Source organism: Carex rostrata, chromosome 12, assembly GCF_964058835.1.
Source record: "Carex rostrata chromosome 12, lpCarRost1.2, whole genome shotgun sequence".
Taxonomy (NCBI): Eukaryota; Viridiplantae; Streptophyta; class Magnoliopsida; order Poales; family Cyperaceae; genus Carex; species Carex rostrata.
The window spans coordinates 99,101-210,055 of record NC_135929.1 but is presented as its reverse complement, the minus strand read 5'-3'; the positions used below and the strand labels follow the sequence as shown (position 1 = coordinate 210,055).

At 35.1% G+C, this 110,955-nt stretch overlaps 10 protein-coding genes, 1 long non-coding RNA gene and 2 other non-coding genes across 20 annotated transcripts; 7 read left to right on the top strand and 6 right to left on the bottom strand.

The window, feature by feature from the left end:
• Positions 1-2,153: 2,153 nt before the first annotated feature.
• Positions 2,154-6,042, bottom strand: LOC144563333 (oxysterol-binding protein-related protein 2A-like). Of its 3 annotated transcripts, XM_078312801.1 has the most exons (9): positions 5,863-6,042; positions 5,509-5,605; positions 5,138-5,382; positions 4,577-4,732; positions 3,890-4,057; positions 3,400-3,540; positions 2,969-3,193; positions 2,639-2,752; positions 2,154-2,321 (listed from the first exon to the last, which is right to left on the bottom strand). In XM_078312801.1, the coding sequence occupies exons 2-9, from the start codon at positions 5,528-5,530 to the stop codon at positions 2,157-2,159; spliced, it is 1,236 nt and encodes a 411-aa protein (XP_078168927.1). In that variant the 5' UTR covers positions 5,531-5,605; positions 5,863-6,042; the 3' UTR covers positions 2,154-2,156. The 3 variants fall into 3 exon arrangements, with proteins under 3 accessions (XP_078168927.1, XP_078168929.1, XP_078168928.1); XM_078312803.1 differs by lacking the exon at positions 4,577-4,732 and having other exon boundaries at positions 5,863-6,041; XM_078312802.1 differs by lacking the exon at positions 5,863-6,042 and having other exon boundaries at positions 5,138-5,440; positions 5,509-5,582.
• A 9,953-nt stretch (positions 6,043-15,995) lies between these two features.
• On the top strand, positions 15,996-19,527 carry LOC144563027 (serine/threonine-protein phosphatase PP1-like). Its single transcript, XM_078312397.1, has 4 exons — positions 15,996-16,329; positions 17,451-18,010; positions 18,688-18,882; positions 19,259-19,527. Exons 1-4 carry the CDS (start codon positions 16,065-16,067, stop codon positions 19,280-19,282), a joined length of 1,044 nt encoding a protein of 347 aa, XP_078168523.1. The 5' UTR covers positions 15,996-16,064; the 3' UTR covers positions 19,283-19,527.
• Positions 19,528-20,922: 1,395 nt separating this feature from the next.
• LOC144562956 (protein LURP-one-related 8-like) lies at positions 20,923-22,382 on the top strand. The gene is made up of 3 exons (XM_078312323.1): positions 20,923-21,198; positions 21,538-21,780; positions 22,254-22,382. The coding sequence occupies exons 1-3, from the start codon at positions 20,923-20,925 to the stop codon at positions 22,380-22,382; spliced, it is 648 nt and encodes a 215-aa protein (XP_078168449.1).
• Positions 22,383-32,529: 10,147 nt separating this feature from the next.
• On the bottom strand, positions 32,530-37,142 carry SEC15B (exocyst complex component sec15B). The gene is made up of 4 exons (XM_078312818.1): positions 36,250-37,142; positions 35,477-35,752; positions 34,383-34,620; positions 32,530-33,998 (listed from the first exon to the last, which is right to left on the bottom strand). Exons 1-4 carry the CDS (start codon positions 36,970-36,972, stop codon positions 32,752-32,754), a joined length of 2,484 nt encoding a protein of 827 aa, XP_078168944.1. The 5' UTR covers positions 36,973-37,142; the 3' UTR covers positions 32,530-32,751.
• Positions 37,143-45,442: 8,300 nt separating this feature from the next.
• On the top strand, positions 45,443-49,549 carry U1A (spliceosomal protein U1A). Of its 2 annotated transcripts, none has more exons than XM_078312816.1 (5): positions 45,443-45,651; positions 46,425-46,597; positions 46,995-47,088; positions 48,339-48,430; positions 49,076-49,549. In XM_078312816.1, exons 1-5 carry the CDS (start codon positions 45,567-45,569, stop codon positions 49,382-49,384), a joined length of 753 nt encoding a protein of 250 aa, XP_078168942.1. In that variant the 5' UTR covers positions 45,443-45,566; the 3' UTR covers positions 49,385-49,549. The 2 variants fall into 2 exon arrangements, with proteins under 2 accessions (XP_078168942.1, XP_078168941.1); XM_078312815.1 differs by having other exon boundaries at positions 45,455-45,651; positions 48,336-48,430.
• Positions 49,550-50,348: 799 nt separating this feature from the next.
• On the bottom strand, positions 50,349-52,140 carry LOC144563352 (mediator of RNA polymerase II transcription subunit-like protein). Its single transcript, XM_078312817.1, has 3 exons — positions 51,882-52,140; positions 51,242-51,354; positions 50,349-50,734 (listed from the first exon to the last, which is right to left on the bottom strand). The coding sequence occupies exons 1-3, from the start codon at positions 52,093-52,095 to the stop codon at positions 50,600-50,602; spliced, it is 462 nt and encodes a 153-aa protein (XP_078168943.1). The 5' UTR covers positions 52,096-52,140; the 3' UTR covers positions 50,349-50,599.
• A 759-nt stretch (positions 52,141-52,899) lies between these two features.
• On the bottom strand, positions 52,900-61,459 carry MFP2 (multifunctional protein 2). The gene is made up of 18 exons (XM_078312814.1): positions 61,259-61,459; positions 60,789-60,860; positions 60,159-60,224; positions 59,673-59,729; positions 59,102-59,169; positions 58,760-58,841; positions 58,296-58,351; positions 57,896-58,198; positions 56,914-57,000; positions 56,477-56,651; positions 55,909-56,030; positions 55,359-55,522; positions 54,934-55,188; positions 54,542-54,663; positions 54,249-54,370; positions 53,660-53,808; positions 53,285-53,423; positions 52,900-53,181 (listed from the first exon to the last, which is right to left on the bottom strand). Exons 1-18 carry the CDS (start codon positions 61,350-61,352, stop codon positions 53,146-53,148), a joined length of 2,169 nt encoding a protein of 722 aa, XP_078168940.1. The 5' UTR covers positions 61,353-61,459; the 3' UTR covers positions 52,900-53,145.
• Positions 61,460-65,570: 4,111 nt separating this feature from the next.
• LOC144562695 (uncharacterized) lies at positions 65,571-66,301 on the top strand. 2 transcript variants are annotated; one of them, XR_013514183.1, is made up of 3 exons: positions 65,571-65,654; positions 65,840-65,973; positions 66,096-66,301. It is a non-coding gene; the product is annotated as an uncharacterized LOC144562695 (long non-coding RNA). The 2 variants fall into 2 exon arrangements; XR_013514184.1 differs by lacking the exon at positions 65,571-65,654 and adding an exon at positions 65,656-65,737.
• A 3,931-nt stretch (positions 66,302-70,232) lies between these two features.
• On the top strand, positions 70,233-72,655 carry LOC144563348 (large ribosomal subunit protein eL18y-like). Its single transcript, XM_078312813.1, has 5 exons — positions 70,233-70,294; positions 70,378-70,467; positions 70,572-70,700; positions 71,085-71,273; positions 72,278-72,655. The coding sequence occupies exons 1-5, from the start codon at positions 70,292-70,294 to the stop codon at positions 72,434-72,436; spliced, it is 570 nt and encodes a 189-aa protein (XP_078168939.1). The 5' UTR covers positions 70,233-70,291; the 3' UTR covers positions 72,437-72,655.
• LOC144563750 (small nucleolar RNA snoR53Y) lies at positions 71,610-71,684 on the top strand. Its single transcript, XR_013514418.1, has one exon. It is a non-coding gene; the product is annotated as a small nucleolar RNA snoR53Y (small nucleolar RNA).
• LOC144563748 (small nucleolar RNA snoR69Y) lies at positions 71,988-72,089 on the top strand. The gene has a single exon (XR_013514416.1). It is a non-coding gene; the product is annotated as a small nucleolar RNA snoR69Y (small nucleolar RNA).
• A 4,037-nt stretch (positions 72,656-76,692) lies between the features above and the next one.
• LOC144563370 (transcription factor IIIB 60 kDa subunit-like) lies at positions 76,693-84,303 on the bottom strand. Of its 4 annotated transcripts, none has more exons than XM_078312833.1 (20): positions 84,128-84,303; positions 83,938-84,030; positions 83,230-83,311; positions 82,822-82,897; positions 82,643-82,728; positions 82,175-82,251; positions 81,383-81,439; positions 81,153-81,265; positions 80,729-80,808; positions 80,051-80,137; positions 79,882-79,962; positions 79,602-79,760; positions 79,201-79,350; positions 78,776-78,860; positions 78,155-78,219; positions 77,987-78,070; positions 77,846-77,902; positions 77,588-77,671; positions 77,415-77,462; positions 76,693-76,992 (listed from the first exon to the last, which is right to left on the bottom strand). In XM_078312833.1, exons 2-20 carry the CDS (start codon positions 84,000-84,002, stop codon positions 76,858-76,860), a joined length of 1,671 nt encoding a protein of 556 aa, XP_078168959.1. In that variant the 5' UTR covers positions 84,003-84,030; positions 84,128-84,303; the 3' UTR covers positions 76,693-76,857. The 4 variants fall into 4 exon arrangements, with proteins under 4 accessions (XP_078168959.1, XP_078168960.1, XP_078168961.1 ...); XM_078312834.1 differs by having other exon boundaries at positions 83,938-84,023; XM_078312835.1 differs by having other exon boundaries at positions 78,776-78,857; positions 84,128-84,302.
• A 1,842-nt stretch (positions 84,304-86,145) lies between these two features.
• LOC144562955 (histone-lysine N-methyltransferase ASHH3-like) lies at positions 86,146-108,112 on the bottom strand. Its single transcript, XM_078312322.1, has 12 exons — positions 107,992-108,112; positions 107,857-107,907; positions 95,442-95,544; positions 94,597-94,696; positions 94,449-94,527; positions 93,669-93,781; positions 88,347-88,405; positions 87,555-87,635; positions 87,397-87,464; positions 87,113-87,203; positions 86,925-86,976; positions 86,146-86,351 (listed from the first exon to the last, which is right to left on the bottom strand). The coding sequence occupies exons 1-12, from the start codon at positions 108,110-108,112 to the stop codon at positions 86,262-86,264; spliced, it is 1,008 nt and encodes a 335-aa protein (XP_078168448.1). The 3' UTR covers positions 86,146-86,261.
• Between the last annotated feature and the right edge of the window lie 2,843 nt (positions 108,113-110,955).

Below are 110,955 nucleotides of genomic sequence, written 5' to 3'. Positions count from 1 at the left end.
CGATATGAACCATTCATCTTGTTATCCATATTAATATGTGCTTGGAGACCAAATTTTACATTTTTCTGAATTTTTTTACTATTTAATAAGCCACTTGGAAAATTGCTGATCCAACGGTGGCTTAACAAAACAGTAAAACCGTTGGATTAGCGATTTTCAAAGTGGCTTAATAAATAGTAAAAAAATTCAGAAAAATGTAAAATTTGGTCTCCAAGCACATATTAATATGGAGAACAAGATGAACGGTTCAGATCAACAGTGACAATTGATTTGATTTGTTACAGTTTGGTCATTGAATTTGTTACAGTTCTTGTCCCCGCCTTTCTCTTGGGATCCGATCTAGTGAGTGTTGTGTTGTTCTACGGAACCTGAAAACCAGCATCATTGCAGCATCATTGCAATCGGAGGCGGAGGCGGAGGCGCAGGCTTTCAAAGAGGCAATTAGTAAGTGAAGTTCTGGATGTTTGGAAGGCATTGAAAACCAATCCCCATTTTACTTGCAGTTGCAGGAAAATTCATAGAGACCAAAACTGTTTGGCCGATTATCTTGCAAAGAAAGGATGGAGCTGTCGAGGGTATATACTTACCCAATGTTCTTAATAGGACCCTGATTTTGCAATTTTTGCTTTTAACTCCTTTTTCTATTTTTGTTTTTTACGCTGGTTATTAGAACTTAGATATGAATACTTGTGCAACGGACAACTTGAAAGTATGTTATCATGGATCTCATTTGAAAGTATTTATCCTCACATATCGTAAGAAATATTGGTTAGATTGAACAGAGAAAAAAAAAATACCTCTAGAAACATGTACAAGGTGGATGAGTGATGTGTCAAGTTTTTTTTACACTTGCACAAATAGAATGAATACTTTCTCGATGAGTTATGAATACTTGCGTGACGAGATATGAATATTTGTGCAACGAACAACTCGAAAGTATGTTATCATGGATCTCATTTGAAAAATAAAATTGTATAGAAAACATTCGTAGTTTTAGATTTGCAAAATTCCTCACATATCGTCAGAAATATTGTTGAACGGAGAAGAAAAAATCACCTCTAAAAACGTGTAAAAGATGAATGAGTGATGTGTCCAGTTTTTGTATTTACACTTGCACGATGATGATGACTACTTTCTCGATGAATTATGAATACTTGCGTGATGAGATATGAATACTTGTGCAACAAACAACTCACCAGTATATCATCATGGATCTCATTTGAAAGATAAAATTGTGTAGAAAATATTCGTGGTTTTAGATTTGCAAAATTCCTCATAGATCGTCAGAAATATTGATTAGATTGAATGGAGAAAAAAAAACTACATCTAAAAACGTGTAAAAGGTGGATGAGTGATGTATTCAATTTTTATATTTGCACTTGCGCAATGAGGATGAATACTTGAGCAACGGACAACTCGAAAGTATGTCATCATGAATCTCATTCGAAAGATAAAATTATGTAGAAAATATCCGTGGTTTTCGATTTACAAAATTCCTCGCCGATCGTCAGAAATATTAATTAGATTGAACGGAGAAAAAAAAACCACCTCTAAAAACGTATTCAGATTTTTTTTTTTTAACTTAATATCTTAGGTATGAATACTTGATGTGTTATAGATGAATACCTGATGAATACTTGCGCGCACCAGTTGTAAAATATTTCAAATATTAAGTGATTCCTAAATAGTAAGTGGTCCTCGTAGGTAGTTAGTAGTTATTTAAGTAATTAATGACTAGGAGATGAAATTGGAGATTGTTACGGGAAATAGCTAGATGCTCTCTAAAAAATAATGGAATGAATAAAAATTTTAATGGGTTAAAAAATGTGAAAAAAAAAAAAGCTAATCCAGAAAAACAAAGAAAGAAAAGAAAACTGTTCCTCTCGGGGCTTGCTTCTTTAACCCTGAAACTTCAAAATATCACCAAAGCAAAACGATGCTATGCGTTGGCCCCAACAAAAGCACACAATGCATCACACATGCCCATAAAATATAGAACCAGTCCATAGACCCTTGTCCCTTTTCTTTCAAAAAATACCGAACCACCTTCCTCGACTTCACATGAACGATAAAAGAGGATAGTTTATGTAGCTTTGGATGATTGGTCATTATTCTTTTTTATCCTGAATTTTTTTTGTATCAACAGTAACTAGCTATTAACCTACATATTCATCAGATAAATCTTTAAAAATATCAGGACAACCGTACCAGTTGTTCTGGTCCCTAGTTTCCCAGTACCCACCAATGTAACGGTAAGTGCCTTCCTTGCCATCCTTTTTGAACCACCTCGGCTTCCATCCATCCTCTTGCATGCTCTTTGACTGTGTCATAAAAATAGATTAATGAATATATATGCAATATTAGAAGATTAAAAAGAATCAAATTGGAAGGTGTCCAATACTTTCTTGTACAAGTAGTTACACCCAATGCCAGTACCACACCTAACTGATGCAGTGTGGGAATCTTACTAATTATGAGCACTAAACAATTACAATCCTTTTTGGCTTTCTAGAGACAGATTCCCAGTAAAAGACTGAACTTGTACGGTACCAAAATCTGAGAAAGGCCCTGCCCAATTCTACTTTGATTTGAGACAGGCAGTTGAGGAGAGAGAAGGGAGGGAGAGGGAGATACGTACCAGTCTCTGTCTTTGCTCTAACCGCAGCTTCTCAGCATTGGCTCTGTCATACTCACCATTCTCTAAGTACCGTTGGTCTGGCCTCAGCCGTGAATCCGTTGGTGGCAATTTCTCCTTTCCATGCACAATTAATACAAAATTAACACAAAGTGCAAATTGACAAATGAAAATACCCACCTTACAGGAAAGGATTTTATTTCTCATATCTTTGATATGTATCTTTAGTCTTTACAAGTGAGTTCATTAGAATATTGGTTGTTTGACATATGGTAAATATGCCCTAAAAGACAAGAAACTTATAAGAAAGTTCATCTTACTGTCTTGTTATACCTGTAATTCAGGAGTGAGTTCATTTAACGTGATGGCGAAGGAGGAGACATTATACCGGGTCGGGTCTGCAGGTGGCTCGTTCTTTTTCCATAGCAAGGAGTCTCCTTTCCCCTGCATTTTCTCTGATATCATTGGTTTTAGAATCTCACAATATAAGATACTGTTCCATTCTCCTCTCAAAGAGGCAACCCTGTTTCCAGTGACATCCTCAACATAGCCTTCTACCTGTAAACAAGCAACAGTCAGTTCTATTGTCATGCAACAAGAGAGTGCGTAACTGGCGACATATAAAGACCTATTAAATCTAGGCCCATTGTTAAAAATAAAAAAAAGTTGGTTAAATTGAGGCTCAATGAGATCATTTGGATATCAATGGAACAAATGAGCGAAACAGTATCATCAAACTAATAGTAGAACTTCAAGTTCTTTACCTGACGAGGCATTCGTTCAAGAAGAGACTGATCTTTGAACTTAACCTCACAAAAATATTGGCGATTTCCTTTTATTTTCATAGTGCCATGGTGATTGCAGTATGGTTTCCCAAGGATGAGGTTGTTTATAATCGTCTTCACCTACATTTTTAATTTTCATGAGCTTGTCAGAGTTGTGAAACAGAAAAAGGGTATTACGGGGGTACATGATAAAGTTTCATATTTTTCATGGCAACACATGAATATGTCCCACATAGAAAGGAAGAATTTAAAATTACATCTAATTTTTCCCTTTCAAACATTACACTTCTCAGAAGTAGAAAGCAACTAACAAGATCGAGAAGCTAATATGGGTTCGACTAAGGACAAATTAAGGCATATTAAGGGCTTCACAGCTGAAGGTTTAATAGATTTTAATTTAGGTAATAGTTACACACAAGGTATCTAGTAAATATTGGCTAAAATGAAATCATTTTTACATGATAATTACCTTACACCATGTAAAAATTTCACCATCATCAAATTCCAAGGTCAAAACTCCAACAGGATCAAGGTGGATGGATTGGCCCCAAAATTTAGACTTTAAGTCACCATCTCCCCAAAGTTTCCATCCCTGCCCTTCACAGTGACAAGCTATTATCATTGGGTGGTGGCTTACCTAATTTCATTAAAAATATCAGATCTGAATTATCAAACAAAGAAAAAGAAAAAAAAAAAAAAAAGCTTATACAAATAATGTACCAAAGTAAACCACAAATATAACAGAATCAGTGAGCATTCGAGATCAGACTAGTTCAGAAAAACAAAAAGAAAAATATCATCTATAATTTTATAAGAAAATGAAGTGCACTGTGCATCCATAATCCTAGGGAGGAAAGGGGCATGTGCAACAATGGACATTTTGGTCTATTTCAAAGCTGAAGGCAAAGGCATGTATGGTTGGTTTTTTTTTTTTTATTTATATATACTTTCTTTGTTTCCCTTTTAAGTTTTCTATTGTTTTTCTCCTTTGGTATTTAAGTCTGGTTTATGGTTTTCTTGTGTTTTTCACCAGGTAGTTTGATGGTTTGTTCTTTCTTCTCTCTCCATCTCTCTGTTTTCCTTTGTCTTTTTTTTTTTTTTTTTTTTGGGGGGTGGGGGGGATGGCGGGGCGATTGTATGAAGTAAAATAGAGTGCCTTTTCAGAAATAAATCGTATGCCTCTCTCAGGGAAGTCAGCCTCATAAGTTTCTCCTAGCAATGGATTGAAGGGCTTGCACGGCCTTCCCTCTGACGATGCATATGATGCCACTGCAAATGCCGCTACTTTGAGTATTCTCATTAAATTATCACCCTACATTAAATAAAAAAAGCACAATCCGATAACACCTGACTATATAAATTAAATTATAGAAGGCAAAAGCAGTTTCATAAATCTTAGGAATATTCTCCATCAATCTCCCATTCTAGGCATGTTTGGTATTTTCCAAACCATTACGTATTTGAAGGTTTACCCAGAATTATGTAGTACGTGTAAATTAATTCAATTGCACAACAGACAGAAAATTGATGTTAAATTGTGCCAAATTAGGGCAGAATCGTGTAATACTGAGGGAAAGGTGAGGCAGCTTATTACTATAGAAAAATAGGCCAAATTGAGTCTTCATTGCAAAAATTTGAGTTAAATTTACCCTCAACTGAGTAATTAACGACAAACTGAGAATTGGTTTTTGAGTTAACTGAGCTTCATTGGCCTAACCATTTTTCCAAATTGGTATGCTTCATCCAAGAGTTGTGAATACTCAAAATCCTCAAAGCACTTCTGCAGAGAAGAGAAAGGCTCGTTGAAATAAACCGGGAGACACACACTTGTCAGATCCTTCCCAACATTATCTTTTATGACAGACCACATGCTGATCCCTTTCTCCATCTCCCTTGGCTCAGGAAGCTTTGTCCTCCTATTAGGTACCTCATTGGGCAAGCATGCTGTTTCGCCGTTCATTTCTGTGCTCAATTATATTCAGAAGGATATATATCAAAGGTTTGATTCCCTCTGGTAACTCTGCAGAGATAAAATTAGGTACAATGATACATGTTTAGCAAGGCTCCATTTGAGATTGAAATTGGTACCTTGAATCGAATAGGCAGTCATATCAGATAGACATTATCCTATAAGAACTCCATTGAGCCAGCTTCATGCACAGTGCACCTGATCAGACCCTCTTACCTAGATAGATGGTACAAATTTGAAGAACTTAATTTTCATGAAGAAGAAAAAGGCAACAGTTGAAGAATTAGCGTTTTGTTTAATGAAATTTCTGGTTGCGATGCTGTACCGGTATCAGCGTGCAGTGGCTGGTACAGGACTGGTTGCCAAATATAAAAAAATATAGCTCTTAGTATCAATAACATCTACCTCACCTCAGATTGAAAAAATTGAAAAAAAAAGAGGAAGAAAAGAAAATAATCTCGTCTGTACCGTACCTGATCATCAAAAACAAAAAGCGTTTGTGTTTGTGATCATCACACGCCGATGCCGATGCCGATCCATGCCCAGCTCACCGCCGGAAAATTAGTTAAATTGATTCCTAAATTTATTTATGTTAATATCTCTCGTCTGTCGTCTCGTCTCGTCTCCCACCACGTAATCGTTTATTTTAATTTAGTGTTTAAGCTTGCCACATCTTTCTTTCTTTCTGTTGTACGTGTTGTCTGTTTCGCCTTTTATAATTTTGCACACGCCAACCTGCACGAATCAAATCCATTGGAGCCTTTCGTTGTGAATCATTTTTTTTTTTTTTTTTTTTTTTTTTGAGGAAAATTGTGAATAATTAAGTAAAAGAGACGCACGGGACGTGTAACGTGTCCGTATTTTTGCAGATGTTATGTGCGGAGATGGCAATTTTGATTTTTGAAAGTGACACAACACAACACAATACGTATGTGTCGGATAAAGATTTTACCAGTACGTCTTAATACGGCGTGACACGATGTGGATAAAGGCTGTAACGAGTATTTAGTTTGTATTAGAGAAGAACTAGGGTATACATAAATATATAAAATTGGTTTCAAACGACAAATTTATACTGTTGAAATTCTTCTACCTTATGAGTGATGCATTAACATGCACAAAATTTAAAATTAATTTTATATAGCGTCAAATGGTTAAAAAGCGTTTAAAAAATGAATGTATTAAAATTAATTTTATATACCTTTTAATTTTGACCACTTTACGTTATACTTAATTAGTTGAAAACTTTAAAATTTTCACGTGTAAAAACATCACTCATAAGGTAAAAGGGTTTCAATGATTTGAATTCATCGTTTCAAACAAATTCGATAGATTTTAGAGGTAAGTTCACCAAGTGGCTTGGTGAACTTAAGAACACCCTAGTTCAACTTGTTTGTATTATATATCTTCATATGATTGAGGTTATGATACTATGGATAATACAGATTGACCCGTATTATAAATTAATATATCTGTTTTAAAAATATAATAATCAATCTGTTTAATGTGATTTGTAAATGTATTTTTAGATCAAAATTTACAATTTTTTTATTATCACTTTAGTAGGGGTGTCAACGGGTACGGTAAGGGTCGAGTGAAAGCATTTTCATATCCGTATCCGTCACAAATTATCCTTATCCGTACCCTACCCTTACCCGTTACAAATTGCCTTACCCGCATCCTACCCTTACCCGTTGTAGTTGTCGGATAATGAAACGGTAACGGATAAATAACGGTTAATACTTTAAATATATTTAGAACTAAACTGAAAACATCCTTGCATCATTTCTGTTCTGTACTAGTCGGTACCAGAGGAAAAACCTTAAACAACCAATAAAATAAAATAAAACAAAAAAAACATCATAATTCCAGTGGTATGATGGTATGATGGTATGCTGCCCTTGATTTTTCTAAAAAAAAACCCTTGTAGTTTATTGAAATTATAACTTACCCCAAAATAGTTCTAAATCATAAGGAATCTCATCAATTTCCCATCTTATCAATTTCATGTAAATCAATTTCACCATCATGAAAATTTAAAAACAAATTCCAGAGTTTTACCCATTTGTCCCTAGGCTGATACCGGTAAGTTTTAATCTAATTTTTCTTCTTTTATTTTTCGAGTATGTTCTTATACTGACGTTGCATAGTTGCTCTATACATTTTTTACAAATACAAGTATCATAGAAATACTAACAACTATATATAAATGGAAATTTTCAAAAAAAAAAAAAAATTGAAATATACAAAAGATTTTCATTCTTACTCGTCATCATGATCTATGCTATTGTATGACTTTGTATCTTCTCGGCAATGTCCGAATCTTTTGTAGATGCCATCTTTCTAGTAAATTTTAAGGGAGGTATTGTTTTGTGCTTGGAGAGATAATATATTTCTTCTAAACTGTTAAGAAATATTGGTGTAACAGTAGGCTTTTAAACTTATTGGAAATTTGGAATTACTGAAAAGCGTGGAATGTTTTAATGGTTAATTATGTTTAACTTTGTTTTCTAAGATAAAGAATTGGCGGTTGGACTGTTGGAGGATACTAAATCAATGCTAATTAAGAATTTAAGATATATAATATATATAATTATCCAATCGGGTAACGGGTACGAAATAGGCTTTACCCGTACCTTTACCTGTTTTGATAATGGAAAAAAATCTTTACTTGTACCCGTACTCGATAAGTTTATGAAAAATAAATCTTATCCATACCCGTCTTATTAGATACGGTACGGGTCGGGTAAACGGATAAAAGGGTGCCATTGACACCCCTACACTTTAGATAGATAGAAGTGATTGGATGTGAATGTTTTTTTTCGATAGGTAGACATTTTAGTCATTATCAAATTCAATGAGTCCGGCTAGTATAACATCGGTGTCATATGACACTAACTTAAAAATCAATTAAATAAACTTCAAACGACTAATTCAAACCGTTCAAACCGATTTACTTTATTAGTGATGCGTTTACATACAATTTTTTTTTAATATTTTCGAGTTATTTTAGTATCAAATCAAGCTGTAAAAATGTTGGAAAATGAATGTATCAAAATTAACTTAAAAACTCACACATTTGACCGCTTGACTTTATACTAAATAAATTTGAAAAATTATAAATTTTGATGTAAACGCACAACTAATGAAGTAGATCGGTTTGAACGGTTTGGATTCACCGTTTGAAGTCGATTCGATAGGTTTTGGAGTTGGTGTTATATAGGCTGAAATGACACTAATGTTATACTAGCCATACTCCAAATTCAATAGAAATGGTTTATAATTATTTAGATGTGAAATATATATATATATATATAGAGAGAGAGAGAGAGAGATAGGCTAATATGCTTTCGGTAGCATATGGGCCGAAATACACACGGTCCAAATTTGAAATTTCAAAATTCAAAAAGTCAATCTGAACTGTTCATCTTGTTCTCCATATTAATATGTGCTTGGAGACCAAATTTTAAATTTTTCTGAATTTTTTTACTATTTATTAAGTCACTTTGAAAATTGCTGATCCAACGGTGGCTTAACAAAACAGTAAAACCGTTGGAAAAATTGATGTTATAAATTGCTATTAAAATGTTGGAAAAATTTATCGATTTCATTTGATTTTCATAGAAAAAATTGATGTTATAAGTTTTTTTTAATAAATATTACTAATTTAAAACTTACCCCAATAGCAGCCTCTAGAATCATGTGCTCCGCGTTTGGGTACCACAGAAAGTCACTGACCTTGTCAGTGCGACTCTAGATACCCAAAACATCTGCCAACGCGGATTCGATGTACTGGGACATCTCATATAGAGTGGCTATATATTGTGTAACTCTACTGAAAGATAGTACATCCTTACTGAAAGACAGTATATCTCTACTAGATGTCGTGTTGTATTTGATAATTTTTTAATATTAATATTGGTAGCAATCTTTGCAAATATGATAAAAAGTATGGTTAAATTAGTACTACTCTAATCGACCTTGGCACTAATATAATCTAATTTTGATCATAAACAATTTTGATCAAATAATTAGTTTTGGTCAAACAGTTAATTTTCGTCAAATAATTAGTTTTTGGTCAAAATTAGGTACTAAACAATTTAATTATGATAGTACAAATTTTGGTATTGTTCTAATTTAAATTTGGTGCTCAAACAGTTAATTATGGTCATATTCCAGTTAGAATAATTATATGAATCCCCCTCACTCCCATCCCCCCATTACCTCCCCATCTCTTAAACATATTTTAGAGGTGGATTTGTTTTTATTTTTTCAATGTTGTCCACATTTCTCACGATCTATGAGAAATTTTGCGAATCTGAAATCACGGACGTATTCTATGCAATTTTACCTTTCAAATGAGATCCATGATGACATACTTTTGGGCTCATTGTCACACAAGTATTTATACCTATACTTGTAAGTATTTATCTCCAATCGTGGACTCTGTATCTCCGCATCTTCCCCATCATCATCCCATCTCTTAAACTGATTTTAACTTCCACGAACTAACTTAGTTAAACTAACTTAACTAACTAGTTTAATTAAATTTATTCAAAATACTGTGGTCTTCCAAGTTTAATTAAATTCATAGGTATAAATACTTGAAAGATAATAAATTAATACTTGCAAACTAAGATATTAATACTTGCATGTCTAACTTAATATGACTATATGGGGGGACTACTCAAACTACATGGGAAAAAAAATCATACACGTTTTTAGAGGTGGGTTTTTTTTTTTCAATGTCGTCCACACTTCTCACGATCTATGAGGAATTTTGCGAATCTAAAACCACGAACGTATTCTACACAATTTTATCTTTCAAATGAGATTCATGATGACATATTTTCGGGCTCATCATCACACAAGTATTTATACCTCATCGTGCAAGTATTTATACCTATACTTGTAAGTATTTATCCCCAATCGTGGACCCCGCATCTTCACATCAACCTTCCCCAATCGTTCCTGCATCAACCTTTCTCTAACAAAAATAGTTGACCACATTGGTATAAATACTTCAGTGCATATGTATAAATATTTGTAATACTTGATATTAATACTTTTAAATGTCAGCAGTGTCATATGTGGAAAATACTAGGTATAAATACTTAGATGACGAGGTATAAATACTTGAGAAAGGGGAGGTAGCACAATTGGCTAGGAATAAGTCCTAGAGTTGTTGTACCCAAAGGTCGAGAGTTCGAGTTCGCAGCTTCTGCGAAGATTTTCAAAAAAGACGAGGTATAAATACTTGTGTGACGATGAGCTCAAAAGTATGTCATCATGGATCTCATTTGAAAGATAAAATTGCATAGAAGACATTCGTGATTTTAGATTCGCAAAATTTCTTGTAGATCGTAAGAAATGTGGACGAGATTGAACAAATAAAATTGGTGGATAATGGGGGAATGAGAGTGGGGGGACAATTATCAGGGCCCTTCCAGTTAACTATTGGTACTATTCTAATTAAATTTTTGTTCTGAATCATAAACCGTAAATTAAAGTACCTAATCCTAATCCTAAACACTAAACTCTAAATCTAAACATAATTACTACACTAAATTAAAAATTGAAACAAGAAAAGAAGAAGAAAACTTACCCGAGCTTGAAGAGATTGGAAGCGACACGAAAAGGGATAATGAGAACTCCCAGCGACCTTGTTTATATAGCCCAGGGGCCGCAAATTGGCTGTGCAGTCTCTTGAGCCGTGGATTGGCTATGTGGTCCCCCCATGGGGCCCCGGATTGGTTCTGTGGTCCCCATTAATTGGGATCGCGGATCGGCTCTGTGTCCTAGATATTCATAGAATTCTCCTGAAACGGAAGTGTTTTGGTTTATTTATTTTTATGCTATAAATAAAAATTTCGAGAGTTTCATGTATACTCATTAGAATTTTCAAAAATTATTTCTTCCTTTAAAATTCATAGTATCGTTTTTATCCTTTTAATTTTAAAAACACACTAATTTATCTATTTTATTATATTTTCTTTTAAAACTCGTTTTAAATCTATAAAGTATCCATTTTACATTTTATTAATAATAAGAATAAAAAATACGTAGCATGTTTGAAGAAAATGTCAGTCTTCTAATAGTCAGTCTTGAGAGCAAATGAATAATTTCTCTAATTTGAATGCCTACTCAAGCATATACCTAAATGCACTGTGTATGTGTAAAAAGTACAAAAATGACTCATTTGTCATAAAAACTAACCAATTAGAAGACTAACAATTTTCTTAAACATGATACGTATTTTTTATTTTTCTCAATAAATGGTAAAAATGACTACTTTATTAATTTGTAATGAGTTTTAATAGAGAGATAATAAAATGAGTAAATATGTTAGTTTTTGAAATTCTGAAGGGTAAATATGATGTTATAACTTTAGAAAGGAAAATACGTAATTTCAAAGTTTTGTGGGGTATACATGAAATTCCACATATAAAATTCCTAAAATATTTTTTAATTAAAATGAAGTACGGGTACTTACTTTGTATTTTATTTTAGAGAGTTTATTCATATTATTAAAATATCGTACAAAACTTCTTTTATTGAAGTACATATTCTGACATTCGTTGAACATATTGCTAATTTAAATTTTACGAGTGAAGCTAGTGCAAATTTAAATTCACCAGACAGTTTGTCTTTATGAGCATAATCCTACAATTTTATCCCATCAACTCAATTACTCAGACAACATATATGTAAAATAAAAAATGACCTATTTTACAATTAATATGTTTATATATATATATATATATATATATATATATATATATAGGAATATGCTAGCATGCTATGCATAGCATAGAGCCCCTCCATGCAACGCTTTGGATTTCGACTTTTCAAAATCCTAACGGTCGATCCGAACCGTTCATCTTGTTCTCCATATTAATATGTGTTTGGGGACCAAATTTTACATTTTTTGGAATTATTTTACTATTTCTTTAGATTTATTGAAAATCGCTGTTTTTTTATGGTCCAGATTTGCTGAAAACAGCGATTTTCAATAAATCTAAAGAAATAGTAAAAAAATTCCAAAAAATGTAAAATTTGGTCCCCAAACACATATTAATATGGAGAACAAGATGAACGGTTCGGATCGACCGTTAGGATTTTGAAAAGTCAAAATCCAAGGCGTTGCATGGAGGGGCTCTATGCATAGCATGCTAGCATATTCAGTAAAATCAGGAGCCACCGTTGGATCAGCTGTTTTCAAAGTGGCTTAATAAATAGTAGAAAAATTCAGAAAAATGTAAAATTTGGTCTCCAAGCACAATTTAATATGGAGAACAACTTGAACGGTTCGGATCGATGTTTTAAACTTTAAAAATTGAAAAACGAATTGGTAGCACCAAAACTCAGGAACTACCACTTTGATCTTAGCCAACCTCTCTATATATATAGGCTGTGGCTAAATTGCTGCTGGCAGCAGTTCTGCCCAGGTGCTGCCGGGGCTATTTTTAACCGTGTGATGTCCAAACAACAAATACAAACCATTAGATGTTTAATCTATATTATAGTCTACTTGGAGACCAAATTTTACATTTTTTGGAATTTTTTTACTATTTATTAAGCTGGTTTGAAAACCGCTGATTTCAATGCTGCAGAAAATTACTGAAATCAGCGGTTTTCAAACCAGCTTAATAAATAGTAAAAAAATTCCAAAAAATGTAAAATTTGGTCTCCAAGTAGATTATAATATAGATTAAACATCTAACGGTTTGGATTTATTGTTTGAACATCACACGACTAAAAATAGCCCCAGCAGCACCTGGGCAGAACTGCTGCCAGCAGCAATTTAGACAGACCATATATATATATATATATGAGAAGGGTTCAAATGCCTCCATGTTTTTGTGCCTCCATCATGCCTCCATCTCTCTCTATCATTTTCAAAGTTCAAACAGTCGATCCGAACCGCTCAACCTAACCTCCATACTAAAATATGTTTGGAGACCAAATTTTATATTTTTAAGAATTTTTTTACTATTTTTTTAGATAGGTACAAAATCAGTAAATCTGAACCATCTAAAAACAGTATTTTTGTACCTATCTAAAAAAATAGTAAAACAATTCCTAAAAATATAAAATTTGGTCTCCAAACATATTTTAGTATGGAGGTTAGGTTGAGCGGTTCGGATCGACTGTTTGAACGTTGAAAATGATGGAGAGAGATGGAGGCATGATGGAGGCACAAAAACATGGAGGCATTTGAACCCTCCTCTATATATATATATATATATAGGATTTGGCTAATATGTTATGGGTAACTAAGAGGCCTCCCGTGCTACGACTCAATATTCGACTTTTAAAAATCCGAACGGTCGATCCGAACCGTTCATCTTGTTCTCCATATTAATATGTGTTTGGAGACCAAATTTTACATTTTTTGGAAATTTTTTACTATTTTTTTAGATTTATTGAATATCGCTGTTTTTTATGGTCCAGATTTGTCTGAAAAACAACAATTTTCAATAAATCTAAAAAAATAGTAAAAAATTTCCAAAAAATGTAAAATTTGGTCTCCAAGCACATATTAATATGGAGAATAAGATGAACGGTTCGGATCGACCGTTCGAATTTTGAAAAGTCGAATATTGAGCTGTAGCACGGGAGGCCTCTTAGCTACCCATAGCACCGTAGCCAAGTCCTATATACATATATATATAAACATATATATATATAAACATATATATATATATATATATATAAACATGAGCTAGGCTACGGTGAGTTGCGAAGTAAAGCGACTATTTTACTTCACGCTCATATTTTGCGATTTTCAAGTTCAAAACGTCGATCCGAACCATTCATATTGTTCTTCATATTGAAATGTGCTTGGAGACCAAATTTTACATTTTTTTGAATTTTTTTACTATTTATTAAGCAATTTTGAAAGTCGCTGATCTGATGGTCTGGAAAATTTTACTGTTTTTACTTTTCACAGCAAAATAGCAATTTTTAAAAATGCTTAATAAATAGTAAAAAAATTTCAAAAAATGTAAAATTTGGTCTCCAAGCACATTTCAATATGGATTAAATATCTAATGGTTCAGATCGGTAATTTGGACTTTCAAAATAAAAATACAGCGTGAAGTAGAAACGCGTTTTACTTCGCAACTCACCGTAGACTACCTCTATAAACATATATATATAAAGTTCATCGAACAGGGAAAAGTGCTAGAGTGAACTTTCCAGAACCCGAGTAAGAACGGAGAATGAAAGAAAATTGAAGCTGACAGTGGGACCCAGCTCTAAGTCTCACTATTTCTTGACACTGTAGAATTCACTGTGGATGAATAGTACCCATCTATCCAAAATTAATACATAAGAAAGATATGGAGAACAAGATGAACGGTTCGGATTAACCGTTAGGATTTTGAAAAATCAAATATTGAGCAGTTGCACGGAGGCCCTCTGTGTTACGCGTAGCATGCTAGCAGGTTCTTCTATATATATTGAATTTGTGAATTTCGAGTTAATTAAGTACAATGTGGAGTAGTCAAAATATAAAACTTTCAAATTATCTTACATCTCAACTTTATAGAACTCGAATATTTATTAATTTGACATATAAATGCGTTGCTCATAAAAACAGATTAGGCTGACTAATTTAAATTTATCATTTGAAATTGGCCCAATAGATTTTGTGATTAAAAAAAAAAGTTAATGAATTTTAAATTATGATGATTGATTATATATTTAAAATATGATACCTAACCTGATTATTAAAAATAAAATTGAAAACATAAAATAAAATGAGACGAATCGGACACGTGTACCCCTTGTCAATCCAGACCAGAACACAAGATGACAAGAAGAGGTGAGGTTTGCATTTACACCGTAACACCGGAATTGGAAAAGATTATTGTGCACGCGGCGTTGCCAATTTCTTTTCTGCCGTCTGACTCCTTAAACTTAAAGCCTCCACGCGCATAATCAAGCGGTCCATTGGCCTCTCTATCTCGAATCAACGGCTATTTTACATTAACGCGCTTTTGAATAGTTCAGACAACGAACAAATCGGATCGAAAAGTCTATTTGCGCATCCTTACAATCATCTCAACTAGTCGCTGACAAGAGAATCAATCATCTCACAAATCAGATGGGCCCCACCATCCAGTCAATATGGGGATATTTAGAGGGATATCGAATGGGGAATATTAGCTGTTGAATAACTTTTTTGAAACAAATTAGAGGTCGCATTATTATTATTCTATCCCATGTTTTTCTCTTCTTACCGTTCCTTGACTTCTCTCTCTTCTCCCATCTAGGGCCCCCTTAATTATCTCCAGACTTAAGTTCGTCGCACTAATTTAGTAATTTTCATTGCCACGACATTTCTGCTTTCTGTACAAATTATATATATAAGCGCACAGTTCTTTAATCCATAAAAATATTTTATGAAATACTAAAATCTTAATACTTTGATATATTTTCAATCAATTGTAAACTTGTGAAATTATTATTTAACAGAGTTGATTAATAATTTCACAAGGGTAGAAGCTTGGAGATGCATATCAGATCTCAAATGTTAATTAGCACCGGATAATATTATCCTCCGCACCTGTTTGTTTCTCTCTCTCTCTCTCTTTCTCTTGTTTTTTTTTTTCTTCTTTCTCCGTTGATTCATTTTTTGAGAGAGCAATCGAGCAATCGTTCGGCCAAAATGATGATGACAAAGAGCTCGATGGGGGGGATGGAAGGAGCTGTGTTGGATGACGTGGTACGCCGGTTGCTGGAAGGGGGGAGGAGGGCTGCTATGGCCCCCAGCGCCAGCCAGACTTTAGGCGGAGCAGGGGGAGTTGCGGTGCCCGCTGTCAGACAGGTAGCGTTGTCAGAAGGAGAGATAAGGCAGCTGTGCGTCGAGGCCAAGAAGGTGCTTCTCTCACAGCCCAGTCTCCTTCGTGTCCATGCCCCAATCAAGATCTGCGGTACTTTTTTTCGTTTTAATTCTCTCTCAATGCGTTTTCCTTGCTTTCAGTTTTTTTAGATATATCCTTCATTTTTTTTTAATGAATTGTCAAAGATTGGCGTCATCAAGTATTTTCTATTAGTATATAAGAATGTGATTACAATTAGCCTGACCTAGATCTATTGTAACCTGATGTTTTTGAGATTTACCTGTTGAAGTTTATTTTTGTAAATAAACTTCTTGTATACAAAATCCACAATTATCCCTTCCTTTTTACCAAATTATGATATGCATTTTGCATTTTATGCACATTATATTGGGGTGGTTGACTACAAGTCTTGTAGATAACACATTTGGTTTTTAATAGACAGACAACCATTAGGTAATAAAATAACTGCAATTTGCTATCATGAAAGACAAGCCCATTTCAGCAACTTTTCCCCAAGTTGATTATCTTTGCCCCCAATTTTGGTCAAAGTTAGAGTTAAACCCCTATGAGCTCTCAACCCGTGTTGGACCTGTTTTAAACAGCAGTGACTGTAATTTTACATCAAATAGAAACAACACAGTAAAATAATCACAAATGCGCATATATTCCCTACAATCAAGCCTCATGCTGAAGTCTCAATTTGTATAGCCCCAGTTATCCCTAAATCTCCAGTTATACATGGTCTAAACAAGTTCTGCATTATCATGCAATCAACTGTTGATGTAGCTAAAAGCTCAGGCAATTGGAACAGATTATATGTGAAATTTTCAAGTGCTATACTGGGTCAATGCCCAATTCCTGCATATCTAGATGGGGACTCTTGGCTTGAGAGAAAAAAAAATTAAAGCCAAATTATATGGGTTTTTTGTTGGTTACTAGATTCAGCCCCTTGACTAATCAAATGAGACTGAATTATTAGTAGATTATTAATTTAAAATTGCAGACCCGGTCAATTAATAGATGAATTATTTTAAATACTTGGTTTGAGCTAATACAACTTACAACTGACCCCCTAGCATCCCACAAAGTATCCAGACTAGCGTATTGTGGCTCAAGCCCAACCAATTCAACCCTTTACTAAAGATTTTATAGTCGGACCTGAACTGACTCTTACTCGTGCATCTAATCATTGAACCCACCTAAAATTTAAGGCGATATACACGGCCAATTCGTGGACCTTCTACGCCTCTTTGACCAAGGTGGGTACCCGCCAACCTCAAGTTACCTCTTCCTGGGTGACTACGTGGACCGCGGGAAGCAGTCTTTGGAGACAATCTGCCTCCTCCTGGCCTACAAAATAAAGTACCCTGATAAGGTCTTTCTGCTGCGTGGAAACCATGAGGATGCCAAGATTAACCGTGTCTACGGCTTCTATGATGAGTGTAAACGCCGCTTCAATGTGCGCCTCTGGAAGATCTTCTGCGACTGCTTCAACTGCCTCCCAATTGCAGCACTGATCGATGGGAAGGTGCTTTGCATGCATGGCGGGCTTTCACCAGAGCTGGAGAACCTGGAGCAGATTATAGAGATCGAGCGGCCCACTGAGATACCAGATTATGGGTTGCTGTGCGATATGCTCTGGTCAGACCCAAGCTCTGACACCAATGGGTGGGGCGAGAGCGATAGAGGGGTCTCATGTACTTTTGGGGCCGATAAGTTGGTGGAGTTTTTGGAGAAAAATGATCTTGATTTGATCTGCCGGGCCCACCAGGTAATAACTTTTATCAAGGCTTGATTTTTGCATCTTTTTTTGTAACTTCTGTGTTTGACCCTTGGTTATTGCAATTGAGGGTTGTCTGACCCTTGAATGTGCAGTTATGTCTCAATTAAGCCCTTGGATTCATATGTGAGAAATAGTTTTTCTTTTATTTGCTGACTTCATACATTTTTGTGGCTCGCTTGATAAGTAGTACTGTTAAAATATGTTGTTTTCGATGAGCTTGCTTAATCAGTAGAACTGTCAAACTATGGTGTTTTCTATGAGCTTTGTAATTTTTATAGTGAACCCGGGTTTGGCATTTATATCTTAGATATAATCAATCAATCCTCTATGGTGACCCAATTATATCACCAATATAACTTGCTTGGGCCTCAATTTAGAATGGAAAAAAGGAGGAAAACAGGAAAAATAACAAGGGCTGAGTTTTTAAGAATTAGACTTTTGTACATATGATTTTATATACTTGTATTGATCATAGTGAAATATAACCTATACAGCCATTACTTATCCACCGATTTCTTAAAACGCCAAAGCTCCACTGTCAATGTCCCTTATTTGCACAAGCAAATATTCGTGAAGGGTTGGTTTGGGAAAAATAGAATATAGCCGAATGACTTGTCAAAATTTATCCTTGAAAATGTCTTGTTGACAATATTATTTTTGTACAGGTAGTAGAAGATGGTTATGAGTTTTTCGCACAAAGGAGATTAGTTACCATTTTCTCAGCCCCAAATTACTGTGGCGAGTTCGACAATGTTGGTGCTTTGCTGAGCATTGATGAGAATTTAATGTGCTCATTTGATATTTTGAAACCCCTAAATAACAACAAGCCTGGTTCACTTAGAAGACCAATTCCTAATAAGGTAAGTACTGCATACAGAATGTCAAGTAAAAAACCGTGCAATTTAAGATCAATTAAGCCTAATTAATCCTTCCCTATACAATTATGCTTTGATTTGAACCAAATTAACCTCATTTATCCTTGATTGTGCCAAAGATATGGAAAACAGTGCCTCGCCTGACTTGTATTGCATCGAGGTACAATTGGACCTGACTGGTCCAGTACCAGTAGTCTGTTCTACCTAGACTGGTAGACCCTGCACCATGGAATTACAGTAACGGGTTGCTCGTCAAAATAGCAAAATAAAATGACTTAATTCAATATATAATTATCAGAGAAATAACCTCCAGAATAGGGAGTTGATGTGAAGCTAATCTCATTAATGTTTCTTTATATAGCCTCCAAAGAGCGGGGATGCTTGATTCTTGCGAACGAGTTAGAGGGGAGAGATCTAAACAGTTTGGATCCACCAACAACTTGCCATTATTTTTCTTTTTAATCCCTTGTGACCAGCTCAGGTAGAATTTTTTGAAAGTCAGAAGATTGTATGATATTTTTCAGAAAAAAAAGGATGTCTATGTAAAAAGTCCAAAATGGAAGTTATTTTCTTCTGTACAGTAGCACAGAATTTGGGAGGGTGAGTTGTAATGTGTTGATTTTATTGCCATATTGACTTTCAGATTTATTTATTGTTCCCTTTGTATTGTTTTCTGTTGTTTTGTTTCCTGCTAGCAGCTGAAATATGTATTGATAAACTATGTTATGTAGGTTTTTTAAGCAAATATTCTTATATTTGGTGTTAGTGTTTTTTTTTTGTTTTGGGCTTTAGACGACTTGCTATGATCTTCGTTGCCTTCTTGGATCAGGAGTCGGGACCTATGATTTTTGTGGGTTGGGCTCCACGCAAATTGTAAAAAAATCATTGGAAAGTTGTTAGGAAATTTTCACAAACGAGAAGGGATGGATATATGGTGAGGAGTTGATATGAATTCAATTTGAATATGAAATGCACGGTGATATTATATATTGGAGAGGAGACCAAATCAATTTTTCATATATAGAAGTCGGTATGCCGTACGCTTCTTCTCAGACAGCTGTATCTATCTGTTTGAGAAATTTGGATGGCAGGTCCTGCGATATTTGAGACACACACACGCTACTTATTTTTTAAACTTGGCTTTCAAAGCCAATTGAAATTGACTTAATTGTTTTTATCATTTTATTAGCATGATATATATAATAATCTGGGCTTAAATTTCTTGTGGTTAATAAAATAATGAAGGTATAACTCCTCATATATAGTAAGGTCTTTCTCCTATATATTTTCCAGATAATACAAACATATATAAGTTTATTCAATTTGCTGAAACATGTATGCAGATATGTATCATTAATTCTTACTCTGAATGATTGATCGATCGTATATAATTACTTTTCAAACTTAGATCAAGCTGGTGTCCACCAACTCAGTTTTTTGTTTAGAAAATAATCTCCTCATTCAGGGGGCCGGTCATTGTATTATTTTCCAATTTGTACAATACTGGAATACTGGAATACTGGAATACTGGAGAGATTTCACTGAAGCTTAATTATTTGGATCTTCTGGTGGACAATACTGGAATACAAAAGTGACCAAACTTTTGCATGCTGGCAACTAATTAATTAATATATATAAGGTGCTCTCTTGAAAAGTGAAGAGTGAAGACACAGAAGCATTAGAGGAAAATAATCATTTTTGTTTAGTCATATTGTCTACATTACATATATACCTATATATAATTAATTCAGATCTGCTAGCTCCGATAAATAAAAGAAGAATCAATGCTGTATATATCCAGTGATTAATTAATTAATTAATTAATTAATGTTAGATGCAACATATATATATATATATATATCTCTGTCAAGAATTAAAGTCTCCCTTGGACTGTGATGTATCATACAAATGGCTTCCACCTATATATATATATATTATTTCCTTCCCTAGCTATAAACAGAACAGAACAGTAATTAATTAATCCAAACCAATTAAGGACAAACGAGACTACTAATTTAATTTCCAATGGAAATATCCTCCTCCAATATTTTTACAAACAAGGGAGAGCTCGAGCTCGAGCTCTTACGTATACCTAACCTTTGCTCATCGTCTCCTGTGCGGCTAACTGTTTGGTGCAAATCTCTACTCTTCCATGGCGATGGCTATACGGTGTTTGACGACTCTGACGGCCATATCGTGTTCCGGGTAGACAATTATGCACATGGTCGGTGGAATAATAATGAAATGGTTCTTATGGGACCTAGAGGTCATGTTCATCTAACAATACGCCATTGCAAAAAGGTACTTTCAATTTAATTAGTATAATATACAGGCTAGGACATGCAGGTATATATATATTATACCAACCTGACATATAGCTATAGAGAATTGCGTCGTCATAGCGTATATAAGATAAACCTACAAGAAAATTAGCTACTCTAACATAAAATCAGAGGGGCTAAATAGAATTTCGGCATATATATATAGAATATAGTGCCTCGATCACAAAATTAAGTGTCATTAGAAATGGTTGTTGATTAATTGCCTTGTATTTTAAACTTATCAATGAGAAATGCATGCTATATATATTATATATAGGATCGATTATTGATAAATATTATCGAACATCTGAAATTTCAGATCTTAAGCTTCACTGAGAGTTGGAAGATATATAGAGGAGATAGAGATACTCATTCAAGCATGCTGCTAAAAGAACCTTTTCTCAGGGTTACAAAGGATTTTCGCAACTCGACTTGCACTGCTTCCATGTCAAGTACTGGCATTGCTGGAAGTGAAATATCTGGCTTTAGGCTGAGCTGGTCTCGATGTGACGAGTGGTCGAAGATTCATAGGCTAGCCTCAGATGAACAACTTGTAGCCGAGGTAATTAATTTGTACTTAAATATTGTAACATGGAATTAATATTGCGATAATTTTTGTGCCCCTGCAAAGTCTGCAAAAGGTAAAAAAAAAATTCCATGGTACGTACTAGCAGAAAAATATATATAATTAATTGTAATACTAGTGCTACTAATTAATGACAAAAAAAGAGAAATTACCATACATGTACCAAACGAGAAAATTTTAAGGAGTGTAGTTTAATTTTAGCAAGTACACTCTTTTATAGTCCAAACTAGGTACACTATTCTATATTATTAAACAAAACGCGAAAAGCTGTTGTCAACAATATAAAAGTAAAACCATGGTTTAATTAAGGAGCTTAATTTCTTTGGGGCATCAACCTTTTCATTAATTAGTACACAAGTATAAGTATCATGCATTTACTTAAAAACAATTGCAACTGCGATGCTATTTATTTATTTATTTATTTAGTCAAATAATTTTCATAAATACAGATTAATAGAAAGTTCAGCAATTCGAAGAAAATCTTGCTTGGTGAAGATGTGTTTACAATTATGGTGCAACCCGGAATGGATCAAGCCATAGTCATGGCTTTGTTCATGATCACCAAATCCATGAGATGACTATGAGTTCTTCAAGAATTAATGGAATGTATTCAACTAAACTAATGGTTTAGTATGGCTGGTTGATTTCGATTCACACCTAAAAAAAATTTGTTGTAACTTGATCCCTCCTCTATATATATATATATAGAGAGAGAGAGAGAGAAAAATGCTAATATGTTATGCGTAGCATAGAGGGTCTCCGTGCAACGGCTCAATATTTGAGTTTTTAAAATTCTAACTGTCGATCTGAACCGTTCAACATGATCTCCATATGAATATGTACTTGCAAACCAAATTTTACATTTTTTAGATTTTTTTTACTATTTTTTAGATAGGTAGAAAATCGTTTGATCTGAAAATTATGTACCATTCAGATCAAGTGATTTTCTACTTATCTAAAAAAACAGTAAAGAAATTATAAAAAAATATAAAATTTGGTTTGCAAGTACATATTCATATGGAGATCATGTTGAATGGTTCGGATCGACCGTTAGAATTTTGAGAACTCAAATATTAAGTCGTTGCACGGAGGCCCTCTATGCTACGTGTAGAGATGTGACAGTTTCTAATTCAGTTTCAGAGATGTGAGAGCGTTTCTTATTTAGCAACCTAAAAGTTTCTTATTAAGAAACCGTTAAAAAACTCCTCACTGGTCAATAATTGGCTCTAATTATTTCTTTTTTTTTTTAATTTATTGTTGATGTGGCTTAATAGAAACTCTAAAATTAATTTTAGAAATGTGAGAGTATAGAAATTTTAGAGACCTTATTTCTAAAAAGTGGTTAATAGTTTTTTTTTTTGAAAGGCTTGATAGTGGCTATCAAGAAAAAGTGGTTAATAGTTATTTAGAAATTAGATGTTCGAACATTAATTGCTGATACTCTTTGTGGATGAGAAAATGTTCACAACCATGCATGCATTAAATGCGGTAGAGAAAGTTTTCAGGTCCATTAAGTTTTCCCATGCATGCAATGCACGTAGCAATTAGTTAAAGAGCCCGCCCGGTTACTAGCTATATACTTAAGTTTGTGTGTGTGGGCGGGTGTATACGTAGGTGTAACAAGATAGAAATTAAGTGTACACTCTTAGAGTACAATTTAATTAATTAATTTGTTGCATATATACCCTGCATTAATATAATTACGAAGGAAATGATGGAAATTCACTCTCCTTTAATTTGGTGCAATGACTTCAATTGAGTGTGTGGATGTGGAGAGAGAGAGATCAGCTAAAGGTCTAAATTCTATCTCTTCAAAGATACTTAATTGCATGGTTAGGGTATATATATAATATTGTAACTTGGAAATCCAACATGCATGCCACCATGCCAGATTCTTTATTTATTGAGATTCTTGCCGGTAACCATGACCATCAGATTAATTCTGTATTGAGATTATTGAGTGTAACCATATATATAATGTGGAAGGTTTAAAATGTCTCCACTTTTGCTGTCGTTAATATATATGTTTTGAGTGAGGCTATAGTAATATGCATAGTGCGGATTGATCTGTACTACATACCAATATTTTTGTTTTTATAATTATAACCGTCGATTCAAACCGTTCAACATATATAGTATCTCTATGAATATGTACTTGTGAACTAAATTTTACATTTTAGAATTTTTTTATTATTTTTTTAGATGTGTAAAAAATCACTGTTTTGGATATATAGTTCAGAATTTTCAGATTAAGTTATTTTCTACCCATTTAGAAAAATAGTAAAAAAAATTCTAAAAAAAATGTAAAATTTAGTTTACAAGTACATATATAACCATATGGAGACCATGTTAAATGGTTTGGATCGACCAATAGAACGTTCAAACCGAAAATTTGAGTCCATAACGCGGGTCAATATGCACTATGCATAGTACCATAGCCCCAGTCATATGTTTTTATATTTTAAAATTAGGGGAATTTCATGTATACCCCTCAAAACTTCAAAATTACGTATTCCCCCTCTAAAGTTTAAAATTTCGTATTTGCCCCTCTAAATTTCAAAAACTCACAAATATACCCATTTTATTGTATTTTATATTGAAACTCATTCTAAAATTTTAAAATTCTCATTTTACCCTTATTAAAAACATATAAAGCCCATCAAACTCAAATTTAAATCTAAAGGGTTACCCTACCGTCCAAACTGCTTTTAGATATGCGCGCGCAATATCAACATGAATATTGATGCGAACAAGCACGCATATTGAAGCAACGTGCACAGATCTTAATGTGATGCGTGTGGATTGGGATTGCTTAAGATATGTGTGCTAGTTCAGCACGCATATTGAAGCGTTAAGCACAAATCTTAATGCGATGCACGCGGTTTGAACGTTAGAGGAACCATTTAGATTTAAATTTGAGTTTGATAAAGGGTAAAATGGGTATTTAAAATTTTAGAATGAGTTTTAATATAAAATATAATAAAATGGGTAAATTGATGAGTTTTGTAAGTTTAAAGGGGGAAATATGTAATTTCAAACTTTAGAGGGGGGAATACGTAATTTTGAAGTTTTTGAGGGGTATACGTGAAATTCTCCCTTTAAAATTTATCAACTCAAAATTTAAAAATAAATATCAACCTAAAATAATGCAATTCATATCAATTTTCCTACACACATGTAAATACCACAAGAACAGCTACGTTTTCGCAAGGATAGTTTTTTGGTAATCGCGAGGTTAACTCCTCTCAGAAAACTATTCGCGAGGATAGCTCCTTGCAAAATGTATCCTCTTAAAAACAGCCGTCACTATAGGTACGTATCCTCGTGAGGATATTTCAAAGCCTATTGCGAGGCTATTTCAAAGCCTATTGTGAGGCTACTCTTATCGCGAGGATATTTCAAAGCCTATTGCGAGGCTACTCTTATCGCGAGGCTATTTGAAGACTCGCGAATTCATTATTGTTATCCTCGCGAAAACCTGTATGTTCTTGTGGTGAAAATATTATGATATTTACTTTTGAGTTTGGCTATAGCGTGTTATCGATAATATAAGATGTCTCGTGATACTCATATATATATATATTTTACTGGTTGACTTTATACTAAATAAATTTATAAATTTATAAATTTTGTATGTGAATGCATCACGTGGGAAGTATAGCAGTTTCAATATTTTGAATTCGTCATTTGAAGCATATCTAATAGGTTTCAAGGAGATTGCATGCCAACCAAACTCATATCATCATCATCATCATCATAATAGTAATAATAATAGTAATAATAGTAAAATGAATGCCAACCAAACTCATATCCCTCAAAGATATATAATTAAAGTCTCAGCATGAGCTAGACCCGGCCCCTTGCAAGCGACCATATATATATCACGTAGAGATCATGAGTCTAGGATAGAGAAAGCTAGGAAAATGAATGGTCAGGGGATCAAAGGGATTATTCTCAGTTTGAAATCTAAGAACACAATGCATGCATATCCGTTAATTTGCTTATCCGTATACATCATTTGCCAAAGTTGACCAAGAAAAATCAAATATATATCCGTATACAGTGACGGAGCCAGCTTAATTCAAGGGTATATAGGCAGTCGTCTATCTCTGGATTTTGAAATACGGTACCAAATTTGTATATAGTTGGTTTGGATTTAGGTTTTGTCTATTTCTGGATTTGAGTTTTGCCTATTCCTGAATTTTAGTTTTGTCTACTTCTAACTGAGTCAAAGCTCTCGATTAGTGAAATTGGCCGAGTCGTCGTTATAAATTTGGTAGTCTTTCATCAATCTATTTTGAAATATACCGATAAGAGGAAGGTGATTAAGAATGGTATGATAGTGGAACCACATTAAACATTTTTTTCTTTTTTTTGAAAGGAATATACTAAAATATTTTATAAAGTAATATACTGAAATTTAATGTAATGCATTAAATTATTTTTATTAGGTTTAACTATTTAAAATGGACTGAATTTTAATAGAGTATTGTGAACTATGCTTCAAAGTGAAATTTAATACTTCAATATTTCAAATTAAATTTTTTATCTTAATAATTTTTCGAAAAAATTGAGTTTTCAATCTAATTCAGTTGATTTATACTAATTTTCTCGATTTTAATTCATGGTCAATTACCAATTCCGCTTCCAATGAAAATTATTTAATAATTTAAATAAAATAATAATAATTAATTTTACCTATCCTAATGAAAATCCTAACTACGCCACTGTCCGTATATGTCAATTAAATTTTGGATGCGACAAACTTTATTATAATGTAAAATGTCAAATCTAAAAGATGCATGATTTCAAAAGGTTGCTTATTCTTGATCTTCAATTTTTCCACATAAATTTTTTTATTTCTGTGTACAAGATGAAAATACAAAAAAATGGATGTACTAAAATTTATTTTGAAAGTAAAATTATTTCACTGATTCTACGAACTCTTGATATTATTTGCAAGTAATATAATTATAAACGTACAATTTAAGTTCGTCAACGGTTGCTTTGCACAAGATCAACGGTTGGCATGAGCAATGTGTGGATTCTATGATTAAAACGCGTCTATATATATAGATCCTCGCAAGAAAAAAAGAAAAAAAAAGATAGTTAAAGAAAGGAAGATATATAAGGGAGCTCTTTGCTGCCTTCAATATTTTTCTGATTTTGTTCCATCTAAATTGCGGCTTACAATTGCATTGCATACGACAAAACTTTTGGTGGTGGCAAAGAAAAGAGAAAAGTAATGGCACATTTTTTCCATGTACTTTGCAAGTATGCATGCATGAGTTGTTCTCTTTCACTTAATTTTCACCAAATGATTGGCCGATCAATCCAATCAACTCTTTGTCTCATTTCCAAAAAAAGGAAATCTGACATTTTTACCAATTGACTTGTGAAAAAGAACATTGCAAAAATTCTGCATGCGCAATTTGATCATGATGGCAATTAACATCCAAATACATAATTCCAAGAAAATACGACTCTCACTATTTTACTCTCAATTACTATTTCCACGTTGTAATGTCAAAATATCCGTTTTTTATCCGTAAAATAATAAAAATAAATCTATGCGTCAAATCATCGAAATTAACATAGCAAAAATTATGAAATCGCCTGGGAGCTGATTTCGAATAATTAAAGTAAAATATTATTTATATGCTAAGATAAAACAATATTATCGGCCATTTTTATTAATACTCTAAACAAAAAATATAATTTTAAAAATGTCATTTTCTACCGTTTTTTTTTTTTTTAATGCCCCGACCGCCTGAGCCAGGGGCGGCCCAAAATTCCCAGTGAGGCGCCACCCTCACGGGCGCTCCATGCCCCTAGTGAGGCGCCCCCCACACGGGCGGCCCACAAGTCCAGTGAGGCGCCCCCATCACGGGCGCCCCACTATGGATCCCTATAAATTCCGTTTTTTCTCTCTCCTGCCCACTCCCATACCATTCTAAACTGAAAAACAACGCTGTCTATAGTAATGAGAGAAAAACAAGGCGATTTTTGACGATTCTCAGGCGATTGCTACAGGTAATTATTAGTCTAATTAATCAATCACTGTTGCAATTACTGTATCATAGGCTGTAGCAAATGGATTTTTTTACTGTAGCAACTGGATATTTTTTAATTTTTTTTTTAGTTATTTTCCAATTAGCCATTTATAATTAGTGTAGTACTTATAAAATTATTTTTTAAATGTAGTTTGTTAAGGAAAAGATGTTAGTTGCACTGTACACGTGCGGCAAGCTACAAAAGGGTGCAGACGGCGTGCAGTACACGAAAGATGCCGCATTTGGCTTCGAGGTTAATGAAAATACCACATTTCAGGAACTTAAGCAGCTAATATACGAAAAGACTGTTGTAAACCCCAACAGGTATGAAATAGAATTGGCTACACAGATTGACAACTCACGTGGGGTGGGGGGTAGACCTTACTTTGTGAGGTATCCAATAATAGATGCGAATTTGTGGAGAGTTGTGTACACTCAATTTGCGGCCAATGGGGTCCCGGTAATGGACATATATTCGAAGAGGGTTCCCCAGGCTGGGGCTGGATCTTCAAGTGCGGCTGGGGCTGGACCTTCAGGTTATGACAATTCGGGTTATGACAACCAAGGGTACCACCAGCACTCCCCTTATGACAATCAGGGGTACCACCAGCAACCGAGGGCGACAAGTGGGTTCAAGATACATTTAGATGGAATTGCATAAGGAAAAAGCCGAGAAGGGTGGTAGAGATGACTAGCAGTTTTGCAAAGGTATATATATTTCAGTTGTTTACATATATTATTATATTTTAAGAAAACGATTTTTTTAGTACAATTGTTTACTTATTATTCTATTTCCTTATTTTTTGTGTAGTACATGCCAAAGGCAAATCTCTATTTAATGAAGGTGGGCAAAAATAATCCCAGAGATGTCAACGAAGATCCAGCATACAAGAAAATATATCAATCCCGTGATGGAGGTTGGCGTTGGGGAATTATGACCACCAACGGGTCCGAGTCGCTGAATGCAGTCTTCAAGCAGAGTCGGATGTTGCCCGTGGCTGCAGTTGTAGATGACACATTCTACAAGTTAAATACATGGTTTCAGGAACGGCGTGCTAAGGCCGTAGAATTAATAAGGATGAATCAGTCATTTTCAACAAGGGTGGAGGAGAAACTAAGACAACACAGGGACAAAGGTGCAACTATGACCGTGATCCCGATGGGTAATGATGGTACTGAATTCGAAGTGCAAAATCCAAATGAGTTCGGGCCTACCAGCCGTAGACCAGATGGCACTATGGAGTTTGTGAAGAGGGCTTGCAAGTACGTGGTTAAATTCGGAGATGTCAGGGCGGTAAACTGTACATGCCAAGGACCCCAACTAAGTCACATACCCTGTAGTCACGTGATGGCGGTATGCCGAGTGAGGAACTACTGCGAGGAACACTATGTCGCTGACATGTACCGTACCGATTACCTTGCTTCCACTTGGGGTGGATCTTTCCATTCTTATCCCGATCAGCATGAGTGGCCTGCATATGTCGGTGATAGAATACTCCCTTTAGAATGATGGATAAGAAAGGGGAGGAGGAGACACAAGCGTATTGTAATGACCATGGACGAGATGAGTGGTAGGCGACCGTCGGGAAATCTGGCTCGCCGTTCTGTTTCTGACAGGCGCATGGCAGGTATGTAGCATTGTACGAAATTCATTTATGATCTTATTATATTACTAACTGAATTGTGTTCTTATGTTCAGATGCCATAAACGAGCACAACAAAAGAGAAAATGCTAGAGTTGTTGCTGAAGCAACTGGTAGAACACAACCCCCTCCTCCTGTAAGCCAATCATCTAGTAGCCAAGCCTCTACAAGTAATGCCGCACCTACATCTGGTACCAGAAGAACTAGTCGTTTGTTAGGTTTATTGAGACGTAGTGGCAGATAAACTTGCTATTTTGATTTTGATTGTATTGTTGAACTTTAATTGTATTCTCTCACATCCTTTCCCAGTTAGCGATATGATGGGCCTCTTGATTGAAATCTCTTTGCACGTACCGGCAAGTATAAGTCGGGTTTGTTGCCAGTAAATTTTAGATTTGCACAATTTCCTGATACGCCTTCCAGTGGACACACACAGGGGAGTTAGAGTTTGCCAGAGCACATACCAGTTGTTGAGAATCAGTGAGGAAAGTACAGTTAGTGATTCCAAGGGCCTCCACTTTTTGTATTGCGTGCAGTAGGCTTAAAGCTTTCATCTGAAATACTAACATTGCATAGAGGCACCTCTTGATTGAAATCTCTTTGGATCAGAATGTAGTGGTGATGCCAGAAAAACAAATATAACTTTTGCCTACTGGTTGAGTGATTCTGCACTACTCGTGCTTAGTGCTTTTGCTGGGTTGACGGGTCGGTTAGCGCAACACCTGCATCACAACAATCAGGAGGTGCAGCATATGTCTATTCAGACAAGGAACATTGATGAGGTATGAGCTTAACTACATGGCAGACCCGGACTCGCCTTTCCAGACAGAAACTCATGCTCTACTGCTGGCAATTCAAGTTGCACAACAACTCCAGTTAGAAAATTGCATCTTCTATTCTGATTGTCAGATGCTGGTTCAGACATTGGAGCCAACATGAAACTTCCGGAATATAAAATCTGCGGACTGGCATGCTTATCAGCCACTAGTACGCATTGCACAAATCTGCTCTCACACCTTGAATATTGCTGTCAATACATTCCAAGAGAAGAGAATGCACAAGCACACTTACTGGCAAATCTTGCTCATACAGAACGCCTCTCCTATGTGGGTTTCACTATGCCAATGTTCAACATGGGGTAGGATAGAGAAGGGAAACAATAGACTATTGTATAGGAATTACAGCTCGAAAAATCACTTTTAATCCCGAGCTTGTGTAAGGCCTAATGTAATACTGTTATGAATGGAAGTGCCTTAGAGCTTTTAACAAAAAAGAAAAAAAAAAATCTTTACTTAAAGTAATATTTTGTACCATTTGCATCCATCACCAAATTTGTAAAAATATTGAGGGGCAATTTTAACAGTTTGTAATAACTTAATTACTAATGACTACCTTAAATATATCAGTACTAAAAAAATATCACCTTGTAATTTTCAATTCCAAGACTTTTCAAGTATTACAGCTTTCATTTTGCTAGATATAAAAATTTGCTTATAAATGGGCTATCTCATTCCCTTCTATCTTGGTGTAAACAATCCTGAAGTTCCTAACCCGACCAATTATCTCCATTATACAAGCAGAGCTATACCAGACTTCAGATTGTACCAGTTCATCCCCTTGCATAGGATATATATAACTCACCCCTCCATATACAAACTGGCATTGGGCTTTCCAAATTGCCCACATGATATTTGAGAAAAGACATACCTCACCCAGATCCAATTGGGTCTAAGTAAATGACATAAACTGTTGGTACCATTGTTCCTTGAAAGTGTGTCGCGTTATTTCTATGAAAGTAAATCATGTTTTTGTTGGTACCAATTTCTCTAAGAAATTTAAACCATCCATTAATTAATCTATAAGCTCCAAGTAATTTCAATAATCATCACTACATACCAATCACATAATAAAGTGAAGTCACTTTACATACTTTAAAGATGAATTGTTTCTAATTCTTTTGTTTTCATTTAGTAATGTCAAATACCAGGACATGGTACCACACATATCCAATACCAGTACCTTCTTTTTTATTTTTATTAAATTCATCCGAAAATTAAATACAATTGATTATACATTAATCTTCCAATTATTCCAAAACTCAAGAGAAACAGCGCATCTTTACCTTAGTTATGTCCTGGCAGCTACGATCAGATCAATTTTCCAAACCAACTGGCTGCGTTTTTTTTTGGCTATATAGCCACAGATTAGGGAATCCGAGTAGCCGGGAATCACTTATTACCGTCTCTATTCCCTTGTTCAGTTTGCCAAACGCGGAAATCATATTCCAAGAAATTACGATAGCAGAAAATTATTTCTAGACTTTTTTTCAAGTGATTACATCTCCAAACGGACTGTTATGCTTCAAATAATATCTAAAACTTTTGCAAATTATTATTAGAGCAGTTTTGAAAGGACACGTTAATTTTTGTGCCAAAATTGCTGAGTATTACATTTTTCTGCAATATGCATGCATAATGGGTTTTTAGGATTAATTTTTGAGCCATTTCAAGTTATTAAACCAACAAACTGGCAGTTATATCTAAAATATTATCTGATACTTACAAATATTTATGCTAGCAATTTCGAAAGGTATTTTACTATTGCTCAGTTCTCATCAGTCGATCCCTTTTTACCATTAATTCCAACTAAAAATTAAGTTATAAAAGAAAAAATAAACAAAGCAATTAAATTATCAAAATCACCATGTAATTAATTGGGCGTTACCCTAAAATTAAGATGAGCTGAAAAATAGATAGAACTTAATCGATCCAAATACTGAACTGCTATAGAGTATAGAGAAACCGCGAGTAGTTGTTGTTTATACTGATTACTGAATGCCTATTCTATTGGTAATGCAAGTGTACAGATGAACCTGACTGGGAATGCAATGCATTAACAAATTTCAAAGGAACTTCTAGTCCAAATATATTTTAAGCAACCAATAGAAAAGAGGATCCACACTTGGCAAACTGATCGATGCATAAACATTGGCAAGTGCAAAATGGTAGAAAAAGGCAAAAATAACAATGCAGCACAAATTATCATACATGAAACATATTAAAGAATGAATACCAGCAAATGCAAAATTACACAGCACTGAGAGGTCTAATATATAACATAAAAAAAAAAAAAAAAAAAATCACACGCTGAGACAGGATAACAAACAACAAAACTTATACAACACATCCCAAATAAATGAGAAATTATATCTAGCAAGCTAGTAAACAAGAGAGACCAACATTCATCTCTCTCTAGCTTATATCTTTGAGCCTCTTTATCAAGGACTCCAACCCCTTTCTCTTACTTGGGTTTGCCTTCTCCCCACGCCTTGTACCAATGGTACTGAATGTACCAAACAACCGGTCTGAGGAATCCCTAAACTTCTCAGAAATAGAGACCACCTTCTTATGATCCAACTTGTTATAGCTCCTCTCTCGTATGACTGCATTCAAAAAGTTCTCAGGGTTACTACTCATGAGCAAGTTCACCATCTGCCTTGCCTCAATAAGCGCGCTTCTTGGCTCCTCACCAGCTGACAACTCATCTGGGTTGTCACTGAAGAGTGGCGCCAATCCATCTGCAAACTCCTCAAAATGCCTCAAATCGGCATCAATCCCCATAACTGCATTTATATTGAATCTCTTAACAGAGTCACTTAAGAACAACCCAATAACCTGATCTGACACGTGGCAGAGAACCCCGTAGAAAACCCTACGTAAAACGGGTGCAGGAAGGATATGCTTAGCTGTTTCTAACAGTGTGTCAAGGTAGATATAAACCTCATTTGCGTACTCATTTCCCAATTCAATTCCATTTGCAGTGCCATTTACAACATCATCGGCCATCCAGTTGATTGCATCCGCATTGTTGTCTACAAAGTCATCAATTTTATTGCATAGTAGTTTTAATAATACGACCTCAGAGGCATCTCGGGATCTTTTGAGGGGGAAGTCCCTACGGCCGGATGTGTGACCAGGCCGTCTCACACCTGACAGTTGGGCTGCATGGAGGTAGAAGAATTCACAAGCACGCTCCATAACAGCCATATTAGATGCCACATGCATTGCCTGGGACCAGTTGAGGCCACCTGTGTCGACCAAACGTAGAATTGATGCGTCGATTACTTCCACAAGTAACCGTTCAAGATACTTTTTCACTGTTGGAAAGATTTCAATCGTGCCTCCATGAGATAAGAAGCTAACAGAGTCTTCAATGAAGGAGCGCACAATTCGGCATAGATCTGGTACCGTGGAGGAGAATGGGGCCACATACGGAAATGCTGGTATTATATCAGAGGTTTGGATTTGGAAAGCAAGTACATTCATGGAGTACTCATATTCCTTCTTCATGATCATTTGCTCAAACTTGTCAGCAGCGAGGGCTTCTGACACCTGGCGCTTGCAATCAGCCAATAGGAGGTCATGGTACTTGTCCCTGTGTTTTGCCAGCACATCCATTAGCGGGCCTACCGCATAGCCATAGCGTCTCAAGGTGATACCTACCGTAGTAAAAACAGTAATTGTAAATTCCAAATATCGTATATACATTCTAAAAACTCTTAAGAACAATTTCTACGCTACCTGATACTAGCAATTATACTAGAAGTGGGCCTGATTGGGTGCGGTATAAATGACTTGTGTGAGTAGTAATGGGTAACTGGGTGTATGGTCCATTGGTAAATCAGTATCTTGGATAACAACCAAAACCTAGTTGTGCACTGATACAGGACCATATAGAAAGAGTAGTAGAACTAACCAGGATAGTAAATACTACTCTTCATACAGCACCAAACCAACCCTTGACTTGGTATGATTGCCAAACTCAAAATATTTTTTGGCGTGTAGTCAGAGCTGTGGCAAAACATTACAGTAATGGTACATACCAAGGAGGCCAACATAGTCCTTAATGAGGAGGAGATGGTTGGCAGTCTGCATGCGGGAGAATTGGTCCTCGAGAACCGCAACCATCTTAGCCACTGCCGCATCCCACAGAGAGTCCACATCAGCACGCGATACCAATCCCCCACCGGTACGCAGGATCCTGTCCTCGATAATGAAGAACCCTGCTATCTGTGCAAAGAATGTCTGGTGCGATTCTAGAAAAGGGGTCATGGATGACACCTAGATTTCAAAAAGAGACCGAAGTATGTTCAGAAAAGCTTTAGGGATACAACACCTTAAAATGTAGTAATATTTTCGTTCGTTACAGATCTACCATTTCATATGTGATGACCCTGTATGGTGACCAGTTCTTACCTTAGTTTGTTGGTGCATAATTGCAAAATTGAGGTTGTCATAAGATAAATTGTAGTAATAAATTGAACACACTCAAAGCTTACATGAGTCATAAATCAAGACTGGTGATTGGTTGATTATAATGAGTAAGGCTACGCTACTTCGCGAATTAAACGGGCTGTTTTAATTCGCGCTCATATCTCTAGTTTCGAAGTCCAAATAGCCGATCCAAACCGTTAGATATTTAATCTATATTAAAATGTGCTTGGAGACCAAATTTTACATTTTTTTGAATTTTTTTACTATTTATTAAGATGGTTTGAAAATCGCTGTTTTTTAATGGTGCAGAATTTTAATAAAAACAGTGATTTTCAAACCATCTTAATAAATAGTAAAAAAATTTCAAAAATGAAAAATTTGGTCTCCAAGCACATTTTAATATAGATCAAACATCTAACGGTTTGGATCGGCTATTTGGACTTCGAAACTAGAGATATGAGCGCGAATTAAAACAGCCCGTTTAATTCGCGAAGTAGCGTAGCCTTACTCGATTATAATTGCACTTATGTTAAGTTGATGCTTATTTGCTGAAATGAAAGCCCGGATAGGTAGGGTTAGATCAAGGGCCAAATTGCATCAATGAGTCCAAGTTTTAAGAGGCTTATTGCACAATTTTAAATCAACACAGTTCAATGACTCAAACCCAATGCTACACGACAGTCAATTTTTTTTTATAACAAACCTGATAGTCTGAGGTGAGCTGGAGCTTGCGGTTCTCGAAATAGTACTTTTTGAACCGATCTTCTAGACCAAGTGTGGTATGTATGTGGTGGGCCCGGTAGAGTGGGGTGAGGTCAAACCCAGCAGTTGAGGCGGCATCAGGAGCACAGGCAGCTGCTGCTGCAATGTCATCTGGGTCAGAGTCTGCATCAAGTGAGTACAGAGACTCAGCCCCACTGCGAGATGAATTCAGCTCCTCATCTCTCTGCCGCTGTACTGATGCACGGCTAATCGCCACCTGTCACAAATCAATGAACAATTAGGTTTCTTTGGGACTTTCTGTAAACTCAAGACACAACATTCAGATTTGGGTCATGCAAGAACTATCCATTTTTCTTATGAAAAAAGTGGCTCCACCACCATTAATTATAAAATCATCTACAACACAAAGAGTAATCACTAAAGAAGACGAGACAAAACAAAGTAATAGCATTACCAAAATAGCAAGTATCAATTTGTATATTCTAATATTAGGAAAATGGGAGATGTTTCATAAAGCAGTAAAAAGATAATATCAAATTAGGAGGACTTGTGTTGTGTTATCCGGTGCCACGGTAGGATATTTGCCGGAAACACTACACAGGCCCTAGTTGATATCTATTATTAGGACTGTTCATCATTGCAGTTGGAAAAAATATGTATCATGGGGGGTTGAGTTAAAACTTTTAACCAATTCTAGACGGTCAATAAATTACTAAACACCCAGAAAATGTTTAGATAAAAAATAAAATCAACCTGACCCAGGTGTCGCGACGCAGCCCGAACCTGAACCATCCAATCTGAGAACTCCTTTGAAATCTTCTTCTCTGCATAGCCCCTTATGGCAGGTATATACTGTACCAGCATGCGCCTCAGAGCTGGGAGTGGTACGCCCTCAGCATCCTTGACCACCTCCTGGTCAATCTCATCCACTGCTCTCAAAGCTAGGTACAAGTTATTGTTTCCCAAATAGTAATTTGCTCTTGCACAAATGGTCAGCAACTTGACACACCTCCTGGCTGAATTTAACGCTAGTGTTAAGTTATTGGAGAGTGACTTGGCATATAGAAACGAATCAAGAGAGGTTAAAAGAGGCACTCCCGCGGAGAGAAGGAGGCGATTCGTGTCAGAGAGAGAGGTCTTTAGATCATCTACATCACAGAGGAGAGATCTGAGGTCGTCAACGGCTCTGATGAAGTCTGAGTAGTGTGCCTTGCAGAGTTCCTCGATTTCTGATTCCTTGGAGCGGGAGAAAAGGCGGAGGTGCTGAAGGATAGAATCAGGACGGCCCGAGGTGAAGGCACGGCGTACAAAAGGGCCCAGATCGTCGCCGTTGGAGATGGCAGTGGAGAGGGTTACGAAGTCTTGGCGATCAAGGGAGTGATCGGAGGTGGTGCCGACTACGGTTGAGTGGGACATAGTGGCAGAGACGCCGTTGGAGAGAGGCGGAGACACCGAGGAGGGGTCTTTCCGGCGCATTGCGACCGAGGAGATCAGATCGGATTTGGTGGGGAAGTTGAGAGAAAGGGGGTAAAGAGGTGGAGTTGGTTTGAAGAGAGCAGAGGAACTGCGAAATGACAGAAATGTCCTCGAGATATGCGGCGAGGACCGCTAGACGCGGTAACAACTAACAACTAACAATCAGAGAAAATATTCGCATTTTTAATAGACGGTGTCTCTCTTGCCTGTTTTACCCTTTCCAGGTTTTTATCCGCCACGTCATTATATTAAAGACTCTGCAATCCGAATTGAAGCTTTTAATTATAATCGAGTACTTTAATTAATTCAATAAATCGGAAGTCGTCGTCCCATCTAATTTTTTTAAGTTAATTTAAAGACAATTAATAGGCACATCACAAAACTTTATTATAAATATTTATTTCTAAATGCGAATATTTGCCTGCTAGTTTAGCTCTTTTATTTAAAAATTGTTACTTTGGATTAGGTACTTAAATAGTTTTCGGCCATTTTTATTAATAACCCAAAAAAAAAAGTTTTTTACAAAAATAACCTCAAAATCTGATTTTTTTTAAATATAACCAAACCGCCAGGGTTGCTGGCGGTCCACTTCTATAGCGGACCGCCACGATCCCTGGCGGTCCACTTTTTTTTTTTTTTTTTTTTTTTAGAGATCTGATTTTTTCTTAATATTTTCATTTGTGAAGTTTTAGTTTTTTTTTGTTGGTCTTTTTTTTTTTTGATTTTTATAATATATGTATAATATATACATACATACATACATACATACATACATACATACATACATATATACATACATACATATACACATACACATACATATATACATATACAGTTTTTTTATGATGTATTTATTATGATTGCAGTTTTTTTATGATGTATTTTGGACTGTAGCTCTTTATTATGATTGCAGTTTTATTTTATATTTCATGTTGGTTTTTATGTTTTTTCTGCTTTACATCGAAATGGTCTTCTGAAATTACAACGTATCTTTCACGACGTCGGAATAATAAGTTCACAAATACAATTAAAGTTCAACGATACAACTGAAGTTCACAAATATTCATAACTTAGTTCACCTAAGCAAAATAATAAGTTCATCTTTCACGACGTCGGAATAGACCCAATAGACGAGAAGATTTTCTGGTGTCAGCTGCAGGAGCAGCAGTACTTGTAGACCCTTGGCTACTAGATGATTGGGTCGCAAGAGGTGGTTGTGTTCTACCAGTTGCTCCAGCAACAACTTTCGCATTTTCTCTTTCATTGTGTTCGTTTATGGCATCTGAACATAACAACAGAATTCAATTATTAATATAATAAAATCATAAATTAATTCCGAAAAATGCTACATACCTGCCCTGCGCCTGTCAGAAACGGAACGGCGAGCCTGATTTCCCGATGGCCTCCTACCACCCATCTCGTCCATGGTCATTATAGCACGTTTGTGTCTCCTCCTCCCCTTCCTTATCCATCCTTCTGAAGGGAGTATTCTATCACCGACATACGCAGGCCACTCATGCTGGTTAGGATAAGAATGGAAAGATCCACCCCAAGTAGAAGCAAGGTAATCGGTACGATACATGTCAGCGACATAGTGATCCTCGCAGAAGTTTCTCACTCGGCATACCGCCATCACGTGACTACAAGGTATTTGTGTTAGTTGGGGTCCTTGGCATGTACAGGTCACCTCTCTTGCCTCTCGGAATTGCACTACGTACTTGAAAGCCCTCTTCACAAACTCCATAGTGCCATCTGGTCTACGGCTGGAAGGAACGTACTCATTTGGATTGTGCACTTCGAATTCTGTACCATCATTACCCATCGGGATCACGGTCATAGTTGCACCTTTGTTCCTGTGTTTTCTTAGTTTCTCCTCCACCCTTGTTGAAAATGACTGGTTCATCCTTATTAATTCTGCTGCCTTAGCACGCCGTTCCTGAAACCAGGTATTTAACTTGTAGAAAGTGTCTTCTACAACTGCAGCCACAGGCAACGTCCGGCTCTCCTTGAAGACTGCATTCAGCGATTCAGAACCGTTGGTGGTCATAATTCCCCAACGGTAACCTCCATCACGTGCTTGATATATTTTCTCGTATGCTGGTGGCTCTTGGACATCTCTGGGATTATTTTTGCCCACCTTCATTAAGTAGAGATTTGCTTTCGGCATATACTACATATAAATAAGGAAATAAAATAATATAAGTAAACAATTAAAATAAAAATATGTCCACGAAGTACAATAAGACATGTAAACAATTAACAAACACATACCTTTGTAAATTCTCTACTCATCTCTTCCACCCTTCTCGGCTTCTTCTTTTTGCAATTACGTCTGAATGTTTCTAGGACCCATGTATCGTGTCCGGTTGCCTTGCTAAGGTTCTCCGCAACGTGTTGCATACACAACCTGTGCACACACTCGCCAGTATGTGTTGACCAACCGTATTCTTCCCGATCAAAAATATATTTTATTCCTTTGTGCTGGTCTGATATTACAGAGAAAAACTTTGTTGGCCCAATCACCCGTCTTCTTAAAAACTGCATAAAGAATCCCCAGTTCTCACTATCCTCTTTCTGAACAATTGCAAACGCCAAAGGCAACAGCTGGTTCTCAGCATCATATGCACATGCTATCAGTAGCCTCCCCTCGTAACGGCCAGACATGAAGCATGCATCAATGCTGATAACGGGTCTGATGAATGGCACAACTTGGATACAAGGACCAAAAGCCCATGCTATGCCCTTGAATTGTTGAACTCCCTCTATTAGTACTCCATTACTGTCATAAATGGGGCCATGCCACCGCTGAAATACAGTGCCAACATTTGTACTTGCCATGGCCTGGAGCAATGGTGCCAGATAGTTGTATGAATCCTTCCAACTACCGAATATTCTGCAAATCGCAAGTTCACGACCTCTCCACAACCTGTTATATTTTGGAATTACATGTATGTATTTGTGTCTGACGGCCATAGCCACCGCCTTGATGCTCATCGATGGGTCCAACTTAATGTCTGCCTCAATTGCATCGGCAATTAGTGATGCTGTCAGATTTGAATGGTCTGTCCTTGTGAACGCAGACTTGCATGTATGAGGTGATTCACACTTTTTAATTATCCATGCTTCCCCCGAACCCGCAGGGGTTGCATAAAGGCGAAACTCGCAACGAGGGGCATTTTTGCATATCACAACCAATCTTTTTGATTCCCTTTTTTGTAATATACATTCTCAGTTGCCGTGAACATGAGTCTCATGGATTTTCTTTACAAGTTCATCTATGTTGGTATAAAGTTGCCCTGGGGCAAGTTCACGATTGTATACAACACGAGAACCAAAGAAACTAATGTCAGCCTCTTCAAAAGCTGTGGTATCGTTGAATGTGGCGACAGGATGCCTATTCCCTCGACCCCTGATTGGGAATTTTTCTTCCCTGGACAAACCTGGTACATTTGCATCACCATCTGATAAGTCATCAGATTCCCAAATTCCTTGGTATTCATCTCCAGTTTCCATTTCTCTTTCCGGTATGGCATCAATAGCATCAACATCAATATTAGTATCATTTCGATTAACGGATAACTGTATTGGTACTGACTCTGGTATAGCTGGAAATGTAGGGATTATGGGTGCCTGTCTGGGTGGTGGTGGTGGTGGTACAACTTCAGTAAACTCACGGGAGTTATGGTACCCCGGGTTGTCATAACAGGGACTGTGGTACCCCTGGTTGTCATGAGGGGAGTGGTGGTACCCCTGGTTGTCATGAAGGGAGTGGTGGTACCCCTGGCTGTCATAAGCCGAATTGTCATAACCTGAAGGTCCAGCAGGGGGAGCCCTCGAAGGTCCAGCCCCAGCCGCACTAAAAGGTCTAGCCCCGGCCTGGGGAACCCTCCTGGAATATAAGTCTATCATCGCGACCCCCCTAGACTCAAATTGTTGGTACACAGCCTTCCACAACTCCTCATCTGTTATAGGAAAACTCACAAAGTAAGGTTTACCCGCCCCAGCCCGTTGTGTGTCAATTCGGGTAGCCAATTCTAAGTCATACCGGTTGGGGTTTACACCAGTCTTTTCGTATGCTAGTTGCTTAAGTTCAATAAATGTGGTTCTTTCATTAACCTGCAAGCCGAATGATGCATCTTTCGAGTAATACACGCCCTCTACACCCTTAGTTAGCTTACCGCCCACGTACAATGCAACCAACATTTTTTCCTTAACAAACTACATTTAAAAAAAAAATTCATAAGAATTACAGTATAATAGATTCATTATTTTTTGCAATTTAAAAGTTAATTATAATATTAATTAAAGACTAATTTATAGTATTTACATACTGCGAGTATAATAATTATTAATTAAAAATTAAACAGAAAATAATTAAATAAAAAATAAAATACCTGTAGCAATCGCCTCTAAATCGCCTAAAATCGCTTCAAAATCACCAAAATCGCTCTCTCTTTCTTCTCTGTGGTTTAACAAATGAGACTGTGTGCTGGAGAGAGAGAGAAAGCGTGCTTATAAGACAGCTAGCGGACTGCCAGGGATACTGGCGGTTTGGTCCCTAGTGGACCGCCCAAGCTGTCAGAACTTGAAATTTAAAATTTTAATAAAGGCCAAGTCCTTAATTTTTTGACAAATACCCCAAATACCCTAAACAAAAAAAACTAAAACTTCACAAATGAAAATATTAAGAAAAAAATCAGATCTCTAAATAAAAAAATAAAAAAAAATAGTGGACCGCCAGGGATCGTGGCGGTCCGCTATAGAAGTGGACCGCCAGCAACCCTGGCGGTTTGGTTATATTTGAAAAAAATCAGATTTTGAGGTTATTTTTGTAAAAAACTTTTTTTTTTGGGTTATTAATAAAAATGGCCGAATAGTTTTAATTACTGTAAATACCTAAAATATTATTATAAACGTACAGTTACAACTCTTACTATGATTTCACAATCACAAATACCTGTACTGCTAACTTCAATTTCTAGTTTGAACATGCTATCAAGGACGGATTTAGGTAAGTCATTCGTATTATTTTAAAATTTTAATTATGTATACAGAAATTTAATTGAGTTTTATTTTTTTGAGAATTCTTTTTGAATAACAATCATTAAATTCTTTTTGAATAACAATATTTATTTCTACACTAAAAAAAAGTTATATTTATTTTGAGAATTCTTTTTTAATAACAATCATTAAATAACTTAAAGTTTTTGTTTTTTTTCAAAAATAGATACAACTTTTTAAAAATTAAATATATTAGAAGGATCACAATATTTTCTGTATTTACCTAGAAGTGGCTTTTGAACCGAGATCAATAACTCATAATCCAAGCATTTTTTTCCAATAACACACAAAGAAATATATTAATTTTTCTTACAGCCGTGAAAAATTCAACCTGAAAAATGTTGATCCGGGTTATTTGTCGTAGTCTTCCTAATAAATCAAATTATATAATATTCCATCTATTTTCAAAGATATGTATTAAATATTTCTAATATTTAAATATAAAAAATAAATAACTTTATAATTTTTTCTGTTAAAAAAAACAAAATTGCAAAAAAAAATTGCGGAAAGGGAGTTTTGAAAAAAAAGGCAAATTTTTTTTGCGGAAAGTAGGCCTAAAACCGCAAAAAAAAAAAAAAATTTTGCTGGTTGAAGTTCCAAAACCACAAATTTTTTTGCAATTTGAGAAATAACTCGAAAATCTGAATAGTTTTTGAAATTCTTTATTTTATTTTGGATACGGGCGCGCATGTGCCTAAAAGGTTTCTTTTGATTTACAAACTTTTCAAATTTTAACTTGTTATATTATCAAATCATAATAAATACTAGCATTGTGTCCGTATATTGTAACGAGAATATATTATAAAAGACAAAAAATCTCATACAAAATAATATATTTAAAAAAAATGATATATCAATAAAAAAATAATTATTCAATAATAAAATATAGACCAACATATTCTCATATAAGGATATGTTTGGTTGCAATATTAGAATAGTTAGAATAGCAAAATTGGTGTTTGTCTTATTAGAATAGTGTGTTCCAACTTTTTTGTGAAAATAACTTGTTTTAATAAGACAAACAAGTTTGATTCCCTATTATAGTTATTCTAACACAATCAAATACCGAATAGCTTGTTCTCAAGAATAGCCTATTCTCATTGCAACCAAATATATCCTTAGATATAAAGTTCATTCCATACTTATGAGCTTTTTTTTTATAGGTACATAACATTTTTTTTGTTATGTTGCTTAACGAAGAATCAAGAAAAAAAAAAAGATCATCAAAATAAGTTTTATTATTTGAGAATAGTAAATAAGAATAGAGAAAAAATAGTGATTTTTAGATTAGTGTGAAAATGGTGCTATTCGGATTAGTAAAAATGTTGTTTGGATTGTACATTTGGAATAATGTATAGTTGTAACCGATAAATAATAGTGCTAACATGGTGCTAACTAAGAGGAAATATAGGCAAGTGAGGTCTTAAACGAATTGTCACAACGTAGAGATAACATAAAGTAGTGTCAATTTTGTCATTTCGGGAGTGTGTTGACGAAAATCCGAGAAAAAAATCATTTTTTTCTCTCTTTTCACATTTTCAAATAGTAGTTATTCCAACATTTACAAGAAATAGAGAATAACAACTATTCTAACTATTTCGAATAACAAAAATATCGTTTGGAAACACATTGCTATTCCAAATAGCAGCTATTCTAAAATAGCCTCTATTATTAACACATCCAAACAATATTATAATAACAGTACAACACAACATATAAAAAATTAACTTCATCGTAACACAACAACGATACAAAACTAAAATCTTAAACACAACACGTATGGGTGAGTAAATTGCTCATAACTCGTGAGCCGCTCATAACTCACTCATTAAATGCTCACTTAAACTCGCTCATTTATCAACTCGCTTAAACTCGCTCATTTATTAAATGAGCAAGCATGAGCATGCCCCAATTCGCTCATAACTCACTTATCTAGGATTTGTCACATCTAATTCTTGCCACATTCAATCCCAAATAAATTTTTGCCACATCAGCCTTGCCTCATTAAATCTTGTGTAATATTCATAATTTCTGCCACGATAGCTGTTGGATTTTTATTAGTGTTGTTGTTAGTTTATGTTGGATTATTCTATTTTTGTAATATGTTGATTGTTGTCTATTGATGCTACTCTGAAAATATTATACTTTGTTGGATGATACTATTGATTTTTGTTATATTATATTGTTGTTTGTAGGACGATAGCTGTGAAAGTATCACTGTTGAAGTATTGATGATACTGTTGATTTTTGTAATATAATTTTATTTTTATTGAATTTTTGTTATATTTTATTTAAATAAATTATGATAATTTATTAAATTTTAGTACTCATAACTCGTGAGCAGCTCATAACTCACTCATTTATCAACTCGCTTAAATTCACTCATTTACTAAAGGGACGTGATATGAGTACCCGCACTCTCATCCCCCCATTTTATTTGTTCAATCTTATCCACAGTTCTCATGATCTATAAGTAATTTTGCGAATCTAAAACCACGAACGTCTTCTACGCAATTTTATCTTTCAAATGAGATCCATGATGACATACTTTCGGATTCATTGTCACACAAGTATTTATACCTAGTATTTTTCACATATGACACTGCTGACATTTAAAAATATTAATATCAAGTATTACAAGTATTTATACATATGCACGTAAGTATTTATACCTATGTGGTCAACTATTTTTGTTAGAGAAAGGTTGACGCAGGGACGATTAGGGAAATGTGATGCGGAGATGCGGGGTCCGTGATTAGGGATAAAATACTTACAAGTATCGGTATAAATACTTGCACGATGAGGTATAAATACTTGCACAATGAGGTATAAATACTTGTGTGACAATGAATTTGAAAGTATGTCATTATGAATCTCATTTGAAAGATAAAATTGCGTAGACTACGTTTATGGTTTTAGATTCGCAAAATTCCTCATAGAACGTGAGAAATGTGGAAGATATTGAAAAAAAAAACCCACCTCTAAAAACGTATATGATTCTTCTCCCATGTAGTTTGAGTGGTCCCTCTATATAGTTATATCAAGTTAGACATGCAAGTATTAATATCTTAATTTGCAAGTATTAATTTATTATCTTCGAAGTATTTATACCCATGAATTTAATTAAACTTGGAAGATCACAGTGTTGTGAATAAATTTAATTAAACTAGTTAGTTAAGTTAATTTATGAAAAGTTAAAATCTGTTTAAGAGATGAAGGTACAATACAGATACTGAAGTGTGAGGATTGAAATAATTATTTTTTACTAAATGAGCGAGGATAAGTATACCCTAACTCACTTACTTATGCTGGCTCATTAATCACCCGTAACAACACGACACAAGTTTTTGCACTCTAGACGCGACCATAAAATGAATTGTCCGTAAATCGGGTTCATGAGCGAACCAACACCGATATTTTGGGCCCATTCTCAGACAAAACCCCAGCTCCCTCGCTTCGCATTCTCACAGCAGCCTGTTGTAAAAATAAATACATTGTGGGAGAAAGAGAAAGACAGCGAGAGAGAGAGAGAGATGAGCGGCGACGGAGATGCGCAGGCGATTCCGCCTAACAAGACAATCTACATCAACAACCTCAACGAAAAAATCAAGATTGATGGTATTCTTTCTTCGTTAGTCTTTTTTCTTTTCTTTTTTCCTTGTAGCGTATTTGTAAGTTTCAATTCTGGGATAACTGGTGTTACCAACTATTTTTAGGTGTGTCCCCTGACCCTCTCTCCTTCGCGCTATTTAATTTGTAGGGTTATTTATTCCCCTTTTTTCGTTTTGTTTTTTGGTATTCACTGTTAAACCCTTGCTGTCTGTCTCTACCTTAAGCTAATTCTTGCTGTGTCATTGTTTGGAAACTGAATAGAAGAAGCAAGACGTTATTTGGACTACTAGACACTTTGGAATCATGCCTTGCAAATTAGGGTTTTGGGTAGACCTTAACACTTTTACTGGGAAAAAGATTAGGCTGGCTGTCATATATGTGATATTCTTTGGGGCACAAGCAAGATATCACCCTGTAACAATAATGCTCCGACTAAAGCCATGTTTGATTTGCATTTGGCAAGAATGAGCATGTATAGTTGAATAGAACCAAAATGTTTGATGAAACATGGACAAATTCATTGTCAAAATCAAATGATGAGAAAATACGATTCACTCCCTTCTCAATTAAGTCCTCAAATTGTGGCCAAGTTCAACTTCTCACTATGCAGTAGCACTTTTGCAAAGTTCTAAGTTATGACTATTCTATAATTGTATTATCATTTGATTCTTGACAATGAATATCCTTGGTTGCTTGAAATTTTGTCCTTTGAAGGGTTTTCCTTGCAAAATTCTGATCATTATCTTCATTATCAACAATTTTTGTGCTTTCTTGAGCAGAGCTGAAGAAATCATTACAGGCAGTTTTCTCTCAATTTGGGAAGATATTAGAAGTGCTTGCTTTCAAAACCCTAAAGCACAAAGGCCAAGCTTGGGTTGTTTTTGAAGATGTTAAGTCAGCCGCCGAGGCCTTGAAGAGTATGCAAAACTTCCCCTTCTATAATAAGCCCATGGTATGTTGCTTGTTGCTTTCTGGAGCACCAACCCAAACCCCCCCCCCCCCCCCCTTCAGAATTACAATTTAGTGATTCAATCCTCATTGTTTCTTCTCTTTCTTTCTAATTTATCTGTTCTTTCTTTGTGGTGGTGGTATTGGGACATTAAGGGAAGAGGGTTCACAAGTGCCACAGGTTGCTTATTATTGACCACTCAAGTTGCCACTGTATATAACACTACAATATGTAAACTTCTGTTGAAGAGATCAACTGAACTAATTTTGGAAAGTTTGAAGGCCTGAGTGGCAAAAGAAAAGGGCTCAATGTAGAGGATACAGTAAGACAATTGGTACATGATCTTTGTTTTACATAAAGCTGTCTTATATCCTTTTTCCACATCTTTGCTTCTTTGCAGAGGATACAATATGCAAAGACCAAGTCAGACATTGTAGCAAAGGCAGATGGAACGTTTGTTCCTCGTGAGAGAAGGAAGCGCCATGATGAAAAGGGTGATTTTGCTTTTTTTGTGAAAGATATTTTTTTATCCTCATTAGAATAGCAAGATGAAGTTCTTTACAAGGAGCTGGTTCTATGTTTGATATTATGACATGTACCGTACTATTGAGGTCAATGTCCGATGAACATATGAGCTTAGGCTGTATCAGATTACACAAACTACATACAAATGTGCTGAGGAAAAGCAAAAAATGCAATATTGTATAATAGCAACCAAATAGTGGTTTGCTAACGGGTTACCCGTGACCCGTTCCGGGTAACCCGTTAGGGGTAACGGGTAGGGCGGGTAGACGGGTAGGACGGGTACGGGTACAACCCGCAACGGGTAGACGGGTAGTTTTCCCAAAACCACTACCCTACCCGTTTATTACCCGTACCCGTTGCGGGTTGACGGGTACGGGTATCCCGGGTACGGGCGGGTTTTTTTTTTTTTTTTTTTTTTCCTTTCTGTTTTTTTCTGAATTTTTATGCTTTGAGATTCGTGCCAAGTTAAAGGACATCCCGGATGGAGTTTAGATATAGGAGTCCGTTTTGAGATTCATGCCAAATTAAAATTGATGACTCAGATCTCATTCTACAAAGTCAGGTATTGCACTGGATCTGAATTCTATATGGTGCCGCCAAAAAAATTTTGAAATTCAAATTTTGTAACGGGTCAGGTACGGGTACGGGTAGATGGGTACGGGTAGGCGGGTACGGGTTGGCGGGTAGACGGGTACGGGTACAACGGGTTTTTTTCAAAATTATGTTGTCCGGTCCGTTTATTACCCGTACCCGTCTACCCGTCTACCCGTTTGTACCCGGGCAACGGGTACGGGTACCACGGGTAACGGGTACGGGCCGGGCAAAACGGGTTCAACCCCTAACGGGTTTAGCAAACCACTACAACCAAACAAAGGACCAATTTCATATATACTGGACGACAACAACAACAACAACAAAAACCAAGCCTTCAGCCCCTAACAAGTTGGGGGAGGCTAGAAATGAAACCCAACCAGAGTAAGAATAGTGTTGTAAAATGATGGTTGAATGACTGAAAATATGAAAACAGCACAACTAGCTATATTTAAAATGCCAACAAGAAAAGAGAATTTCCATAACAAAAACATTCGTAGTTCTTCTTTTTGGCCTGTCATCAATGAAATACTAAGCACAGACTCTTAGGAAACTTTGTCATTTTAATGAAAACTTATGTCATACCTTATATTTGATTTTTTTTTTCCCAATAAATTTTAATTAGCAGATAAGAAAAAGAGAGACCAGCAACAGGAAGCAAATCAAGCTGTGATGGGTGTACATCCCTCGTATCCTCCACCCTATGGTGCAGCTCCACCTGTAAGTCCTGCCTTTTATAAGTTTCTGCCCTATAGACCTCAGAATATTGTATATACTCTTTAAAATAAAAATATGATAATGTGTCCTGCATAAAACAGCTTATGCCATCTTTACATCTTCTAGACCAATTTCTCTCTGAATTCCCAAACTACAATCTCCTTTGCTCATTACAATAGACACTACGGCGGAGGGGGAGGGGGGGGGGATATACTGTGTGCATATTTTTCAAGAAAATTTGGCAAAGAGAGGTTACAATTGGGAAAATGATGAGCAGAGATGATGTATTTCATATTTTGCAGAGCATAAAGTTTACATTGCGGCAAGCATGAAAATTTTCATTTTAGAGGATACATGTGGTATTTGGAGGTTTTACGTTTGAGTAGACATGAATTAGCTTCATTAGTCAACAGTAGTTCTCCTTTTCATCATATATTCTGTATTATATCAAAGCTAAATGCAAGTCAATTCAACCTAATGCCACCCCACCAGGCACCTTTATTCAGTAAATCCACCAGTATCACCCCAAAGCGTACTGGTACCAGTTTACCACCATCTGTTAGACCACCATGGGTACATTAACAGATTCAAGACAGTCATCCTGGCTACAAAATGATTTGTGATTATTTTTGTATCACTTTAAAACAGATGGGAGGTATGATGCCGCCATATGGAGGAGCACCTGTGCCACCTAGGCCAGCAATGCCAGAAGCTCCAGCTCCACCGAACAACATCCTATTCATACAGAATTTGCCGCATGAGAATAACCCACTGATGCTTCAGATGCTGTTTGGGCAGTATGCGGGATTCAAGGAGGTACGTATGATAGAGGCCAAACCTGGTATTGCATTTGTCGAGTATGAGAATGAGATGCAAGCGACCGTGGCCCTACAGGCATTGCAGGGATTCAAGGTGACACAGCAGAATGCAATGCTAATCACCTATGCCAAAAAGTAGAGAGGAGAGAAATGATAGGTTCTGTTCTGTAATGTGTAACTGGGAGAGTGGGACTGTAGATTATTTGTATTGGCTTCTTTGTTATGAGCTGTAGGCAATTCTTGGATTTGACATTTTTTTTTTTTTTACATTATGGTTATTGCAGAAAGATGTCTGTTTTTTTCATGGTGATTAATTTAGAACTAATTGCCTTTAAGAGTTTTGTACTTTTATATTGAATGCTTACCAATCATTTCGAGGAAAATGCTTTCAGCCGAAAAGAGGGAAATATTAGAAAATAACATTGATTCCAACTAGTTTTTACTAGAATGGATTTGTATCTTAAATTCAAGCTGAACATCATAATATAATGAAAGATTAAGTCTTCTCCATCACTCAAAAAACATTGAAAGACTGAACAAATCCATGATCATTGAGTAATCTGGAACCCCTGAACGCAACTCTTGTTAATTGCTATGGCCCATTAGCATTCTATGTTAGCAGCGGCAACTATATACCCTAACCCACTCTACATAACATAACCACTTGGGAAGTGTTGGTAAGCTGTGAGGTTTAGCTTGTTCCCTTCCTTTTCGGCTTTTTATTATGCTGTTTTCTTAATTATATCTTTGAAGTTATGTTGCATTCTCAAATAGCTCTTATGTCCTTCATAATGGTATATTCATCTCTTAATTAGCACGTTACTGATGCCTTCTTTATTTCGATCTTTTGTGAAAATTGCTTTTTAATTCCTTGGGTTTTTGTTTTCCCTACTGGCTGCCTCTGGGTCTATTTTTAAAGCTTTCATACGAATATGCTTCATGCTAATAAGCTGATTAAAGCTGCCAATCAATGCATGAGAGAAGAGGAATTGTCTACAGCAGTTTAAACCCGTGGCATGGAGAAGGGTGGAAATGCCTCTTTCTCAATAGACATCCCTTTGTCTGTTAACTGTCCAGAATTAGAAAGAAGGATAGCTTTTGGATTTGATTAGAGAAATACAGCTCAAAGAATCAATTGTCAAGACACTCATTCAGTCATTTGTAAGTGGCAGCTAAAACAAAAACAGGGAAAAGCATATGATAGTTGAGTTGAACCTAATTCACTAATAAGTAAAATATGATACTAATAGTTGAACCAAAAAATAAAGCTCACACATTAGTACATGTTTTTGATATGGCACTTAGACACCTATACTACAAGTAGCTCCCAAACATCACATACCCAATATACCCTTCAAACTCTCTCAAGCTCGGTTAAGTGTCGGTCAAGCTGTTCCTTTACCTCTCCTCTCCATGTTTGTATCAATTGCGAATGCTTTTGAATCAGCACATTTTTTGTTTTAAGTTCTTCTTCCATTATTGCGATCTCCTGAAATGATAAAATCAGAGAGGGAAAAATAGATAACATCCTCAAATTAAAGTTTCACAGTTTGAAGTCACTCGGAGCGGACACTTTGATTTTCCTTTTGATTTTTGTTTGGTCTACTTGGTGATGAATTGCAACATTTGAGTACATTGAGGGCTTCATTTGAAGTTGAGTTGCACAAATGTGAAGGCCTACGAGTTAATAGTTTAAATTGGTCCTTTGTTGTAGAAATTACTTTGAATTATGGATAGCTGAACTTAGCTCTAGCCTAGGTCTTCACAGTTGAAGAACTAAAATAAGGGTCAGTAGATAATTTTCACTTGGTTGAACAATCAAGCGTAATAGATGGTTTAATTTGAGACTGAATAACAAACTTAGGGTTAATTGGGTAAAACTGGAGATCAGTCTTACAATTGAAGAATCAACTTCAATTTGTAGAATTCATGCTGATCAAGTCAAGTGTACCTTTAAATCTGAATGAATAGGAGAAAGAAAAAAAAAGAGTGGTACCTGTTGGAGCAATTGTTCTTTAGTGGGCTCATCTTCCCTTTGAAGTGCAATGAAATACAACTGTAACTTTTTGGCAGCTTCCATAAAATTCCTTGCATGCCTTTCCACATCAACTACATGGTACAATGAAATATATACTATTTATTTGAGGACTTCTCTGTCGATGTTGCACAATTGATGATAAATTGAGGCAGATGTTGAGTTTAAATATTAATAGAGGTGCAATAGCAGGTACTTTTAATTTATGTTTGATTTATGATGCTGATTTCTCATAATGAAGCGTGCAGTCCTGGAATTAGAACTAAACACAATAACAATTTACACAAAGAAAACCTGTATTAATCACTGGTAAAATAATACAACAAAAAGATGATAAATTTAAATTTGCCAGTACTTATTGGTACAGGTCCTGTACCACCGGGTCAATAAAGGTAATCTATGTCTGATCTGATCTGATCTGACTGGTAATTTACTGATATGCAGGTAACAATCTATATGCATCTATTTGCAAAGGAAACGTAAGAGGAGGCAATGACGCATAAGCAGAAAGACAAACATCTTATCTGCATTTGAATGAAGCATTTGAATGAGAATGAAGCACAAGAAGAAAAAAACAGCAGAGAAAAAGAATAGAACGGACTCTGGTGGGAGGAATGGGAGCGATCCACAGCCTGGAGTTCGCGAGCAGGGAGGCAAGGGAGGAGGGCTGCCTCTAGAGCTGCCACGTGTCCAAGGAGCTCCTCCTTTTTTCGTTCTTCCGGGGAAATTTGAGGCAGTGGTGGTGATGTTTGCGACGACGGTGGCGGAGGCGTCTGAGCTGGCGTGGCCGCCGATTGGTGGTGTTGGTCGTCCATTCGTGTCGACTGTCGAGTAGAGTCTCTACTGTAGAGACTAGAGGAGAGTAGAGAGTAGAGGAGACTAGAGAGCCTGATGCAATGCAACTACAAAATTTTGTCTGCCTCTTTCCACAATGCACCCATAAGTAAATTATATTTGGAATTTACAACCTCCAAATTAGAACGAGGAGGATTCAAATGCCTCTATACTTTTTATTTATTTATTTATTTTTACATAATCTACAAAACGCTGTCAAAATTATTAAATTAAGTAGTTGTTAATGAATAGTCATCATAAAACATGTAGAGTTCTCTCAGCAAAGAGACAGATTTATATTATATATATATGATTCGTGCAGTTGCAGTATGGTGAACAAAATACGATTGAAACTTTTTGTATTAACATTTTCTTTATGCAAGGCAAGTATTCTATATTTCTATTGGAGAAGAAGAAACTACAATGTTCTTTTTCACTATTACTATTGGAGAACAAGTATTAATTAATCTCTCTCCAAATAAGTTTCAATATTAATTTGCATGGATGTACGTACCATATTGTATTGTATTGTATTTTTTATACTATGTTTATTATTTTTTACAGTACCCGGCCGGGAGGATAGGATACGGATTCTCGTCAATGAGACGCCTGCATTTGCATTTCTTGAACAACTAGAATAACTGAATAAGAATAGAATAACATGGGGCTTTAGATCGTTTGATTTTAATCTGACGCTTCTGATTGGGTGAAGCTCAATGAAAATTAAATATTACTGTCATATCTCCAACTTAAACTGTAAAATGAACAAAGCTCTATGCATTCACTTCACACACAATTTCCTGAAATTATATTAGCCATAAAAGAATACAAAAGGACGTGCCCTCGCGCTGCCAAGTGCCTAGCCTGCACATTACATAATAAAGATACATAGCTAGAGTAACATTTATTAATCCTCTTCCTTTTTCAATCTAAATATTTCATTTTATATTCTCGATATTTCCGATCGATCCATTATTAATCCACATATTCGGCATTAATAGTATTCTACACCAACCATTAACGCTTATGGCTCATAACCGAGCCTTAGCTTCATTTATTGGCGCACTCTGCAAAAGATAGTATCACTAGTTAGATTAAACAGAATATACAATAATACAAACTGTCTAATACACAAAAGCAAGCTTCAGAGAGAGAGAGAGAGATTTGTACCAGAGAAATGCCTTTGGCAGCTCTTTCGGCAAGATAAGCGCATGGTTTGAAGAAGTCGCCATACTGCTTTGTCCACTGCTCCAACTTTGAGTGTACATATTTCGCACCAAATGAGTCCGCCCATAACATTACTCCACCCCTATATAAATGTTAAGCTTTGCACTATTTATTGTCTGTATAACCAAACAAATAACAATCTCACATTTTCCTGTCCTTTTCATGACCCCAGTGCGCTTATTTTGGAGCAGTGAATCATGGATTTCTTTTTCTTTTTCTTTTTCTCTTTTTCCCTTGCATCTTTGTCATACTTTTCAGATGAATAACAGGCAGGCAACAACAATAATGTACAAAAAGAAAGGTAAATTGTAATTAGACCTGTAAGGAGGGAACCCCATGCCGAAGATGGAGGCAATGTCAAGGTCTGATGATTTTACTGAAATGCCCTCGGCGAGAACACGACAAGCCTCATTCACCACCGGGAAGAATACCATCTCTACTATATCCTTATCTCCCAACTTCAGTAGCTGCGTTTTCACACTTCATTAGAATAATATCCTCATATGATATTGTCAATGCAAAGTCAATACCATTTTCAATATTAGCATGTTATTCATATGCCTGTATACCTCATTAACTGACAAATGATCATCAGTTAAGCCTCAACATAACTCATGTGATTAAGCATAATTAAACAGAATTGTCCCAGTTAACGCTTTTCTAATGTGCGCTAATAATTAAAGCATTTTGAGAAGGATTGAGAGTGAATTGTACAATTGAGGTATCTTGAGGCCTAATCCTGTGTACATTAACAATATGACTAAAACTAATCAACCCATTCAAACAAGCCACCAAGGCACCAAAGAACAAAAATGTCTTAAACCAGTATAGATACTGCACCACCATGACATATCAGTGTAAAATGTACCAAAATCATATCAAATTCTACAACTTGAAAAATAATTACCGCAGGATCAGGAGTGACACCAGCAATTTCACGAGACTTTTGAATATACTTTGCAATTTCAGGGTCCGGGCTTGCCTTCCTCCTGTTATCATACTTGTAAAAGCCTATTTTACTTGCCTCACCTGCAACACATTAAAGATGATCATTTTACCCCTTGAACTTTATTGACCATCACAAAGTTTAAAGACTTAAATTAGAAGATTGTTTATGGCTTGAAGCCCCTGATTTATCCTGTAATATATTAAATAAAAGGAGTACATTTCATTTATATATAAACAAAACAATAGAAGTACCAGTACGCTTGTCCTCGAGCATTAGTGGTACCAGCATGGATTTGTAAGTTCTTTCTGAAAAGTGCTCTAGGTATTGCATGCCCGTTGCCACTGCAACACCAAATCCCACTAAATCTGCTAACCTATTTAATAGTTGAATTATAAATCCATAGCTCGTGTTATCATCCTTATCACCATCAAAAAAGTAATAAAACAACTACGGTCAAGTTAAATATACAATCTTTTTACAGTTCCTTCCCTTTACATATCTGTTGGACTGTTGGTCATGTCTATTTGAATGAGTACAAGAGTTCATGTAAGAACAAGCATTTCACTGCCCCCCCCCCCCCCCCCCCCCCCCACACACACACAGACAAACAGTGAAAACAACAATAACAAAAAAACAAATTTACCTGAAGGGGCCCATGGGCATCCCAAATTTGGTACATGCACGGTCAATGCGGTACACATCCATGCCGTAGTCCACAAGGAGAAGGGCACTCTGGCTGTATGGGAAGAACATGCGGTTCACAGCAAACCCAGTGCAGTTTCCAACAACTATCGGGGTCTTTTTGATATTTTTCCCAACTTCAAACAGATCCACAATTGTCTGGGGAGATGTATTGTCCGTACGAACAATCTCCAAAAGCGGCATTATGTGAGCCGGGCTGAAGATAAGCAAACATTAGTAATAGTCACGATGGTTTGCTAATGTTATTGCTTTTTGGAACTATATCAAGCATCATACAAAGAATGTATTGGTGATTTCTCGTTTCTTATGTTCTCTATTATTTATTTGTTAACTTTTAAACAAGAAAGCAGGCAGTGAAAGAGAGACCTAAAGAAATGTGCACCAATGATACGATCTTTGGATCTTGTTTTATCGCCGATTAAATTCAGATCAATCGTGGACGTGTTAGTTGCCAGAATACAATGGGGCCCACAATATTTCTCTAAGTCAGAAAATATCTGTTGCTTCAGCGACACATTCTCTATAACCGCCTGAATAAAAACAGTAATAGTTAATATAAAAATTGAATAACTCAAGGAAAGGGGCAAAAACAAAAATACCTACTAAGATTGACCTTCGAAATTATCGGCAGAGAAAAATTGCATTTCTACCTTGGCGAACTCAATTATCATGACCACAAGATATATAAGTTGTAATAGGCGCAAAATATATGTCATATGTCACTTGTAATTAATAGTCATTAAATTGCTTTTTTCCCAGCAACATGGTTGGTCTCAAGCGGGTCTCAAGCAGGTCTCAAGCACGTCCATTACTTGGACATCAATTGAATAGAGTAAAATTGAAGAACAGGAGGAAAAATCTAGAAAGGTATCTACAATGATGTACATGACCTGACAGGAACCATTACAGTACTTGCCTCAATAACTAGGTTGACTTCTTTGAACTTTTCATAATCTAATACACCAGTGAGTAATGAAAGAGTTCTCTCAAATTTCTCCTCTGTCATTTTCCCTTTCTTCACACGGCTTCTTAAGTTGCCTGAAAAAAAAAAAAAAATTAAAGTCATCATTGCTACCACTGAAGGAAGAAAAATTGATAACGAGAATATCTCATACACCTGTTTGAACATGGGAAGCATCATCCCTCAAACTCCTATATTTAATTCTTACGAAAATAAAAAAAGTAAATCTATATGAAAATCACAAGATCCAAATGAATTAAAGGAAGTTCCCATCTGTAGTTCGGATAAACATTCAAAACATACCCCTTGTATGTGAGAGATGCTCCATGCACCCATGTGAGTTATGACAAATGGGAAAAATATTTCACTACTTCCTAACCAAAACATACCCTCTCTTTCTCTCGAATTAATAAAGAGAGTCATGCGACGGAGGTAGTTTAAGCAATGATTGAAGAAAATAAGGAAAGAAGGTATCAGGGATGTTTTTGTCTTTCATAGGTTATCTATTAATCCAAATGTTTACCTTTGATTCGCTCAATCCCAGCCTGTAGAAACTTCTCATTGACTTCTTTCAGAATAACTGGATAATTGCTGAGAAGAAGTGCAGTTGCTATTCCAGATCCCATAAGCCCACCTCCAACAATAGCAACCTTTTGTACTTTTCTCGGTACCAGTCCCAAATCTGTTACTCCAGGTACCTGTTGCATTTAATAAAAAACATGTTCCAGTTTTACATGAAATATATTTCAAAACTATTGTAGCAGTTCCTTCCATCAGGTGTACAGCTTCATTAGTACCAACCAACTAATATTTGCAAGTCTTCCATAAATTGACTTGTATAAATTGGGTAGACTGTCAACCATTGTACAAATACAACCAGAATGGGTTCTGGCAACCTTAAATTAGCATGAAGATTGAACTGAGTACAAGGTTAAAAAACAAACATATTGTTTTTACTACCTTTGATGTTGCACGCTGTGAAAAGAAAACATGAACTAAGGCTTTGCACGTGTCAGAGAAAAGAAGATCTTGAAAAGCATTTGCTTCCTGGGAAAATAGTTTAACACAAAATCAAATTTAGAAAATGATTACAAAATTGATGAAAGGTTTTGAATAAAAATAGATACAAACAAGAATATTTGCCCACACCTGCGGCAACAATTGACACCAACCATCTACTGTTATCTTTCCCATTGTTTATATTATTTAAATTAATATCCCCTACTATCTATCTATCTATCTACCTATATATATATATATATATATATAGGAATATGCTAGCATGCTATGCATAGCATAGAGCCCCTCCATGCAACGGCTCGGATTTCAACTTTTCAAAATCCTAACGGTCGATCCGAACCGTTCATCTTGTTCTCCATATTAATATGTGTTTGGAGACCAAATTTTACATTTTTTGGAATTTTTTTACTATTTCTTTAGATTTATTGAAAATCGCTGTTTTCAGCAAATCTGGACCATAAAAAAACAGCGATTTTCAATAAATCTAAAGAAATAGTAAAAAAATTCCAAAAAATGTAAAATTTGGTCTCCAAACACATATTAATATGGAGAACAAGATGAACGGTTCAGATCGACCGTTAGGATCTTGAAAATTAGAAATCCGAGCCATTGCATGGAGGGGCTCTATGCTATGCATAGCATGCTAGCATATTCCATATATATATATATATATATATATATTCATTGCTGCCTATTTTACTGTCCCTAAATGTGTTTATGCAAGTCTGTAATCCATCTTGTCTTTATGTATCAATATGTTTTATATGGTTCATGCAAAAAGGAGAAAAGAAAAACATCCATGCCTTTTGGAGGCCAACTTTGAGGCCTGTTAATTATGACCTCCTTGACATACATGTGTCTGTAAATCACATGTTTATATAGGTATGTATGGATAAATAATGCCAGAAAAACACACACACACCTTCCAAAGGCCAGCGCGGGGCCCGCTAGCTATTCCCTCCTCAATGACATCAATACAAACGAGAGGATGGTTAAGATTTGCTGCTTGTTTTTTTGCTTGCATCCTTGCAAAGTTTAAAATCTCCCTAGCCTCCCCCAAGGGCTCGAGCTTGTCAGTCTTGTAGAGACTCCTCACCCATGGCCGCCTACACTCGTAAATATCAAGGGCCCACTTTCTGGCAGTACTAACGAGCTCATTTTGTGGTACCAGTGCATCAACTAGTCCTAGTGAATTGGCCTCTTCTGCCTTGATTGGCTTAGATAGCTGTTTATTAATATACAGATGGATGAAATATATGGACAAAAAGAGAGAGTTGTTAAACTACTGCACAAGATTTTTCTCTTTTGAAGGGTTTACTAACCAGCATCATCTCAAGAGCCTTTGTTAAACCAACAAGGCGTGGGAGTCTCTGTGTGCCTAAAACCAAAGACATGCCACATATTAACAATAAGCATTGAACTTAGGAAGGTAACTGTTACTTGCCAGTCTGCCGCGGCATTTACCTGGCAATTCCAAATAGAGTACCTAATTCTAGATTTATTGAATGAATGATTATTTTTAAAATTTTAAGGTCTAGACTTTTCTTACTATTTATAGGTGTCACAAAATGAGAGCATATACCGGTGAAACCTAGTTAACTATTACAGGTCGGGTATAGAAATTGGTGATATCATCTATTGGGGTTCTTGGCACAAGCATGCAGGTATTACAAGTAATGTGTGGTAAAAGATAGGAGAGACCCTCGGAGGAAGTGATTTATTTATTAATTCATATTTGTCAATAAAAAGTGAAAATAATTTTCATGAATAAATTTTAAGATGTTACCTCCGAAGCCGGGAATCACTCCAAGCTGGAGCTCTGGAAGCCCTAGCTGAGCACCTTTTGTCGAAATTCTTGCATGGCATGCCTAATTAAAATACTTCAATCAAATTCTATATTTAAAATCTTATTTTGTCTTTATTAAACAAATGCTCAATTACCCCCCGTTTCTTCACTATTCCCCCTCATTCAATTAAAAGAAATGACAGTAGTTTGTTTCTTTAGCAAAAAGTTGATGTCCTGTGCTTGCGCTGACATATCAGTGTTCTTCATTTCTGAATGGTACAGCACTATGGGTGATATATTAAAAATTTTCAAGGGTATTATGACAAACAGTAGCTAAAATACCATTGCAACTTCTAGGCCACCCCCAAGAGCTAAGCCATCAATAGCTGCAACAGATGGCTTCTTAGCACCTGTTAAAAAAAATAAAACTTTTCAGTTTACACCTTACATTTAACCTTGTCACGGCTTGTAGCAGATGGTCTTGGAGTGTTTTGCATTCCTTTTCAATTTTTGTTAAAGTGGAACTTCTTTTGAGTTAAAAGAGTTATAATACAAGAATCTTTTACACTCCACCTTAAACTTAACAAAATAAAAATAAAATAAAAAATAAACATTATTAGAATTCAGATCATTAAACTCAGGTTAACCAAAAAAAAAAAAATACCCATTTGTTGCATGATGCTTTTATGCATGTAAAAAGAATCAAGAATATAATACTTAAAAATATAACAAAATACCTGTACCACATATATCTTACACCTTTATTTATTAAACCACATATATCACATAATATCATAGTTCTTATTTACAGAGCTTGAATTAAGAAAACATCAATTGTTTTAAAATAATTCTTCAAATGTTGGAAAACTGCAGTTACTAAAAGAAAGTTCAATCAAAGAAGAAAACTTGATACCTTCTAGAGTATCAGTGATAACTTCAATTGATATGAAACCAACCTTTGGCTGCTCTCCTGTTAAAATTAGAAGACTTTTTCTCAAATAAACCCCAAAAAATATTAGAGAAGAAATCCTCTTCTGCCCCTACAAAAGCTCCTCTATAACTTACATTATAGAAAATGATGAACGCATTGTATACCCTAAAACCCATATAAAACATTGCAAACAGCCCTTATGCTCCTTATTTTCTAAAAGATAACCAAGTTGCCTCCCACCCTGCTCTCTCCTTTTCTCCCTCATTTATCCAGAGACAATCACAAAAGAAGGGTACTCGGGGTATGTTATCAAGACAATGAGAAAATCAAAAGTACATCTTTTTAAAGGTGTAGATGACTTTTCCTGTGGTTTCCAGGGTTTTGGGTGATATTTTTATCCTTTATGGGGTACCTATATTTCAGGTTTACTGTAGAAATGTAATTGGCGCTGCCTAAATGTTACCATACTTTTTCCTCCTTGAACATCGCCGAAGGCACTAATATCAAATCCACCAGAAAACTTGCCCTTAGCACCTGATAATATGTTGACATTACATTAGATAAAGAAGTTCAATTGCCAAAAAAGGAAGTTATTAGCACCTATGATACTGCTGACAAACCAGCAACTGGTCAAACTACTGTAATAGATGGAACAACAACTGTAAGGTATGATTTATGTAGCCAATAATTGCAAATTAGTCAAAAAAGAAAAAAAAGTTTCATACAGTATGGACTAGTATACAACATGACCACCGGGTTATATTCCCTAAATTTACAATCAATACCTAATCCCTCTTAAGGTCATGATTGTGCAGTTTAGCATCAAGCAAACCTCAAGTGCAATTAAGCACCAAAAAGACAAAATATTATGGAAAAGTTAACAAGTAGCAGATACTCTGATAGTCAAACTAGTCACCCTACCTTAAAAAAAAAAAAGGGTACCAGTACCAACCAGACTGATATGTTCATCCTTGGTTTTGACAGAGAATAATACAAACTACGCAGCATGAGTACTTTTGGACAAATATTAATCAATACATACTTTCTCAAATTTTTAAGAGTACATATGGTTTTTTCATTGAATAGTAATTTGCTTACCTGTTACAACTATAGCTTTCACATCATTTCTACTAAGTGCTTGTTCATAATTTTCCTTCAAGCTGTATAGCACTGGGACAAAATAAAGAAAACAAAAAAGGCAAATTATATAAAAACTTGATTTAAAGTGTTCAGCATTGTTAAGTTCTTCACTAAATCAATGATTTTCTTATTCTTAGAACCAATATTATATACGTAAATCATGCCCTGAGTTATATGACACTTGGTAAATTTACTACAATTCTAGCATCAAGGGGATGTAAATTGCCCTGAGTTGGAAGCTAATTACCTAATTTGTGAAGAGATAAGTATATCTCATTCTAGTAGAAGCAATTGGGACGAATTAATCATGAAATTAAACAGAATTTATGCGCAGTAAATTGATTTGACTTCGAATTAAAAAGAAGAATTATTGAACTTATTATAACAATGGAGAGAAGAAAAGGGATTAGAAGAAATGGTGGGAGTACCATCAACTGAGAGCGAATTAACAGGTGGGTTGATGATCGTTATAATTGCGACACCATCAGATCCCACCTCGATTGTTGTTCTTCCTTTCGACATTTTTCTCTCTCTATTAATATTAATTTCCCTCTTCCTTTTTCTATATTTGATATTTTAGTTCTCTCTTAGCTCGCTACAAGGCCAGGAGTGTGGAAAGAGACGAAGAAATGTGCGAGCCTTTATTGAAGGGAAATTTACAGATAGCCCCTCGTGACTTTAGAAGTTCACACCATATAGTGTTGTTACTTAAAGATCTATGTACGAAAAAGAAAATAAGTTTGTTAAAAATTAAAGGGCATAAGTGAAAAAGGAGGAGATGGCGTGAGTAAATAGGGAGGTTGGCGGGATGGAGGTGAGCTGACCTTACACATTACTTCTTTTTGTCTGTATTGCAGGAATAGATGTAGATAATTATACAATCCACTTCAAAATATATAGATGTTCATTTCTTATATCCATTGTACAATAATTACATTTAGATAATTGTACTACCTGCTTCAAAATATATATATCTGCTGTTTTGTGGGGGGAAATGAATTGCAGTGGTGCTTTAAAAAAAACAAAAAAAAAAGGAAGAATCACGAGAGCTAGATGCATGTCTGCTACCATATCAAATGCTTATTTACATCTAATTTCCTATCATTTATTTATTTATTTATTTTTCTCTGGGGCATATTATTTTTTTGCAACTCTTCTGTTTGTACTTTTCTTAAGAGAACTTGACACATGTATAGAATAGGACACAAACAGTGTTGTAAATAACGGTATGCGGTTGTCGGACGGATGGAGTAAATTTTACCGTATGGAGCATTGACCAATATTGAGCAATGAATTAAAAATTTTAAATTCAACTGCCCCGTTCATATCTCCAGAAACAGAACTTATCCCTACCTCCGAATCTACGATCCATTTACCCGCATTTCTATGTTTTCTGTTACGAGTTACGACATGATAGTGAGGGAAATTAATCAAATATAGTGTTCTATCGGCGTATATAGAACACGACAAAAAAAAAGGAAAATACTATTAATCAAATTTTGCTGTAACTAAAATTTATAAAAGTAAATAAATTTATATGCATGAAACCCACAGTCATTGTATATACGATGCCAAAAGAAAGATAAATTATCAACTAATATCATAAAATATATATATTGTTGCGTTGTAACTTGTAAGAGATTGGATGGAAATATATTATATATATATATATATATGAGGTGGGCTACGGTGAGTTGCGAAGTAAAGCGATTATTTTACTTTACGGTCATATTTTGTGATTTTAAAGTTCAAAATGTCAATCCGAACCGTTCATCTTGTTCTCCATATTGAAATGTGCTTGGAGACCAAATTTTACATTTTTTTTTAATTTTTTTACTATTTATTAAGTAATTTTTAAAGTCGCTGATCTGATGGTCCAGAAAATTTTACTGTTCACAGCAAAACAACAATTTAAAAAAATGCTTAATAAATAGTAAAAAAATTTCAAAAAATGTAAAATTTGGTCTCCAAGTACATTTCAATATGGATTAAACATCTAACGGTTCGGATCGGTCGTTTGGACTTTCAAAATAAAAATATGGCGTGAAGTAGAAACGTGTTTTACTTCGCAGCTCACCGTAGCCCATCTCATATATATATATATATATATATATATATATTGTCATGTTTGATTGTAAAATAAATGATGGAGTAAATTTTTCAATTTACATTTAAGCATTTAAATGAGAAGTAAATTTGAAGGATTAAGATGCGTAACATTTGAATTTACTCGAAATTTTGAGCTCATAATTCGTGAACAAAATTTTCTATTGCATGCATGTCTAAAAACACATTTTGCTTATGTGGGCTAGGTTCTCTAAACGCATATGTATCTCCTCTATATTATGCATCTTAAATTGAGTAGGCTGTCCTGAAACTCCAACGATCGGGATTGATTTATGTAAAATCGCATCAGATCTGAACCCTCCAGTTAAATAATTTGCCAACTTTGATTAAATACATCATTTATATATGTAGAAGTCTACATTTAGTTCTAATTGAACCCGCTACATGGATAGCCATACGTATCTCCTCTATATTATGCATCTTAAATTGAGTAGGCTGTCCTGAAACTCCAACGATCGGGATTGATTTATGTAAAATCGCATCAGATCTGAACCCTCCAGTTAAATAATTTGCCAACTTTGATTAAATACATCATTTATATATGTAGAAGTCTACATTTAGTTCTAATTGAACCCGCTACATGGATAGCCATACGTATTACCACACTTATTTTCGCTCTGCACCGTTGGATTTGAATCAAAGATCGTGCAGATTAAATTTCTTCACTGAACGCTCAAGCGCTGCGCCTCTCTCCAGCAAATTACGTTTTTGTCCGTCTCCCTCAGTCCCTCACCCCAATCCCTTCTTCCAAAGAAAAAAAGAAAAAAAAACCTAATCGCCTCCTCAGACCCGCCGCCCGCGCCACCCCTCTCCGACACTGTCTCTCGCACCATCTCTCTCGCTCTCTCGCCTCAGAACCCGACCTACCACAGATGTGCCCCGTCGTTTCGCACAGACCCTCGCTCTCAGCCTTCTCCGCCATCTCTCTCTCGCTCTCTCGCCTCAGACCCACGACTACCTATCTCTCTCTCTCCCATCCCTAAAAGCTCTCCGCCATCTCTCTCTCGCTCTCGCCTCAGTTCCGCACCCCTCAGCATCAGCACAAGCATTGATCCTTCGTTGCAAGGTTCTCTCATCAACCTCTTTTCTATCGACTTCAATGTTAAACGAAATTCAGTTTATAGTTGTTTTTTCTGACCAATTTTGCTTTTTGTTTGTTTTTTAGATCAGAAGTGAAGGATACAATCTAAATCGTAGAGTAAAGGCCGACTTGCTCAATGCTCTTCTCCTAGCAGCTCAAAAGACCTGCTGGTAAGGCATCTCAATCATATCTGTATATACTTTTGGTCACTTTTTGTAATTTGAATCCAGCTATATTGGAGTATGTGACATTATTACTGGCACAACATGCAGGTTTCTTTATTTTACATATTCTTAGCAACATATCATTGTTGTTTTTCTCTTGATGAATCATATTAGAAATATATTAAACTGAAAATAACAGAAGTCAAAAATCCCAAAAGGCATGTTAAGTCAGGATTTTTTATGGTACCTGTTCATTAACCACATCTACATGTTAAGTCAGGATAGATGCCTGGCACATATTGGTCTTTACCATCCTAACAACAGCATGTCTTTTGTTTTCTCTTCTTTCTTTATTTATGTCTTGGGAAGAAACACTAATGTAACTTTGTATTTCCATTTTTTTTACTCTTTCAGTATTATGATACCAATCATATCATACATAATATCAATAATTCTCAAACTGGTAAGAAGCTACTGAGAAATGGCCATTTTGTTTTGTTTCCTTTATTTATCCTGCTTTGTATTTGGAGCATTATGTAGTTTTTTGTTTGACTTTTCTCTTAAGAATGTACTGGTATTGGTATGGCAACATTTGGAAGATGTGGTGGTAAGTCTTAAATCTAAATTCAAAATTTGTTTATATAGGATTAAGTACATTCAAAATAAAATGACTAATATATCATGGCTTTGCTTGGGTTAGACTTGAATTGTCTAATTTTGCTTTTGTTTATTTTTACTGGAATTTTGAAAAAAAAGGAATTTTGATAAACCAATCGAGTAATCGAATTATATCAATTGTTTCTTTGATACTTTTACATTTTTAATTTAACAAATGAATTATTATTTATTCTAATCAATTTGTATTGAACAATAGTGCAAAGGGCTTTTTTAAGAACTTGCTATTAATGTATTTCACTTGAATTTAGTACACATGTAGGTAAGAAATCGTTCATTTGTAGTTTGCGAGTAAAGCAACACAGTAACATACATGCTATCCACCTGCTCGCAATTTAATGTGATATACCAGCTTTATTTGTGCTAGACTAACCTTCTACTGGTAAATGAGTAAATTTTCCTTGATCTTAGGTTTACATTTTAATTTTTTTTTATTTGGCTTTAGTACAAAAAATTATGTACATGAAATTCTGAGCTTCTTTCTTTGTGCTTCTGTTTATGTAGATGTGGATTATTTTATAAAAAAGGAAGGCAGGATTGGGAGAATTCATTTTGCGAACTGTAAACAAAGTGGTTAGTTTATTATGCTTCCAACAGGATTGGGAGAATCCATTTTGCGAATTGTACTACATGCTTCGAAATAACTTATGTAGCATCTTTTATGGTAAATCTATGGGTGTTGCGCATTTCTTTGATATATTTGTTTTGTTGCTCTATCTAAATCCCATTTTTTCAATGCAGTATATACTTCTGAATTTGTGGCTCTTTTTGTTGGAGGTAACTTTTCTGGGCATAAATAGTCCTGCAATGCTTATTTTTCAAAATCTACAAACATCATGAGATCCATGCTTAGAAAACATGTGGTTTTTTATTTATTTCTTAATTGTTGTTATTGTTAGTAGTTCTTCACTTATCTTTGATGATAACTCAGTATATATGGTTTTCTGTTTGTTGCAATGTAGCCTCAAGATGCATGTGGATTGGAGAAACTGGCAACCGAGGAATTGCATGTGCAAGCATTACGCTAAGGATTTCGGCATTGAATGCCGTGTCGATCATTTCCATAACATTTACAGCCTGTTCGGCATATGGAAAGGTAAATTCAGTATTTCATGCATATTTTACAGTTGTCATTACAAGTTTCCTGTTTCTAAAATATATATATTCTAAAAGTCCCTCTCTTTTTCTAAAACATTGAAATTTGGGTTTGGATTATAGGTGGAAGGAGAAGGCCCCGGCTGCATTTTGCCGAAAGGCCCTTACCTCAACTGACAAATTTCAAAGTTTTTTATGAAAGATCTAATATAATGGGTTTTGGGATTTATTTTTTTTAATATTGAAAAAGTTGATGTTTGTTTGTTGTAAGTGGTCTTGCTACAGTAAGATATGAGATGACAAGGTAATATAATTATAATCATATTCTATATCTTTTCTTTTCAGTTTTGTTTTATTTTCATCTCAGCAGGTGTTATTATAATCATAATTATTAAGGCCACAAGTTGATTTGTAGATGGAAAGGAACTTGGTATAATTGCTTATTTTTAACAAATAAATACTCTATTTGGAATATGAATCGAAAACTTTGAAATTATGCAGAAAATTGGAATAATTTTTTTCTTCTGACAATGCAATATTTAAACAAATTGAACATTTGCAAAAATTTGGAAACATGTGCATGAAATTAGTAAACTCATCATATTTTATTTAATTTTATAATGTCTTTTTGTAATATGTCCCTGTTGCAACGCACGGGCACGATACTAGTATGAAGGTACTAGTCGTGTATGGCCCACGATAATAATAAGTTGAGAGAAAAAGCCAATTTTTTTTTATAAATAATAATAAGTTGAGAGAAAAAGCCAATTTTTTTATAAATATAAATAATTAAGAAAATAATAACAATGTCAACATTTTTTCTGATTCAGCAGAATTCTGTTGGATTATTCAGCAAATATTATAGGGACCTGTTCGCGTGAAAGCGCAACGCAAGTTTCGGTACGCTTGGGAGCGTACCTTTTAAAACCGCGGTTACACCTTTTGATTAGGGTTGCAAGTGCACAACCCTATCGAGGAGTATAATCGGGTATCGATCCACAGAGACGGTTTCCTTGTCTAGAATCTACTTATCTTGACTAAAGACTAGAAGTGAGAAAGAAGGAGTTTTGGTATTTAATCTTCCTAAATAATCAATTCAAGCAATCAAACAATGCAATAGAATAGTGACTGTGCAAGGAAAGGTATAAACTGTGTTTTGATTTAGGATAAAAGATGCTTCAAGGGTTTCAGACTTCATCTCTGATTTGCCTCTAGTGGTACGGGTCTTACCAAGTTGGTACGGCTAGGCCGCACCAACCTGGTCCGACCAAGCTGTGTGGGGCTTGGTACGGGTAGGCCGCACCACTCTTGTAAGACCCGTACTGATTTATCAGAACAGAGCTTACAAGTTCGAGTTGATGCATTTCTTGCTGGTACCTCGTATTAAACTCTTGAGAAAGGTTCAATTGACCATACCTAAGGTTCCTAAACCTCAACTCTCGTTTGTTGGTTCAAGATCTAGGTTTTGGAGTCAATTCTTCACCTTCTAGGGTTTCTAAACCTCAACTCTCGTGTTTTGGTCCAGATCCTCTAGTTGATTGATTGGAGATCTAAGGTATCCTCTAATCTGTCAATTAGGGGAGAATTCAACCTTTCGGCTTTAATTCGAACAAGTCTACCTAAAGGGATTGGTTCGGTTGAGAGAAGGCAATGGTCACATGACCTTGTTAGGGTTGATCTACCACTATAGGCACACCACATGCAATCACAGCAAGACAAAGCAATCAAGACAAGCAATCAAGACAAGCAAATACACAATCAATACAATCAAAAGAGTTCATACAAGATCCAAATCAAGAAAAGCAACACAAATCAAGAAAATCCATCTACAAACCCTAGAAACAATGATCAACTACTCACAAGTCATAGATCTGTCCAGAAATACAAATAAAGAGATAAAGAGAGGCATGATAGAACTAGATCGAAGATCGGGAGTGGAGAAGGGGTTGATCCGTCGATTTTCGCCTCTTCCTCTTCCTTCTTCTTCTCTCCTTGCTCCTTTGCTCTCTTTCTCTCTTTCTCTGAGTTCTCAATCTGGAATTGAATGGAATTGAATTCTCGAAAATGGAGAGATCCCTCTCTTTAAATAGCCTCTGTCAAGATTTGAATTCTGTCAGGCGGCATCTATGTACGGCCCGCACCAAGGTGGTACGGCTAAGCCGTACAAGATGGGAAAGAGCTGGATCGGCTAAGTCTGGTACGGCCCGTACCAAGCCTGGTAAGGGTCGTACCAGGGAGTCCAAAAACGCCGTTTCTTCGTGTATTTTGCTCCAATCCTGCAGAAAACAAACAAACTCTCAGCAGTACCAAATTCGAAGGATATATCAATGAAATGCACATGATTTTGACAATTTAGAACGTGAATTTGATACGAAATCAAGTCAAATATAGGCTAAATATGCGAGGTATCAGGACCAATTTTGTTGGATAATTAATTCACGGAATTAGTTGTTTCCTCATAACTTTTATATTAAAATATTAGAAACGATTAAGCAATTCAACGATTTCGTTTTAGTTTTTAGTTTTTTTGTTTATATTAAAATATGAATAATTATACTAAGCCCCCCACCCCTGTCCCCCAATTTATCCCCGCACTCTCTCTCTTCCTTAACTGCCATATATCCCCTCCCTAATTTCGTTTTCTTTTATCCCCGCATTAAATTAGACTGTCATTTAATACTAATCCCCGCATTAATTATGCCTTCCTCTAATAACAATTCCCGCATTAATTATTCCTTTAAAAACAATCTCCGCATTAATTATACTGTTATCTAATAACAATCCCCGTTAATAAATGCTTATCTGTTAATTGATGTTCAAAAAAGTATTTATCCTTGTAACATAGACTATTTATCTATGTAACATAGAGTATTTTATCATTATGTCTGAGATTATTTATCATTGATGTTTTACTGAAAGTTGCAAGTATGCTTGAGAAGTATTTATCCATGTAACATAAAGTATTTATACATATAATGTAAAATATTTACTTATGTAACATAAAGTATTTATCATTATGTCTCAGGGTATTTATCATTGGGTGAGGGGATTGTTTATTTAATGGTCTCCAGTTGTGCGGGGACGATTAAAAAAAAAAGAAAATTTTGTGCGGAGACAATTAATGGATTAATTTATTCTTTCATAAATATATATTATTGTATAGGGTTTAATACCTGACAAATTCAAGTTAAATACCCGCAGTTTTTTAAACGCTCATTAATGATTGAGCGGTCCCCCATGTTTAATGGTCCTCAGTTGTGCGGGGACAATTAAAAAAAAAGGAAATTTTGTGCGGGGACAATTAATGGATTGATTTATTCTTTCATAAATAGAGATCATTGCAGAGGGTTTAATACCTGATAAATTCAAGGTAAATACTTTGATGCTTCAAGTTAAATACCCGTAGTTTTTTAAACGCTTATTAATGATTGAGCGGTCCCCCCATGTTTTTTTTGGCAATATCTGCGGGGATAAATGCGGGGTGGAGGCTGCGGGGATTGTTATCAGCGTCCTTAAAATATTAGAAAAATTTTGGTTTAGAGTTTAAAATTGAGACGTTGAATTAATATTTTAATATTAAATTTTCATCGTGAGATTTAGTTTTTTTACCACTAAAATATTAGAAATGTTCATATTTGAAAGGTTGAACCGATTATTTTAATATAAAAGTTATAAAGTCAATTCCGTTGGATAATTTAGCGGAATAGGTTCATGCAATTCCGTTAAATAATTTAGCGGAATTGGCCATGCATTTTGCTGGTTTATTTAGCGGAATTGTTTTTGAAATTTTTCAGAAACTGAGGTCATTTTCTTTAGTTTGATTTATTTTAATGTTATTAATAAAAATTTCTGGAGAAAAAAACAGAAACCAGGCCGTTTCAATAATAAAAAACATAACTGGGTTGGGAGTGTTAAAAGAAAATTCGAGTAAACACAAAGTTTATCCTTTTTACACGAGAACCATTTTTATAAAATGCTAGAAAACTAAGAAAAGACATGAAAATTTAATACAACATCCGTGGCGTCGGTCCTTACTCCTTAGTTACGGGCCTGGTTTATTAACTAATTACGGGCTCATCAGGGCAAACTTTTAGGCCCATCATTGGGGATCCCTGATCTTATCTTCATTTCAACCCTCTCATCTCAACCGTTGAACTAAAACCCTAATCATATATCATACACCTCTTCGATCTCTATTTATTCTTTAATCTTTACCGTAGGAGCCGAGCCATCATCGCCCGCCGCCTTCGCTAAACGCGAGTGAGAGAGGAGGAGAGAGGAGACAGGAGACAGGAGACAGGAGAGGTTTGCACTTTGCAATGGTTAGAAAACCACCTAACCTAACTCTGCTCTTCGACTAATTGCAAATTTAGTGCTTCTTATTAATCAATGGATATCTGTGTAGGGGATAGATCTGAAAGCCGGAGGAAGGAGCAAGAAGACGAAGCGCACCGCGCCCAAGTCCGACGATGTCTACCTCAAGCTCCTTGTCAAGGTATTTTATGGTTTTTCATAGACACAGTTGCATTATATTACTCTTTTTTAATAACATTTGGTAATTACCATCACATTGAATTATAATGAGAAAATTGTATACAGTTGTATAGGTTTCTTGTGAGGAGAACACCGAGCAAGACCAATGCCATGATATTGAAGAGATTGTTTATGAGTAAGACTAACCGGCCTCCTCTTTCTCTTCGACGTCTCATCAACTTCATGTCTGGAAAGGTTTGATATTTATTATGTACGATATGTTTTTAATTACAACTTGTTCCAGGGTCTTAGTAGTCTTTTACTGTTTATCTACAAAACATTAGGGCCACTGAGTCCACATTGGTTTACTGTTAAAACAAGTAGATCTGGTGTAGGCAGATTTCACGTGAGGATTAACTCTAAACTATATAAAACAATTTATTTTTGTATTAGATTATTGGTTAACACATGCAGCAATGGGCTTAACTTATCCGTATTGAACACTTAGGGTAAATTGAGAATAATTTGGTCTTTGTTTAAGCTCTGTTTCACATTTTGGCAAATCATATATGACTATGAATGTTTAGGAAAAAATATTATTGTAAATGGCAACTGAGTTTAGTAAATCTGTTTGTGTAGGATAAGGAAGGAAAGATTGCAGTGATAGTTGGTACTGTAACAGATGATAAAAGAGTTTATGAAGTACCAGCCATGAAGGTTACTGCTCTGCGTTTCACTGAAACTGCTCGGGCCCGCATTGAAAAGGCTGGTGGTCAGTGCCTCACCTTTGACCAGCTCGCTCTACTCTCCCCTCTTGGCAATGACACGGTATAATGTCTTGTTTATGACATTCAGCTCTATTTCTTAAAAAGGCAATTAACAAGGATCTTTTAATATGTTAGACATTTTACATTCTACAAAAAGTTCAGTATTGTTTGATGCTCCTAACAAAGCACATTTGAATTAGTGTATGAAGTGCTAGTTCCATTTCTTGTGATTGACATATAGTTAATTTTTGTCCAATTTCTTCAGAAGCAATTTTTTGAAATATTCTAAGAATGGCTTGATTTTTTTAAAGATTTTTATAGGAAATACAAATTTGATCTAGCATCAGTGCATTTGTTCTTTTTCATTTATAAATTGTTCTTGGCATTAAGTACTAAGGCTGCCAGTGATGCTTTTTACATACCATGCTAATGCTGATTTCTGCTGAGAAAGAAATGTTTTCCTGAGGTAGCCTTGGTCTGCATCTTGCATCCCTTTGCACCTGCTTTTTTTATTGCTTATTTACTATTGTGTTTGAAAGTTGTCTCGTGACATTTTTTGTGATGATGATATTTGTATATACCCAGCTCATTATGAGACCTTCCCTTTGTGGGATATCATTGATATGTACCATTATTAAATATCTGAACAATATGTTATTTTTTTCTTTAAATTTTTGCTTTTGGTGACAAGAACTATCTCAAGCATGGAATCTCACATACTATGTTCATAGCTACTCAACTGCTATCTTGCATTTTTATTTGTTTCTCTGTTTTTATTTTGCAATGATGATATTTGTTTAATCCCAGCTCGATGAGACCTTCCCTTTGTGGGATATCACTGATATAAAGTAACGTTCAACAAATGTCTGAGCAAACTTTTTCCAATTTATTTGTAGGGTTATTTGGTTTACATTTTCAAGTTTTCAGAAGAGCACATAATTATTTGAAAGAACGGTGTTGCATGTTTATCTTGTGTTACTCTTTAATTATAAATAACTAACATCAACTTTAATCATTTTTTTTTAGTTGATTTTTGTTATTAATCATCTCAAATGTTGAATACAGGTTCTGCTTAGGGGCCCCAAGAATGCACGTGAGGCGGTGAAGCACTTTGGTCCTGCACCAGGTGTGCCTCACAGCCACACCAAACCCTATGTACGTGCGAAGGGACGCAAGTTTGAACGTGCTAGGGGCCGCAGGAATAGCCGTGGTTTCAGGGTTTGATTCGCCATTTCATCCTTTTGTTTTGGGATTTAGGTAATATTGTTGAATGAAAAGATTTTTTGTTATCTGTTCTGCCTGAATTTTGTGAAAATTTTGTTTGAGAAAAGAATTAGAATTAGCTCCCCTAGTCATGTATTTTTTTTTTTGTCCTCGTTTTCCAGGAAAACGAGTATACTTGTATAATCTTAGCATTCATTACATTAATTAAGGAGGCATTTTCATATTGTTATCCAGTAGTAGTGGTTTGTGGTTAATATAGACGAACTGTGCACAATTTTTAATTACAACTGCGTAGTGGGCTTCCTCGATTCTATGATTCTGATTACTCGTACAAACCACACTTCCTTCTTGGCTTTCTCTCTGTGGTGCCACTTTTATTTTATGTTAAGTTAGTGCAACCGTCTCTCTCGTGCTAGGATATTAACATTATATAATTTAAAAGGTGGTCTAAAGTACAGGGTGTTACGTGGAGAGAATTTAGAACTCTTTTATAATTGGTAAGCTTAAGGTGTGTTATCATTAAAATGTATCGACTTTGTGAAATTAATGACTAAAATGTTGATGAATTTGCCAGTGCAAATTATATAATTGACAATTGATTACAACTACTTAATTTAGGGCCAGGTTTGTAATATTGATAACTGGTTTTTCATATATTTTTCAAATCGTGTTATAATAATAGACAAAATACCGAGTACATCTAGTCATCTAGAATAGATTTGATAATAATATATAGACATATATGTTATCATATGTAACTTACATACCTTGCAAATAAACTTATAGAGGTAATACCTGGCTCCTACTCCTGCAGGATAAGGTTGATCTACTCCCCAGCAGAAGTTCAATTCAATTTCTGTTTTGCTTTCCTCTTTGAAGTAGAGCTGTGAAGTTTGGCTTTGGGTTTGTGGATTATCCTTCAGAATATATATAAAAGAATTACTTATTGTGGGGTTGAGCTGTATTTTGATATATGTTTAGATAAAAAATTAATATAATATGATCCTCTCAATAGGATCAAATTATACTTCAATATATATTAATTTCTTGTCTAATTAATACGATCAATGTACACTTCCAATCTAAAAAAAAACAAATTAAGCATACTTCCTATTCCTATATATCTCATATGATTTTCTTAATAGGAATATGAACCATGCTCATATTACGCCACGCCTATTAATAGACTTTCCATGTTAGTACCCCTAATTAACTAAATTGTATCTCCAGTTTCAAAAATTTGCCTCTTGGTTTTGCAGCGCTCTTTCTCTTCAAACATTTATTTTTCTCTTTCTCTAAAAAATTAAATGGCTAATCCTGCATTGTCCTTGCTTATGCTCTCAATCTCTGCAGTCTGCACTGTTTTTCCAGGGTACGCTTAGTAATTATATACTCCTACCTTATAGTATGTGGTAGCTAGTACGCACTTTTAACAGATTATTTGTACTGTATGATACTCATACTCTGCTTTTTCAGAAGCATAAGTATGCATATTTTAATATTATTATATGTTATAGGTTTTTCTTTTCTTTATCCTGTTAATTAATTTTGTTTTGGGGTGGCACTCTTCAATTTCATTATAGCACGTACAGTGCATGAAATAAATTTAATTTTTATTACATTCCACCCAATTACCTAGAGAATAATATCAATTTCATTCGTGTATAATTTTATATCAAATTAATCATGAGAAACTAAAAATCATTTTTTATTTGTAGAAAACAAAAAAAAAAAGAGTGCTGAGATGGAATGAAAAGCATGCAAAGGTGGCAGCTTTGTTGGGGAAAAAGTCTGGGCAAGTTTAGCGAAAGGAAGTGGGACCCACGAACTTTTAGAAGGATCCATCTCCATCCGTGTGTAAAGCGTGCCTTAGTCACGCGTGTGGGCCCCCAATTGTGGGCCCATGGGCCACGCCATGTAACGCCAAGGCCCAACTCCCCATTTCTTATAATAACCAACTTTTTTCTCTCAGACTGTGTCCCTCTTTCGGTGCTTCTCTTCTTCTCTTACTTTTTCTAGCATCCTTACTAGTTCTTGTCCGCTCATTTCTCTGTGTAAATCCGTGTAACGAATCATCTAAAATAGAAAAAGAAGATGCAAGTAGTTCCATAGTGACAACTTAATAATTTAAAAAAGGTTCGGCAGGGTAAAATTAATATTATAGGCATGATATATGTGATGCATATATATTATATCATGTTTATAAAAATAATAAAACTTGATGTGTGTTTTACTGTTTATAAAATGATTTGAATCTTTCAATGATATAAAATTGATGGTTGTTGTTATGTCACCTAAAGATACTTAAATTGTATAAAATTTGATCATGGAATTATTTATATGTCATAACATATTTCACTTATTAACATATAACATTTTTTTTCACTTATAAACATATAACATTAGCATTCATCTTATATGTATATGTATATGTATATACGTATATTATACATGTATTATATTATATATACATATACATATACATATACATATATTATACATATATTATACATATATACATAGGGCATGCGGCGGCAAATGCGGCAACATTTTAAAACACTGAATATATGTATATCAAATTTAAAACACTGAATATAAGTATATGTATATGTATATCAAATTTTAAAACACTGAATATATTGTACAAAAAGCTAAGTTATATATAATTATATGTAAATATATTATATATACATATATTATATTATACATATATGAACAAGAACTTGATGTTGTCCCCTCGAAATTTTCATTTTTAGTAACAGAAGAACATGAATAATTGAATATATTCTTATAATGTCATTAAAATTAAATTAATATGCTGTGAATAAAACACTTATTCCAAATTTCTTGTTTTTATATATACATATATTATATTATACATATATTAATTAAATTTATGCAATTTAAAGTAATTAATTTAAGCAACATTGTTTTAAAATAATTAGTAATTAATTTAACCTATTAAAATTAAAATGAACGTTTAGAAAATATATTATCAATTTAAAATGTAAACTAAAAATTTCGAGATATAAATAAATTATGAAACTATATAATTAGAATGAGAATTTGAAAATAAAATAAAATGACTCGTGTAAAGAAATAAATAAATACATTTGTACTTAGCCGAATAAACATACAAATTTTCGCAAGAATAATTTTTATATATAACTTACAAATTTTATTTATTTAGGAATTATAAAGACGTGACTTGATAATTTTATGTATATATATATATACTATTTGATATTGAACTATTTAGATTTTAAAAGTCGAATTATAAACAGGTAATAATATTTATACGACACTGTTAAAAGAAAACAAAAAAAAAAACCGGACCGGACCGCCCTACCCCTCAAGGGTACAACGGGCACGGGTATAGGACGGACAGGGCACGGTTTTTGAAAAAAAACCCAGGATGCCCGGCCCGAGATACCCGTTTACCTGTGATACCCATGCCCGACCTTTCCCCGTGTCCATGCCCGCCCTGCCCCTACCCGAAAGCAATACCCTAACACGAACCATATGCAGCATTGTTTTGATTCTATAACCCTTGCATCACATGAAGTCAAAACTACTCTATTAAACCATTTAACCCCCGAACTCGATTGATTTACTGAGGTGGTATAAAGATTTTAACAGAGTAGCTTTGGCTTCACGCAGCACACGAACCATACACAGCGCTGCTTTGATTCTATAGCCCTTGCACTAGATGAAGCTAAAATGCCTCTGTTAACAAATTTGACCCCCTAACTGAATTGATTTTTGGGCCTTAGGTGATACAGTGGGCTCTTTTTAGGCCTAGTACGTGTAGTCTATGTCTCTCTGCAACAAAATATACTGGGCTGGATTTGGGCCTAACATCTGTCATTTGATTGCTCCAAATTATTGCAAAGACAAACAATTGTACCAGAATCAAGTTTTTGATCTAGTCACCAAAATAATATCCTTCCAATATTTAACAAACAGAAAATTTCTGATTAATTAACTTCATATATATCAATCTCCAGAATCTAACTGCATATTGCCATTGAATAACAAGTCAATTCAGAGCATCCCCAAAGAAGCAATTTGAAATTTCTTAATTTGAGGAAACTTGTAAATAAATATCTTTTACTACTTGTAAATAAATAGATACAAAGTTACAGACATCTTTCACAACGTTTGCATGTACTCACAGCTCTGATTTGATTGTGTAGTGAACACTGTGCCAGTGTTCTCTGATTCCAGTGCAGTTTACGCAGGCATACTACCAGGGGTAAAATCGTCCAACCACTGAAACTAATTATTCAACTATCCAACAAAAGCTAAAAACTTAGACCACGCGTGTGTTCTGACGAGCGCTTAAATACTGACTTCTAACTAATAAATAATAATGAATATAAATAATAACAGTACACTAAAAGCATCGTACAAAAGAAGTGCTAATCAAAAACAAATTCATCAACAAAATCAAACTCATCTAGTCCATTTTCGGCATTTTCTTCAAACTCAGCAAATTTATTGAATGTTTTCTCCTCTGTTTCCGCTTCCTCTTTCTCAAAGGTTGTATCGTCCATCTATTTTCATTTAAAATAGCAAGCAACTGATTAGTTTTAAAAAGAATAAAGAGAATATCAGTTATTAGTTTTGAAATTTAAAATAACTGAGATTTAAAATGCTGATTCTAATTAGTTTTAAAAAGAATAAAGAGAATATCAGTTATTAGTTTTGAAATTTAAAATAACTGAGATTTAAAATGCTGATTCTAAGTAATCTGTTATTTTATTTTTCATCAACCGAGTAAACAAAATTCAAAAGAACCAGTCTTGGTACTGAACTGGCATCGTACCACAATGGTTGAGTCCAGTACCAGTATAGCAATAGAAAATAGTTATTAGTTTTGATTTGGCCGATACTTTGATTTGGTGAAAATTCAGTTAAAATCAGGGGAACTCTCTCTTATGGAATCGCGAGAAATTTCATATTTGTAATAACTTACATCGTACAAACTCCCTATTGCATCCAGATTAACTTTTGATGCAAGGCCCTGAAAATGAAAAAAGTGGTATAAAAATAGTAACTCTACTAAACATTTTAAAAGAAAAACTAAATCAAAAACATTTAAAAGAACAAATAAGAGAGATAATCTATCCAGATAAAGGTAAATAGTACCTTTTTCTTGAGCACATTACACGTCGCCTCGAAAGGAGTCTTGGCCGGACCTGTATCGTCTTCTTCAGGTTTCCTCTTTCTAACCTACAATTAGAAAAATAAAATTTATGCTTATACATCCTAAATTGAATATATTAAAATCACTGACTACTGGTGTATATAAATTACTGTCCCTTTAGTGTTCCTTTTGAGCTAGACGTACTTTCTCAATTTTTTTTTTTTGCATACAATAGGCACTACAAGACGAACAATGAATACCTTTCGAGGTTCTCTCTCCTCAGCCTCCTTTTTTGCAGCTTCCTTCAATGCCAGTTCCTATTAATTTAACATATTATAAATAGATACACCTCAACACCAACAACAAATAAGAAAGGCATTTAGTTGTAGTCAAATAATAACCTCAAGATATTCTTTGTTCATTTCTTCCCAAATTATTCTTTTGTAGTGTTTCTCCTCTTCGTCGTGTAGTAGGTACTCATTCACCTAAAGAGAGAGAGAGAGACCAAGCCACTTGACAATTTATAAGAGACATAAATTAGTTAGAGAGAGAGAGAGGATTTTAATTACCTCAGCATCGTCAATATCAGAAAGGGTCTCGGGTTCATCATTTGGTAACACATCAGATTCAAGGCCTTCAAATAAAATTAAAGTAAAATGAGATATTAATAATTTCCATTTTTTTAGGTACATGCCAAAAAACATCATTGTTGCAACCTTTTCCAATTTGACTATAATATATCTAGTGAACAAAAGAGACTATGGTACTATGAATAGCGCAGATTGGTCCATACTACGGATCAATATTTTTCATTTTGAAAGTCCAAATAGTTGATCTGAATGTTCAACATGATTTCCATATAAAATTGTACTTCCAGACTATTTTACATTTTCTAGAATTTTTTTTACTATTTTTACTATATAGGTAGAAAATCACTACTTTCTATCGATCTAAAAAAATAGAAAAAAGTTTCTAAAAATTGTTAAATTTGAATTACAAGCACATCTTCATATTGAGATCAAGTTGAACAGTTTTAGATCGATTGTTTGGACTTGAAAAGAGAGATATTAGTCTGTAGTTCGAACTACTATGCGCTATGCATAGTACCGTAGCCTAAAAAGCAGAAAAAGCAGAAAAAAAAACAGAAAAAAAATAAAATAATCCTAGCTAATGTAAGAATTCCAGATTACCATCTTTATCAGTAACTCCAGATGCTTGTGTTTCCTCTTGTTGCTCATCTGGAGAAAAGCCTGTTACTCCATCGGTGTTTTTCTCCTATAAAACAATATACAAAAAAATAAAAAATAAATTACGGAAGAGAACAAAAACCCAAAATTCCTGTACCAAGCAGAGACCAAGTACCATACCCATAAATCTGATGCTTAAACCCTAAATCAAAGGATGTTACGGGTTCGAAACTAGAGAGGCTGTCAAATTTGATTAGTATTGAGCAAACATTAAAAAACCTACTTACTTTTTACCTCTGTTGCTTTCTTAGTGAAAAAATAATTAACTAATTTGGTAATCCATCGTTTTGTTTTAAAACGAATGAGTGGGACCAACCCAAAAACTGACCCATTAACCAATGGATTAACCATGACACAAGGAGTCTTACTTGCACAGTGGGCCCGCTCTCTTCATCAAAGAGAGAAAAGTTTGAAGAGGATTCTTCAATCTGGGCCTCAGCTTTTTTACGTTTCATCTCAGCCCGTTGAAAGGCTGGCGGCTCTGCACCCCCATCTACCCCTCCCGATAGTTTCATGAACTGTTAGAAAATAATAAATTAGGGTTAAGTAGTTGTAATCATCAAACAAATTGGATGTATTTCATGTAATTATGCACATGGAAGAGTGTAATTTAACATGAGTGAGGCTATGGTACTATACATAGCGCAGATTGGTCCGTACTATGGATCAATATCTTCACTTTCAAAGTTCAAATAGTCCATCTGAACTGTTCAACACGATCTTTGTATGAAAATGTACTTCCACACTAAATTTTACATTTCTGAAGTACCTTTTCAAAACATTTCTTGCAAAGACCATGGGCGAAATGGACGATGTCATTTTGTTCCTTGTGTTTGCAAAGAAGACCACCATCTTTTGGTACTTGCATTGAAATCGATTGAGTCATCTCCTTCTCCAATTCATCTGCTCGATCTGTGAATTCTTCAATCTATAAACACAATATATAAAAAACAAAAATCTAGTTAAAATAAAAAAAAAATCAAAAGAGAGAGCGATAAAGAAGCATTATATAAAGGAGGCGGGTGAAGAGGAGGGGGTGTGTGTGTTACCGTTAAGCAACCAGACTCGGTGTTTTCGAACTCAATCAGCCGTTTTGTCAGTGTTGCTTCACATACATGCACCACATTAACCTGATTAAACAAAAACAAAATGTAGTATTAGAATGGGAATTTCCGAGTTACAAAACTATATTCTCAAATAAAATAATAGAATTTTTACAATTTCTGATTTTGAATAATCAAGTCCTTGTGAAAGAGCTGCAATGTACAAGGCAGCACCACATAATCCACTAGGCTTCCTCCCCGTCTGCATTGAACAACAAAATAAGCAAAGAGTAAATTGCATTGGTATCCTAGGATCAATTTTTATTTATGCCCTTAGTTTTAAACATTGGGCATGTTCGGCAGGAGAGGAAAAGAGTAGATCGAAATAGAGGTTCTATTCTAGCCGAACAATGAAGGAATTGAGTGGAATTATGGTAGTTGGAAAAGTGGAATTGAGTTTGAACATTTGCATTAGCCCCTGGTTTTTACAGTAGGTCCCTCTTCTATCTTCCTCAATGAGCCAATTCTCTATTCTGTGGGGATGGTGGAATAGAGGAATTGGCCCTTTTCAAGAAATATAATTGGCTCATTTAGCGATACTTTTTCACTTTTCCACTAGTCCACTTTTCCACCTTCAATTGAGCACGATCAGAATAGTACATAGAAGCCTATTCCAAATTCCAATTTTCCTCTATTCTTTCACTATTCTCTATCTGGCCGAACAGGCCAATTGGGAACCAAAACAAGTATCACAAAAAACCGACATTGTATCTAGTATATTGAGGTTAACCAAAAATTAAACCAATTTCAAAGAAAAATTCCTAAAATATAAATAATAAAAGAAAATACTAGCCTGCATCCAGTCACGCTTCATGCTAGCTATTATTCTTAGAGCCGTTGTCGATACTTCGTTATTCTTTTTACCCAATAAACCTAAAAGTTTTACGAAAAATATATATTAACATTTTAATTGAAATACATTTTTCTTTACATTTACCATTATTTCAAGCAAGGTACAAATCTAGTTCGAAATGTACTGTCCCATTCTGCCTTGGTTTAGATTCTCGTCACCATTTCAATTTTTTACCAAACAGTGTCTGTACTTTGTTCCCTCTCCCATAAAAAAAAAATAAAAACTTGAAACATCATAAACGGGTCAGGTCAAACAGGGTCATGACCCGACCTGACAGGTAGCAAGTCAGGTCAGGTTAGGTCAATGATTGCCATCACTACCTGGCTGGTATGATACTGGCACAACAAAAAATTATAACACTTACGTTCAGTAAACCTGTGAATAAATAGACTTGGATCTACAAGTTTTTGTATAATCGGATGCTCTGAAAGCTGTAGAACTTTGCACAGTTGCAAAAATACTGCACCTAGCACATATCTGAAACAACAAGAATAAAAAACTCAGATTACGAATAAAAAACTCAGATTTAATTGCAAAGAACTATAAATCTACTTTGTGCAGCAAAATAGAGACTAGAGAGAAGATTTTTCTTACACATTTACTTGCAGATAGTCAGAAAAATCTATTAGTAGGTACGCCTTCTTGTTTTTCCTACAAAAATAATAAAAATATACCAGCGTCTTGTAATTTTGAATTACTGGTAACTTTATATCGAGGAAATAATACTAGTATGTATCAGTTTGAATTAGTGGTTCAATAAAAGATTTGTTGTATTCTTTCTCTATCAAGAAAATCACTTGATAAAGGGGTTCTTTTCTGTTATTGATTTTCTCTGGTCTGATCCAACTGCTGCTTGCTGGTACGCGGCTCGCTTTTTTCTGGTATTTGTAAGTACCAGTTTGCTGGTTTTGCTGCTACGTGCGGGGCTTTTTCGCTTGTTGTTTGTTCTGGTACTGATCTGAGAAGAACAGCTTTTTATATATATATTTTTTGATTGGCTGTCTAGTGCAGCGATTGGTGGCCTTTGTGGCACTAGGTACTGATCTAAGAATAACAGTTTTCTGGTATTTGATTTTTTGGTTACTGGTTTGTTTGCTGGTACTGCAGTTTTGTATTTTAAAATAGTTAAAAAATTCTAAAAAATGTGAAATTTAGTCTGCAAGTACATTTTCATATAGAGATCGTTTTGAACAGTTCAGATCGACTATTTGAACTTTGAAAATGAAGATATTGATCCATAGTATGGACCAATCCGCGCTATATTAAATAAATCTAACAATGGTACCATAAGCCACAGGTACCAGTCTGAATAAGCCCAAGTAGCATTCTTTTGTTTGAGCAAGGTACCAATAAGGTCATTAATAAAAATTTATAAGCACTACATACCGACATGCGATGTAAAGACAAGCAGCGGCAACATGAGTGGTTCTTCGGCCCCTCGTAAAATTCTTGTCAACAGCTATCTTCACTTCATTAAACATGAAATTGAACATTATATGTTTACTACAGTATAAAATAATCAGTAAATCTGAAAATAGAATTCAAAACTTTGGAACAGACAGACTACTAAAGCTCAAACTCAACCCTAATTATAACAACAATGTTTATTAACTAGAGCACCAATTTTTGCAGATACACCCGAAAAATTATATTTCTTCAACAGCAAAAGTAGGCACTTGCACCAGAATGCTATTCAACATGCATCTAAATAAATTTCATTGCATAATGCGGTATGCTTATTTATCAACTTTTACCAGATTGTTTCACGCAAGAAAAAAGGAACAAAATGCAACAAGTTATATTATTTGGCATTTAATACCAATGTCAAACACGAGTTAACAAGAAGATATCTACTTGATAAAATTTATGAGCCTCGTCAATGATCGAATCTCCACCGGCCACATCTAAGCAATTAACTATGTATCTGATCTCATCTCTCCCTGAATAAAGCAAAAAGTCAAGTAATGAGAACTAATTATAAAACATTACTCATATTACAATATAATTATCAAATAGTTTAAGAATGTAATCACCCTTTGCCAATGTTCTTTCATGCGACGCTGAATACCCGCTCTCTATGCTCCTAAGGATCATACCACCCAAACGGCTCTGTATTTTGCAAAACAACCACTGTTAATATGACACAATATTGGGAAATCATGTGTCCTTTCCCATGATTAAAATACGATTATATCTTTCAAAAACTAAAAACCTAGTGAACCGGACGATCCAGTCCAGAACTTCTCAAACTTCCTGAAACCATTAAAACTACAATTTTACTCCAATTGCAGTAATTTTCCAAAATCACAATATGCCCATAAAACTACAAATTTACAAATCATTGGTAAAACATCTCAAATGGGCATTTTCAAAATAAAAACGGATGATATTTGGTGAAGCCTATTAAATTACATCTCTTTGCCTAAAAAAAATCATGATACCTGGCCAGAACTATCCTTGACAAAGGTTGGTTCGGTAGAATAGATTTCTTGATCGATAATTTTTCCGCACATGCCGCAACAGCTGAGCAACAAAACAAAAATAATGCAAAATCAATTGAACATAAATGAGCAATAAAAAACTAGTTGCGCCTAAATTAACCACAACCAAGCACTTTATCTTTATATTAAACCAATATTCCTCAATTAACCATAAGATGCTTCAATTCACACAATTCAAACCAGATCAATGCAAATAAATTACAAGGTATAATAAAAAGAGGAAAAAAAACAGCAAAAGATAGATCATGCTATGTGGCAAACATCAGTCCGACAAGTAAGATGATCCCTCTCAATTGGGTAAGACACCAAATTAAAATAATGCAAAATCAATTGAGCAATTTTGAGCAATAACAAACTAGTTGCAACTAAATTAACCACAACCAAGCACTTTATCTTTATCTTTTTATTTTTATTTTTTTTTATTAAAGAAGTGGGGATTCCCACCGATTTCCATTCAACATGAAAACCCTTACAATGTTTTTGAACATGGTACCACCTGTCTGGTACCACTAACACAATAACAAAATAAGGCATGAAGATGCTTCCAATTAAATTAACCATAAGATGCTTCCAATTCATGCAATTCAAAACAGATTGATGCAAATATGAATCTATGGAAAAAGAGAAAAGAGTAAAGAGATAACTGACATGTAGCCCTTGTCAGGATCCACAATCGACGGGCAATGATCACCACAGTGACTGCAGTACACCATCTCTTATCTTCTCCTTCCTACCTTCAATCTTCCCACAAAAAGTAAAGAAAATTGAAGTATTATTCATCTATTAGGATTTAGGCAAACAGAGAGAGAGGGGGGGGGGGGGGGGGGGGCATACTCACCGTTTCTGTTTCGCCGGAGAATGGAGGAGGCGAGAGAGTCGGCGGCGACGGCGATGGCTAGAGTAGGCTGCTAGAGGTGGCGAGAGAAGGAAAGGAAAGGAGAGAAGGGTTTTGAACAGCGCCGGTTATTGGAGAGGGGCACAGAGAAGCGGGAGTGCCGAGTGGGTATCCCTCTGAGATATCTCATATTTTGCTTGACCGATGTGTCCGGTGCCTAATTTATTCGGGGGTGATGTAGGGGGTCAGTATTATGTATGCTTTGAGAGTCGTGTACAACGTATTTAAACGGTTGGGATTTTCCATAAAGTCACGCAAAGTTTGAGATATCTCCGAGGATACGAATTCGCGCGAAGGAGAGGAGAGATCCCATCCCGCAGAGGGGGGAGAGGTGGAATTCGGATCCTCTATAGTAACTCAAAGTTTGAGGTTGGATTCGAAACGTCCGATCTAAATCTGCACAATATTAAAGGGTCTGTGAATTCTTCCACGATCCCTATTAACGGAGCAGAATCGATTTAATTATTCCGTTCCGTGAGTTACAATCAGCACTTGATCAAGCGCGGATCTCAAAACAGATCGAACGGTTTGAAAATTAGTAGTATGTTATATATGTTGAAATTCTAGCGTTGTATACCGACTAAATTTTACAACTTTTTTTTACTTAGAATTGAGTAACAAAATGCATGTTGCATAGATCCTAGTAAGAAAATAGATACAAAATTACTATTTTGTGTATAATTTTTAGATTAAGTGACATCTACTAATCTAAAAATTGAGTAAACAAATTATAAAAAATATAAAATTTGATTAATGCTAGTTCAAGAACTAGTAATTATTCAAATTTTCTCAAAACTTAATTTATTTATCTGAATATATATATTTGGATGTGGTGGCAGTCTGATACGCATTGGATCAAATTCAGTTCGATATATAATTGCAACAATTTGATCTATCAGGATTCGCGCGTGTGTATTTTATCGGCATAAATCTTAAAACCGTCTGTACGAATCTTAATCCGGATTGAACGAATCTTAATCCGGATCGAACGATTATGACTGGACATCAGATCTAATTTGATCTATAACTCATCGGACCGACCCTGATTTCTTTTTTATTGTCGTAGAAATCAAATCAAATCCTCTGCCATATGTTGCTCTGATAAATTAATTACAAGTACCTTTTGTTCCATGTAATAATATAATCTTACATGAATTAAATTTTATTTTATATGAAAAAAATGTGAAATAATATTTTATAAGTACATTTGTTTTAATAAAAAAAAATAATTATATAATTTGGTAAATAAATATTTTGACATATATTAGTAATTTAGTTGGAAACTTTTATTAGTGCAAAAAAAATTCTCATAATTTTTGATCCGAATGACTAATAAAAGTTATACCATCTAAGGTATACCATGAATGATAAAAAATTATGAGAATTTTTTTTGCACTAATAAAAGTTTCCAACTAAATTACTAATATATGTTTTTGAAGGATCATGCTTTAGCAAACTATTTAACATAGCAAACAATTGAAGATCATTATTAAAGAAAAAATCATACAGCCCAATAGAGATTTCCATAAAATAAAAAAAATAAAAAAAACACTCAAGTAAATAGTAGTTATTACAACAGCTTAAGCATCAGCAGATTTCTGCATAAAGTGGTAAAACAAAATTACAAATTTAACTACAAAACAATCTTTTATGATATACCAATAAAAGTCGTATATATACAATTGGTCCATACTATGGATCAATATCTCCATTTTCAAAGTAAAAAATAATCGATCTGAACTGCTTAACATAATCTCCATATAAAATTGTACTTGGAGATCAAATATTATATTTTTTTAGATATTTTTTATTATTTTGTAGATAGGTAGAAAATCACTTTATTTAAAAATTCTGGACCATACGAACTAGTGACTTTTTACCTATATAAAACAATAGTAAAAAAATTCTAAAAGTACATTTTCATATGGAGATCATGCTTAACAGTTCGGTTAGACTCTTTAAACTTTGAAAATAAATATATGAATCCATAGCACGGGTCGATCTGTAATTTGCAAATTTACTATAAGCCTCACTCAACCAACAAATGCACTAGTAATAATGAGACAAGATGTATACCTTATCTTCTGAATTTCTTTATTTGGGGCAAGAAATGCCACATTTGGGATTCTAGATCTAATTCCTCTAGACTTCCATCACCATACATAATCTGCCACATTTGTAGATTACAAGCTCATTTAATCATACCCATAAAAACTTGTACTGCTATCACATATTGCTGACATATCACATATCTGAGCCGTTCAACATAATCACCATATGAAAATGCATTTGTAGATCAAATTTTTATATTTTTCAAAATTGTTTTACTATTTTTTAAGATAGGTAGCAAATCACTTGATCTAAAGATTCTAGACCATTCAAATGTAGTGATTTCTACCTATCTAAAAAATTTGTAAAAAAATGTAAAAATTTAGTCTGCAATTACATTTTCGAATGGAGATCATGTTGTTGAACAATTCAGATCGACTGTTTGAAATTTGAAAATAAAGATACTGATCCATAGTACGGACCAATCCACGCTATGCATAGTACCATAGCCTCACTCTTATCACATATTACTGATACATTTGCTCCAGTTGTTTTAGTTTAGTTATCTTAGAAATCAAATTCTGACATGTAAACCCTTTAAAAACAACCTAATGTACCAGTCAGGTACTGTACCATTGCAATTCTTCCTACCACTAAACAAAGAAATAAAATAATACTATATATAACTTACAGTATGCATGCATCTCTCGTCATCATAACTGTAAATATATGCTTCTACCCACCTAAGAAAGTCATATTATGAACAAAAAAAAAGGCAGGTATTAAGTAAGAGAACATCTGATATATAAGTAAGAGAAAATCTGAATAGAAAGGAAATAGGATTAAAAAAAAAGGGAAGGATGAAGAAAAGAAATGTACATTTGATGGCTATGGCGCCAGACTCGTACAAGAGATTGTATACAATCCTTGGTCACGGCATTTTTTTTAAGAAGCATTAAATCTACACCTCCTGATTATAAAAATGTTATGTCAATGCATATTATATCTTCATCTTTTAAAAGAACATTTTATATGAATATAGAAACTTTTATGTAAAAGCAAATAAAAAAAAAACAGCACTTATCATTATTTAGCAAGTAAAAACATATTTTATTGGATTGTTATAAGTTCATCTAAATTAAAAATAAATGAAGGAACCATACTGCCAAGTTTTTCTTTGCAATGGAGAGAACCACAGTGACAATCCTGATCAGCACCAAATTGCACAAACCTAAATTTTTTTTTTTTTTTTGGGCACATTTTAGAATATGATAAATCAAAATTTCTTTAACTGGTAATTATAAGAGGCGAGATAACAAACATGTAATCATAGGTTACGTCTTCTCCTTTCTTTATGTCACGTAGGGCAAAAATGCCTACTCTAGTTTCCCCCTCTACTCTCCTACAAGAACAAAAATATACATATAATAAATGAATGAACTGTTTCCTACAAATAACACAAGAAAAATGTGGATTTTCTTTTTTAATTTACTAATTTAAAAATGAAATCTTTCCGGAAGGGATTGATTGTTTTTCTTTTTCTTGGAAAATAGATGGAACTGTACCATTCTATTTTTTGAAGGAAAAAATCAATCAATCCCTTTCCTGAAGATTTAATTTTAAATTTCTAAATTAAAAAAAGAACATACTATAAAAATAACCATACTACCAAGTAGCCAAAACAACTAGTAGTGTTACATGACCAGTCAAATAAAGTAATTCTGGACAACTCAGGCTAAATCAAAAGAAACTGGTACAACTCAGGCTAAATCAAAAGAGACTGGTACAACTAGTACCAGTAGTTAGGTTAAAAATGATAGTTAATATTATTCCCAACTCTTAAGGAGCTCTATTTCCTAAACCCAAAATATATTAAAATATTGGGTTCACTGTAGGGTTTAAAGTTTGGTGACAACTTAGTCATATTTTCAGGACTCAATCTTAACTTAGGCAGTCATGTTATTTACAAATCTTCTAGAAACTGGAACAACCAATGCACAATAGCAAAAGAAAGTCTGGTAATCAGATGCAATTTCCTAAAAAAAATAAGGAAAAGTAATAATTTTGTATAGAACTAGCAAATAAAAATAACTGTCTGATGAGATAAATGTACCATTTCTGCATTTCTGTATTTGGATCGCAGCTATGGTTAATAAAACGAGACTTATTCCCCTTATATGCGGCCATTTTTATTAATACCCCAAAAAAAAAACTTTTTTACCAAAGTAACCTGAAATTTTTTTTTTTTTAAATCTAACCAGACCGCCAGGATTACTGGCGGTTCAGTTCCATACCAGACCGCCTGGATCCCTGGCGGTCCAGTGGAGATTAATGCAGCGGATCCGGATCCGCTTCCCCTTTCTTCTCTGTTTAGCGCACCAGAACAGACCCAAAAAAAAGAAGAAGAAAGGTGATCCGCCCAGCGCCGCGCCCAGCTCCGCCCGCCGCCCGTCTCCGCCCAGGTGAGCCCCTCTCTCTCTTCTGCCCCTCTCTCCCTCTCTCTCTCTTCTGCCTCTCTCTCTCCCTCTCTCTCTCTTTCTGCCTCTCTCTCCCTCTCTCTCTCTCTAACCCATTTTGACTCTTTTTGCCCCTCTCTCTCTCGTAGTGGTGTCTTTGTGGTACATTGATCGTGATTTGGTGATTTTGGAAAGGTTTGGAGGTGAAGCGAAGGATCTCGAAACCGACCGCAACCCGCTGACTCGTTGTGTGTTCAAGCGCTCTCAGGTAATTATCTAAATCAAAACTCGTTATGAATTGGTTGTTCCGAATTGCTTGTGACCTTCCCGGGTTGTTGATTTTCCCGGAAGGCGACCCGATTAGGGTTTAGGGTTAGGGTTAATTGGTTAAAATTGTAAATGAATTGTGTTAATTGGTTGGTTTTGTAAATTAATCGGTTGAATCTGTAAATTAATTGGTTTAGTTCGTAAGATTGTTGTTGGTTGAATTTGTATGGAATTGGGGCCATGACTTTGTTGTTGGGCTATATTTGAATAAAATTAGTTGGATATCGGCTTTAGAATTGTAAAATTATGGTCGAATTTGTCGAATTGGTTCAATTTTGGGTTATTAATTAAAATTTAGGGTTAGGGTTTACGGTTAGAAACTAAAATTGATAGTTTAGGGTTTTAAGAACAAAATTGATAATTTTTAAGAATATTTAAGAACAAAATTGATAATTTTTAAGAATTGATTAGGAATTATAAGTCGTAACTCTGTTAAATTGTATGTTTATGGCAGCTTCTCCTAGTTATTAAATAACTATTTATGTATCTATTATTCTATTTATGCACTTGTACTTGATTATACTTGTAATTTTAAGCCTTATATATCTGATATGAGGACCCTACTATTTGTAGGTTGGATTGACCACTTAAATACAAATATTAATATATTATATCATTTAATACAATGGTTCCGAATATTCTTAGGAAAATCATAATTTTTTTTATATTATGCAACCTTGTTGTTTGAATTTAAAAATTTAAAAATTGTAAGTATGTTATTTAGTTAATTATTTTTTAAATATTTCTTTTAATTATTTTTAAAATATTTATGTCAATTTTTTTTTAAATATTTTATAATTATTTTCTAATTGGTCGTTGATTATTGTACAGTTAGTATTTAATTACGCACATAATTAGCCTTCCTAATCAATTGCTGTCACTTGAAACCCTAGTTATAATGGCACCCAAAGTTGGAAAAAATAGAGGACGAACTGAAACCGAACGCGAAGCAAAAAGAGCACTCATTAATAATTTTTGGACGGCTGAAGCCTACGCGATGAGGAATTTGGAAAGATTGTTTTCACCCAAAAATAATAAAGAATTTCTGAGCACTCTTGATCCATCAATTAGAAAAATGCTGATGGAAGGCTGGGTGGACAGGGTCCCTCCACCTGGATGGGGACAGTGTTGCTTATGTGAGCTGAAGGGAGATATGGTGGATATGTTCTTCTGTTATAAATGTGGCAAAGCTGTTCATCCCAATTGCATGGACCCGCATGTAGATCTGCTGAATGACGCTCGTCTCACTCCTCAGCTCGTAAGGCTTAGACCCCAATTATATGTTGTTGTAGTATTTTATGTTTTAACTGTAACGGTTTGTATAATTGCTATTTGAACTGGTTGTTGCTGTATAAATTTTATGCTACCTTATTCTATGGACTCGACGGTACTGTATTCTATCACCTTTGTGTCTCCTCCTCCCCTTCCTTATCCATCCTTCTAAAGGGAGTATTCTATCACCGACATACGTAGGCCACTCATGCTGGTTGGGATAAGAATGGAAAGATCCACCCCAAGTAGAAGCAAGGTAATCGGTACGATACATGTCAGCGACATAGTGATCCTCGCAGAAGTTTCTCACTCGGCATACCGCCATCACGTGACTACAAGGAATTCCAGATAGTTGGGGTCCTTGGCATGTACAGGTCACCTCTCTTGCCTCTCGGAATTGCACTACGTACTTGAAAGCCCTCTTCACAAACTCCATAGTGCCATCTGGTCTACGGCTGGAAGGAACGTACTCATTTGGATTGTGCACTTCGAATTCTGTACCATCATTACCCATCGGGATCACGGTCATAGTTGCACCTTTGTTCCTGTGTTTTCTGAGTTTCTCCTCCACCCTTGTTGAAAATGACTGGTTCATCCTTATTAATTCTGCGGCCTTAGCACGCCGTTCCTGAAACCAGGTATTTAACTTGTAGAAAGTGTCTTCTACAACTGCAGCCACAGGCAACGTCCGGCTCTCCTTGAAGACTGCATTCAACGATTCAGAACCGTTGGTGGTCATAATTCCCCAACGGTAACCTCCATCACGTGCTTGAAATATTTTCTCATATGCTGGTGGCTCTTGGACATCTCTGGGGTTATTTTTGCCCACCTTCATTAAGTAGAGATTTGCTTTCGGCATATACTACATATAAATAAGGAAATAAAATAATATAAGTAAACAATTAAAATAAAAATATGTCCACAAAGTACAATAAGACATGTAAACAATCAACAAACGCATACCTTTGCAAATTCTCTACTCATCTCTTCCACCCTTCTCGGCTTCTTCTTTTTGCAATTACGTCTGAATGTTTCTAGGACCCATGTATCGTGTCCGGTTGCCTTGCTAAGGTTCTCCGCAACGTGTTGCATACACAACCTGTGCACACACTCGCCAGTGTGTGTTGACCAACCGTATTCTTCACGATCAAAAACATATTTTATTCCTTTGTGCTGGTCTGATATTACAGAGAAAAACTTTGTTGGCCCAATCACCCGTCTTCTTAAAAACTGCATAAAGAATCCCCAGTTCTCACCATCATCTTTCTGAACAATTGCAAACGCCAAAGGCAACAGCTGGTTCTCAGCATCATATGCACATGCTATCAGTAGCCTCCCCTCGTAACGGCCAGACATGAAGCATGCATCAATGCTGATAACGGGTCTGATGAATGGCACAGCTTGGATACAAGGACCAAAAGCCCATGCTATGCCCTTGAATTGTTGAACTCCCTCTATTAGTACTCCATTCTTGTCATAAATGGGGCCATGCCACCGCTGAAATACAGTGCCGGGATTTGTACTTGCCATAGCCTGGAGCAATGGTGCCAGATAGTTGTATGAATCCTTCCAACTACCGAATATTCTGCAAATCGCAAGTTCACGACCTCTCCACAACCTGTTATATTTTGGGATTACATGTATGTATTTGTGTCTGACGGCCATAGCCACCGCCTTGATGCTCATCGATGGGTCCAACTTAATGTCTGTCTCAATTGCATCGGCAATTAGTGATGCTGTCAGATTTGAATGGTCTGTCCTTGTGGACACAGACTTGTATGTATGAGGTGGTTCACACTTTTTAATTATCCATGCTTCCCCCGAACCCGCAGGGGTTGCATAAAGGCGAAACTCGCAACGAGGGGCATTTTTGCATATCACAACCAATCTTTTTGATTCCCTTTTTTGTAATATACATTCCCAGTTGCCATGAACATGAGTCTCATAGATTTTCTTTACAAGTTCATCTATGTTGGTATAGACTTGCCCTGGGACAAGTTCACAATTGTATACAACACGAGGACCAAAGAAACTAATGTCAGCCTCTTCAAAAGCTGTGGTATCGTTGAATGTGGCGACAGGATGCCTATTCCCCCGACCCCTCATTGGGAATTTTTCTTCCCTGGACAAACCTGGTACATTTGCATCACCATCTGATAAGTCATCAGATTCCCAAATTCCTTGGTATTCATGTTCAGTTTCCATTTCTCTTTCCGGTATGACATCAATAGCATCAACATCAATATTAGTATCATTTCGATTAACGGATAACTGTATCGGTACTGACTCTGGTATAGCTGGAAATGTAGGGATTATGGCTGCCTGTCTGGGTGGTGGTGGTGGGGGTACAACTTCAGTAAACTCACGGGAGTTATGGTATCCCGGGTTGTCATAACATGGACTGTGGTACCCCTGGTTGTCATGAGGGGAGTGGTGGTACCCCTGGCTGTCATGAGGGGAGTGGTGATACCCCTGGCTGTCATAAGCCGAATTGTCATAACCTGAAGGTCCAGCAGGGGGAGCCCTAGAAGGTCCAGCCCCAGCCGCACTAAAAGGTCTAGCCCCGGCCTGGGGAACCCTCCTGGAATATAAGTCTATCATCGCGACCCCCCTAGACTCAAATTGTTGGTACACAGCCTTCCACAACTCCTCATCTGTTATAGGAAAACTCACAAAGTAAGGTCTACCCGCCCCAGCCCGTTGCGTGTCAATTCGAGTAGCCAATTCTAAGTCATACCGGTTGGGGTTCACACCAGTCTTTTCATATACTAGTTGCTTAAGTTCAACAAATGTGGTTCTTTCATTAACCTGCAAAGCCGAATGAGACATCTTTCGAGTAATACACGCCATCTACATCCTTAGTTAGCCTACAGCCCACGTACAGCGCAACCAGCATTTTGTCCTTAACAAACTACATTTAAAAAAAAACATTCATAAGAATTACATAGATTCATTATTTTTTGCAATTTAAAAGTTAATTATAACATTAATTAAAGACTAATTTATAGTATTTACAGACTGCGGGTATAATAATTATTAATTAAAAATTAAACAGAAAATAATTAAATAAAAAAAAAATACCTGTAGCAATCGCCTCTAAATCGCCTAAAATCGCTTCAAAATCGCCAAAATCGACAAAAATTTTCTTCTCTGTGGTTTAATATGATACTGTGTGCTGGAGAAGGGTTTATATGCAGTATAGTGGACCGCCAGGATCACTGGCGGTCTGGTCCATAGTGGACCGCTCAGATCCCTGGCGGTCTGGTATGGAAGTGGACCGCCAGTGATCCTGGCGGTCTGGTTAGATTTAAAAAAAAACCAATTTTCAGGTTATTTTGGTAAAAATGTTTTTTTTTTGGGGTATTAATAAAAATGACCGCCTTATATGTTGCATCAATTACCATGTTGCTATTCACCTTACACAAGTAAAAATTTGAGGCGCCTCTTCTCTTCATTTTCCATAGCCTCTCTTCGCATGTTTTGTCATCGATAACTGTTCACAAAAAATAAACACATCCATGACCTTTGAAGTCTGAACACTCTTAATTTCTGCACAATAAGTACCAAAAATTTTCAATAATCCTTAATTTATTGGGCAATTTCATGGATACCCCTCAAAAACTTCAAAATTACGTATTCCCCCCTATAAAATTCATAATATCATATTTACCCTTTGAAATTTCAAAAACTCACAAATTTACCCATTTTGTTAACTTTCTAGTAAAACTCATTTTAAATTTATTAAGTACCCATTTTACCCTTTATTAAAAAATAAAAAATATTTAGCATGTAGTATAATTTTGATTGGTCGGTTTTTGAGAGAAAATATGATATTATGAATTTTAGATGGGGAAATATGTATTTTTGAAGTTACTAAGGAGAATACATGAAATCCCCCCTAATTTATAAATATACCTACTCCTAAGTCCTAAGTGAAAGCAAATTATCGAGTGAAACAACAACTTTAACTGTAGCACTCATATAAATACTACTTTTTGTATTGCTCCTACAAAAATATATGTGATAGTGACCCATGTCAGTTGATGTTGCATAAATAAGTCTTTAGGGACTGAAATTTGGAACAGACATGAAAACTCAACTTGTTCAATTCCGCCCCCACTTTTTATTTTTATTTTCTTAACTGAAGGGAAAAAAAATACCTTCTCCCACATATTCTACAACAAATTCGCCTTGCTTTATATCCTCTTCTGCTACTAATCCAAACCCACATTTCTCTGTCTGGAACGGAGAAAATACATATGACAAATATTATCTTTCTCACAAAGATGAGAGAGAGAGAGAGAGTACCTTGACAACTTTCAATTTCTTAACGGGTCTGAGCTGGAAGGGTTTATTAGCACAAGTGCTAATGCACTTACAATTACCAGAACAGCAAGAGAACAACATCCTATCAATTAAAAATCAAATTAATTGACCAAATCGTTAAGAAAAAAGATACAACTTCTCAAACAAAGAATATGTGGTGTGTAGCCTCATTTCTTGCTTAAATACGTGTTGCAAAGGTGCCACTTTCTACCAGTATCAAACTCTCATACTACCAGTAAAATCAGAGTTACTAACATAGTCATAAAACCAAACAAAAGACACGATTAAATAAGAAAAATAGAAAAACAAGTGGGGAGAGCATCATGCAATCCTATTTAACGAACTCATTTTTCCATATAATATCAAAGAATGAGGCTATGATACTATGCATAGCACAGATTGGTCCGTACTATGGATCAATATTCATTTTCAAAGTCCAAACATTCAATCTGATCCGTTCAACATGATCTTCATATGAAATTATACTTCGAGATCAAATTTTACATTTTTTACAATTTTTTTACAATTTTTTTAGATAGGTAAAATATCACTTGATCCAAAAATTCTAGACCATTAATATCTAAAAAAACTAAAAGAAACCTACAATTTCAAATTTAGTTTGCAAGTACATTTTCATATGGAGATTGTTGAACGGTTCAGATCGACTATTTGAACTTAAAAAATATTGATCCATAGTACGGACCAATCCGTGCTATGCATAGTAACAACATAGCCTCACTCAATATCAAATCATGCAACTTTTCTTGCTGTGCTAATAAAATAAATCAACACAAAAGGAAAAAAAAAACTACTATAGGAAAGCTTACGTGCAATGACAATCCCCGTCACAAAGGGTAGTAGATCCATTCAAAGGTTCACATGTGCAAAAGATACCATCATCTTCAGGTCGCTTTTTATTAAAATAAATATCTTTCGTACATCAAGGATGATCGATTGATTTAAGTCCCATCCAAAATTAGAAAAAAATAAAAATAAAAACTAAAAGTAAAAATGAAAATTAAACAAAACCACAGTAGCACTTGAGTGAGGTTATGGTACTATGCACTACCTTCTAATTGTCATTAGGTTGTAGAGAAAGCAAAGGATATATTGTGTGGTGAACAAGGGTCAGGGTCCCTAAACACTCTTCTAAGGCATACTCTATTGAGATGAAAGTTGCAAAGATGGATGTGAGGTACAATAGGAAGAAGAAATAATGGAAGTACTAGTCTAGGAGAAAGTTGCTCTAACTTGACCCGTATTCAATTTTCTTTTCTTTATGACAGTTTCAAAATTGTTGGTGGTTTGTACAGACCGAATTTATAATTCATTTTTACAGATTTTTATTTACTTGACACAAGCAAACCCTTGTTTGATGTGTGGGTTGTGTTTATTATTTAATGTTCTCTGTAAGTTAATTTAATTCAATTAATGAAAAGCCTAAGTTATTTCAATATTTCTAATTCACATTATGTATGTATCTGCTATTTAACTAATATAGCTAGATCATCTTTACCCACGGCTTCAACTGTGAAGAATTAAAAACAAAAAATAATAATAATAATAAATGAATCACCATTATCCACGTTTGCTCTGGAGTCAACCGTGGGTAAATGAAAATCTACTCACGGTCAAGGAATCGTGGGTGTACTCTGGAGTCAGCCGTGGGTAAATGAAAATCTAGTCACGGTTAAGGAACCGTGGGTGTACTCTTGCACTTTTACAAACGCCAGCATTACTCACGGTAGCGAATCCGTGAGTAAATTCAATTTTTGACCGTGGCTAATTTGTTATTCTGTACTAGTGCGGGTCCCGCCTGTATTCATCTTTCGTTTCCAAAGCATAAATTAAATAAGAATATTTCAAGGAAAAGCATTTCATGAGTAGCGCAAGCAGTCCACTTCACGGTCACCAAGTCTTGTCTTAAGTCTTAAGTAACAACCCTATATAGTGACTGAGTGAAGCAATTGTGATTATCTAAAAGCGTATTTCATTGTATCTCATATATATATATATATATATATATATATATATTCATTTCGTTAGAAATGAGATGAATAAAAATAATAGAGATTTGAAATTTTTTATCGAAATTCAATTACTTGTTAGACGAATTGATTTTCGAGAGAAGAAAAATCATCCATAAATTTTTGTTAATATCTTCTGAAAATGAAAATTTCGAACCTGCCCTCAGTTTGCAAAAAAATTTAAATTTTCCTTGCTAAGCCTCAATTACTTGCTAGGTTTTATCGCTAAACTTCACTAAATTTCTTGTGTTTTAGTATAATTTAGATTAAATTATGTCAAGAACTAAATTACTGGCGATTTTCATATTTACTGCAGAAAACAATGAAAAAGAACAAATTATGATATAAGTACAGTTTTTTTGTGCAAACCGCAAAAAGACAAAAATTCAGATGAAGAAGAATCGCTCAATTTTCCAGAGTGTTATGTTGTAAATTATACAATTTAAATACAACCATCACTTAAACTTCTATCACTTCAATCATTACTTGCCTTCAAATGATGCATTGTTAATACAGCTGATAATTTTGTCAATTTTATATTTATTTCATAATCAGTTTTAAATTTCTTTCTAAATTTTTGGTAATCCTTTTCAGTGCCCAGAGAATGTTGCAGGAGAGAAAGGAAGGTCCGTGTATCTTTCTTTTTTTGATTCATAGTAAAAAAAAAAAAAAAAAAAGATACACGGACTTTTGATATGTAGTTTGTCGAGTAAAAAGGTCGAGCACTAAGCAATCCTTGGATTTTTAATACAGCTGTGATGACATTAATAAAATTTAAAATCGCAAGCATCTACTCTTTCAAAGTCCCTTATTATTCCTCTACTAAAGATAAAACCCAATTTGGAATGGTGGGTCTATCCTGTTTCTCATCTTTCTTTTTCTGAGTTTTTTTTTGGCGGAGATTCTTTTTCTGAGTTGCTACAGATAAAGAGAGCATTGACTCGCTGTAGCTGTTCTTCTCAGAATATTAATTAACTAAAAAGCTATTTAATTTGCACCTTTCTTTTATTCACTTGTCATTATCTCATCAAAAAAAATATTCACACAAAGAATGCTTTTCTTTTGGTTCAGTTCTGCAGTCCAGATATTTTTTTTAGTGTCATCAAATTAACATGTTATCATTATATAATTAACTTCAATCCTCTTTTTAAACGAATGTCAGTCTGGGAAACAACAGGATAAAATTAACAAAAAAAATGTACCAAAATGAAAAAAATATAATATTTTACTTTGTAAGGACCATTCTTATAATTTACTCGAAATGAGCCTACTTATATTACATAATATAAATGACCCAAGTAACAAACCCTTCGGAAGATCTCAAACCAAACATCCTTGAATTTCTTCAAGAAGACTAATTCTCCTCCTCCAGTTCATTACCACCACCTTTCCTATTTTTCCGAAAAATTCAACGAGATCTTCCTGCCCAAGACCCGATCAGAGATGGTCTACAATTGGGTGAACATAGCACTCACCATTGTCCTCCCAGCTGCACTGGTAGCTTGTATGGTTAGCTATTGTGGAAGCTCAGGCCAGAACAGTGGTTCAGAGAAGATGATGAAAGCCCCAGGGAGAGGTGGGGTCCTCATGCCAAGAGCAAACTTTGAGGCAAACCCTCGGGATTACTTTATTAGTACTCGTGCTAAGAATCCTCACGTTTAATAGAGACCTTGTATTGTCATCGTTGTTAAATAGTTGTCGCCATGGATTTCAATTATGTATCTAGCTAGTTATGTTCTGAAAATTGTATCGCAGTGTGTTTGTTCTGTGTTTCTAAATATATATTTTGTTTGCTGGAATTATTGCAACGCCTATCTAATCTTAATTAATTTCGTTTTCCTCAATTAAATTTACTTAATTTGTTCTCCGATAATGGGGAGCAAATATTTGAGCCATTTTCAGTAACAATGTCCATGGATTATTATAGGATAATATTAAAAAAAAAAAAAAACTAAAGATTTATTTTAAAAAGGGAGCATGTACAGATGTACTGGTTAGTTACTGTTAATTACCGGACTTCATTTCAGGTCGGTCACAGACACTATTTCGGCGAAAAAAAAATCAAAATTCTGTGCTTGTAATTTACATTGAACAATTAAATATTGCTACGTAAGACAGGTTGAACCTTGTGAAATATTGAAAAAAGAAAAGATGAACCTAGTATATAGTGGCGGGTCCCGTCTATATTCATCTTTCGTTTCCAAAGTAAGAATATTTCAAGGAAAAGCATTTCATGAGTAGCGCAAGCAGTCCACTTCACGATCACCAAGTCGATCTTGTCTTAAATCTTAAGTAACAACCCGATATAGTGACTAAGTGAAGCAATTGTGATTATCTAAGAGAGTATTTCATTGTATCTCATATATATATATATTCATTTCGTTAGAAATGAGATGAATAAAAAAATTATGATTGGAAATTTCTTATCGAAATTCAATTACTTGTTAGACGAATTCATTTTCTAGATGAGAAAAAATCATCATGAAATTTTCCCTTCTTAGCCTCAATGGGCAAGGCTACGGTGCTATGGGTTGCATAGAGGGCTACAGTGCTACGGCTCAATATTCGAGTTTTCAAAATCCTAGCGGTTAATATGAACTGTTAATCTTGTTCTCCATATTAATATGTGCTTGGAGACCAAATTTTTCATTTTTTGGAAATATTTTACTATTTTTTTAGATAGGTAGAAAATCAAATATCTGAATGGTGCAGAATTTTGTAGATCAACTGATTTTTTACTTATCTAAAAAAATAGTAAAATTTGGTCTCCAAACACATATTAATATGGAAATCAAGATGAACGGTTTAGATCGACCGTTAGGATTTTGAAAACTCGAATATTGAGCAGTAGCACCGTCGCCCTCTATGCAACCCATAGCACCGTAGCCTTACCCATCCTCAATTACATATACTTCGTAGAGTTTTATCGCTAAACTTCACCAAATTTCTTGTGTTTTAGTATAATTTAGATTAAAATATGTCAAGAACTAAATTACTGTTGATTTTTATTTTAATTCTAGAAAACAATTAAAGATAACAAATTCTGATAAAAATGCGGATCACACAGCTTTTCTGTTGGAACCGCAGGAAGATAAAATTCAGATGAAAAAAATCAGAAGAATCGCTCAATTTTTCAAAGAGTTATTTTGTAAATTATACAATTTTAATACAACAATTAGTAAAACTTTTATCATTTCAACCATTAGTGCCCAGAGAATACAGCTGATAGTATTATAAATTTTGTATTTGTTTCATAATCATTTTTAAATTTCTTTCTAAATTTTTGGTAATCTTTTTCAGTGCCAATTTAGTGCCCAGAGAATGTTGCATGAGAGAAAGGAAGGTCCTTGTGCTCCAATTTGGACTTTTGATATGTTGTTTGTCGAGTAAAAAGGTCGAGCACTAAGCAATCTGTTACATTCCGAAATTTTAAAACATGATTAAATTGATAAATCGACCATTTGGCTTAAATAAAGATTTGTAATTAACTTAACGACCGTTCAGAAATTTTCTGATCGACTAAAACAAAACTAAAATTTCGAAATATAAATAAATCATGAAATTTATCAATCTTGTTTATTAATGAATTATGGAAGTTTAATTAAATAAATATATGTGTGTATGAACATATTATTTGATATCGAAACTATTCAAATTTGAAATTTAGAATTTAACATCTTAAATATTATAACGAAGATATGAAGTTCTAATTAAGAGATTTAAAATACAAACTTTTGTATGATTAACATTGTATAAAAGATTTCAAATTTCGTTCATAATAAATTATACAGACTAATTGGATATTATTTATATTAAAAACATTATTATTATAGCCCTAAAATAATAGTACGATGTTATAATAATTTTTACGAAACTCCGAGTCGAATTTATAGGAGAAACATATTTTAAACCAATTAAATGAGATCCTATTGAAATTTTGAATTATTTAGACCATTGGATTCCATCCAGCACGAATCTTAAACCAGTCCCATTATTAAAACCCCTTTCCTCTCCTTCCCTCCTCTCCCTCTACGTGACAGAAGCCCCCCCCACCCCACCCGTCCCCTTTTCCTCTGCCTACGCCAAAAACCAGAGGGGCTCTCCGCCCCCTCTTCCCCTCCCGTCGCCGGCGAACCCGCCCACCAGCCCCCCACCCCGCTCTCTCCTCTTTCTCTACCCGTGAGCCCCACCACCACCCGCCCCCTCTCTCTCTCTTTTCCCGCCTCTCTTCCCCACCCGTCAAAACCCTAACCCGCGCCCATGCTCCCTGACCCGCGGCCCCACCAGAAAACCCTTCCTCTCCCTAACCCGTGGACCCCTCTCCCAACTGACCTCTCTCTCTCGTGGGTTCGATTGCCATTGAGTTTCGAGTTCGGAAACCCTAGAAATGTGGATTTTTGGCTTGGTGCCGTGATGGTGATGGCTTGGTGCTACCTTGGTGCTGCTATGGTGCTTGCTTGTGCTCGAGTGAGATGGCCGCGAGGCGAGGCGAAACCCTCGGAACCAATCGCTTTCTTTTGACATTTTCTATTTCGGGTAATTGCTAAAATAATTTCTAAACTTCTTGATTGGTGTCTTGATGAATCGATTAATGTCGTAGGATGTTAAATTGCTAGTTTTCGAGTACGGGTTGTTGATTTTCCTGACTCGATCGATTTGCTCGAATGAATTAAGTATAAGGGACTATATTGTAAATGATTTTTATTAAGGGTCGGAATTGTAAAATATATGACCATTGTGATTTGTATTAATTAAAGGGAATTGTAGTTAATTTCACCTTTGCTCGGGTTGTTGATTTTCTCGGTAAATGGTGCTGACTTGAGGCTTGAGCCGTGTTGAATTGAGTTCTGGTGTGCCTGTTCTGATCTGACCTGTGACTTGTTTCTGTTTTGCTGGTTCGCTTTGTTGTCTTGCTTTCTGTTCTGTTTTGCTGGTTCTGTGTTGATGTTGTACTGGTAAATTGCGACTAGTACATCCATGTTGTTGTTGTGTATGTGCTGCTGGTACCAGTCGGTACTGGCCCAGTGATACCACTGGTATTGTGCTGAATTTTTTGTGTGTATACCTGCCTTTGAACTGGCAGGGACGATATTGCAAATTAATTATATTTAAGGATCTGAATTGTGAAATATAATGCCTTATGTAGAGTAGTATAAATTAATAGCCTAAATGTGAATTGTTAATTAGCGGCTTAAAACCTTGCTAAATTATGGGCCTTTAATTAAATTGAATTGGAATAAAATAATTGATTGTAAATGGGCCAAAGTGAAATAATTGAGTAAATCGGGCCTTTGAATGTTTAATTGGATAAATAAGGTGAATTGGGCTTGTAATTTCATAAGCCTTGAAATATTGAAATGAATATGACATGATGTGTATATGTAAATTTGGAATTGGACTTGAATTAAAATGATTATAAATGAGCCGAAAGGTATAAAAGAATTGACGAATTGAAAGACGACTTTTGGAATTTAAATTTTGAGAATGTAACCGAACTAAACCAAGTAAACGTACAATATAGGTGTATGCTCAGTTGAGCAAGATTTCGCGAGGCAATTCGAGACGCCTGATCTTTAAATTAAGCGGTACGCTCGTCATAATCAGGTGCGGAATTCTTGGACTTGTTTGATACTTTATTTTCAGGAATTAAACTGTGTATTCGTTTGTCATGTTGAATATCATTGATTGCATCATTGAATTGTGTAGAGCATTTGCATAGCCCAATCAAATTAAACTCGAATTGATATGACTTGAGTGATTTGCATGCTGGTATGGTTGTAGGTTGTGTCGATCTATTATGATCTGATTTGATTGAAAGGCACCACGATTTGATTTGATATGTATGTGAATGGATTTACGAAGTTAAGCACTTGGATCCAATGAATTTGCCAAGTCGGGCTGTATGCTGACTTGGATTCCCAGGATCCTAATGGCCTTAGGTGAACGGCCCTCGACATTCCCAGTACCGGTTGGGACGAGGGAGGGTGATTATGTGATGATATGAGATATGTTATGATATGTGATTTGAGGTCGTGGGTGACTTGTGTAACGTCTGTGGCTCGGTGGCATTTTCCTACGTGTTAATGCATTTGAAAGGTCAATTGAATATTACGACTATTGGAATGATTCCAGAGAGGATTTTCTTTATATGATTCAAACCAGACCTTAATAAACTGTTAAGCCAAGCGATTGCAGATGGGTGTCAGATAAAGGGTCCAGCGGTTGGCCATCTGTAGGTGTCAGTAACCCTACAGATGTGGGTTTGATAATGGTTCAGCTCGAAAGAACATCTGTAATTGCTACAAGCCCTATTGAATTGAGTTAAGCTAAAATATATGTTGTGTTTGAAATTCATCTTGGAAATTCCGTAAACTGTGTTTCAGGTTGATTAAATTGTTGTCGAGCATTGGCATTCTGTTAATTATGATTATATATATCTGTTTGAACTGTCATTGTTTGGGTTTCATTTTTGAATATAGAGTCTGATTGTAAGTCCAATAATCTAAACTGTGGCAAATTTCGCACTGAGAATTTATTCTCACCCCCCACCCTCCCGATTATTTTCAGGTTTTTATTACGGACGCAACAAGTGAGGATATTGGTAATGCATATAAAAGATCCACTGCCTTGCGTGTATATGTGACGCTTGATTTATACACGCGGCAGGCTGTCAGACCCGCGGGATTTGGGGTGTGACACAATCCTTCAATTTTCTAACCTACTCAGGTGAGGAGAGACGAATTTAGAGCTCAGGTGTACTCCCCTTGACTGTCTTGAGTCTTTGATTGCGAGGAATCGAATCAAGGAGGTCTGTATATTGCTTGATTTCCATTCTTTTCCGCTTCTGTAACATATCATAATATGATATTTTCTTTTAATTTATTTTGGGTCTAATTTTGAAAATTTAAGGGTTAGTTATATAAAAGTGGAAACTTAAAAAAAAAACCACCAACGTGGCACTAAGGCCACGTGGTGTGTATTGAATGCTTCACCTTTAATTCCCTTAAGGGTCTTCTCCTTCTTCCATACGATAAAGGAAAATAAAACCAAAGAAAATGAGAAAAGAAAATAAAAGGGAAAAGAAAAGTGAAAATAAAAGAGAGAAAGGCTAGCTTTAGCAAGCAGTGATGTTTCTTCATTCTTATTTTGTGAGACTCATGGTATGTGAAATTCTAAATCTTGTGTTTAAATTGAATTTTTGAAAATATATTCATGAATGGCTTAATTTGTTGTAATTTAAGTAAATATTAATTTAAGAAAAATTTATAATGTTCTAGTTGTCTATATGGATACCATCGACTATATGTGTATTAAGTATATATACATGTAAGCCTCTGTGAGTAGCAACATATGCATGTTTCAAATGTCAATAAATGAGAAAAGTTGATTTTTGAGGGTTTTCATAACCATTCACAAGGAAATCATATTGGACAAAATTCAGAATTTTATTCTATAGCTCTGATGCAAGCATGAATTGTACACCAAATTTTATTTATTTATTGTACTAGATTGATGTTGGTGGGATTATATTGGATATTTCTAAAATAATTCTTTTAGAAAGAAAATACATAGGTCCATATACTTAATTATGTCCAAACTGGTACGGGTATGTACTAATACATGCTACTTTAAAGTAATTAATTTTATTTAATTCTAAAGTTGATAGTTTATACCCAACCTGAAATTGGTATCATCATGTAACAATTCAATAACAGTACAATATTTTAAAGACATTTAAAGGATTCTTAAGTACATAAGTATTCTATGAGTATTGAAAGGCATTTTTGGGGATAAATGTGTATATGTAGTATCTTGTATAAAACTATATATATATATATATATAGTTTTATACAAGATACTACATATACACATTTATCCCCAAAAATGCCTTTCAATACTCATATATATATATATATATATATATATATAAAAGAATATGCTAGCATGCTATGCATAGCATAGAGCCCCTCCATGCAACGCCTTGGATTTCGACTTTTCAAAATCCTAACGGTCGATCCGAACCGTTCATCTTGTTCTCCATGGTCATGTTTGGTTGTGGAGTAAAGTTAAACCGGATTAAATTTCTTAATCCAAGCTAAACCGGAGTAAGTTAATCATGTTTGGTGGAGTAAGCTAAACCACCTCTCTAGGTGATGTAAGTTACTCCGGTTTAGCTCAAATCTTACTCCATCTTAAACCGCCTATGTTACTCTTCGTTTGGCTCCTTAAGCGTGGAGTAAGGGGTTTACTCCACCTCTTACTCCACAACCAAACATGGCCCATATTAATATGTGTTTGGGGACCAAATTTTACATTTCTTGGAATTTTTTTACTATTTCTTTAGATTTATTGAAAATCGCTATTTTTAGCAAATCTAGACCATAAAAAAACAGCGATTTTCAATAAATCTAAAGAAATAGTAAAAAAATTCCAAAAAATGTAAAATTTGGTCCCCAAATACATATTAATATGGAGAACAAGATGAACGGTTCGGATCGACCGTTAGGATTTTGAAAAATTGAAATCCAAGGCGTTGCATGGAGGGGCTCTATGCTATGCATAGCATGCTAGCATATTCCTATATATATATATATGTTAATGGTATGATTTTGATAAAGTTTATAATTCCTTATAAATCTCTATGCCCTTGAGATTATACCTATCTAAACTATTGATGATCCGTTAAGTTCCTTTTATGTTGGAATGCTTAGTGATCTTTCTTTGAAAGAGTACATATTGAAATGTTTTAATTGACAAATGACTGATCCATACTCGTAACTCTAAGATCTAGGTACAACCTCGCTCGGCCAATCTAAATGAAACAAGCGCATATTAGGAGGATAATGAACTTGACATCGAGTTATATCTTGCCCATCGTTAATAGGTGCGAGGTTATTGGATTAGTCTGAGATTCATGACTAGGAATTAAATCATAACTCGTTGTGCATTTTGAATATTTGATTGACTATATTGATTGAACTGTTGTATCATATGCATAGCCCAATACAACTGAAACTGAATTACAGGTAAGTCTGTTGACTGTCATGTTGATATAGTTTATCGATTGGTTGATTCTTATTGAAAATGATTGATTGAGACCACAGTGACTGAATTAATTGAATATGAAATACTGTAATCATTGAACCTCAGTAGAGTGGATAAAAATGATTAATATATCGTAAAGTCTAGCTAGCTACTAAACTTTACTCCAGGACCCTTATGCGCATATGGTGAATGGCCCCAACTGAATCTAGTACCGGTTGGATAGGGGATATTGAATAAATGTAAATTGTGACTGTGAGACTAATGAACTGTGGTAACTGTCTTATCATTGATTTTCTTTCCGATAATGATAGTATTGTGATATTGATTTCGTATTGTTTCCATTAACCAATTGTAAGGATAGTTATAACAGTATAAGCCTGACACGACAGATACATGTTATGGTATCTTTCAGTGTTACCAGATTAGAAATTGTAGAGTTAAAAAACCAAATATTACCAGACTTAGTGTTTGTAAAGATTAGGTTCCAAACATTACCAGACTTTATGGTTTAAAAGACTTTGACCCAAATCATCTATTATGATAAGATTCTTGGAGTTCTGATTTATTTATCTAATTTTTGTTGTTCAATTGGATGCTGTTATTGAGCATTTGCATTCGTCATTATATAATGAACTGTTTGTTTCTCGTGCAGTGATTTCATTTTGAATATGAGTTTCCTTCGAATCCAATAATCTGAGTGGCAATCAGCACTGAGAAATAATTTGTTATTTCTCACTCATTTCCCCTTGTGGGTTACAGGTTCATTATGCAAAGTCAGAGAAACGCTTCTGGGTTATAATTGACAGCAGGGCCACATAAAGGTATGGGATTTGGGTTTATTGTATCTGACAGGGTGCAGAGAATATATCTCTAGCATCATCCACTATAAAATGTCAGATAATTATTGTAAATAAATTGGGATGTGGCAAAAATAATGGATGCTATTGGCAATGCGTAAAAAGATCCATATCTTCTGTTATGTTAATTAAATAGTAAATAGATGTGGTAGTAATCGTCGCACCTCCGGATTGGGGGTGTGACAGCTTCCTTCCCTTTTTATGGTGGAGTCAGAGAAGAAGGGGGAAGATAGAACTGATGAGTGGGCCCCTCCTATCTATCTCTGCGTAGGGAAGACCGTTTGTTTGGCTTAGGGTATTAGGGTGAGTTTGTTTCTTGCGAACCGAAGAACCTTCTGAATTATGGTCTGTGTAAGCCGCGTCTAGCTAGCGAGAACTAGGTTGTGGGGGTGCCGAGTGAGGTAGAATGAGCCTTATATAGGTTAGTCTCAAGCTTATTTTACCAATTTTATAGATTAATTGTCCTTAATCTTGAGGTAATTCTTCTGCTGTCCAATATCTTGTGCTTCATGACTACATCCTTGATATTATATTGCAGTTCATTAATTCATCATTAATGTGTATTTATTGAATTTTCAGTTATCATGAATCTGCATAATGTCTCAAGAAAGAAAACTGTAAAATGCAATTTATATATGTTTTGCAAATCTAGTCAAACAAACAAATAGATTATGCACAAGCCAATAGACTGTAGTATTATATGTTTGTGATTGTTTGATTTTATATTTTATGTTGGCTTTTATGTTGTTTTCACTTAACATTTCGTCCTTTTTATTTGCGTGCTTATTTATTCGAACAAAAATAACTTATTAGTTACAACATATTTATAACAAATCAAATTATAACATATCAAATTATAACTAAATGAATTATTAAAATAAATTATCACAAATGTATTTACAAAATAATTTGATTAATGTTTGAGAACTTTTATTTGATAACTTGTGTTGAGAACTATTTTGATTAGATGCAAGTTTGAAAACTAAGCAGTTCCATTGAAACCGTCTCCTCTAAGTTACAAACATGCTACAATCCATATTCAACGTAAAATGCTACAACATGGATAAATCATAACATAAAACAGTACAATAGAGTTCCTAAAATAATACAGTACAATAGAGTTCATAAAATAATACAACATAAAATTCAGATACTAAAAACCATTAGAGTTCAAGCATAAAAATGTTACACAAGACAATAGAGTTCATAAAATACGACGATACAATAAATCCAATCTATGGTTTACGAGCTGAGGAACTTGCTTTTGTCCGAAGCTTGGTGTATGAATGAACGGTACTACCACTTAGTGAGACGAGCATCATTCACCGGATCTGCATCCTTGTCCATGCAGTTGGGGTGAATAACTATGCCACAATTAAAACAAAAAAAAATATCAACCATATGGTCCATATCCCTCTTCACTTGACATAAAATGCAATGTCCCCAACCAGTTGGAGGGTTCTTATCTGCCCAGCCCTCATCAAGCATTTCTCCAATTGACAGATCAAGGGTGCTCAAGAATTCGTCGTAATTTTCAGGTGGATACATATGTCGCATTCGCCTTCTCATGAGGGCTTTACCCATAAAAAATTGTTAACAATTTAATTTTTTTTCTTCACATGAAATGGATATTGTAAGTGTTACGTTATGAAATTTTAATAATTAAAATTTAATGATTTAAAGACAAGAATCGAAAATCGTACTAACAAAATGGAAGTTAAAACCTTAATTAAGGATCCTCTAATTAAGTAAGTTAAGTGTGAATCGAAACCGCGTCGAAATTTCAAAGTTCTGAACCTTTATAGGTCCAGTGTGTCCGCACTGGTGGTGAGTGCGGGTGACTGACCTGCACTGACTTCTGTTTTCCTTAAATTGCCTTTGAAATTTCTGTGACTGCGGATGGGTTGACCCGCACTGCGGGTGGGTGCGTTCGCACTCATGATTTGCTGTGTTGAGTTGAAATTTCTTGAAATTGGCTAAGTACTGAGTGCGGGTGGGTGCGTCCGCATTACGCTCGAACTTTTTCCGAAATTCTGTCGAAAATTTACTAAGTTCCGAGTGCGGGTGAAGTGACCCGCACTGCGGGTGAAGTGATCCTCACTGCGGGTGAAGTGACCCTCACTGCGGATGATTTCTGTGTAAATTTCATTTTCTGAAAACCGACTAAGTGCCGAGTGCGGGGGAAGCCACCCGCACTGCGGATGGGTGCGTCCGCACTCAGGGTAATTTTAACCCTAAAAATCAAATTGAACCTTCTCTCTCTCTCCCACTTCATTCCTTTCCCCATTTTAAGTGAAATTTCACCCGAGAGAGAGAAAAAGAGCGAGAGAGTTTCCCGTCCCTCTCAAACACCCGATTGTTGCTAGAAATCGAAGCTGGAACCGAGTAAGCGTCCGTGAATCTCTCCTAACTCTTCGATTCGGTATTCTTTTCTCTCATTCCCTCTTTCAAAACCTCGAATTTTCTCGATTTCTCAGATTTTCGTTTTAAACTCGAGATTTGTGTTCGAATTGCTCGAGGATTAGTTCCTCTACACTCCTTGCTTGTTTATTTGTCAATCTTTTTCTCGATTTCTTCCGATTTGTGGATTTTGATTTCTAGGGTTTCGTGCCAAAATTGAAACTGGGCATAATCGTGAATTGATTTGTTTAATCCGACCAATTAGACTTGTAATCAGTAGGGTTACCTCTTGATCTTGGATTTTTAGAACGTTTAACAATTAATTTGAGGTTTTGACCAAATTAGGGTTTAACCAATTGGTGAATTGAATTGTTATGGGAACCGAAACTGTGAACTAGTAAATAAATTGTTACCAAATTGAGATCGTGTATGGTCTAGAAGACCCAAATGGAAATTGTGCGAAGTTAGAGATTTTAAAGCAAGAAAGAGGAATAGGAAAGTATAAACCCTAATATAATTTAAGTGAATACCTCGATCATGAACCACGGTTAAACCTAGTATACGTGTAATATAGGTGTAGGCTCGGTCGAGCAAGACTTCGCGAGGCAATTCGAGACGTCCGATCCTTAATTAAGCGGTACGCTCGTCGTAATCAGGTGCGAGATTCTTGGACTTGTTTGATACTTTATTTTCAGGAATTAAACTATGTATTCGTTTGTCATATTGAATATCATTGATTGCATCATTGAATTGTGTAAAGCATTTGCACAGCCCAATCAAATTAAACTCGAATTGATGTGACTTGAGTGATTTGCATGCTGGTATGGTTGTAGGTTGTGTCGATCTATTATGATCTGATTTGATTGAAAGTCACCACGATTTGATATGTATGTGAATGGATTTACGAAGTTAAGCACTTGGATCCAATGAATTTGCAAAGTCGGGCTGTATGCTGGCTTTGATTCCCAGGATCCTAAATGGCCTTAGGTGAACGGCCCTCAATGTTTCCCAGTACCGGTTGGGACGAGGGAGGGTGATTATGTTATGATGTGTGAATTGGAATCGTGGGTGACTAGTGTGTAACGTCTATGGCTCGGTGGCATTTTCCTACGTGTTAATGCATTTGGAAGGTCAATTGAATATTGCGAATACTGGAAACGATTCTAAAGAGAATTTTCTTTATGTGACTTGAACCAGACCTTAATAAACGGTTAAGCCAAGCGATTACAGATGGGTGTCAGATAAAGGGTCCATCTCGGTGGGCCATCTGTAGGTGTCAGTAACCCTACAGATGTGGGGTTGATAAAGGGTCCAGCTCGAAAGAACATCTGTAATTGCTACAAGCCCTAATAAATCGAGTTAAGCCAAAATATGTGTTGTGTTTGAAATTCATCTTGGAAATTCCGTTAACTGTGATTTATCTGATTAATTGTTGTCGAGCATTGGCATTCTGTTATTTATGAATATATATATCTGTTTGAACTGTTTTGGTTTGGGTTTCATTGTTGAATATAGAGTTTGATTGCAAGTCCAATAATCTAAACTGTGGCAACTTTCGCACTGAGAATTTATTCTCACCCCCACCCTTCGAGTTACTTTACAGGTACTGGTGCGACTGATTTCGGAGAGGCACGAGAGTAGTAGGCCTTAGTAGCTTACCACTTCATGACCCTAGATATATTTTGTTGTATAGATTTAGGGTAGGCCTCATGGTTGGTATCCGGATGTGATACTTTTGTTGTACTATTTTTTGTCCAGACTGTGTACTCTGATTATATATTAGAAACTTGTTTCTATTGCTTGTTGTTGTGCTTGAACTGTGTAATTGCCTTGTAAGCATACACGACATTGCATGCTTACGGCAGGGGACTGTTACGACCCGTGGCCGCGGGGTGTGACAGTAAGACCTATGATTTCAAATAACAATGATAGATTAGGCATTGAGTATTAATTGTAAACAATTTATAAAAATTAATAACAATTAGTCTGGAGTAGTTTGTAACACTTTCTAA

Bases quoted from the DNA above. Each gene is read 5' to 3' on its own strand.
- LOC144563333 (XM_078312801.1), bottom strand. From the start codon at position 5,530: ATGACTGCCTATTCGATTCAAG. The intron at 4,733-5,137 runs GTTAGGCCAATG...TATTTAATGTAG, and splicing joins CATACCAATTTGGAAAAATG to GGTGATAATTTAATGAGAAT. The intron at 3,194-3,399 runs GTAAAGAACTTG...GCTTGTTTACAG, and splicing joins TTGAACGAATGCCTCGTCAG to GTAGAAGGCTATGTTGAGGA.
- LOC144563027 (XM_078312397.1), top strand. From the start codon at position 16,065: ATGATGATGACAAAGAGCTCGATGGGGGGGATGGAAGGAGCTGTGTTG. The intron at 18,011-18,687 runs GTAATAACTTTT...ATTTTTGTACAG, and splicing joins TGATCTGCCGGGCCCACCAG to GTAGTAGAAGATGGTTATGA. The intron at 18,883-19,258 runs GTAAGTACTGCA...TTCTTTATATAG, and splicing joins GAAGACCAATTCCTAATAAG to CCTCCAAAGAGCGGGGATGC.
- LOC144562956 (XM_078312323.1), top strand. From the start codon at position 20,923: ATGGAAATATCCTCCTCCAATATTTTTACAAACAAGGGAGAGCTCGAG. The intron at 21,199-21,537 runs GTACTTTCAATT...CTGAAATTTCAG, and splicing joins CAATACGCCATTGCAAAAAG to ATCTTAAGCTTCACTGAGAG. The intron at 21,781-22,253 runs GTAATTAATTTG...TCATAAATACAG, and splicing joins ATGAACAACTTGTAGCCGAG to ATTAATAGAAAGTTCAGCAA.
- SEC15B (XM_078312818.1), bottom strand. From the start codon at position 36,972: ATGCGCCGGAAAGACCCCTCCTCGGTGTCTCCGCCTCTCTCCAACGGC. The intron at 34,621-35,476 runs GTTTGTTATAAA...TTTGAAATCTAG, and splicing joins AGCTCACCTCAGACTATCAG to GTGTCATCCATGACCCCTTT. The intron at 33,999-34,382 runs GTATGTACCATT...TTACTACGGTAG, and splicing joins GGACTATGTTGGCCTCCTTG to GTATCACCTTGAGACGCTAT.
- U1A (XM_078312815.1), top strand. From the start codon at position 45,567: ATGAGCGGCGACGGAGATGCGCAGGCGATTCCGCCTAACAAGACAATC. The intron at 45,652-46,424 runs GTATTCTTTCTT...TTTCTTGAGCAG, and splicing joins CGAAAAAATCAAGATTGATG to AGCTGAAGAAATCATTACAG. The intron at 48,431-49,075 runs GTAAGTCCTGCC...ACTTTAAAACAG, and splicing joins CCTATGGTGCAGCTCCACCT to ATGGGAGGTATGATGCCGCC.
- LOC144563352 (XM_078312817.1), bottom strand. From the start codon at position 52,095: ATGGACGACCAACACCACCAATCGGCGGCCACGCCAGCTCAGACGCCT. The intron at 51,355-51,881 runs GTCCGTTCTATT...TGTACCATGTAG, and splicing joins CTCCCATTCCTCCCACCAGA to TTGATGTGGAAAGGCATGCA. The intron at 50,735-51,241 runs GTACCACTCTTT...TTATCATTTCAG, and splicing joins AAGAACAATTGCTCCAACAG to GAGATCGCAATAATGGAAGA.
- MFP2 (XM_078312814.1), bottom strand. From the start codon at position 61,352: ATGTCGAAAGGAAGAACAACAATCGAGGTGGGATCTGATGGTGTCGCA. The intron at 59,730-60,158 runs GTATGGTAACAT...TAATTTTAACAG, and splicing joins CGATGTTCAAGGAGGAAAAA to GAGAGCAGCCAAAGGTTGGT. The intron at 59,170-59,672 runs GTATCAAGTTTT...TTTTTTTAACAG, and splicing joins TATCACTGATACTCTAGAAG to GTGCTAAGAAGCCATCTGTT.
- LOC144563348 (XM_078312813.1), top strand. The intron at 70,468-70,571 runs GTATTTTATGGT...AATTGTATACAG, and splicing joins ACCTCAAGCTCCTTGTCAAG to TTGTATAGGTTTCTTGTGAG. The intron at 71,274-72,277 runs GTATAATGTCTT...TGTTGAATACAG, and splicing joins CCCCTCTTGGCAATGACACG to GTTCTGCTTAGGGGCCCCAA.
- LOC144563370 (XM_078312833.1), bottom strand. From the start codon at position 84,002: ATGGTGTACTGCAGTCACTGTGGTGATCATTGCCCGTCGATTGTGGAT. The intron at 82,898-83,229 runs GTATCATGATTT...TGCAAAATACAG, and splicing joins TCAAGGATAGTTCTGGCCAG to AGCCGTTTGGGTGGTATGAT. The intron at 77,463-77,587 runs GTACTATTTACC...TTTCATTTTCAG, and splicing joins GTAATGTGCTCAAGAAAAAG to GGCCTTGCATCAAAAGTTAA.
- LOC144562955 (XM_078312322.1), bottom strand. From the start codon at position 108,112: ATGAGAAGGCGAATGCGACATATGTATCCACCTGAAAATTACGACGAA. The intron at 93,782-94,448 runs GTATTTTTTTTC...TTTTGTGAACAG, and splicing joins TGTAGAATATGTGGGAGAAG to TTATCGATGACAAAACATGC. The intron at 86,352-86,924 runs GTAAGTTATATA...CAAATGTGGCAG, and splicing joins ACGAGAGATGCATGCATACT to ATTATGTATGGTGATGGAAG.